The following is a 121,896-nucleotide window of genomic DNA, read 5'->3' as shown; positions in this document are numbered from 1 at the left end:
TATACTCCTTCTGCAAGGGGAGAAAAATACAGAATGCCAGAGGTACACCTGTTACTCAGACTTCTAAACAGCCCTATGGCAACCTTTCCACCACCCTGAAAAAAGCAAAACATGCACACTCACTCAGCCTATCCCTCAAATGATCCATGACAATGGGAGGGGTTTATCCACCTCAGCTTTTTAGGATTTTCTGTTCCAAGCTAAACTACACAGAGTCAACAGAAAACCTTCACTCATTGATACTCGCAGATAAGGATTACTCCATGACTCGGAGCAACCATAAAACATTTGGATTCAGTGTGGCCTGGATTCATTTAGAAAAGACTGACTTTGAGTAAGGTAGAGAAATGTGTTTATATATCTTTTTAAAATATACATTTCTATGTGTATATCTACATATTTTGTATACATCGTTGATTGGCTAGATGGAAAAGTGATGATTATGTGTAGATGTTAAAAGGCTTAATTCTACATTTTACAATTAACATTTTTACATTAATTTCTTTATTGAGTAATTTTGATTTACAGTAATATATAGGTCTTAGTACATTGTAGGATTTCTTAATTCATTTGTACTGGGTTTTGTGCCTTTGGATACTGGATGGTTGAGTAATACTTCATTGTTGTGACCACTGTATTATGACCATTGGGGTAATTCAGCCCTGTAGTATGACCGTAGGGGTGGCTTTACGTGCCCTTTTACATCCAAAGTGTATTTGTCTGCATGTGTGTATGTGCGCAGATAACACGATTTGCTGTGAGGGTTCTATGGAGCCAAAGATAGATATCAGGCAAGACGGCAGAGATGAGAGGAAACGAAGCAGGTTAGCCAGCTGATCATACAGTACTGTATATACATCCCTTCCTCAAACTAAATTAGCATTCACATAAACAAAGACAGCCAATAACAAGTGAACAAATCACACTTAAATATCAACACCACCGCCTGTGCAAACATAAATTACACAAAGCTCACAAACAACCTGGAATAGCCTGCATGAAACCCCATGTCCATTCAGTGCCTCCCTCTTATTTTTACACAAAGACTGTACAGAGGAGTACGGTTACAGGATCAAGCAGTCCTCAGCATAACACTGGGGTTCCAGGGTGTGCTATTATCTACAAGGAAAGAAGAGGAGATTTGGCGTTGTCCTTTTTTACTTAGCAACATTTTAAATTTTTACAGTAAACATTTAGAAAATTGTAATATAATCCATTTAATTTTCACCCAGTCGGACTTCATCCTTGCCGAGCTTGGGGGACAACAGAAAAAGCTGGGAAAAAATAAGGCATCCATCACTCAATAAACTGACCTCCTCCTCGAAACCTGTTCTTCCTGCTCGTCATTTCACACAGCTTAGTAAATCAGCACCAATGCTGATGCAACCTCTTCTTGATGCAAGTGTGCTGCTACAAGCTCGGGCTAACATTTCTAACAGTAAGTCTATACTTGTTTACTGCAAAAAAGAACTCTCTCATATTTAATGGCTGATTAGTCAGATACATACAGACAGATACATACTGTATGTATAAACATACATATCACCCTGTAGCTCTAAACTGTTTGCTTAAGCCTGGTCGGTTCCTGGATGGGAGAAATTTTGCTGCTGGAAGAGGTGACATTGAGGCCACAAGCGGGTGTTCACTGTGCGGTCATTGTGGGCCCTAACTCCCCCAGATAGCGATGGGGACACTATACTGTAAAATGGCATCATCCTTCAGATGCGACGTTAACCCAAGGTTCTGACACCTTGTCAGTGTTATTAAAAAATCTTAGGGCGCTTCTCATAAAGAGGGGCGTAACCCTGGTGTCCTGGCCAAATTTCCCCGTTGGCCCATATCAATCATGGCCTCCTAATAATCTTCATCCTTCATTCATACATATCGGACAGACAGCCCTATTCAGACTGGATTAATTTTCTGGACATTGTCTGTACAGTAATTGTTACTGTTGACATCTGTAATGTTTACTGTCAATTCATAAGGGATGAACAATGTCTGTAGAAATTACCAGATAGGCGTGTCTTCATTTATGTGTTGCCATTATGTTGAAAAAGATTACTTTATCAGTAATTAATTTATTAATGATTAGCTATATGGCTTAAGTATTGGGAGATGCATATGCTAGGCTAGGCTAGGCTAGGTACTGCAGAATAAATCTTACCCAAAATTGCCACAAGCCTTAATCCTTTGTTAAGATGTTTTCATTGTCTTGTATTCATATTGCATCTTCAGGCTCTCATCTCCACAAAATACTAACATATGATAAAATTCAAGCACAAGGTAAAAACAGGTACTTAAAACTCACAGGACATTGGGCAATATTTTCCCTATTTATACACATGATTGGTATAACCTGGAGTTATTTTCCAATCATTTTATGGAAGGTAAGAAACTCTGTAATCTTTACAGGTGCAGGAATGCAAAATCCGTAAAAGATTAATGATAAAACCGATTAGCACAGGATTAGAAGAACCTCTGTTAATTATTGCATTACCCAGAGTCATTGTCCCAATCTAATCCCAATCGAATATCAAATAACATATCTATGCGCAAACATGTATTACCTGGGAGCGGTTTGAACGATTGCAGAGGACCAATTAAACTATACATATATGTACCAGCTGAAATGTAAATGGGTTCACAAGTTAGAGATCTGTACATGCACCAAATCATTACTCCAGACTAGGGTTTTATACAAATGTGACAATGGCCACTGCATGTGGAGGAGATGGACATGAACCGTTTAATACCATTAGGCAGAAATGTGGCTCAAGATCACCGTGCATCAAGGTGATAATGTGCAGAAGTCAACATGAAGGGCAAGCATATAATCATTTTTCTTCTTCTTCAATAAACTACAGGGCTCAGAGGTGGTGATACAGAGGATGAAAGTGTTAGACAAAAGGTAAGAAAAAATATTATTTATTTTAAAAGTATTTAAATAAATACAAATATATGCCTGAGCATGTCCTTTCATTGTTGTGATTACCAGAGTTCACAACCTACTCCGTGCTCAAGAACGCCTAAACATCTAACTCCACTGGACAATAGATGTAGGGATGGCTCTGTGCTTTCAGGTCTTGTGCACCAACTGCATTTAAAACCAACTGGCATCTTACCCTTCTCCTCAGAGTCCAGACGAAAAGTGGAAAGGATCTCCAGGCAGTCTGCCAGAAGATCCAAAGGCACCAGAGCAGGCAGTCAGGAGAGCAATTCCAGCAGCAGTAGTAGTCAAGAGGAGGAGGAAAATGTTCCCCAAGGAACACCCAAGATATCTGGGTGCTTAGAGAAGTCATTAAATTTGGAATTGGGGTCTCATTTGGATTTTCAGGATTTAGTAAATTCTGGAAATATCACAAAAGAGACAGACTGTGCCATTTCAGATGACAAGAAAGATGATACACCATTCAGATCTTTTGAGGTTGAGGCTAAAATGAGACAAGAGTCTTCCAAAACAACTGAAATCTCAGAAGATCTTGAGACAAAGTCTCAAAATATTAACATAATCAGGACAAACTGCACTGCCTATGATGGACCCAGCAGTATAGCCAAAGAAATCCATCCTATAGTCAGAGACAGAGGATCCGGGTTAATTGAAGATGAGAAGTGCCTCACCAATGCGGATATTAGTGCAGTAGATCAAATTCCACTTGACAAGAACAAAACAGTTAAGATGATCAGACGAAAGGACAGAAAAGGCAAAACATCTTTTCACACAAATCAGTCATTCAACATTCTGGCACACAAGAATCAGAGTACTGTTAATACCACAAGAAATAGGATAAATTCTCCTTGTCACTCAAAGGCAAAACTTAGAGAAAGCAAAACCAGAGGCTCAGTTATTACAGTAGAGACCCCTAACAAATCATATTTGCCAAGGATGACACCTACACCGGCTTGTAAAAACACTACAAATGACGCTCAACCCACAAAAAGGGTCTCTGAACCCTTTCAACACACAAAGTTGAGTGGTGATGACAAGAAACTTAGTAATAACAGTGAAAACCAACTTAACAGAGATTTGAGAAGTGCAAGACCTTCCAAAAAGTCCTCATTAGGTGCAGTACAGCGAGCAAGGTCTGCTGTGGACTACGTCACTTACAACGACATGTTTCTGAAGCTCAGTCAGGGAGATGAAGGTCCAGCAATCTATGAAATGTTTGCAACTCCCATTTATGAAAATCTTAGAGCAGGCAAGTCTTCTGAGAAACCCAAACAGGTACTTGCAGTGGTTGAAGTTAAACAAATCAATGGAAAGCAGAGAGGCAAAAAAACAGTGGAAGTTAACAGAAGGAAACATGCTCAATCAGAGAGATACAATCGAGCTAAGTGCAGGCAACTCAAGAGGAGAATTAATACCCCAAAAGGGACGAAAACCCATCCAGCCTTTTCAGAGAATAAACACCCTGTTTTTGAAAGTTCTGATGAGACTTTCCAGCAGATGAAATCCAAAATACCTGATATTAAGTGTGAGGGAAGGGAAACTTCAATCTCAGTAATTGAAAGACAATGCAGTTCCATACTGTCAGTGATTGAAGAAGTACTATCAAACACTCTGTCTAATACAAACATTCCCCAGCTAATTAATTCAACCACAAGGCCTCATCTCATTAAGGACATAAAACATCAAGAACCACAGACTCCAACAGACACAAGTGCCACGGATGAACGAGAGTTATCGAGTGTGAACAGATTTACAGCACAGCCACTGATCAATACATGGACAAGTGACAGATCAGCATCACCCGCATTCCAAAGGATTCTGAATGAGGTTAGTGATGGACCGCTTACAGATGACTTGCTGCGGTCTTTGGCAGAAGAGTTGATGTCACTGGAAGGAAGAGATGCTGAAACAATTAGGACTGAAAAGGAAGATAGCAGCGAGTTCAGAAATAACTTGCCCTCAGTATTCCAGAAACTTTTAAATGAGGTAAAATGCTAACACGACTGGATATTTAACTTGTAAATAGACTGTCACCTATAAATACACAATACCTTACTCATCACATAAGGATTGTGTTGTCCATTAGGGTGTTTCCTCTGGTGAACTGCATTATACGAATGGATTCTGCTCAGATGATGCTATCATATGGACAAAAGGAGAGGTTCTGGGTAAAGGAGCTTTTGGAACAGTAGGTATCTAAATGCAGCTCTTTCAAAGCACTTTAGTTTTAACATATTACTAATGGAACAGGGTCTTCCGGTTGATACGAGTATGAGGAAGTCATACTTCTTACACCCTCCCACAGTTATTAGGCCAACAATATATGTGCATTTTAGTTTGTCAAATGGTTAATTATTCTACAGCTGCTTTTAAACGTGAACATGACCTCAAAGTTCAAAGCTGCATCCCAAATCCCAAACTTCTGCACTATTTTTTTTAAGTTAAGTAGTTTTCAACCGATATGTTTTTTTTTTTAATGGCCTATATGGGTTTTTTCAATGGCCAATGCCACTATCCAATACAATGCCGATATACTGAATACCATAATTTAATATAGTAAATAAACATTAAAATGCTAAAAAATTAATAAATCTTTAGCACCATATGTACTCAATTTCACACAAAACTACTGCATTTTAAGTGGTAGATCGCAGTTTCTTCCTATTTCTGTTTTGTCATCAAATTCTAGTCATTTATTTGCATATGAAGAAATTGTTTAGGAAATATATTAGTAAGATGGAAATAACAGAACACACAGTAGTCCAGCCACCATGTCCACATTAACAATCGTATTTACTCCAAAAATACAGAAACAAACCAATTGTACATACAGTGCATAGTGAATAATTCATTTACACTTTAAGTGCTTTTACCTCGGGCTGCATCCGAAAACATAGGCAGCTGACCTGCTACCTTGCTTCCTAAACAGTTAACAACATGTCCACACCTTATTAGTTGAAAAGCATAGAGCAGCCTTGTCATGTGAATTTTAGTCTTCATATTTAACCATCAAAGCAAGGTTGGACATGATCCAGGCAATGCTGATGGACCACAAAAAAAAAAAAAAACAACTCATCTCAAACAAGTCAGCCAAATGCAGAAATAATCGAACAAAACCATCAAGCCCTAGAGATGAAATACTGATTGGGCACAAAAGACAACCTTTTTGTAAACAGATCAGATAAAATATTATCCAAGCTCAATAATCATGGGTGAAAATAAAAGACTTGTTTCTTATTTTGTTCTATATCTTTATGATATAGGTGTATTGTGGGCTAACCAGTCAAGGTCAGCTGATTGCAGTAAAACAGGTGGCATTGGATGCTTCAAGTTCAGAGATGGCAGAAAAAGAGTATGCTCGCCTGGAAAGAGAGGTGGATCTTCTTAAGAACCTTCACCACACTAACATTGTTGGGTTCTTGGGCACCGCTCTGTGTGAGAACATTGTAAGCATCTTCATGGAGTATGTTCCAGGTGGTTCTATCTCCAGTATCCTGAACCGATTTGGACCCTTACCAGAGAAAGTGTTTGCCTTCTACACCCAACAGATTCTGGAGGGGGTTGCCTATCTTCATGCCAATAGAGTCATCCATAGGGATCTGAAGGGAAACAACATCATGCTTATGGCCACTGGGGTGGTCAAGCTAATTGACTTTGGTTGCGCTCGCCGTCTTAACTGTCTGACTGGAAGCAAAAGTGACATTTTGAAGTCTGTGCATGGTACCCCATACTGGATGGCACCAGAGGTGATAAGTGAGACCGGTCATGGACGAAAATCTGACATTTGGAGCATAGGGTGCACAGTGTTTGAAATGGCCACAGGAAAGCCACCTCTAGCACACATGACCAAGATTGCAGCTCTGTTTTACATTGGCGCTCGAAAGGGCTTGATGCCTTCTCTGTCCGATAATTTTTCTACACATGCTAATGGCTTTGTCCAGGCTTGCTTAACCAGGTAAACCTTCAAAGAGCAATTTATTTTCCAAAAGTTATTCTAAAACAAACAAAAAAAAATTAGCTATATATTTACAGTAATATTTATCATGAAAATTAACTGCGCAAAGCTATTGCATTTCACCCAAAAGTTGAGAACGTTTTTTTTTTTTTGTGGTTAGAAAGTGAAAAAAAAAATCTGCATAATTGTATAACTTATCCGTTAACAGTTTGAGAACAGCAGAACATTCTCTCTCTTTTTACTCTTTGCAGAGATCCAACACAACGACCATCAGCAGAGGAATTGTTAAGACATCCATTCATCCCTCATCACAACCAAATCAACAAATGGCCAGTCAACTGAAAACTTACTAATTGACCAAATAAAACAGAAACAAAGATAGAACGGAGCAATTTAACCAAATTATTTAAACCTTGGATGTTTTTAAAACAATGACAAAGCAAATTGACAAATTATAACCCTAATCCATCATAATTTAACCTGGAGGAATGTATTTTTTAATTTACCAAAAATGTTGACAAGCAGAAAATCTAATTTCATACATGTGCCATTATGTAAAAACAATAAATGTTTACATACATACACACAAAGACTGAGGTTAAGGTAGTGGAAACCATTTAATTTATTATTAAATCTAAATAAAATGGGGGATAAGAAAAACATAGTTGCCAGGATTTGCACTTGTCTTACCTAACTGCACTACAGGGACCCAAAGTAAAATGGTTTGTACAACGCTGGCCTCATTTACCAATAGCGTCACACTAAAAATGCAATCGAAAGATCAAAACTATTCATCTGCATTCAGAAATAATGATACAAAGAGGGCCGGTGAAAGCCCAGATCTCTTTTTGTCAACACTGTAATAATGAACTCAATCTCCTTTTACCCACCCCCATGTTTCTGGTTTTGTTATTAATTAGGGAGTTGCACAAATAGCCTACTGCTTAAAGCCAAGGAATATATTAAATGCACTTCACAGCGAAGGTTATGTAAACTTCATAGAACTATACTTTTACTTTTTGAGGCACAGCCTTTGGCATCCAGCTTACGGTCATCTATATGGTCAAAAAAGGTACATTGCATGGCCTCTGACAACATGCCAGGTATTTGGCAGGGTGTGGATTGCCTACAAGTTCCTGGAAGCAGTACAGAACACTGGAGGACTGCAGCTAGAAAGGCCAATGTTAGATTTTATCACAAGGCCCTCCCCACTATAGAGAGAGAGAGAGAGAGAGAGAGAGAGAGAGAGAGAGAGAGAGAGAGAGAGAGAGAGAGAGAGAGATTTAACAAGCAGCTCAAAACCTGAGAAGTTATAGTACAGCTATTAATATACAAGAATGCATTTCTTCACGCTCTGTAAACAGGTCTCATCCCTTTTGAAATGGACATGCAGCCACTATAGAAGTTATCAAATGGAGAGGAAAGAAAAATAAATATTCAAGAAACTATGGAAATAAAATAGCTTGATTCTGCTTTCCTTCTACTATACTCTGAACAAACGAGAGGACTGTCAGTCATTTTAGAGGGTTCTTTCAGTCTTGAGTGTTTTATAAATTATCACTATGAGAAAACTTCCTTCTCTCATTCTACTTAGTCTCATGTAAAGAATAAATGATTTGTACTATTTTGTAAATGTTTCTGTAATATAACAGCTTTAACAATCATATACCTGCTCACGCATACAAACCAACCGGTCATAAGGGAATACGGAGGACAAAACAGCAGTTTCTCAGAGAGATGGCCAGACTGAACTGAACTGCCAGAAGACCGGGAAACCATTTTTATTTTATTTCTCTTACTCTTTTCATTCACTTTCCTGTTTTCTTAATCATGACACATATGCTTGATTTTTCTTTTACATTATCCTTTTTTCCTATAGGTTCAAGAGTTTATTTTTTGGGCGCATAACAGCGAATCAAACATATCAAAAGTATCATTATAGACTGTGTGTTGGCCATTAGGTAGTCCAGCGCTCTCAGGGCCGTGGCTCTCCAATGGTTTCCTGTGCAGATTCACTAGGGTGCTGAGATGTCCATAGCCCACCTGGTATGTGACGGGGGAAGGGAAGGTTAAGAACAGAGTTGTGAGAAGACACACTGCTGAACAGAGGAACAAAGAGAGGAACTACCTGCGCTGCCTTTGGAGCTTTTGCTCTTTTTGGAGTGGTGATTGTGGCTGGATTCGTTCACCCTCTTGCGTGAGAAGCCAGAGCTGGATGCTGAGCTTGACCCCTCGCCACCAGGACCTACCGGGCTCTGAAGGGCCAAAACAGCTGCAGGCACCTCTAGCCCACTCCTGCCATTGCCGCTATGTGTGTGGGAATGGGAGTGGCCGTGCTTGTGGTGGTGACGATGGGCTGAGTGTTCTCTGTGTTTTTCCTTGCTCACAAGTGGGCTGGAATGTTTGCTCTTTGCAGCACCCTCATCTGAGGAGCTATGCTGTTCCGAGGACAACTTAATTTTCATTTTTAGCTCCTCCTTACTTGACCCTGCCTTTTCGCTATGGGGAGGGACCGGAAGACGAAGTTTTAAGGAGCTCCCCTTCTCTCGTTTGTCCCCCTGCTTTTCCTGCCCAGGTACAGGCAGCTTCATCTTTAGGGGTGAGGCTGTAGTGGCTCCAGCACTGTTGCTCAACCTCTGCTGCATGTGAGAAAGTTGGGGCAGGTGCTTGCGGTGATCTGTCTGTACTGGAGTACCATAGATATCCCTGACCTCAGTCTCCACATTCTGCTGCTCTTGTCTACGTTTTTGCACCGCCAGCTCAGCGTGTTTCTCCCTGTACTTATCCAGAGACATTTTCTGAGTGGGTGCTGCAGGTGGAGGATAGGTTATGGCCTGGTGCTTCGACACACCACTGGCCTTGTGTCCTTGTTTTGCAGGGTTCAACCCTGCGCTTTTGTCAGGCTGTTGTGGGTGCATAGAGGAGTGCGGGGTAAACTGTTCGACAGAATATAGGTCCGAACGAACGAAGTCCTGAGGCAAGTCATTGGGGGTGGTGTAAGTATATGAAGATCCCTGCATGTTGGCAATGGAATCTAGGGAATGACAGCTGCTTGTGTTGCCCGGTAGGGTCACTGGAAAAGAAGTAGAGGCTTTCGAGAAGGCTGTATTTGTAGAGACCCCGGGAATGGCATCCATCAAGGATAGGTCCTGGGTTAACGTGGTACCTGGTAAGGAGCTGCTGTCTGAGGCCTGACCATCAGTTTTGGGCTTCTTAGCAGCTTGTGTAGCCTAGAAATAAATACAGCAACAGCTTGAAAGCAGAGTTTAATTGAACCAAATTAATGTACCTAAAAGATCAAATAAAGCATGATTTAAGATATTCCAATCACCTACCCTCCAATTCCGAATTCTCTTTAACCTGCTGGGTGTCTTTTCTAGAATCTGCAGAAACTCGTGGGTCAGTTCTACAACACAATTCAAATTAATATAAATCACAAGTGACTTACATTACATTGTATGTAATGTGAAATAATGAGCCTAACTGGGTAATTTAACTCTGAAATGCCAACACACGTACAGCCGTGGCCAAAAGTATTGGCAGTGACACACATTTTGTGTTTCGCATATTTTTCTGCTTCAGTTGTTGTGGTTTTGATTCACAATGTTTCTAGATTATTGTGCAGAGTGATCAGATGCATTTTAAATAATTGCAAAAAGCTTCATTGGCCAAAAAACTTTATCACAAAAACCCCAATTTCACAGTTTTTTGGCCCTGGCAAAAGGTCAGCATTGGTTTGGACCAGCTAACATCATTTCAATCATATCAGCAGCACCTGGGAAAGTGTGAACGAGTACTAGTCAGGTGAAATCACTCGATCATTCTGATTGGATTATAAGAGCAGACTGATTGCTATAAAAGGAGGGAAGAAGTGCTTCCAATCATTGTGTTCTTGTTAGCAATGGTTACCTTTAAAGAAAGATTATCATCGATTTGCATCAAAATGGTCTCACAGGCAAGGAAATTGCTGCAAAGAATATTGCACCTGAAAGAACCATTTACCGGATCATCAAGAACTTCAAGGAGAGAGGTTCAACTGCAGTGAAGGCGGCTTCAGGACGTCCCAGAGTGTAAAGCAAGCACCAGGACCGTCACCTCCAGAGGAGTTAGCTACGGAATCGTGTCACCACCAGTGCAGAGCTCAATATTGGCAGCAGGTTGGTGTTAGTATATCTGAATGCACAGTGAGGCGAAGACTTTTGGACGATGGCTTGGTGTCAAGAGGGGCAGCAAAGAAGCCACTTCCCTCAAAGAAAATCATCAAGGACAGACTGAAATTCTGCAGGAAGTACAAGGATTGGACATCAGAAGACTGGTGCAAAGTTATTTTCTCTTATGAAGCCCCCTTATGACTGTTTTGGACATCTGGAAAATCGATAGTCCGGAGAAGAAAAGGTGAACACTACCATGAGTCCTGTGTCGTGCCAACAGTGAAGCATCCTGAGACCATCCATGTATGGGGTTGCTTTTCATCCAAGAGAGTGGGCTCTCTCACAATTCTGCCCAAAAACACTGCCATGAATAAAGAATGGTATCAAAACGCCCTGCAAGAGCAACTTCTCCCAACGATACAGGAGCAATTTGGTGATGATCTGTGCATTTTCCAGCATGATGGAGCACCATGCAACAAGGCAAGAGTGATGAAGTGGCTCAGAGATCATTACATGATTGCAGAGGTTATGAAGAACAAGGGTCAACACAGAAAATGTTGACACTTTCTGGCATATATTTAATGTTTTTGCCAATAAAAGCCTTTAAAACTCATGAAATGCTTATCATTGTTTTCCAGTATACCATAGAATCATGTGAAAAAATTATCTACAAAAAGCAGCAAACTTTGCAAAACACAAAATGTCACTGCCAATACTTTTGGCCACATCTATACAACCTGTTCATGGGAAGAACACATCACCTACCATCAAGAAGCTCAAGTGTAACTGAGCTGTCCACATACTCCCACCAGTGCTTTCCATCGGTGGAAACGGGGATCTCCCAGTTGGACCACTTGCAGGCCAGATGAATGCAGACACAGGCTATGACTGTGGGCTTGTACTGTAGGCAGAAGGTGGTGAGGTGAAGACTGCAAGAGCAGCACATCATAGAGGAGAAAGACAATAAAGAGCACAAACGATTAACTGCTTAGAAGGGGGAAGGCAACCTTGAATATCTTGAAATTAACATTCAGGACACTGAGAGTAATATTATAGCACAGTCACAAAGCTATTCCTCAATTCTGAGTAACATAATTCCAAAGATTTGCCTGCACAGTTCAGAAACCTTTGCTTAAATCAACATTGATACAGCATTAAGCTATTTAATCACATTCAGTGTCATGTAAGATGGCTAGGATTGAAAGATAACCAGCATAAAATACAGGCATTTTTCAAGCTCAAATTGATTAAACATATTTTGTGCCATATGAGAAGAAAATAGGTTACAAGAAAAAAAACTGAATCGCAAAAGAAATCATTTAAGTATAGTTTTTACATTTCAGGTTCAGAACAACACCCACAGGAGTAGGTCTAAAAACGGTTTGTTTAATCAAATCTGTGCAAACAAAAATGACAGGGTTGTTACTCATTATCAAGTGTAAACGTGATACTGTTGGGAAAAAGGTGTAAAGGCCTGCAGGCAACAAACAAATAGGAAACAGTAAAGCAAACAAGCATATGGATACCATCCATGTTTACCACATAAGAAATGCAAGCCCATTTAAGGCATAAGCTGGGTTGACTATGTGGCCTGATTATGTGCTTATGTATTTCTATGAACTTGGCAACATCTCTAAATAGCAATGATGCAGCATGTTAGGTTGTGTGGAAATTGCTCTATTAAACTAAGTCCAGAGCAACAGCAAATACTAAAAAGATCTAATCTGCTACAAGAGTTCTTGAAGAAACCAGCTCAAATCAAACATTCCTTCCCCAATATGCTAACAAGCTTAGCAGTATTTTACTAAAATTTGAAAATGAAGAAAAAAAAAAAAATTATAATAAATTGAAGCCTTGGACAAAGCTGGATGGTAACCCTGTGCCACAGAACAGAATCAATGTTTGGACATGGGCTAAGAGCTTATATTTTAGTACTAGACAAATGATGGGGGGGTATATTCAACAGGCTGCATTACCTGCAGGCCATGTGTTAAGCACATGCTCGTCTACTCCCATGTTCAGACATTGCAGACAGTGCTGCAAAGGTGACGTATACTAAATGACAGCTAAAGTTATTTAAAAATAATAAAAAAATGAGGGGGGGGGGAACAAACATTCTTTACTTTATTTATAACAAAGTAAATAACTGTACAATGGAGACTACACCCTTTAAGAACCTTTTCACCTGAAATCATAATCCTATGTTACCTGTACCATAACACTTTAAGTTTACGATGTGCAAAAATATATAGCCAATGAAACAATTATCTAAAATGTACAAAGCCAAACAGGTCCTTAATGGGTTTGTCTGCATTAAAACATAGATACATCAAAACCCAAGCACAACAGATGTCTACATCTCAAAAATAAAGTCAGACACTGAATGACAAAAAACTTCTAAATACTTTGAATATAAAAAAACCAAAAATGACCAAAACAAAAGGTTAATTTATCTCTTTGAGAATAAAAATCATAGGGAAAAAAAACGAAGGGGTCTGGGTACTTACCGTGAGGACTTCTATGTAATGTTTACATCTGTGTAATCTTTAGCTGCTATTCAGGCTACCAAAGTGTCTTTTTTAGACAAATGCACTTCTGTAACTGAGCAAACGTGAGGTTCAAGAGCACTACTACACTTCACAATGTGCATTCAACCCCTCTGTGCCAACAATGATCCCCCGTACAATACACCGCACTGCAACCGGGGCCGGAGCCGCCGAACCCCCTCCCCACCCCACCCTGAGGGCATATTTGAGAGGGGGGCGTCCCAGTAGCCACCGGTGCAAGGAGGGTGTTGGACACTGGTAGGGTAACCTGCAGTAAAGGAAGCTATAGTGTGCAGTCACAGTGCAACAAATGAGGTTCTGGATAACAACCTGTTGGTAGCCATGAAATAGGAAGTCTGTGCCAGATCCTTGCTTGCTGCAATAAAAAAAAAAAAAAGACGAGTGAGAATAGATGGGAAAGTGAGAATAAAACTCTATAAAGGCCCTGATATACTTCCAGAGAAATTCTTCTTCGTTTAGGGGTAAAAATGTTTGAAACGGTCATGCAAACGTTATACTGTTTGCAAACATCCAGACACCCGCAATACCACTGAGAGGTGTTTAGATATACATATAAATATGAGGATGCTCAGTAAAACCTTAACTAATCTGACACAAAAATGTGGTTATCAATAACTTTATGCCTCTTTCTAGGAGTAGAATTCACACTAGATTAGTAAAAGTAATATAAATGCAGTAGAAAATGTACAATTCTACTTTTGTTTACATTCTGAATTTATGATGCTAATGTGCTAACACGCCATACGTGGCCATAATACGTGCCGATTACACTCTGTTGTTGTAATTTTGATATGACACTGATACTACCACAAAGATTGGTGTATAAGAGTGTTAATGGGAAGAATACAGACAAAAGAATGATGATAGGCATGTCTTTGGTGTTAATGGCTTTCGACTGCAGAAGGCTCATGAGTAATGCAGCATATAAACAAAAGAGTGAATGGGCACTTAAAGATGAGTATATTTGATTCCTTTTGTAGACTAATAAAACAAAAAAAATGCATGCATGACATGTTCTTGAAAAATACAAACGGATGTTGGTAAATTTGCACCAGCTTGCTAAAAACTCTGCACGCTGGTGTGTTCATGTTGACTGATCTTAACTGACTTCATGCTAGGAATTAGCTGCAGGCTTCAAGGTAGTTGGAGCCCCAGGTCACACCTACCGATGATGTGGACCAATGGCAGTAAGGGGTTTAGCAGCTTGTTAAAACCTACGTTAAAGTTCACCCTGGTGAGCTGTTACTAACTAACAAAATAAACTCAAAAACACGTTCTTTTTGGCCAGATTGTGCTGTAAATAATGAATGAATGAATGGGTGTGATGTTAATTTCATATGAAGTATATTAGGGCCTTAAGCGAGTAAGGATGAGACATAATTATGCTTGATACACTGAGGGTTACCTCTCCTTGAACTGCATGCTTAGCATTGATCAAAGTCAAATAGTGTGAATCAAAGATTAATTCAGCACTGTATTATATACAACAGTGATTAGGGTGTTGTAGAGATCACATGAAGGAAAGTCTTTACCTCGCACTAGCTGGGAACATTTCACCACATCAGTATGTGGATGTTCAATTGTTATTTCAAAGCCTGCAATATAAAAGCACATTTAGTTAATTCATACCAGTTTCAGACAGCTCTGCAACATTTGTGCATAATGAAAGCCATGCATTAGTTAGACCAAAGGCTCTAAAACATAGCATTATTACTGAAACATATGTATCGCGTAACAAAATAACATACTAGATACATTTGAAATCAAAATGGGCATCTGTGCATTGAGCCTTAATACCCTTACAACCACCATTCTGGTGAATTTAGAAGCGGAGATGTGTCTTCTTTCAGAGCCAAACTCAATTTTCTTTTTTGGTTCAAAGTCCTTAATGATTTTAAAGGTGAACCACTGTCAGCAAGCCTTCTAATGTTCACTCTGATATTTAGTTGAAAGGAACCTCCTACCAAAGACTTACCTAAAGTCTGCAGCACTATGGTTTCAAGTATCACCAGCTCTTGAGCTTGCTGGAGGTATGCCTGAAGTTCAACAGACAATCATTACATAATGCTTGTAATGTGTCTTTCTGTTTATTTAACCAACAGACAGAATTTTACTCAGCCACTGTGACTGAAACCATGTATCCATGCAAAGCTAATCAGATGCAACACTTTGCCACATAACAATCACTTAATGATAAAATAGTGTCTTCAAGAAAATGGCCACGTTTATATGCACTTAAGTTTATTCCAGGGTTTTTGCAGAAAGCAGCGTTCTGAAATGACGTGTAGAGAAAACGGTTTGACACATCTTGGTTTCTCCCAGAGAACACTGTTTATATGGCCATGTAAAGGCATTAGCAGTGTTCTTACAGGTTTATGAAGAGTGCGCATGTGTGCTGAACAGACTGATAAATAACGTCATAGTGGAGCACAATAACATGTCAACAAAGTGGAAAGAATTCAACATGTCTGGGAGTACAGTGGGAAAAGCACACACACTATCAAATATACTCATTTATATATATCACCAATTTAAAATATCGACTACTGTACTTCACTCCCGCGTATATGGGCTTGAGTACATTGGGGGAATCCCAGAGTTTTATATAAGAGGGAAACCCCAATATTGCAGCACAATTCCACTGCGGGTCGCAATGGAAAGTTAAGAAAACAAACGCAGCAACAACTCTGGAATATCTGGAAATAAAGTGAAGTTACAGAAAATAAAATGGTGAAGCCTTCCTCGGATCCCATGTTTATTATTTACACGAGTGTCGCGGGGAAATGACATTGCTGTGGAGAAAAATGCTTACCGACTATAGCCACATGTATACAGCAATAAAGAGAAAGCCACAAACAGTGCATGTAAACAGGAATGCCACTTTTCAGCCTTAAGCAGCTTTCTTGTGTCCATGTAAACAAGCTCGACATTTCTTATTGGTATTTTCAATTGAAACAAGATTTCTGTCCAACAACACTTAATTTAAATCCCAGCACTAGCACGCTAGATTTCTAAAAGTGATTCTGTACAGACATAATCTCTACTCTCTTGTGCACACACGTTTAGTAAAATGTATTCAGTGATGAAAAGGTAGAGGAAATTGATGGGGGGATAATACCAGAATTCACCACACTTACATTACTTTTTGTATCCAGTGGAGGCTCCTGGGGGTTTAAACATGCATGTGCAACTTTAATTACATGTTCAAGTTTCCGTGGTTGTTCTTCAACTTTTGCAGCAAGAAATAATGTTGTTGGGGAGATGGTCTATGGAGGGGAAAAACAGATATGCCATCACATGAGATAGAGCAGATATTACACATACTGATTACTAACACAGTTGTATCAAAGTTTATGAATATTTATATAAACCTAACAAAAAAGGACAAGGTGTTTCCCACAGGTTCATTGTGACTCCTGCAGTTAACGGTGTTCTTAAATATATCCTCTTACTTTAATAGGAATAGTTTACCAAAAAACGACAATTCTCTCACCATTTACTCAAACTTGCATGACACTTTTTTGGAAAACAAACAATGCGTTTATATCCATGCATTTAAAGTCCATGTAAAAACACAAAGGCTTCATAACTTCTGTGCGATTGTAGCCATGCTCTGATATTCAAGTACGAGTTTGTACAATCAAGCTTCGAATCCTGATTGCACCAAAGAGACTGCAGAAGGCAACATTCATAGTGAAAATGGAGTTACATTTTAAAACCAATTGCATCGCTTCAGAAGACATTGATTAAACCACTCAAATCATATAAAAAATATTATACTGCTTTTATGTTCTTTTTGGAGCTTGGAAGTTTTGGACCCCATAGGACTGTATGGATATGAACATCATATCTCCTTTAAAAATACAATTTTGTTTGTGTCATACAAGTTTCAGATGGAATAAGGGAGAGTAAATGATAAGATGCTTACAGATAGCTTCAGGCTCATAAATAAAGCGGTTTGAAAGGACTTTCATGTTAACATATGGTTCAAAAGGGCATGCAGTGCATGTGATAGTCAGCATAAATGGAAACTTACATTTCTGTGGAATTTGGTGAAGGAGTGGTACATATAAAATCTGTGCATGTAAACAATGGCAGTATTTATTGTGAGTTGAGACCTGAATATTAGAGTAAAGGAAAACGCAAGATCATGTAACTTCAAATTGTGGCCTATTTTCACGATTTGCCCAAACACAAACAAATACCCCATAACAGGTTCAGGGCTTTAATGTTTACAGTAAACGGAGACAAGCGCGCCATCAATATAACGAGGTTTAATTAAGAATATCAACCAATTTCAGCCAAAATTCAGGATAATATAAATTTTAATAATAATAATAATAATGGTATTACAGAATCTACATCTATTCTAGACATTACAGCAACCCAAACTGACAGTGAGACTAAACGGGCCTGCTGTTGACCAGCACGTCTGAAGGATACACATTTAGTCTCTGGCCCATATCCTGAATGAGATTTGCGGCTTGCTGTCGGTACGACAGTTCTCTGTCTGGTTCCATTCCGCAGCGGCGGGACAGGGTGGTTTCGAGCTGCTCCCGTGTGAAAAACCATTTGGACGCTGATCCCCGGCACACATCCATTGCTATCCAGCAGAAGAACAGAGTGTGAACGTCACGTACGCGCAGCCGCACGATTCTCACTTACGTAACGCGCGCCCTGCCTCACGTCTGTGAAGTACGTCACACAAGTGCTGCTTCTTCTTCTTTTGTTGTTTTATAGCGGTTGGCAATTCAACTTAAATGGTACATTCCTGCCACCTACTGGATTGGAGTGTGGAGCGCTAAACGGTTGGAAAGTAAACAAAAAATAAATAAATAAAAAACACTATCTTATATTCTATTGATCAATCTTGTAACTTTTAAGAAATTAAACTATTCTTGATAAATTCTTGATTGCTTTGGGCCATTTCCTAACAAAACCTGAAGTGCACAAGTGCTGCTGCTGGTGGTTGTAGTTTAAATATATCTACGCTGTAGTTTTAAACAACTTAGTTTTAGGTTTTATCATTCGTTGTATAGCATCAGTAAGAAAAAATACTGTTTATTAACTTGTACAGAAAAAAATACATATGTTTTATTTACATATTGGAGGTAAATAAAACACAAGCTCAGATGATTTATTTATTTCTTAAAACAATCTTTCTTGTTAGTTTATTACAATAAAATACAATTATGATCAAATTGTGGCAGTCCATTCCTGTAAATAAAGATTCATGATCATTTATGATTGACTGGAGCAGTTCGCCATTGTTGCTGCTTCGCTCACAATATAAATTATTATTGTGTGGCGATAATATCAAACATGCTTGAAAATATGCAGCATCTGTAACACCTCAAGACTGGCTCAGATCATGTCTCTGAAGTGCTCACACATTATAATAAACATCTCTGAGCAGGCCGAGCATGGCGAGCACCCACTTGGCTGCGATCTTGGAGTTTTGTAGACCTCAAAAATCCATCTTAAAATTGAAAAGGAAAACTATTAAAGGGAGCTTTGCTGTCTATTGAAAATGTAAATATTGAAACAGGAAATTATCATTTTATTAGGATGGAACAGTAACACAGAAGAGTGATCATAGTATTCTGTAAACAGAATATGTATATATACAGGTTATATATTAGGTTGCCAAAATTCACATTAACTATAAATTAATATTGCATTGAATGAAATAAAATGAATAATTAAGAAAACAAATAAATTAAGGTTTTAAATGAATGACTTTTGAAAGTCATGATTCAGCTCTCTGGTGGCATTATCACTTCTGATGAACATCGATACAATCAGTCACTCAAACTGTTTTCTTGACAGTCCTAAGAATTCCAGAGCATTCCCAGCAAGCAGTTTTTCCTAAATAAAACATTAAAATGAGGAAAGTTGTAAAAAGAGAAGTACTTTTATATTAAAATGCTTTACATGCACATGTTTTTCATTTAATAACAATAAGTACAAAACATTTATAATTTGGCAGTTATGATTATGTTCTTGGCATTTGAGGCCTAGTTTATCAAGATGCCTCACAATATTTGGCATTCATGATTTGTTTCACAATTATCAGTAGGATATTTTTATTTCCAGTTTAAGATTCTAAGGAAGCTGTATATGTATCTTAAATAAAATCCAATGTGTCAATTGTGCACTTAAATAGATATTTATATATTACCTTTAGGGAACTATCAAACTCATCCATGGATTCAATCAATGCTCCTGGCTCCAGTTCCCCAAGTGGAAATGGGTAATCTGTTCCTAGCATAACTTTATCCTACAAGAAACAGTGCATTTTATTAGAAATAAAACAGCACATATTTCAAAAGTACAATGCAGTAACGACTAGTGACTTTTTTCACTTATAGACAAATAATGCATATTATCACACATATACAAATATTTCGTGGGCAATGATATTTGGAATTATTGATGATATATGAGAATTCAAATAACCACCTTTCCTATGACTTCCGTGAGTAACTTCAGTGAGAGTGGGTCATGCACAAGAGAATCTGTGTAGAATGATCCTAAGTATTTGCGTGGGTTGACCTTGTTGTCGGTTGCACATAGATCAGGTCGCACCTTAAACCCGTGCTCAATTCGACCGATGGTGAATGGAAAAGAACCACCTGGAATAAAAGTATGAAATATGATACAACATCCCTCAGGATGTGTAACTAAAAAAAGCCTGTCTTCATAGTTTATGGTCAGCACCACAGATTCTGTTCTAACATTGATCATTTGTGTAATATGAGTTTTTTTTTTTTTTTTACCTCCGTGAGCAAAGCAGACCTTAAGTTTGGGGAATCTTTCAAATACACCTCCAAAAATCATGGAACAAACTGCTGTCGTTGTTTCTGATGGCATGCCTGTCAGAGGAAAAAAAGAGAAATGCTGCCAAACATTTGTAAAACAGACGTAGAGGGATAAATGGTTGTTGTTCCAAATATTTATGATTTTCTTCCTTCTGCAGAATGCAAAATGAGATGTTAGGCAGAATGACAGCCTCAGTCACCATTCACTTTCATTGGATGGAAAAAAATGCAATGAAAGTGAATGTTGACTGAGACTAATATACATTTGAGTTACACTTCCACAGAAGATGAAAAGTCGTACAGGTTTGGAACAACATAAGGGTGAGTAAATGATCACAGAATTTAAATTTTTGGGCAAACTATCACTTGATTTACTGTGGCATACTTGTCTTTTTATTATAACCACTATTTTATAGAGAGGTTTGTAGTCCAACATAAAGTAGGCAGTGTTGTGTATGTTACTTAAAAATAGTAATCCATTACAAATTTCAAATTATTTCTTTCAAATTTGCAATCAGATTACTTTAATAATTACTTCATTGAAAAAGTAATCACATAACTAATTACTTACTTTTAAGTTACTTTCTAAATCACTTTTCCGCTTAACACATTCGTATTTATTTATTTTAATAAATTTATTTCTCCCCTACTTTGAATGCCCAATTCCCAATGTGCAGTAAGTCCTCATGGTGGCGTAGTGACTCTCCTCAATCCGGGTGGTGGAGGATGAATCTCAGTTGCCTCCACGGCTGAGACCGTCAATCCGCACATTTTATCACGTGACTTCTTAAGCACCTTACCGTGAAGACATAGTGCCTGTAGAGGCCCACGCTGTTCTCTGTGGCATTTCTGTGGCGACTCAACACGCGCCACACAGAGAGTGAGATCCACATTATGGTAACCATGAGGAGGTTACCCCATGTGACTCTACCCTCCCTAGCAACCGGGCCAATTTGGTTGCTTAAGAGACCTCGCTGGTGTCATCAGCACACCCAGGATTTGAACTCGTGACTCCAGGGGTGGTAGTCAGCGTCTTCACTCGCAGAGATGCCCAGGACCCCCGCTCAACAAATTCAAAATAATGTCTGTATTTCTTTCTTGTTCATTGTTACACACAAGTCAAACACTCAGCACCTCACATTTCTCCTTCACAATGACTCATTAAGGGGCCATAAATCATGTATTCTGCATAAATAATATATTAGAAGCATGACCCTAAAATGCACTTAAAAGGAACTAAATTAATTGAAAGTCATTAACTTTAATTTGATTACAAGAATTTAAAATATAAGCATTAAACTACTTTTTTTGACTGAAAAGTAATTCGATTACAGTAACTAACTACTGATACAGGTTATATTTGAGTTATATGATTAACCCTCCTTTTGTGTTTAAATTTGGGCAACAACTTAAATGTTCGGGGTCAAAATGAAAGAAAGTTCACACATTAATTCACTCAGTCGTTCTGTGTTTTAAGGTCAAGACATTTAACCAAACCCACCAACTAACCAAGGCAGCCAGTATTTAGCCATTCTCTCATCTGTCTGCATGTCCCATGGATGTACAAATATCGAGCAGTTGAGTTCTTCAGCTGCCTGTAGTGAGAAGCACATGCTGGTTTTAAAATAATCTACACATTGGGTCTAAAATGCTGCTGCTATCGGTTGTCAGAATGCTATTATGTCACGAACATGTATGTACTAGTTTTGAATCAAATTTGGATTCAGATGTGCAAACAAGTGGTATCAGTAGTACATGGTGCACAAAATCTTGTCTTACAGCATAGATGGGGAACAGCTCTGGGGAATTGAGGTCCCACTTGTTTATATGAGAGCCAATTTGCACTCCAGGGAAGCCCAGCTGATTCACACAGCGTATCATCTCTTGTACCGCTAGATCAGGTGCCTGCATGGGCAGAGTGCCTAGCCCTACAAAGCGCTTTGGATATCGCTTCACTGTAGCCGCCAAATCATCATTCAGAATCCCACACAGGTCTAGTGTGTCATGGGGTTTAGCCTTTAGAAATTGAGAAGAATTGCTAGGACTGAGATAATGGACAAGCATCAAAAGTACATTTAAGGAGGCATGTGAGGTGGCAAGTATAGGTTTGTTACGATAAATCTTTGAAACAAAATGTTTATTTGCCTAATTTATTTATTATATTTTTGCTTTACGGCTTCTTACCCAGTAGCTGAACATCACAGGCACAGTGGAAAGGGCCTGTACTGTCACTCCTGAAGAACACGAAAACAAATCACCATAGTAAATCATAATGAACGAAAATGTGATCTGCAGATAAAAGCAGTACGAAGATTAAAAGGGTTAGCTGCACCCAAAAATGACAATTCTGTTCACTCACAAACCACATAACTTTCTTTCTCCTAGAGAACACAAAAAGAGATTTCAAACAGAATGTCAATGATACATTTATTCCTGGTTCGCTTGCCGTTCACACTGGCATTTTTAAAACCGAACCTAACAATACAAAATGCTGGCTGCTGGGCGAAATGCTCTCGTTATAGTTATATATGTATATATGGTGGTATTTTTACAAGCTGAGAACAAACAAAGAGCTAATAAAATGTGTAAATGAGTCAAAACAGTGGCAGGAATTCCTCCGTTGCACACATAAACGAAGATATGCTGCAAGCATGGCGGATGGCGGTTCTAACGGCTGTACCGAACTGTAATGGGCAACATCGCTCCTATGATGAGAAGAACCAGGTATGCTTGAGGTCAGTATTAGGAAAATGACTTCCTGTTTTTGGTCCGTTTAGACGTCTTTGGTCCATGTTGCGTTCATATAACAATCGAACCACACCAGAGTTTGTTTGGAAGCGGACCGAGACCCACTTTTCAGGCGGTCTCGGTCCGCTTGTTTGGTGCGCACCAAGGTTCGCGTGACAGCGTTCACACTTGTTCAAATGAACCGCACTAACAGAGCAATCGCACCAGAGTTAGTTTTAATTGAACCAAATCTGCCAAGTGTGAACACACCCGTAGTCCAATTCACTTGCACTGTAGGGGAAATGGCAGCATCAACATTCTTCAAAATATATCTTCTTGTGTCCCATGGAAGAAAGTAAAGTCAAATGGTCTGCACTTATATAGCACCTTTTTAACCTTAACGGTATCCAAAGCACTGTGACTCATTCACGCATTCACACATGCAAGGTGCTAGCCTGCGATTGGGAGCAACTTGGGGTTCAGTGTCTTGCCCAAGGACACTTCGGCATGTGGGCCAGGGTTGGAACCACCAACCCTGCGATTAGTGGCCGACCCACTTTACCAACTGAGCCACAGCCGCCCTAAATTAAATGGGTTTGGAATAGCATGAGGCTGATTAATTGATGACAGAATTTTCATTTGTGTGTGAACTACCTTTTAAGAGAGCATTTTATCATGTTTTTAGAGATTTACATTATGAAATTGTAAAAGTATAAAAAAATAAATAAAAAAAATCCTCAAAACATGTTCATTGAAAAATAATTCGATTAAAATGCACGTAATGTTTGCATGTCACTGTCTTTACCATGCTTTTCCATATCCCGAATCCGAGCGTCAGCATCCCAGCAGTTCTCCTGGATCACACGGAACACTGTGCCATCCTTCACCATTTTGGCTTCTCCCTATAACATGCAAACACAGCTGTACTGTGTTCTTTTCTGTTTTTTATTTGTCATTTTTCAACATTCTCACATCAATGACGAAAGCTACTATTTCCAGCCACTTGGTGGCAGTCCTGAGAAGGGTCAAATACATACTTTAAATCAGTGCAATGGACTTTAGAATGAGAGGAGGTGCTACTTTTTGTTGCAATCAAGGTTCATGTGCAGTTTAGAACATGTGAATTTACCTTTCAGAATGTTAAACCACAATATCATATGAGAAGTGGAAGTCTTTGTGAATGTGTTTGTATGTACAGTATGTTCAGCAGCAGTATTGATGTTGTGAGCTCAAAGTGATCCAGTTTTAGTCTGATACTCTACTCAAGCAAAATCCATACAGAGCTCTACAGCTGCTCAGACATGGAGCCCAGGGAAGGCCTGCTGTCCTCCTTTTCCACAAACACAAACACACCAGATATCCTGCTGAAATTCTCAAGAATTTGACATTATTAGTAGGTGTTTATATAAACAATCATTCAGTTGTTTTGAATGATTTCTTCTGAAGATCAGAATACACTGAGCAACCGAGTAGACCTGAAACCATCTGAGACATCTGAAACGCACCGCAGAACAATCCAATGACTCTGCAGGTACGACAGATGCTTTAACATCCTCCTTTTCTGAGTGGAGGATCAGATCTTTCTGTGCTGCCCACTCATTCATCATGGGGTTCCTAACACACTCACACAAACACACACTCTCTCTCAGGAAGAGCTCAGATGAGACCATGCCAGCAGGATCTATGGCCAAGCATGCACAACATTTTCCATCCAGCTGGTGTTCTTCCACTAAAACTGCAGATTGAGCTGATTTTCTCCATGAGCAACTGAGAAACAAACGGTAACTTTCTAGAATACGACAGTGTTCTATGATACAAAACAGTGTGTGTTCTAGAAAGAGTTCTCTATAGAACATATACCAAACTTTATTTAAAATATATGTAATAAGGATCGTATCACTAAATATCATGCTGATATTTGCATTAAAAAATCTTACTTTGCAGTGATGGTGGAGTTGAATGAATCCGTCATACCCATACCTCTGTGAAACATACCAGAAAGTTCACACATGTCACATTTGATACAAGTTTTACACTATAGTGAATTATTATTATTATTATTATTATTATAATTTTCAGTTTGCCAATTTTAAGTATGGGAATTACATCTGAGATGTAGTAAAAAGCCAGTCATGATACATGACAAATTGTTGTGTCTATTGTTGTTGTAAACAATGTAATTTTTGCTCAAGAACAGAAGTATGAAAGCTCAAGGGTTGATCCTGTTTATGCAAAATACATATGAAATTATAACACAGATTTGGATGCAGCGAGTTGGTGTGTTAGGACATTATGACATGAGGACTAGTATCTTCCTTAGCTTGCCCATAAACAAGTAATAAAGGTCAGGGTACTGATCAAACCCTTTCATTAATGTTTAACAGATGCATACATTTGGTAAAGCTGAAGCTGTCTTGTTTGAAACAGAAAAACTAGACTGAGACCTTTTTGTTTATTAGTTTGTTTTACCAATGAACATTTTCTGTCAGTTAATTGAGAACATCATAAATCAAGACAAGCACATTTTCTTACTTTGTAAACCCTGCAGACCTAGAGCTGAACCAAAATATATAAATCTAACAGAAGTAATTCAGAGTCCTATTAAAATAAGCAAGTTTTGGCAAGTCAAAGGTTTACTTACATTTCAAAATATTTTCAAATCACTGTAAAGAGCAACCTACCTCTTTCAGATTGGGCCATTCCTTAGGTAAAATATGATTATGAATATCAATTTTCATTCTGGTGAGAATAACAGCTTATCGTATGGAACGTAATATTTGACAGGCTTGCAGACTGAGTGGTTAGTGGGAATGTTTAGCAGTGTGCGAAGTACTCTGAGGAAAACAAACATTCCCTCCCCTGAATCCGGACTGTTCCAATGGACCAATAAAAACCCATAAGAAGAGAGATGCCAGGCAACATTAACTTTAATAACTGATCCAAATGAATGTTATTAATTGTCTGAACAAATGCATGTCTTTGTAGTTTAGATTTGCCTATAGGCCTATATTGCGCACTTTCATAAATGACCAGGCGTTAAAAAATACATTAAGACATACAACAATGATCTAACAAAAATATTTTGTTTTATAAAGAGAGTCTATAGTTTAGAAGAACCACAGCTGTCACAATGCTGTCCATAGTGACTATCCACCCCTTAGTGTTGTTTTTACATTGTGCACAGCAGTGGCCTCTAGCGGTAAGTGGATGTAGTGCGCCAGACGCTCATTTATCTCAAGGGAAGCCTTCTCATTGTCACCGTGCATTCAACTTTCTACTAATTGCTGAATTAATTTATTGCACCAGACGAAATACTAACGGTTAATTTATTATTTTATTTAAAAGCACATGATATCTGTATCATCGCGTTATATTAGCTTTAGTAAACAGGAGCTATATCTCACAATTAAAGGGATAGTTCACCCAAAAATGAAAATACTCTCATCATTTACTCACCCTCATGTCGTCCCAGTGGCATGCACAGACCTCAGTAGAGAATGGGCTGAAAGGTTAAAAAAAGGGCACAGATTTTTTCTTTAATGCATTTATTTATTTTTAAAGAGTAGCACTTACTTATACTTAACAGTGTATTTTTTTATTGTATACAGCCTTCATATTTTGTGTATACTGTATATTGTATATTATTAGGTTTATATTGTATATTGTGTTGTGTAACAAGATGAGTACATCAGATGTTTATTTTAATAAACTGCACCCAAGAGTTGCTTGGAACTGCACCCAAGACTTTCACCCACTGCTGCACTTGTGATGGTTGAGTAACAATAAAGGGATTTGATTTGATAAATATACTACCAATACATTAACATATCAATGTACTAATTGAAAGTACCATATAATTACACTTATTTCATGCTTTCTTTAAATGCACAATGCACATTCCTTAAAACACAAGAGTGATACTAAATTTACATGTGCAGCAGTTGTGGTGCCAGAACCAGTTTTGAAGTCGGGGGCCCCTAAAACAGGCTGGTTGTGACATCATCACAACTACATTAAGTTGTTGTATGCAGAGTGTGTTGTACACCCAATTTATACCAGACCAGCTTCCAAAATGTTAAAATCACAGTGATTTGTTATTTATCTACATAAATATTAGTAAAACACTGTCCCCTTGCACAGTTCCAATGTTGACGCAAACTAAAAAGATTCAAATCTGCTTCGACGGAGAGAGATTATGTGCTTGTCGTTATTTTCGTACCGTTGCTCAAACGTTTTTTTCAACAAAGTGAAATGCTGTCTGTTAAGCCACTAATGATGACACCACTGGAACACTGAATTGGTTCAGCTGCGGGATCTTGTGTATGTGTTCCTCTTTTATATATATTTATTTATATATATATATTCAGTAGTTTGACAGTCTTTTATTGTTTGTGTCTACATTCAACAACATTACATAAGCACAGTATGCCCTGTGTTTATACCATTTTTAAAGCAGCATATTGCGTTCAATATTTTGTGACTTGAAGATGTCAGAGTTAAAGTAATTTCATCATCCCCAAAAAAAGGGTACAAAGCAATATTTTGTACGTTGACTAATGCAGCTAACTTTATGACTGATCTTTGACATCAATCTTGTCTAACTGTGAATAAAAACAAAAAAGAGAAGGTAAAACACTGTTGTTGTTCTTTGCTTGTTAACATTGTGCAATCTGCATATGGTCATTCTACAACTATCACGCATTATAAGTAGTTATAGCTACTTACATAAACATTAATAAACAAGTATATTAGTGTATAACAGAGCATCTCATTATTGTTCTAAATGCTTCTACAAATAACACAGAATGGCAACAAAACTAGCTAGCCAAATCACCCTCATCCACTTGTATTCATTTCTGGCTACTAGCCACAAGTTAGCCACTGTCAGCCAGGGGCCTGTGTAGATCAGTGATTAGATGGACCAATCAGATGTCTACATTTTTAACATTTCTCTGTGCAAAGGGCAAAATGGCACATTTAAATATTTTAATAAAATGTCAGGTGTTAAAACTTCATAGGGTTATAGTCATTTCCAGGAACAAACTGTAATGACTGTTGATGTTTCTGCTTGGGGACTTGCTATTGGCTGCTGTGTTTGCATAATTAATGAGATAGGTCTGTGTAGGTTTTGGGGAACTAACATTTATAAGTAATTGTGGTTATAGTTATATTTTGAGTTCAGCTTAATGTAAAATATGTCATTTTATGTTATGAAAGGGGTTTTTAGTTACCCTGGGTGAGATTAGTGTTGTTTAAACACACTTTTGATCTTGTAAATTATTCAAATGCATGGACTCATAGAGTATTTGAATAGTAATGTAATTTACACACTGTAAGTTCAAATTGAGTCGATTCTATGGTTTTCTAAAATTAAATGCAAGGGTAGATCCATAAAGAGTATTAAATTATTCTTAAAATAGTTCCTTTTATGCACTATCAAGTATATTTACATCTTCAGTTACACCACAGCTCTACTTTCTGCAAAAAGTACAGTTGATCCAATTTAGCAGACTTCAAGTATATCAATTTATAGTCAGCCAGCAATACACTTTAGTATGCTGAAGCACCCAAGAATAAAGTGTGCTTAAGTATATATTTTTTTTCACCAGGTTGGTCTTTGATAATTACATGTTTTTGATCACTTCATTTTTGCCCCCTCAAAGGGCACTGATGTGGGAGGGGATGCAACCCGAAAGCTCGTTCCAAATGAAAGTGAGAAAATGAAGGGGCCCTTCCACAAGATGAAGGGCACATTCATACAGTAATTCTGTGTTCCCTTCAGAGTACCCACTTCAAGGGCTCTACACCTCAGAGTGAGTAGGGCATAGGGAGGATCACTTTTGATTAGAATTCGCCCCTGCTTTAGCACGTGCTATTAGAGGCACATACGCTTAATTTTCTTTAATTAACCCACGATTTACAAAGAAACCTCATCATAACACATTATTACTGTTATTGTGAGATTATTACGAGATTTTAATTTTGGTTGTTTTAACAATTTACTACTTTTTTCTGGATGACCAAAAGGGCACCTTTAGATTTGTGAATTAAAGGGGCAGGGGCTTGTGCCCCCGCTGTCCCCTTTCTGTGCACGTCACAGTGTCATCTCAGATGTGTAAGATTTTCTTTATTCTGCTGAACACAAATAAAGATTTTTAGAATTACTTCTCAGTCCTGTAGCTCCATACAATGTAACTGAATGGTGGCCAGAAATTTGAAGGTCCACAAAAACATATAAAAGTAGCATAAAAGTAATCCATATGACTCCAGTGGTTAAATCCATGTCTTCAAAAGCGATATGATATGTGTGGGTGACAAACAGATGAATATTTAAGTCCTTTTTACTACAAATCTCCACTTTTGTTTTTGGCTATTTGCATTCTTTGTGCATATCGTCACCTACTGAGCAGGGAGGGGCATGTATAGTAAAAAAGGACTTTAATAATGATCTGTTTCTCACCCACACATAGGCTATAATATCGCTTCTAGATATAACCACTGTCGTATATGATTACTTTTATGCTGCCTTTATATGTTTTAGGAGCTTAAAAGTTCTGGCCATCATTTACTTGCATTGTATGAACATACAGAGCTGAAATATGTTTATTAAAAAGTTAGTTTGTGTTCAGCAGAAGAAAGAAAGTCATACACATCTGGGATGGCATGAGGGTGAGTAAATAATGCTAAAATGTTCATTTTTGGATGAACTAACAAATTTGACAACAATGCGCAAACTGAGACGTGTTTTAAGAATTGATTGAACTGAAGAATAATAGCCAAATATATTTGGAAACAAAAAATATAGCCTAAAACAAGAAAAGTAGTTGTCTGAGGTGAAAAAATGATGACTTCTCAAGACTTCTCACATTCAAGTCTGTCTGGAACTTTAATTAGCCTTTGTGGTCTTAGATAATATCAAAGATTGTGTGTAAAAGTCAAGTTAGGATGAGTGACTCAACATCTCTTAACTAAACTACCTCCATGTCTAATTACAGTTGAGCTGTTGCAGTTCTTGAGCTCGGATTGGAGTTGTTCTCGGTGGGAGGGTGGGGTTGGGGTCCGTTGCTGATGCTGGGCAGATTGCGTTTATCTCCGCATCTCTGCTCCTTCCCCCTTAATGCTGGATGGCTGCTAGTCGCAGTTCGACGTGAGATCATTTATTGAGGGCTTTTTCTGATTTCAAAAAACAAGCAAGGGAACAAACATGACAGACATGACGACTTTAGATTCATGCTCGGTTCCCAATCCGACTATTGTGGACCCGACGGCTCCGCGAAACGGACAATGCGCCGCTGCCCAGGATCCGAACCTACCCAAGAGAGGGAGCCAGGACGATCCCTTCGACATGGACCGGGACCAGGAGATGAAAATCACAGATAGCGTTGAGGGCCAAGGTAAACACATTTAATCTTTTAAAACCGGTACTTTCTAGAGTCATTTCAGGAAAAATGGTTAAGACAATGACATTGATTGAGAGTCATTTATTTTGGGATGTAATGTGAATAAGACAAAAAGCATGGCGATGGTTGCGGTTCAGTGGAGCACGCAGACGCTTTGAACGCTATTAATAATTCAGGTGAGCACAAAACACTCAGTTCATATCTAAAGTTAAGAAACAGAGTAAACATATTTTCTGAGTTTATGTTATGTTAGGTTATGTATAGATAGTAAAGTTTAGCTAGAAATGTAAACTAAACCGCTTTGAAGTGAACAAATGAAAATAGTTAATTACCAGGGGCGTAGCAGTCATTTTGAAATGGGGGGTGCACAGTTGTCAGTATGTGGCTTGCACAGACCCAACATTTACAGTGTAGTATTACTATAGCCTACTATAATAGATATTAATATATAAGTATGACATAAATATTATATTAATATATACTTTTAATATTTGTAGTATTTTAAAGATTCAAGTATTGCAAAATAATTGTAACATTTTGCAAAATTAGCTGCAGAAATAAAGGGCATCTTGTGGAGCACTTACTTCTCTTTCACACATAGCAATAAAAGACAGAGCACAAGCTGGTCCTGAATAAATTATTTAATCAATTACAATCACAACAATTTTCCATGTGCACAATTTTATTTTTTAACTCATTGCAGTGCATTGTGGGATTTAAATGTATCCAAGTGACTCAAGTGTTTTGACTACGTTCACCAAAATTCGTTCAGATCCATTTAATGATTCAGTGACCATTCCTAGTGATGTCAGAAGGTGTTGACAAATGAGTGCCGTGTGTGAGATGAGTTAGTCACTGAATCAAAGATCTTAAGAAAGTTTTACAGACCTACAAAATGACTTTTTTAAGCATTATAAGAACAAAGCAAATCTATCATATCCCTACAGTTTGAGAGCTGCTGAGCATGAGTTTTATCAAAAGACAACAATAATAGTCTTATAATAATTATAATTAGTTTCAATAACGTCTGTACGTTTTCATGTATAAAAAAGCGTTTCTACATTTCTATTCACTTCAGTCAAATACATGTTCAAACACAGCAGATCTATCTTTTTCCTACAGTCAACTGCACACCAGCATAGAGGTAAAAAACAGGAGCTGATATGAAAAATAGCTTTTCACATTTAACACAGATTTTGTAATCTGCAAAAACAACTGATCAAACTATTACCTCACAAACATCATGTAAAAAGCATAACTTAATGAAGACTCATAAACTCCACTTACAATGTGTGCTTAAAAGAAGTATCGTCCTTTGTTTATATTTTTCTGCAGTGCATTTCACATAAATAACTCTCATTTGTGTTTTCATCCCTAGATTATACATTTAGATTAACATCAATGCTGATAAAAAACATGGATAAATGAGCGTCGTTGAAAGCAACTTTGTATAAACGAATGGAGCCGTGTTGATTAGAGTGTCTGATTGACTGCCTGTTACGTAAGGGTTGTTTCGGCTCATGAAACTCACCTGTGATTGGCTGGATGCTCGTTCATCAGCCCAAAGTAACAAAATGCAAAGAATACTGAATACAAATCCACCATTTGTACTCTGTATGGGTTTACCTTTTTAAAGATTGCGGGGATGAGTCTTCGTGCTTCAATTGAACAGCTTCGTTTCAGTTCCATTCAGTTTCATTACGTCGTAGTTTGCATATTGACACTTCACAACAAAGACTATAACACATTTAGAAGAATGGAGGAAGCAAATGTTATAGATTAGGAATTAGCCACTGAAAAACCCATACAGGTGGACGTGTCCCCCTTAACGTCTGAGGTGGTTGTGGCCCTATACCTCAACTCTGTAAATAAGTGGAGCTTTTCAGAGATGCATCTGATCTAAGATCAGCACTTCCACCCTTAAGCAGCATAGTCTTTTCCACTGCATGATCTGAGTGTTGCTGTTTGCTATAGCACCCCCCTGTGCAGTCAGTTTGAGCCGTTGAATAATTCATAAGACCCTTCAACTCACCCACTGGCCTTTTGGAGAAATTGTCAGGGTATAATAAATGACACAAGTCAAAGAAAACGAGAAGGAGAAACAGGACTTTTACTGCTAGTCTGAGTTTACTGAGTTATTATCATTTAATTATTCCACATTTCTTCACCTAAGTGCCATATATATAAAGGGTGGGTCACAGTTAATAACAGTTTTCAACCAAAATGAAGCCAGTTAAAATACACTTCTTCAAATTCAGTCATTGAATTAGGAAATGCACCCCTCATCAGAGATGATGCACATATGGGAAGAGAAGCATATCCTATTTACCATACTTATTTTAGGCTATATCATTCATTTATAAATGGCTTAATATGGCTTACAGCTTATCCTACAAGTTTAATAAAAAGCTAATCTTTTAGCTGATGTCATATAAGTCTATGAGAGGAATGTTTCTCTCTCTTTAACGCAAACCCTATTAAACATGAAAGAAATGCCAGGTCATGTGGATGTTCTGCTTCCACGTGATTAGCAGTAGTGGTGGATTTAGGCATGGGCCCCTTGTTAGGTATCGGCTTGTTTTATGTGTATAAAGGGTTTGTGTGTGTGAAGCTGCAAATTGAGCAACTTTACTGTGTGTAATGGTTTATGTAGCAATAGATCAGGAGGAAACTTCAAAGTTTGGCTTGACTGAAGTGTGTATAGGTTGCAAATGAAACACTTTGAAACTTATGGGTTACATTCGTGGGAGTTCAACACATGCTTCCCATCCTGACTGGGTAAATAGATCATGTGAGTGGAAAACAGGCCACATTCCCTAGCTCTGTTTTTCAGCTCTTACAATCACACTGACCAACTATTGACTATGCTTATAACCCTCATCATGTGACTGCTACGGCCTGACAGATCAGTTTGGAGTATAGCGGGGGAAGATACACAGCCGCTCACTCTCATGATGACATATCTTGCATTCATTTTTAACAGATGATACAAATATATTTAAAGTTGACCTCTTTGGCAAGTACAACACAATATATACATTCCTTGCACACTAGACAATAGACACTCAACAGGTTGTATGGCTTTATTGGATCAACAATTCACATAGTCTTAATGATAATTAGTCTAATTGACTAAATGTATGACCAGTGGTGGGTAGTATTTATCAGTTATAGTGCCATAAAGCACAATGTTTAGGGACACATATGTATTGTCTTGCATTTATACCATAATTTGGAAACTCACAAACCACTATAGGCACTGCACAAACAGAAATACATATAACTTTGCTTGAGATGGACACTAATTCTTCCTCAAGTAAGCATGTAACTTTCAGGCTAATACCGAGCCACTGGCAAGGCTGCTAGCAAACACCATTTACTGGAAAATTACATCCTGTGTGACTTGTTACTGGCTCTTAAGCTGACTTTATTAGGGCCATCTAAATCTTGTTGAAATAATTTTGCTCAGCTTATTAAACAGAGCCATTGAACTGTAACAGTGCAGATTTATTTCTGTCTTCCTGACATACCGTAAAGCTTTTTAATACCTCTAGTGTCCCCAATTGGTAAGTAATCTGCCCATGTTGTTTGTTCCCCTGGTGTAATTCATATAATTGTATAATGGCTTTTAACCAGTGTTTTATTTACTCTGTTGACAGATCTCTTGGAAAGCAGCATGCGCCTGAAGCCTCATGAAGCTCAGAGTTACAGGAAGAAAGCTTTGTGGGTGTCCTGGATCTCCATAGTAGTAACGCTGATCCTGGCAGTGGCAGCCTTCAGTAAGTTCATGGCGATGCATATTCTGGCTGTGGCAACCTTAAAGAAATATTCTGGGTTCAATACAAGTTAAGCTCAATCGACAGCATTTGAGGCATAATGTTGATTACCACAAGACATTTTTTTAATTTTTTATTCTGTCCTTTTCTTTAAAAAAAGCAAGAAGCAATGTTCCAGTGAGGCACTTACTATGGAAGTGAATGGGGCCAATTTGTGGAGGGTTTAAAGACAGAAATGGGAAGCCTCTAATTTGTTAAAAGCACTAACATAAATTCTTCTGTTAAAACTCATCTATTATTTGAGCCGTAAAGTTGTTTAAACGCTCAGTTTTACAGTCATTTTAGCGTTTTAGTGTTAGTTGACGTTACATTGTTATGGCAACGAAGTTGTAAAAATGGCTAAAACTTTAATCAGAAAAGGTTTGTATGCATGCATAATGTTTATGTGTTGTGGCTTCACTTTTAAAATATTGAGTATTTTAATGTTTACGGATTGGCCCCATTTACATTGTAAATGTCTCGATTTTTGCTTTTTTTTTTTAAGAGAAGGAGGGGCAAGTCAAAATATATCTTTGTGGAAATTATATAATGCCACAAATGCTGTCCATTGAGCTTAATTTGGATTGAACCAGGAATATTCCTTTAAGTATTTATGTACAGGCATTGCGCCTAAACTGTCAGTGGCAGGCTACAGTAAATGCTTGGCACATAGCAAGTTTAGACTTGAACTGGCCACTGTGGCCAGTGAGCAGTCAACATGGTTGGCACTGCAGCCTTATAGTTTAAAGGAAATATTTTTATACGTGAAACAAATATTTTATTATTATTAAAACCATCATAACTAAATCCATATTCATATTGTAAGTAGTGTTGTCTAAAGTACCGACTTCGGTACCAAGTCGGTACTGAAATAAAAAAAATGTGACGCTTTGAGCGCTGTTGAGCGGAATCGTAAACACCTCTGATTGGCCATTGTGTTCACGCGCTCATCGGATATGTCTGTGATTGGCTACAATGATCAGCGCTTCAAAAACGTGTTGTAAATATACACTATTGACGCTCTTCACCGAGCGCTTGCATAGATACACACGGGAGCCTTTGAAAGCAGGACCGGTCCGCTGATAGACGGCTGCTTGTGCTTTCAAAAGCTCCCACTCCCGTTTTTAAAAAAACTTTCAAACACTTCCGTGTACTCTCAAACGCTCCCGTGCGTTGATCATTGTAGCCAATCACAGACATATCCGATGAGCGCGTGAACACAATGGCCAATCAGAGGTGTTTACGCTTCCGCTCAACAGCGCTCAAAGCGTCACATTTTTAAAATTTCAGTACCGACTTTTTTTGACAACACTAATTGTACGTTATATTGTGCGATTTAGTTTGTGATGTGTGGCTGAGTCATTGTCATGATGCCTCGCTGTAAAAGCTGAAGAATGGCTGAACAAATTAATGAAAATACACCTCTTTATGTGTGAAGATAGTAAAAAATTGTGATTTATGCTATAGACCTGGAATAAAGAAAATAATTTTCTGTTCTCTGAGGATTTTATTGCTTTTTTAATATACTGTAAGTCTTTATAAGCAATCTATACAGTCACATTCATCTATATTTGCAAACACACTTTAAACACCACTACACACAAAAACACACATAACATCGTAACACTACGAGAACACAGACTACACCTTTCAAACACATACACTCACTTTTTATTATGTCATCCCTGTCTATTTGTGATCTGTATTTCATAATTTGCTGTTTAAGGGAAAAGAAGAAGTTGGCAGTTGGCCCATACAAAGCAGACAGTGAGTTTATCACGAGTTGTCTTCAGTGTTAAAGCACTTTTGTTGGTCATCTTACATGCCAACAATACTTACTGTGTTGTCAGATGCACTGAACTATGCAAAAGCTACACAAGCAGTTTTGAATTTAATATTGACTGTGACTTGAGGTTGTACCAGTCAATTTTCTCTGGCTATTCACCCTAAATTTACGTAAAACCCATGGCTCATCTGTACACAAGTAGACTGATTGTCTTATGCTTAAACTGCATGTTTGACATTACCTCTGTGTTTTGTCACACATAATGATGTGACATGTGGCATAAGTCACTGTACAGTCACTGTTCTACTGCTCAAGCGTGTCTGAATACTGCAGCATCATCTGAGCATAACATTTTTTCTATACTGAATAGACATTATGTCTGCAGTGATGCCATGGGTGTTGGGCTTGTGACTGTTTTTGGTTTTTCAGAAGAAGAACACCCAGCTTTGTTTTCCCAATGTTTGTGGTTAGACCTAAATACTTCCCTTTTAGCTAATTCATGTAAGTGAGAATGGAAATCGAGGTAAATATGATATAATATAACGTTTTTTAAGGCTTAGTTCACTACAAAATGAAAATTATGTCATCATCTAATAACCCTCAAGTTGTTTCAAACGTTTATTTCTCTCTTTCTTTCATGGAACACAAAAGGAGATGTTTGGCAGAACGCTCTGTTTCAAGCTGTCCGGCCCTTTAAGACTTCAATGTAAATGCCCACTGTTGTGAATGGCTAACATTGTGCAGCCCTTCCAATAGAGCCAGAATTGAAGTTCAATACGAAGAAATTAAACAAACACCACATAACATTATAAACTAAATTTCAGGGTTAACAGATAACATACACCCAACACATTTCATCTGAATGTATCAAACTGTTTACTAAAGCACAACATAAACAATCAAATAGTCAAAACATATAAAATATTCATGAATGGAATTGGTCACTTATGGCTTTACGGTCCAATAGTACAATTTTAGCTGCTCCATATTTAGTTCCTTTGCAAAGCTTCAATAATTTTTGACTGGTTCACAATCAATCCATGCTGATACAGTATGAGTCAAAAACACATACAATCCACACTGAAATCTTCGGGAAACAAGTAACATCTTACATCTTCCGTGTTTGTTTACACAGGACTGCATGTGTTTCTCCCAGTCAGTGGCAGCAGCATAAACGCATCAATACGATCAAAGTAGGGCTGCAACAACTAATTGATAAAATCGATTATTATAGATAATGGAAATCATCGACTACAAATTTCATTATCGATTAGTTGGATACATGCTGCGAGCACGCTGAAAAATGTGTTGCATGATGAAAATCATTTGAAAAACAACGGATACAAGCTGAAGCGGGAAAAACATGACCAAAGTTGTCCAGCGCATGAGCTTACAGGTGATTGTATTATATTAAACTTATATAATGTTGAATGTAACTCATAATAACGCTAAGGTTCCTGATATTTGATCGTCCTGATCATGCCAAATGTAATGTCTGATTACACTAGTAAATGTGGAATCAGACTAAATATAGAAAACTACTCAAAAGTTTGATCGCGGATATCTCTCTTTTTTCCGATAAACATCTAGATCATTTTATTGCCCAGCCCTATTGATAACATTGCATTTATCTCTCACAGCAGCCCAATAATCTCAGCGATAGATAGTTAAATTACAGACTACGTTATAGACACACAGAAATATGAAATTTACCTCGATATGTTTCTTTAAATTAGAGGCAGGATTAATGCTGATATCTGGCTTGAGCAAGATAAACTCACAAGACACGATCATGCAATTGGCCTTTTTCACTGTGAAAAGCCCTTTCAGGTGCGGCCGTATATGTTCAGCTGTAAACTGTAAATCTACAGCTGCTATTCACGTTTTTTATGTGTGATTTGATTGGATGAGAGTCACGAGACTCTCCCTAGCCAATCATGTTGATAGATCAAAATAAATCAGGACAGGGAAGTAGTGAACACAGACGGTGGGAAAATAGCGCAGTAAAAGTACAGTTACAGCACTTAAAATGAACTCAAGTAAAAGTCAAAGTATACCATTTTTAAACTACTTAAAGTACAGTAGTAAATGTATACAATGGCAAACATTATTTTACTGGATAAACATACACATATATTTTAAAAGAATAGTTTGTAAAATGTAATCAATGACAATACTATTTTAAAACCTACAATATTAATTTAAAATGTGTGTAATCAGTGACAGAGTACAAGCATATGTATCTAACATAATTATGAATTTTTCAGCTGGGCAGAATTATTAATATTTCTATTCTGGTGTCACCATTACACTCTGCTGGGCTGATGTTTTGTCCCACTCCATCCCGATGGATTATTTTACTCTTTAATAAACAGCACTTTTTCATCCATCCATCCATCCATCTTCAACCGCTTATCCGAAGTTGGGTTGCGGGGGCAGCTGCTCCAGCAGGGGGCCCCAAACTTCCCTATCCCGAGCCACATTAACCAACTCTGACTGGGGGACCCCGAGGCGTTCCCAGGCCAGTGTGGAGATGTAATCTCTCCACCTAGTCCTGGGTCTTCCCCGAGGCCTCCTCCCAGCTGGACGTGCCTGAAACACCTCCCTAGGGAGGCGGCCAGGGGCATCCTTACCAGATGCCCAAACCACATCAACTGACTCCTTTCAACGCAAAGGAGCAGCGGCTCTACTCCGAAGCTCCTCACGGATGACTGAGCTCCTCACCCTATCTCTAAGGGAGAAGCCTGCCACCCTTCTGAGGAAGCCCATTTCGGCCGCTTGTACTCGCGACCTAGTTCTTTTCGGTCATGACCCAACCTTCATGACCATAGGTGAGGGTAGGAACAAAAATTGACCGGTAGATCGAGAGCTTTGCCTTTCGGCTCAGCTCTCTTTCGTGACAACGGTGCGATAGAGCGAGTGCAATACCGCCCGCTGCCCCGATTCTCCGGCCAACCTCCCGCTCCATTGTCCCCTCACTCGTGAACAAGACCCCCAGGTACTTGAACTCCTTCACTTGGGGCAAAACCTCATTCCCTACCTGGAGTACGCACTCCATCGGTTTCCTGCTGAGAACCATGGCCTCAGATTTAGAGGTGCTAATCCTCATCCCAGCTGCTTCACACTCGACTGCCAAGCGATCCAGTGAGAGCTGAAGGTCACGGACCGATGATGACATGAAGACAACATCATCTGCAAAAAGCAGCGATGAGATCCCCAGCCCACCGAACCGCACACCTTCCCCACCCCGAGTACGCCTCGATATCCTGTCCATGAATATCACAAACAGGATTGGTGACAAAGCGCAGCCTTGTCGGAGACCAACCCCCACATGGAATGAACTCGACTTCGTGCCGAGGATCCGGACACAGCTCTCGCTTTGGACATACAGGGATTGGATCGCCCTAAGAAGGATCCCCCACCCCGTACTCCCGCAGCACCTCCCACAGTCTCTCCCGGGGGACCCGGTCATACGCCTTCTCCAGATCCACAAAACACATGTAGACCGGATGGGCATACTCCCAGGCCCCCTCCAGGAACCTTGCGAGAGTAAAGATCTGGTCCGTCGTTCCACGGCCAGGACGAAAACCGCATTGTTCCTCTTCAATCCGAGGCACTTTTTCATATTTTAATAAAATATTTTTTTATCCAAATAATCGATTAATCTTAGAAATATTTGAAGAGTAATCGATTATAAAAATAATCGTCAGTTGCAGCACTAGATTAAAGACTTTCATGTAGTGTTTGTTTACAAAAAGCTAACAATTAAAAATAGCACAGATGGGTACAAATTCAGTCCAGGACACCTTCAAAACAACACAAAAGCAAGACAGCAAACAACAAGATGGAACAGAATGGGGATCTCCTTTTTTAGAGTTATAACTTGACATTGCATCTTTTAAAAGTGGCGCAAGATGCATAATAATGGTCAAAGCAGTTCATCTAGTGCATGTTTATGTAGAAAAACACTTTAGACATAAACGACTGCATTTACAGTAAATCCTCACCAAGACGGGCATAGGCGGAATTATAAAGTGGTTTTGATCATTTAGGGGCGTAACCGCATTAGCACTTAAACATTAGCCACCTGTCAATCAAACAGTGTGCAGCGACTGATGTCAGGGAATAAAAAGTCAATCTTTTCTATTTCATCTAGATCAACCAACCAGTGGTGCTCTTGCTATCGCGATTGATGTAATGAACGCCCCTGCTCTAGATGTACAATATAGGCTAAATATAGAAAACTACTCAAAAGTTTGATCGCGGATATCTCTCTTTTTTCCGATAAACATCTAGATCATTTTATTGCCCAGCCCTATTGATAACATTGCATTTCTCTCAAAGTGTACCATTTTTAAACTACTTAAAGTACAATTCTTGGGAAAAAGTAGTTAATTACAGTAATGTGAGTATTTGTAATTCATTACTTTACACCCCTGAAGATGAGTCATCAATGTTTTTGGTTCATTTTCTTGGAAGAGAAAGATTACATTTTAAACATGTAGGCTACATCGGCTAAACTATCTCAATGTTCAGGAGAACACTTGCATAGATGGCCTTAAAGCTAACATACAGTATATGGATTCATGGGCTCTTTAAGAAACAGTGAACATAAGAGAAAAGTTTATCTGAAATCATGCTAATCTAAGTCCACACTTTTCTTTGGTAGAACATTCTTTATTGCATCACTATTTAACTGTTTTTGTTTTAAGTCACACAAATCAAATGCATGCAGCCTGTCTGATTTGTCATCATATATTTTTCATAAATGCTGAAATCTTAGAAGTGCACCCTAATCATTTAATTAGTAGTTAGGGCGAAATGAGCAACTTGCAAGTGTCACAATTTAAGGATCATTTAATGAGGTTGCAAGTTTAATATTTGCCCATATTCTTTGGCCAGATTATATGTATTTAGATGCTATGTAAAGGGTTCGCATTGCCAAGGAAACACCTTTCAACATTGGCCAGCTAGCTTTACTTCCCAAAGAAAGATGTCATATGAGTGTTAGGCAAGATTCACCCATAATCCCATGTCTTATTAGCTCCACTCAATTAGTTTTTAGAAAGCATATCTTCTCAGAATCAGTAATGCTCCCATCAGCAAAAGAGCATGAAATTTTATCTCAGGTTTCATCAGTCACTGTCATGTGAAGAAGTTTGGTGCCTCTACCCTGCAGAGATTTCACAATTTGCCCCTGAAACACCACTGTTGTTCCTGTAAGATATGGTTTTCATGTAGTGGTTAAAGCGCATTTCCGTTATATTAGATGCATCAGTTTTACATGAGTTTTAGATGATTATACTCTATATTTTAACAATCTCAAATCATTTGTTGCTACCTCCAAAAAGGTTACTTCCAGTTCCAAATCTAATGTTTATATATAATCCAAATCTAGTCTCACTGATGTCAGGAATATAAAATAATTATTTAGAAAGTTTCACATTTACTGCATGTTTTTCAAGTTTTGTATAATTTCTTAATTTCCGTGAGAATGAGACAAAAACATAAATGCAGATATTACAGTGTTGTATTAGTCAAGGTGATGGTCAACCTCACCTACCTACAACTTAACTTGCAAGTCTCTGGTTTGATAAGCCACTTAATAATTCTTAATATAAAGTAACATTCCAGGTTCAATACATGTTGTGGCATTTCTTTAAAAAAATTAAAGGCACTGTGGCAGGGCGGAGGGCGGGGCCGGGTCGTGATTCTACATACCCGGTCCCTTATCAGGTTAATCAAGCCTCCGAGAGGGATAAAGGCAGAGTGCGGACGGTAGTGGCGAGAACTCTACTATGGCGTATCCCTCCTCCTTCCCGGATTTCGGCACCAGTGTAAAGTTGTTCAATGGAAAGGAGGAGGCAAGAACCGGCTTGACAATATAAATTATATTTTAATTATAAACTGAAACGACACAAACACACACATGACGGACATGTCCGTAAACGATCTCTCATTGGAGTGTGTTCTCCGGGTAGGGAAGGAGGTATTGCCTCAAGTGAAGGCGTTTAAGTACCTCGGGGTCTTGTTCACGAGTGAAGGGACAATGGAGTGGGAGGTTGGCCGGAGAATCGGGGCAGCGGGGGCGGTATTGCACTCGCTCTATCGCACCGTTGTCATGAAAAGAGAGCTGAGCCGGAAGGCAAAGCTCTCGATCTACCGGTCAATTTTCGTTCCTACCCTCACCTATGGTCATGAAGGCTGGGTCATGACCGAAAGAACTCGGTCGCATGTACAAGCGGCCGAAATGGGCCTCCTCAGAAGGGTGGCAGGCTTCTCCCTTAGAGATAGGGTGAGGAGCTCAGTCAAAAGGAGCGTCAAAAGGAGCCAGTTGAGGTGGTTTGGGCATCTGGTAAGGATGCCCCCATGCCGCCTCCCTAGGGAGGTGTTTCAGGCACGTTCAGATGGGAGGAGGCCTCGGAGAAGACCCAGGATTAGGTGGAGAGATTACATCTCCACACTGGCCTGGGAACATCTCGGGGTCCCCCAGTCAGTGCTGGTTAATGTGGCTCGGGATAGGGAAGTTTGGGGCCCCCTGCTGGAGCTGCTGCCACCACAACCCGACTTAATATAAGCGGTTGAAGATGGACGGACGGATGGATGGAGGACAGATGAGTTAAAATGATTTTCTGTGGTAATAAACATTGTCACAAATGCTGTCGATTGAGCGTAACTTGTATTGAACCCAGAATATTCCTTTAAGAACATATTATCTCTGGGATTTTATCCTGACTTTGTTTTAGATATAATATCTGTATTCATTACAATAATCTACAATAACGTTATTAGAATTTTTTTATCTTGCTACCTGCCAGAGATGATGTTTCTGTGGTAATGAGGAGCTTTTCAGTGCTCATGTTTGGCTTATATGCAAATTATCATCTGTTTTTGTTTCTTCAAAGTCACCTTTCCCATAATAGAAACTTTACATTTTATCTGGCTGGCATCTCATCCAGAGACACCACAGTAAATACATTTACAGTAATCTATTACTGACGCTGTTATTAGGCAGCCAGGGAGGATGGGTGGATTTATTGTAATGGCGTATGTCATCTGAATTCAAATAGCCTTGAACCAGTAAGTGATCATACATTTTTCATTTCTGGATATTTCGAGTAACTGTCAGAAGTGTCTTTTGTGTTGAAGTCAGGTTTGTGCAATTGGGTTTTGGATGACTTTTTTTTAGAAGAACTGGGTTTATAGTAAATCTCTCATGGTAAATCTGTATTCTGATTTTGTGAAAAGTCATGATATGCCAAATAACATCTAGATTCTTTAGAGATTTATTTAATATTGAAGAAATAGTTCACCAACAAATGAAAATTCTGTGATTATTTACCCTCATGTCGTTCAAGATCCCATATGTCTTTCTTTCTTCTGCTGAACACAAAACAAATTGTATTTAAAAAAAATGTTAGTTGCCAATTTCCATACAATAGCAGATGATAGTGACTTAAATGTAATTATTTTCATCATACAAAGTGATCGTCTGTCTTCAGAAGTCTTGGAATATGATAGACTTGTCGCTTTGACTACTTTAATAAAATTTTGGGTGCTTTATTAAGATTTAAAGTGAGTCACTATCACCTGCTATTTAATGGAAATCAGCCATCACGACATTCTTTAAAAAACAATTTGGGTGTTTCGCAGAAGAAAAAGGTCATATGTGTTTGGAACAATATAAGAGTGTGTAAATAATGACAGAATGTTCATTTTTGGTTAACTATTCCTTTAAGTGCTTCAAATATTGACCTGTGTTGCTTGGTAGTGAAATAATGCTGAAAGTGAAAACGGATAACGATTCGTTGTCATTTCAGCCTTATAGTGACCTGAAGAAATGTGTGATGCTGTATCACTGCAGCAGTCACAACACTTCCAAACCTTACAGATGTCTTATTTCATGTCAATTCTGTTTCAAATATCTCACAATGCTAATTTCACATTATTAATAGCAATAACAGATCCAAATTTGAGTAATAAAACTGACTACTGAGGTCCAGTTCTTCAGATATATGCACTGTTCATTAGGGTTGTGTAGGGCTGTGTGATATATAATAGATATCGCCCATTATATTGGCTTCACCGAGAGGTTGTTTGAGTGCATATCTTTACACTGGGACTACCTATATCAACCCTATTCTGACATGCACTATAGCCTTTTAGTTTCACAGTATAATGGATTATATCCTCTCACACGGTGCAATAAGACAGAAAAGATACATTCACTGCAGCCTAACTTTATTCCAATATGTCTTTGCTGACAGAAACCTTAAATAAAATTCAACCAGGCATTCTGTTAAGAGAACATTTTACACAGTTTATACTCAGATATACTGCAAGTGCAGTATAACTAATATGATGCATGTTTTTACATAGTATTTTCTTTGATATATATACATGGGCTTTTAACTGAAATAATTCAAATGCATGGATTCCTACTAGGGCTGTCAATCGATTAAAATTTTTAATCGAAGTATTGACATGGTGTCCCTATTAATTAATCGCATTTAATCGCATATACAAATATTTGCTGAGAAAGCCCCTCATATAACAATAATTCAATATATAATGATGAAATAATTATACATAGTTATCTTTAAATAGTTTTTATTATATATATATATATATATATATATATATATATATATATATATATATATATATATATAATAAAAAATATTCAGATAATTAAAATGCATTACATTCTTGTAGCAGAAGAGTTCATCATCGATAAGACAACACAAAAAGCGGCTTTAGAATACAATGTATTGTTTACTACCATATTATTGAACATAAGTCAATCATTGACACACAGTTCACAGCAATCCATTACACAAGTGAATTTGTCAATCAGTTCAAGATGTATTATGAGGGCTTGTTTAAGGACCCGTCAATTTACACCTGCGTCACACATGCTTGTGTCCTGGGTGCGTTGCATCATAAACATACAATGTTTAGGTCACTGTGTCAAGTTAAATATAGTTTAATACTTAAAACACATCTTGAGAGCCCTTAATTTGAATTTGCGCTCCATCAAGTGTTTTGAACGCAAGAACGTAAGGCATATCTGTGTTGTGCTTTCTGCTGGATGGTTTTTAATTGCGTAAATGTTTTTAACGTGTTATTTTACACGTTATATAACGTGTAAAATGAATCGCACTGAATTAATTCGTCAGCCCTAATTCCAAAAATTTCTACAGCTCAGTTCACAGGATACACAAGATAAGTGACTTTATTTTACTCACCTGTGTTAACCTCAACTGTTTGTCAACAATTTGTTCTGAATATACAAAATAAGTGACTTATGTAAACCTGGGTTTACTGCATATCTACATACCTATGTGAAACTTGCCTGTTATACAGCGAACCGCTCTGAAGGTGCTGGAAACGTGACTTTGAGAACTCTGAATGTACTACATGTCTTGATATACAAACCTGCTCCTAAGTTTGTGGAAGTGGCTCACCTTAGACCCTGTCTGAAGTTTAGGTTACCTGTTTTGGCAGGTGTTGGTTTGGAATGAACTATTTTTGGATCTGTGCCTTCTGCCTTGGTTTGCTGTATAACGAAAGACTGTGTTCAAAGACTTTGTATCTAACCTGAACACTCACCTCACTACTTACCCGTCACTCCTGTGTTCTGTGCAATAAACTCCCTCATCTGGGTTCATCTCAGCTCCCGAGTTGGTGTGTCATTACAGAAAGGCCAAGCCGAAAAGGAAAAGAACCCTGCGGGAGTTATCACCATTATGGGTGATGATCCGGTCTCAGAGTTTGTGCATCAACTAAAGCAGCTGTCCTCCACACTCCTGACCTCGCACAGCAAGCCACACCTTCCGCATCAGTTGTACTTTGATCCCGCTCTCTCACCTCATCCATCCCACACGTTCCAGAAGAATTAACCGACAATAATGGATCTAGCGGCTGTCTGGATTCTCCTCCTGGAGCAAGGGGATCGTCAAGTTGAGGATCATGTCCATGAGTTTCTCCATCTGGCAAAATTAAGTGCACTATGATGTCCGTGCTCTTGTGAGTTTCTTCAGAGCCGGTCTGAATAGTGCACTAAAGGAACTAATGCCTCCGGCTGGTCCTCACTGGACTGTGAATACGTGGAGAAGTCTCCAGAACTTTGCGGTTCCCCTTTCACTATGGGTTATGATAGGAACCCAGGCCAAAACCTGCACCCAAGCCTTCGACCTTCGACCTCCTGCGACCCAAGGCCCCTGTCTCCTAGCCTTCTGTGGCCCCTGTCTCCAAGCCTTCCGTGGCCCCTGTCTCCAAGGTAACTCCTCTCCATACATTTCCCCCGTACACTGTGGTTTATTTCCGGAACCCTGTGCCACCACCGCCTCCTGCTTCAGGGGCTAAGGAGTTTATCTCTTTTATTATTGCTCTCACTTGTAAGTTGAATGATCCCCCACTGAAGTCGGTAGGTAGTGCCATGAAGACCCTTCCACAGCAATTATCAGTGCCCATGCCTGCCACGTTTAATGAGCCAGTGCCCATGCCTGCCACGTTTAAGGAGCCAGTGCCCAAGCTGGCCATGGTTACCATCCCAGAGCCAGTGCGAGTAGCCTCAACCGGCTCCTACTCCCCAGTCTCTGCCCATGTCCACGACCATGGAGGTTGTCTCCCAGTCTTTGCCTGTGTTTACGACCATGGATGTAGTTTTCCAGTCTCTGCCCGTGCTCACAACCACGGAGGTCGTTTCCCAGTCTCCGCCCGTGCTCCCAACCATGGAGGTCGTTCCCCAGTCGCTGCCCGTGCTCCTGAAAATGGAGGTCATTCTCCTGTCGCTGCCTATGCTCCCTACCACGGAGGTCCTTCCCCAATCTCTGCCTGTTCTCCTGACCATGGAGGTCCTTCCCCAGTCACTGCCTGTGCTCTCGACCACGGAGGTCCTTCCCCAGTCACCGCCAGTGCCCACGACCATGGAAATCAGTGCCCAGTCACTAACGGCTCCTAGCCCCGGGCCTCCCATGGCCTCGTCCCTCGAGCATTCCCTGGCTCCGACTCTCACATCTTTGCCTTCCATGGCTTCGCCCCTCGAGTCTCTCATGACTCAGCCTTACACTGCTCCGCCCTCTGAGTCTTCCATGGCTCCGCCCTTACCCCCTGTGGCCGCCTCCCAGGCCTCCTGACTCCATCCCTGCTCTGTGGCCGCCTCCCCAGCCTCCTGACCCCGTTCCTGCTCTGTGGCCATCTCCCCGGTCTCCTGACCTTGTCCCTGCTTTGTGGCCTTCTCCCAAGCCTCCTGACACAGTCCTTGCCCAATGGTTACCTCCATGGTCTCCCGATCATCCACAGACTCCTCCCTGGCCAATGGACTGTCTGCCAATCCCTCCTGATCGTCCTCCTTAATCTTCCCCCATCATCTGTGTCCTCTTGCCCTCCCCCATCTTTGGGTGCTAGGAGTTGCCCTTTAAGGGGGGGTTTGGTTCTGTCATGAGCGCACCAGGCTCTCCCTCACCGTCAGCCACCTGCACTCACTCACCCGAGTTCTTATCACACACACCTGCAGCTCATCATCACCTCATTAAGACTTGCACTTAAACCCCACACTCACACTCAGTCAGTGCCTGGCCTTGTTGGAGGTACCTTGGACTACCTTTTGCTCTGCCGCAGTGATAAACTACTTTTCTGTTTATTACTTACCTGATTGTCAACGATCTGTTCTGGATACACAAGATAAGTGACTTTGTGAATTCTGAGAAATACGGCATACCTACTCACCTGTGTTAACCTCACCTGTTTGTCAAGATCTGTTCTGGATACACAAGATAAGTGACTTTGAGAATTCTGAGAATATGTCATAACTACTCACCTGTGTTAACCTCACCTGCTTGTCAAAGATCTGTTCTGGACATATTTACTTATGTGAAACGTTCCTGTTATACAGCAAACCACTCTGAAGGTGCTGGAAACTTTACTTTGAGAACTCTGAATATACTAGATGTATACAAACCTGCTCCTCAGTTTATGGAAGTGACTCACCTTAGACCCTGTCTGAAATTTAGGTTACCTTGGGTGTCCTCGTTTAAATGGCCAATTACTGATGACATTCTCAGTACTGAAACAGAATGTTCTTCTCGCACTATACCAACACTTTGTTTATACGCCCTAGGCCAATATAACCACATTTTTATCAAGACAATGATGACCATTTATTGTTTTGTCCTAACTGTTGTTGATTATTTCTGAGTATTTAACATTTCTGTCCCTCAACCAGCTTAACGCATCAAAATTTTTTTTTAAATAAGTTTAATGTATTCTGCTAGGCCTGTAACCTGAGCTCCAGACATCTGTCGGTTCACTCCAGTAGAAACCTGTCTAAACACATTAAGCCTTGGTGTTGAGTTCACATACCAGTCCATTTAGGAAGGATGTAGCAAGACCAGCACCACAAAACTGTTCTCTAATACTGCTGTCCATGGTCCTGAATGCCAATTGGCCTATGCAGTTTACAAGAGTTAGTTCAAGTCCTCTAATCATTTTGTTCCAAGAGTGATTATATTTAGTATAACGGCATTGGGACAGTTTAATCACGTTTTTATCACTCTGCTTGTCTGTGTGTTGCTCAGTGACTGATTTGGCTTTGTTTGGAACTATTTTTGTTAGCTGTGCAAAAATTGACAAAATAACTGTCTATATGGTCTAGAATGTAAATGCTTCACACCAAAATTGACAACAAGAGCTGTTGTATCAAAGCAAAATCATACTCATGGCCGAATCACAGCTGAGCTGATATTTAGTACAACATCACTCTACATAGTGGGATATTAAAGTAGTATGATGTTGTTTCTGTAGTAAACTGTATACAGATTAAAAAGTGGACAAGAACAAGACATGAAGATCTATCAGAACTAATTATAGGATGCTATGAAAAGCAATAGAGTTGATACACTGAAAACAAGGTAGTTAAATATTCCTGCATAAATGCTTTATACATGCATGAAAGAACACCATATTTAAAACTAGGACATTAAAGTCAATTTCACCTAAACTCCTGTCTTGCTTATGTTAGAACATGAACATGAACAGCTGCTCCTCTGGTAGCCTGTTGCCATGGCACCAGGCATGTGTACATGCACAGCACACAGACACACCCCAAGCAGGCAGGTGTTCCTAAAACATGTCAGCTCATCAGGTCAGCTTTCAGCCTGTGCCTCGGTCTGCAGGCAATAGTAATTTAGAGGGGAAAATAGCATCAAAATATGGATTTATGGATGTGAGGGTTCTTTAAAGTTCGTGACATTCTGTGTATTAGATTTCAAGACTCAATTGTTCATTGTAATCAATAAATAGAGTATTTTAAAATGTATTTCAATGTAATAAAATATCCAGTGATGCAATTGCAGTTTCCACTGTGGCAAAGTCTAATAGGCTGCTCTACAATATACACAAGAGGCTTTTAAACAAAGTGAAGTCACTATATCAACAAAGTAGGTACTTTGTATTCTAACATTCTATCAAAACCTCTTGTTTTTGACATAAAGAAGCTTAAACTCTGTACAGAAGTCTTTACTATAAAAGAGAAAGAGTTGTCATCCTCCATATGTGTTTCTTCCTCTGGCAGTCTGTAAGTATCCATCCAAAAATGCTTAAGGGATTTTGGGGGTGGAATAAGAAAGTAGAAGAAATAAAATGAATTAAAGTCCATTCGGAAATTGTATTCAGTATCTGGCAGTTTATTTGTAAGTTTGCAATACCAAGGAGATTATTTTATTCACAAGCTTCATTACCAGGGAATCATTCAAAAATTACAATTCTATCATTATTTACTCACCCTATGATTTTCTTTCTTCCATGAAACATAATAGGAGATGTTAGGCAGATCATTATCCTCAGTCATCATTCACTTACATCGTATAGCACAAAGCAGACTGATCATCTGTGCTTAACGAAATTCTAAAAACTGACCCCAGTGGCCAAAGCAGTAAGTGTTGTTGGGAGGATGGGCACGTGTGAGCTCCATTTTCAGGTTGAAATGTCCATGGAGGGGCCCCAAAAGCGAGTTTTTTTCAGCTGCACAATATGTAATACAGTAAAGAGGAATTTACATTTTATAAACCGAACACCCGACCCACCCCCAAACCTAAACATAACATTCAGTGATGTAAAAATAAGAGTTAAAAGCAACCTACGAATTGTGCTCAGCACTGATTTTGAAAACGCAATTACTTTGGTAAGCCTAAAGGTAAACATGCTGGAGACAATGCAAAAATGGCTGATGGGAGATGGCGCTAGTCAGTGAGTTGGCATAATGTGTCCAATCCTAGGGTACTGGAAATCTCGGAAACAACATGCTAACTTCCCGTGTGATCATGTTGGCAAAAAGATGCATGGAAACTGAGATTAATATAGTCTGCCTAACTCATTTTGTGTTGCACAGAAAAAATGGTGAGTCAATTATGACAACAATTTCATTTTGGGGTGAACTGCCCCTTTAAAATGTAAACATTAATATTTTGCCAGTGATTAATATTTTCACTTCTTCAGAGTTCATATAGTCAAGCAGTCTGCCAAAGAAGACCATTTAGGTGTTTATATGAGCGTGAGGATTGACCGAGGCATCAGATGTTTCTGTGGGCTTGCCAGTCCTTTAACGTGTTTCAAACACAAAGCATTAAACCAAAAAAATAGAAACACTCTCATTCTGGCACGTTCTGAAGCCTATATCAGTACAAATGTGATAGTGTTCTGCAGCACAGAGCAGGTGCAATGTTTTTCCTGTTAACAGGGCAACAGCAGCCAAGCAAATATGCTCAACCGGGCATGTTGGATGGGCGTCTCTAGTCTCAAGGGGCCCATAAAAGCAAAGCTCAGACGTGAGCTGCATGTGCTGTGAGCGTAACCTCAATAAATCAACCTAGATTAGGGCTTTGGACCTGGATATGGAACCGTTGAGGGTTTGGGACAGGCTAGTTGTGCAGTTTAGAGTATGTTAGTCTCAGGAGGGAATACCGGGATTCTGTGAATAATGCTAGGAAATTATCATTTTTTTTTAGTTTTTATATATACAACGTTTGGTATGAAATTTGTAATTTGTATTATTACAGTATTATTTTTGCATGTAGAGGGTAATATTTTAAATACACAAGTTGTTTATATGCATAAAATATAAATCTATACATCAAACCTAAAAATGGCTTTTAGAATCTATTTTGCATTTCATTATCATCTCTATAACCTAGGTTTATTCAGTAACTTCCCCAAATTAGCCAATTTGACTAATGTAATCTAATGCTGCTTTAAAACTACAGTACAGGCTCATCAGACTTGTTTGAGATCATGGAGAATCTCTCTCTTCTCACCTACTCATTTTTGCCATTGACTATACAGAATAAAACTTGGTAGCACTTTGTAATAATTTCCATTAATGACCAAAGTTCAGCCATGCAACTCTATGCATGTGGAAAGGTTGCACCTGAAAGGTTCTTTGACCAGTCGGCTGGCATGGTGTAAACCGATTGGTCTTTTGACTTGTAATCAGATAGCCAATCAACTTTGAGCTGCTCTCCCCATGATCACTGGAATTAGAGACAGGTGTCAGACATAATCGAGCTCATATACAAGTGTCCTTACCGCTTTCTCTCTCCGGATGGATGCTTGACCACTAAATTAAATAAATACAAAAGTCTGAGTGCAAGTTTATATATATATATATCTCATATTCAAAATCTCAAAGTGTCCAACATTCAGTTGAACACTAATCTAATTTCATAGCGACTAAAATACTTTACCTATTTGAAAAGAAATTGTCACATTGTTAACAATAATCATACTTCCCATACCATATGATGGAACTGCACCACAGCTCCACCATGAAATAGTGTAGCTTATTTTTTCTATGAACATATATTGTTTTCCAGACATCAAGTCGCTGTTAGTGTTAGGCTTCAACACACAGAGGTAATAAGTCACTGATAAACTGTTTCACTACATTCTGTCTGTTTATTTGTCCACTTTCATGGCCATTAATTCCCTCCTTTGTCTCCCATCAGTGGGCACAAGTCAGATTAGACAGCCCTCATTGACTGTGCTGAAAAAAGGCCTTAGGAGTACAAATATTCCATTGAAAGCCATTATGGAGTAATTTACAGCATACTGTATGGATGTGCTGTTGGAGAAAAGCAGAGCACCTAATTCCTTCTGGGTAAACCTGGTAACACTGTGAGCTCTTTGCAAATACCGTGTTCCTGTTCGCCTGGGTTTTAATTAGTATTGGAATCAATTACTTTCTTATTTTCTATGTAATACAGTGAAGAACTATGTGGTCGGTGAGTAAAATGGCTGCAGACCATGAAACGTAATGGTTGAGTTTTGAGATTTTGTTTCATGTGAAACAGTGTTTCCATACGTCAAAGATTAGATCAAACATTGGTCAAGTAACAACATGTTTTCCGATTCCCTGGCATTAAAAATGGACTTTTAAACTTTTTGTTTTATTTGCTGTGAGAATGCAGAAAGGTTTAGCATTTTAATGTGGGTATGCTATTTTGACAGGATATTGGTCTTGGCAGACTCGATATGCTGCACAACAAGTACAGAGACTTGCTACAGCTAGAACATACACAGACACACTGAGTTAAGCATGTGGACATGCTGCTGCTGCACAATTAGAAAAACACAATACACGCTGCACCATGCATTTATGACATCCTGCTGGACATTCCTCCTGTAGCAGAACTAGACGTGGAGGTGGAGTCCAGTCCAAGTAGGTCGAGTTCGAGTCAAGACCGAGACCAGAAGAGGGTTGAGTCCGAGTCAAGATCAAGACCCTAGATGTCAAGTCATAGTCGAGACCTAGACCAGTAAAGGCAGAGTCTAAGACAAGAGTTTTTTTTTTTAAATAAATGTATTAAATATACAGTTTAAAGATCTGAATATATCAAATAAACCTAATTTTTTATTTTCTTAAGCTTATGTTGGTTAAATAATGTTACCAGTTGAGATAAAAAATGTAATTAATGACACGTCCTAGGCTAAGTGAACAAATTGGCATTACAATTCGACTTGTCAGTGTCTTATAGACATATTGCAGATGAGCAAACAATGTAAAATAGACATCTTCCAGATGTAAACACACACATAAAAATAGATGTCTGGGTGTTGTACATGTGCGACAGGGCGGAGGGCGGGGCCGGGTCGTGATTATACAGACCTGGCCCCTTATCAGGCTAATTAAGCCTCCAAGCGAGATAAAGGCCGACTGTGGAGGATTGTGCAGGAGAGAGAGATCCTTTACGGACATGTCCGTCTTGCGTGTTTGTGTCTTTTGTTTAAGTTTCTGTAGAGAATTACAGATTTTATAAATTTTCCTTAATAAAGCTAATTGTTAGTGCTTGCCATTTAGTTCATATATATTTAAGTATATCAGCAACCATTTGATGCATGTTGTACATTTTCACACAGTGAAAATAGCCTGTAATTCCATTAAAATCCATAAAACATTCCATTATTGTCGGCAAGCTAACTTAGTAATATGTCTTATGAGTGACTGGTGTCAAAAAAGTTCCTTAAAAATATGTATGAATGAACCTGAGATGTCCATGTTTCCTTTCTTTCTGACAACAAAACATTTGAATGCGACGTACTCGTAATTATCACTTCGGAAGTGGGAACTAGGATAATTCCGATAACACATGGAGGCCCAGCTGTAGTCCGTGAATTATTAGAGACAACATATTGCAGCAGAGCAGAGGAAAAGTAATGTTGTGATAACCAGTGTCCCCTTACATAGCTGCTATGTGAGGGTTTGCATTCATTTGCATTGCAGTTGTTAATGAGCCTACAGTACGTCCTTCTCCGATACACACAAACACTCAAATTGATTCCCTCTAATGAGCTAAATGTTTATTATTCACACAGTGGGATTGTGAATTGAATTGGCTCAGTTACTAACATGACGAAATTACTATTATTGCTGTAAAGGGATAGTTAACCCACAAATGAAAAACCTGTAATTATTTACTCACTATTATGTTGTTCCAAACCCATATGCATTCTTTCTTCTGTGGAACACAAAATGAGATTGACACAGTATGTCACCATGAAAGTGCATTGTGACTGATGCTAACATTCTGCCTAGCATCTCCTTTTGTGTTCCACAGAAGATAGAATGTTATACAGGTATGGAACAACACAAGGGTGAGTAAATGCTAACATAATTAAAATTTTGGGGTTAACTATCCCTTTTGGCCTAATAAACTATTTAAAAATATCACTTTCTGTGCTGCTTTTAAAATTGATTTCAAATAGACTGCACTAGAACTAGTGTAACATTGCTGCTGCTGACACTGGCAATGACAAAGACGATGAAATGAAGAACCCAAGTGCAATTTATTAAACAAAAGTGAGATCCAAAAAACCCTAACTATAAACATGAATGAAATAAAGCCAAGCCTGGCCAAGCCTGGCCAAGCCTAGCTGGCCTGGCCTGGCCTGGCCTGATTACATTACCAAACACAACCAAAGTTACATTCAACAAAACCCGACAATGGACCATGGAAAACATGAGGGTTAAATACATGATAAGGGGTAAAACAATGATGAGGGAACCAATGAACTGACATAACTGATAACAGGTTAACAAGACAATAAACCAATGAAAACAAGACACATGAAATCACATGACTAGGGAACCACACGACATGAAACAGGAACTCAAAATTTCAAAATAAAAGACATGAAATACATTAACCCACATTAAACATTACAACTAGTGCCATACTGGGTAACAAATGAGTCAGTCAGTTCTACATATATTTCCAAATTTAAGAAAATAGATTGCAGATTCTTTCTTTTCAAAGCAAATCATTTCCTGCACCGCACCACCTTCAGTCATTAAAAAGGAATCGTGACATTACCTGTCATGACATGTGATTCACAACCTGAATTAAAAAGTAAAGCTTTGACAGGTATATTTGAATTTGACAATTCAAAGCAAAACATTTCCACCCTCTCTGTGAAATCAGATCAGTAGAACACAGGAAGGACACAATTCCACTGATGTCTCAACCCTCCATTGAAATTCACAACACACACAGTCTTACAAGAGAATGACGTCCCCAGTCAGCTCAGCTCCTTCGAGACAGGGATTAGAGTGATGAAAAACAGGAGGGGTGGCCATTATCAGCCCCAAGCACTTAGAGAGGGGTTCTCCCACCATTACTCATTGATTACAAAGATACTTTCAGTGCAAGTGGAATTTAAAATGAGAGTTTCATTCTGTAAAATCATTAAAATGCTATTTTAACTTTATGATTGATCTTGTTTGTGATTAGATTGAGAAATGCCGAAAAAATGACATATGCACACTAATTAAGCTTAGTCATCTTCACTAACTAAAGCAGATCTGATCTTACACCCAAGACAGGGAGAAATTGAAATGGAGGTAAAGTGTGAATGAGAATAGATGCCAGCCATCTTCCCCTCCTCTTCTGTATCTCCCTTTATCTTTCTTCCGTTCCTGCTCTACCCTGTTATGGGTTGTCTTGTGTCTTGTTAGCAAACACCCAACTGTGAGATTCCTCTCATTAAGCACTGACAGAAACTGAGCCGTGTGTGTTTTGCCTTTTTGTGTTCTGACTACAAAACTTTAAGCTTGCCTGTAATATCTCCAAATCAAAGCTGCTATTTGTCTAAGATCTGTGCCAACCCCCGCTTCGCACTTGCGATCTCCTCCAAGACACATCGGCAGAGAATGACAAATCCTTTTGTGTTTTTCATGTTAATACTTAATTTAGACATAATACGAGAGACAATCGCAGTTCTTTTGACCTACTTCTTCAGGCATGCTTCCTCTGCTGTACCTGCACTCACTGGATTCTTTGAACTCCACAGTAATGCCTATGGTGTGCCGAGATTTTTATTGGAAGTATTTCATATGCATATAGGCCAAGACACATTCTGTAAAGGTGTGATCAAACAACTAAGCATTTGACAAAATGCTTTGGCAAAACGGACCAATCCTATTGTTTACAAACATCGCTGCGCATGCGCAATACGTGGTGGCGGAAAACCGGCAAACTGTTATGTTAAATTTGACAGATTTGACAGAATATAGAATAAAATTCAAAGCTAGCTATGTTTGGGTACACTATTGCTAGTAACACAGCTTAGTTATACTCGTCGATTAAACAAAGGTACGAAAATGTACGATTGTTAAATATAAAATACAGAAATATACAGAAATAACAAATGATCCAGAACAGTTTAGTTGTTTTGCTTTAAACGGTTCAAGACAAAGAGGCAGAGGGAGGAGACCAGTGGAAAATCATGTGGTGTCTAGCCCCTCTGTTGCTATGACACATGGTGTTAGAGTCTGTCTTTAAAGTTAGAGATCAATAGTACAGTGAGAGGTTCTCGACCCAAGAGGGGGGCAGCAAATAGAAGCTCTCAAATGCAAGCTCACAGCTGGTAAAGTGTTTTGTCAAAAGAGCTCTGTCAGGGGGTAGCCTTTTCCAATTCACATGATAAAGTTAGTTCCAGTCCTCTTATCTAATTGAGTTTGATATTTAATATACAGCAATGGTTGATCCCGCTTTTGCTTCGTTTGGAAGAATTTTTGGTTGTAAAGAAAAATTGCAAAACCTTTTGTGTCTAAAATGTAAGTCACTCTATATTCATTTTAATATATTAACTAACATGGAAATTGTTACCTTAAGCTTTTATTTTTGCTTGATGTAACACAACAATTAGCTTTATTGGCATAACCTAATTTATTAAGGTTGTTTTGGTCATATAAAATCATATTTTTTACATGAACTTGAATGTTACCACATTAAGCATATTTTTTTTATATATATATATATATACTAGGGCTGTCCATCGATTAAAATTTTTTATCGAATTAATTACATGGTGTCCCGATTAATTAATCGCATTTAATCGCATATACAAATATTTTCTGAGAAAGCCCAATATAACAATAATTCAATATATAATGATGAAATAAGTATACATAGTTAACTTTAAATATAAAAAAAATTATAAATATATATATATAAAATAAACAAATGTTCAGATAATTAAAATGCATTACATTCTTGTAGCAAAAGATTTCATCATTGATAAGACAAAAAGCGTCTTTAGAATACAATATATTGTTTACTACCATATTATTGATCATAAGTCCATCATTGACACACAGTTCACAGTAATCCATTACACAAGTGAATTTGTCAATCAGTTGGAGATTTATTGTGAGGGTTTGTTTAGGTTAAGTTATCAAATCTGTGAAAACCAAATAAAACGTCTTTATAAAGCAAAGAAAAACTAGTTAAAATAGAGGTACGTACAAACAAACAAACTTTTCATCTACAGCATTACAGAAGGAGCAAAGTGGATCTATTTCAGGGAGCATGTTTCTTAAATAAAGATTGACTGGGTAAAAACGGTGTAACAGTTTAAAGGACACCTCCTTAACCTCGTTGGTAATTAAATATGTATGAGGTAAAGTCCGTAAGACCTGCGTCAGACATGCTTGTGTCGCGTCTCGGGTGTGTTGCGTCATAAAAATAAAATGTTTAGGTCACTGTGTCGAGTTAAATATAGTTTAATACTCAATCTTTAAACACACATTAAGATCCCTTAAAGATCGCATTTGCGCTCCATCAAGTGTTTTGAACGCAAGAAATTGTTTTCTTCACTGTATAAACTGTGCGTTGCTCACACAACTGAAATGTAAATTACTGCCCTCTGCAGTAAACAGGTGGTACTACAAGCATGAATTTCTCAGTTAAGCATTGCGATTAAAAATCGTTAATTTTTTTAACGCGTTCATTTTTGTCAAATTAATCGCACGTTATTAACGCGTTAAGTCGACAGCCTAGTATATACATATACGCATATATGTATATACGTCGCGATTAATTTGACAAAAATTAACGTGTTAAAAAATTAACGATTTTTAATTCCAAAAAGTTTTTTAAAAAAAAATATATATATATATTTTTTGTTTTTTGTTTTTGGAATTAAAAATCGTTAATTTTTTTAACGCGTTAATTTTTTTCAAATTAATCGCGACGTTATTAACGCGTTAAATCGACGATTATATATATATATATATATATATATATAAATATAATTATTATTATTTTATTTTTTTGGAGCACATGTGCAAATTACTACTGGTTCACAACAATAACAATCCCTTCTCAATCTTTCCAAAAGCATTGCCTGATGCCCTCTGTTGACCATCTCTGAGTTGACCTGTCCGTGTGCTCTGTTATTCCAATTTGAATGTTTTTTCCTGTCCAGTTTTACTTCTGTTCATTTTATGAGATGCGTGTGATTTTGGAACTGAGGGTTATGGAGAATGTTGACGTTTTGAGATGTGGAAGGCATGTAAGAAAATGAAGTGATCTCAAGGGCACATTTCATGATGCATTATATTAGTGGGATGTTTTTTAGGAAGAAAAAAAAGAAATACAAACAACTGTACATATACATTTCCTGTGTGATATGTATTTCTTTTAACTCTTGATTTCCCTATAAAAAGTACCACGGTGTTACCATTGCACAATAGTATAAAATGGTAATACAGATGGCACTTTGATGCACAACATGGCACTGAATGATTGCCATATTCATACACCATGTTATTTACATGGTTCTCCAAAGTACTTCAGATTATAACATGGTATATTTGTTGTCCAGAAAACATGGTACTTTTTTGTCAATACTGAAAATGTAATTTAAATGTTTTCTAGTCAATTACTAGTTTAGACTTCTAAAAAAAGAGACAATCTAACATCCAAACAGAAGGTACACAAGTCAACGCAATCAAGTGCTGTATAAGCTGCATCTTTATCTCTTCCGTTTCTTCTATGTTGGTTTGCTCTCCTCTAGCTGTTTCCTTCATGAGACACAGTGCATCAGCATTTGGATTTGCTGTAAGTAGACTTTATTACATTTACATTAATGAAAATGCAGATTTTTGTTCTTTAAGCAAAGATACCAGGAACTGTGTATGTTGTTGTGTATTTATTTGACCAGTTTAATGACGATGTTCGATTATCATGCATTATTGTTAAAAATGTCCATAATATCTAAACGATGGCTGCCATTAACATTGAAACGAGGACATTTGATTTTTATGCAATTTAGAACCATGTTTTGAGATGTAGATTTTAGAATAAACCTTCCTGGTGGTTTGCTTAAAGGTACACTAAATGTACAATTTTTATTCATGTCACTGAACTTACACTGACACCTAGGGGAGCGGATGCAGCATCATTCAAACACAATAGTTTTCACTTACCAATGCCATTGTAGAAATTCCCTATTCACAGTCAGACATAAATAATTCAATTAATGAGTTAAAGTGTCCAATAACAAGGCAGATACAGAGATTAAGCGAGAATTATTCGGCTAGTCGTGTGATCTAACATGGCAGCCCCCATAAAGAGACCCTTTGCATGTAGAGTAAAACAGCTTTTATAAGGTTATTGATATGACTGCTTATAATTTCATACACATTTTAAAAATACAATTAATTTCTGTAGGGGTAAGGCTTTTTTTTTAAAAAAGGAACAAAATACTGAGTGCACCTGTAAGACTAATCTTTGAATGTGTTCATTAGACTAATGTACGTATTATTGGACTATAGGACTATCATTGGATGACTTGATGTTAAAATAAGATATATGTTTTGTATGGCACTAATGAATGAATCGCATTTTTGTTTTTCAGTTTGATGCGATTTTAGATGTTCTTTCCTCCATTATAGTGCTGTGGCGCTATAGCAACGCTGCAGCAGTTCACTCCGCCCATAGAGAATACATGTGAGTAAACAAAAGACAAGTTGTCTGTGATATATAGGACACTGCATGACTGCCTCAAATATAAAAATAAAAAAAGAAGTAGTAAAAAAAAATACGATTTTTAAATGGCTGTTAATCATATTATGAATGATGAAAAATTCGTCCTCTGCAACCAACTTTTTTTTTTAAAGCCTAAAAACAACATTTAATTGGCAAGTCTGTTCTTAGTAACATTATAAAGAGGTTTACAATTAATTATGAAATCATTAATAATTACAGAATGAATGCACCACAAATGGTTGAATTTGCCCCCCATAAAAATACTCTGTTTTGGAATATTTAGACTTTTAGACATAAATCTAACAAAAGTAAATGAGGTTTATGCTTAAAACAAGATATTAACAATCTGTCAGTGGTGTCAGAAAAATGTAAAATATATTATACAAAAACATATTTTCTGAAAACAACTAATATCTTACACAATATTGATAAATTTGTCTTGTTTAATAGATGGGTAGGTATTTATTTTTATTAGAAAACAATAGAAAATATACTGACTTTTTAAGTGAGGTGAAATTCTTGACTGTCATCATAAATTACAGTTAAACTCATACATTTAATTGAATGTATCTTTCTGCTTTTCTCCATCCTCAGAGCCTGTGTGATCCTGGGAGTGATTTTTATCTTGTCCTCTATGTGTATTTTGGGAAAGGCCATCCATGATCTGGCCACTGAACTTCTTCCTGAAGTGGTACGTTCATGGTAGACATAGCCATATTTGCAATATTTAAGTTACTTTTCCTATAACGTAGCAGGTGAATAAAAGAAAATGATACAGACAACTATATTACAGTCACTGTAATAGAGGCGCAGGTCTGATGTGCATGTTCTAGTCTCTCTCTCTCTCTCTCTCTCTATATATATATATATATATAAAATCTTTTTTCAAGAATATAAATTGTCTATTGAAGGCCTAAAGTAATGTACTGTAACTCCTCTCTTGTGACTAGTCAACGTAAGTCTAAATTTAGCTGATGGTTTTAACAATGTATTTATTTCTCTGGGCGGGAAATGGCAGTTCTTGCTATTTTCATTAGCCTGAAATGCTAATTAGAGCTAATTGCAGTAATATAATGGCAGATATAAATGTCAGTTTGTGGTAAGCAAAAGGTGCCAGTGTCAATCTTAAAGGGATAGTTCACCTAAAAATCTAAATTCTGTTATTTACTCACCCTCATGTTGTTCCAAACATGTATGACTTTATTTCTTCCATGGAACATACAAAGGGAGATATTAGGTAGAAAGACCTCAGGCCTCAGTCTAGGGACTCAGTCAGGCCTTTTAATTCAATGAAAGGGAATGTGGGACAGCTGTGGCTGTCATTCTGCCTAATATCTCCTTTTGAGTCCTACAATAGAAAAAAAGACATACAGGTTTGTGACAAGATAAGGGTGAGTAAATGATGACAGCATTTTCAGTTTTGGGATGAACTATCCCTTTAATTGCCCAATTTGATCTATAAAAACATGACATTGTATTCGACTCATTTTTGAAAAAAGGTTCATTTTTTTTTCTTCATATTTTCATTCAGACCACCTTATTTTACCCCACGAGGGCTAATGATACTGCAATGCATGATTCGGAAATAGGCTTCCACCCTCAATACCCTGTCTTTTTCTCAATCAGTTTTTTTTCTTGCATTCATTACACTTTATATTTCATCACCTGGCCTCTCCATGTCAGAACCTTTGAAAATGGCCACTAATATAGGTTACTTAATCTCCAAGGTTTCCTTATTAAAAAAGCTGTGTGATCGAATTTACCGGTACCTGAATTGTCAGACTTAACTAGCCAGTCTAAAGCTTCAGGGATGAAAGTCTCAACTATTGATTCAGAATTTAGCTCTTAGCGGTTACTCGGAGACGTATGTTGGTGAATAGACATCTGATTATAAATGGTTCTGGATATTGTGTGGGTGGAAAGCAGACACTCTTAGTTTGGAGTGAAAAGAAAGAAACAGCTGTAGTTCATCTCTGATGCACCTGAAAATGTGGGTCATTATGAACTTGTATTATCTTTAATAGCTTTTTTATTTTTTTAGATTTATTTGATCCTTCTCATTGATGCAGAATGGAGACTTGTTTAAATTGCTAGTTTTTACCTATAAAGTGATACTTTAATCACTATTTTACATGCACTGGTCTGCAAGGTTTCTGTCATTATGGTCACCATTTATGATTCAGACGTATCAGTCTTGAAATCAATTTTGAAATCAATCACTGCAACATTTCTGCTATTATATTAAAGCCAAGTTTGACTTTTCTTCTTGTTACTGTCTGTCTCTCTATCAGGATGATTTCCTATTTAGTGTTTCCATTGTCAGTGGCTTCACATGTGTCATTCTTGCTGTTGCCAAGTTCATGCTGGGCAGGGTTTTGACCAGCAGAGCCCTAATCACTGACGGTATGGTGCACACACACACACACACACACACACACACACGCCATGCACGCATGTACTCAAAAACAGCAGGGGCTCCATTTTAATTAGTGCACAAACAAAGTGCTAGGTCTAATCCAATTTTCATGAGAGCGCTAATTCTAAGTGAAAATGAAAGTGTGCCAGCACAAATGGGTGTGGGTGGGAGTTGCGCTATCTGTGGGTGAATGCTTGTAAACTGTGGGTGTATTGTATAAAAGTGGCACAAAGCACGATTTCCTATTTTCCTGAGAAATAGGTCATTGTGCTAAGATGTTTCAAAAGCAGGTCTTCACTCAGAGCAAAGTCCAAATTCAGTTCCTGCATTTGCAGTTTGGAGATTCCACCAGCAGGTGGTAAAAGTTAATGTCCAAACTTGGAAAATGTAGTGAAAAATCTAATTATTTCCATGACGATCACTGTTGAAGCTGTTTTCTGAAACAAATATTTATGAAATTTCTGTTAAACTATATTTAGGTGATAGTTTATTTTTGAATTATTATTATTATATTTATATTTACAATTGTATTTATCTAATTTATATTGGTATTTTTCCACCTGTTATCATAGTGATTTTTAAGTCACTGCAAATGGGCCAGTGGAAGAAGTTGTAGAGAGTAAAATGTTTGGATTTGGGATGATTTTATTTGGCCACATGATATTTTTGTTTGTTTTGAAGTGTAATTTTAATTTAGAAATATTTGTGGTTTAATATTCTTTGTGTTTCAATAATTACATTTTTCAAAATCAAAGAGATGGTGCTGCAGAAGAACCTCAGAATTAAATTGCACTTGACCCAGCCCATTAGCAATCTGTGTGCACCAAACCCACTTGCGCCTAGACTTAGCGCGTGCTTGCACGAAATACCAAAACTTCATGTCCATGCCCATTGACTTCGCACCTGTAACTTATGGCATTTTATAATAGGGAACCCGGGTGTCTTAAGTGTTGTCACAAGTCTTGCAAAAATAAAAGCCTACTTTTTTTATTTCCCTTGAGACATAATAGGGAGGTATTTTGAGCTCAAATTGAACATGTAAGTTATTAAGTAATGTAAGATAATAGAAAATTAAGAAAAATAATGATCAATCTGTTGAATGAATGAGACAAAACATATGGTACTCATTCCTGAGAAGGTGTCAAAAAGATCATATTCTTAAATAAACTTCACAGAATTCAGGGACTCTATAATGTAGGCTGTATCTTAGATTTAACTGATTTAGTCAAATTCTTAAAGGGATAAAAACACCTCTGAAGAAATGCCAGCAAAACATACCATTTTCTCTATACTATAACATACATCTCAGGTGAACCTATCACATGTGGTTAGCTGAGACAGATTGTCATTTACACCTGGTATGTACATACATCTCAGGTGTATCTCCTCTGTCCGCTTGGAATGGGATTTCATCTAGAGGAGTGGCCAAACATGAAACATGTCGATAAAGTATTATTTTGAGAATACAAATGGATTTGTTTTACATTTGTATCTCTGATGCAATAAATGGACAACATCATTTTCTGATGTTGTCCATTGAGCGTACATTTTTGTGTTTCATTTCAGCGAATCCTCCCTGGTAAATTTAGAATCTGGTTTGATTTCTAATCTCCACGCAGAGCTTTTTGAAAGAACAGAACATTTAATTATGTGTCTTTTCTTCTTTCAAATACTATTTCTTTGTTTTTTCTCTCTCCCTAAAGGCTTTAATTCTATGGTTGGGGGCATCATGGGCTTTTCCATCCTCATTAGCGCTGAGGTGTTTAGACATCATCCTACTGTTTGGTACCTGGACGGAACTATTGGGGTCTTGATTGGACTCATCATTCTTGCTTATGGGATTAAGTATGTGTATTCAATGCAATCATCTTTTTACTTCACCAATAGTTTTCTATTTTCTCCAAAATCTCAAGGCAGAAAAGTTTGTTTCTTTATCTTTGAAGGTAGTATGTAATTTCTGCACCACTAGCATCACCAAATTGCACTCTTTCATCTTTTTCCATCTTTGGGGTGGCTGTGGCTCAGGTGGTAGAGCGGGTCGGCTGCCAATCGCAGGGTTGGTGGTTCGATTCCTGGCCCACACGACTCCACATGCCGAAGTGTCCTTGGGCAAGACACTGAACCCCAAGTTGCTACCAATGGCAGGCTAGCGTCTTGAATGGCAGCTGTGCCGCCATTGGTGTATGAGTGTGAGTGTGAATGTGTGAATGGGACACAGTGTAAAGCACTTTGGTAACCTCTAAGGTTAAAAAAGCACTATATAAGTAGACCATTTACCATTTTATTGGACATCAAACCAATAGTCCCACCCCTAACTCTCATCATTGATTAAGCTAATGTAGCTATGTTGGGTTGATCAGGATTCTTAAACAAACACAGCAATTTTAACATTGTAAAAAAAATACATGCATCGCCTTTAAGAGCATTGGCCATTCAGTCTGCATTCCGTCTCTTGGAAATTCCCATTTTTCCTTTCTCTTACAGGCTGTTGATTGACATGGTACCACGAGTAAGACAGACTCGACACTATGAGCGCTTTGAGTAATCCTAGTTTAGAGATTAAAGGCAACGGTATGTATCCATCCATGCTGTGACACCCATACCTATCGCTTCCTGCCCTGACTCTCTCTAAACACGCACCATTCCCAAACACATCTCGGAATTAAGTCTGCTGGCAGCCAATTTAGCATCATGAACTTGTAGACCCATCATCACCAATCCTACCAGCTCCTGCTCAAGGTCCTCCAAGTCTTTCACTCTGCACACCTTCATCTTAGGAGAAATTGTGACGAATGAAGAAGAATACAGAGCTGGAAGGAGGATCAGTGTCTAGGCACTTGTTTTTTATAAACCATGAGACCATCATGCAAAGTCCTCGTGGATGGAGGCACTGATTTAAATGAGAGATCAACATTCATAGTGTCATTAAGCTTTTGTCTCATCCCTAAAATTATTTTCTGTCACATTTTGTTCACCATTTCATGCTTAAATCATAGAGTAAAAAACATTCATTTACAAGAAATATTTTTTGTCTTTGTGTTATGATGAATTCTGGCAATGTGTATCTGATTCCACATGCACTTTGCTCATGTTTGAAGGTAAAGCAGGCATCTCTCTCTCTGTTAACACCTTATATTACATCATATATTAACATCTGTCAACACCCAAAATGATTGCATTATAAATACACTCTACATGAGGTATGTTTATATTTTACTGTATAATATTGTATATAACCTCTCAGAGCTAGACATCTGCTGCATTTATAGTGTAGGTAATATCCACTGCAATGAAGAAAGCACACAGAAATTCCCAAACATGGACTGGCAAGACAGGTAGGCACACTTATTAAAGATTTCTCAATACAATAATTCAGGGGCAGCAAAATGGCCTTTAAATGTTTTCAATATTAATAGGAAATGTCCACAGGTATCTGTGATAGGGGAAGTTGAAACTAATTCTAAGACAGCCCTTATGAGTTGATATTAGTGGAAATGACTGATCAGCACAAACCACCTTTAAATAAGGCATGCACAAATATTTTGAAAGGTTATTAGCTGCTTGAACAGCATTACACATGGCTCCTTTTGGACTTCTGACCAAAACCAATATCAATGATTACAGAATTTGAGAAATATTTCTGAATTTGAGATTTGACAGCACAGTTTGTCTTATTATTCAGACAGTTAATAATGGGAGCTTTGCTAGGCAATGATGTTGGCATGCACTGCTCATGTCAGTTGCCAATTAGGCAGATTTTCTTTTTGTGCCAACTTCTGCAAAGATAGAATAAGATTAGAACAGCCTGAAGTATAATGTATCTAATGTAGAAATGATTGATTTAGGCTTAAGCAGACATTTATTATATATTATGGTGGATTTGAGGTGGGCAGTTTATTTTTACAATGGAGAACAAAATCTGGAAAAACTCAATTTCAGTGTGTTACATTATTTAACAGTTTAACAGGCACAACTTAAATGTAAATTTGACTTTATTTGTTTATCGGCAGAGATTAAAGCATGTTTACATGAGCACTTGTGAACTTCAGTATGGTAAAAGCACATTTGTTTGAATTAACAGCAATCAGTTTATTTTAAAATCTGAATTTTAAATCAAATATTTTGCTACAACATTCAGTCAGTCACTGACCAATCTTTTCTAACAATCAAAGCACATTAACTCAAATGTTTTATACAGTTAAATTATTTGACATTATCATGTGTTTGTTAAAGTAGTTGAGTATTGGTGAGAAATGTATTACAAGCACAGTATCAGACACGGGGTTCCATATTTTGTATCAGTTATACTCTTCTTTTTTTTTTTTTCATTTCTGTCTCATATACATTTGGGACATAGATGTAACTGAATGTAAATGACTGTGATCAGTTCACTGTTCACACCTACTACACACCGATGTATCTCACTCATTTTAGCAGACAATCATGATGCAACCAATAACTGCAGCACAGACTTCCAAAGCCTTTTGTGTTCTGCTAATTGTGATCTCATGAAGAGGGAAACGTTGAAGCAGAATCCTACATATGTGTGTTCTTTTTTATTATCATGGCAAAGTTGTTAGTTTAAATGTATTTATTCTTGTTTTTGTTATTCAAGTGATGCCATATGCATTTTTGTGCTGTAATGCAATTGTGTTTTAATAACTTGAATATTTTTTAACCCATTGTTCTTCAGTGTTCCATAACTCTATATAAAACTGTATTGAATAGACTGTATATGTGTAGACTACCAATGGTAACTGATATTTTAATGTGCCGAATGAATCCTGCGTTATGTTTACATACTGTAATATTTGGTATTGAGTACATTCAATATTCAGATGTCAGGTCACAACTGCCAGGTCAGGCAGGGTTATTCTTTTGGTCATTTTGCAATATTTTGAATGTGCACATCTCGTTTTCATCAAGCGTATTGTGATAGATTGTAAATCTCTAAGCATGTGTTAGGCCCTAATAATAATGTACCTCTATCTGACATGTAGGAAAAAGGTGCTGTCTGGTCTAAGACTTTCATGGTTATAGTTGCTTGTCCATCATAATAAAGATAATCGGGGTCACACAATGGGTTAAATTGCTTTAGTTGCTTTTGTTTAGGTTGTGATGGTTGTAGAAATCACACATGTTTCTGTATCCCAAAGAAAAACCGTTAACCTAGTGAAAGTTAGACCCTGTTTTGGTTGGCTCAGACCTAAAGATTTAGTACACCTCTCTGTTCTAATGCTATAGTGTAGTCTTAGACCCCCAATAAAAGATGCACACACACACATGTATAGATACTCAAGCATTTGCAGACACAACATATTTCTATTGTAAAATCATGTCTGCCACATAGATCAGAGGCCTGAATGTACATTTATTTCAATAGTAATACTGATCTATATATATATATATATATATATATATATATATATATATATATATATATATATATATATACACATGTGAAAGATGGATAGCTTGGCCTAAAAGTTGTACAAAAAATAAAACCTCTTTAGAAAACACTACTCGAATGTGTCTAATCCTCCTTATTTTTGCCTGTATACTACTGTGTAATGACAAGACCAACTTTAAACTAACTAAATCAAACAAAACGACATAAAAGGTTTACACAATAATTTCCATAAATATCATACACAATGTAGGCCTATTGTATATTTCAATATATATATATATATATATATATATATATATATATATATATATATATATATATGAACATCAGAAAACCAGAGAGTCAAATTTATATATATATATATATATATGGTTTATAGAAAGTATAGGAAGCCTCCATGAACATACTTCCATCTATTGGACATGCAAAGTAATGAAGTAATTTCTAAGATCATCAGTAAAAAGAGTGTGTGTTATATGGTCACAGGCAGCACCTGTTGTTCTGCACTTTTCATTTATGTCACTAGATGGCGGTATGTTAACAGGCAGTTAAATAAACTGTCACTGTAACAACACTGATTATAATCTAATATAACAGTATCCGTTTAACCAACCAAAGTAACCAAAGTAAATAACACTTTGTTCTAAAGATGTGGAACGAAAACATGACCTTACATGACCTTAGTTTTGAGTAGCTGAATTTCTGTATGAAATTGGTTATCGCACAACTTCGTTCATTATATTAGGCAATATTGTTTATCGTCCTTTCTCTAATCTATACTCACCCTCATGCCATCCCAGATCTTAATAACTTACTTTCTTCTGCTGAACATAAATAAAGATTTTTAGAAGAATATTTCAGCTCTGTTAGTTCCACACAATGCAAGTGAATGGTGGCCAGACCTTTGAAGTTCCACAAATCCCATAAAGGCAGCATACAAGTAATCCATATGACTCCAGAGTTGTAATATACTGTATGTCTTCTCAAGCAATGCAATCGCTCTGGGTGGAAAAACAGATCAATATTTAAATACTTTTTTACTATAAATCTAAAGAAACATTAATTGTAAAAAAAAAAAAAAAAAGAGAGAGAGAGAGAGAAAGTACTTATATATTGATCAGTTTTTCACCCATGCCTATCATATCATTTCTGAAGACATAGATTTAACCAGTCATGTGGATTATATGGAGTGATATGGATTATTTAATGCAGGTTTTTTTTGGAGCTTTAAAGGTCTGGTCGTTTGTGTTCTGCAGAAGAAAGAATGTCATACACAGCTGGGATGGTGTATGGGTGAGTAAACTATGAGAGAATGTTCCTGTTTGGGTGAACTATCTCTTTAATTGCATCTTTTTTCATAACAATGAAAGTGAATTGTGACTGAGACTAACATTAGGCCTTACATAATTGTTTGTGTTCCACAGAAAAAACTCATGCATGTTTGGAACAACAAGAGGGTAAGTAAATAATTATATCATTTTTGTTTTTTTAGGTGAATTATTCCTTTAAAACTGTTTTAAAAGCCAGTCACATGTCATTCATAGCTAAGATGCTAATAAGCTAAAAAAGTGCCTTTTCCTTAGCTGTATAATTTCATGTTATACGGATTTAGTATAATTTCATCTATGTCTTATAAACACTGTTGGAAACTACAATCTGACTTTTTAGCTGACAGCACATGGATTTCAGAGCATTTCCTAAGACTCTGAGACTTCAGACTGTGCTGAATGAATAGATTTCACACTGGACACATGCGTAGAATCAAACCAAAGCTCGGAGCCATGGTGACAGAGAGTCTACAGAAGCCGAATTCTCTTCGACAATTGGAAGTGGGCTTTAGAGGGGAGTCAAGCTTTCAAATGTTGCCCAAAGTCACAGGGAATGGTTGGAATCTCCCAATCCATTCCTCCCCCACAAGACCTGCCTCAAGTGTAAATCCCCTGACTGACATGTTTGAAATGACTGTTACAGCTGTTCAGTATTGTTTTTGGACTCTGGGTCTATATTTGCAAAACGGCCTTTGACTTATCCACACTGCACAACACTCATATGTCATACTTAATTCAAATGGCCTGAATATACATATACATACATACAATATACTTATACATATGCTGTACATACATGCCCTGCGATGTGACTGATAAGTAGAGAATTTATGTGGTTCACATTTCTCATTGCAATATGTTCCCAGGCTGGTCAGGCTGGTACAGTAAATCAGATCATGTTACCCTCCTCCTCTGTGAGATGGAAGGACCTAAAAGTAGGTTTAAAGCTTTGTTCAGTGAATGAAACAGCATTCCAGAGATGATGTGAAGCATACCCCAACACAGTATCATGTGAGCTACAGCTCACAGCTGCAGATCTGTCACTTCATCTCCTGTGACCTTGTCTTAGCCTCCCAAGTCAGATCCCAGAAAGCTACAGCGGATTGACTTCTGAATGCATTGTCTTTTACATAAAGCGGATAGCTCACCCAAAAATGAAAATTCTATCCTCATGTACCCACCCTCATGTTGTTCCAAACCCATATGACTTTCTTTCTTCAGTGGAACATATGGGACCACATATTACTTTAAAAACCACAATTCACATTTTGTACAGTGATATGGTTTATTCATTATGAGATTGGCTGAAAACAAAGCCCATAAATTGATGTAGAATGTAACTTTCTTTTCTAGCGACAGATTCCAGGCAGCTGAGATGCTCCAGGTCAGTGTTTTGGAGTCCACACTGAGACCTGGGCATAAGAAAAAGACACCTGCTAACCTCAATCACTCAGAAGCATGGTGAGGGTAAGAGATCACCTGATATTACAAACATCAGGATCTTTAAGGTTCAGGTTTATCCCATTTCCCAATGTCCTGTCTTTGGTTTGAGCACCATCCAGCCCAACACAACAACACTGACTCAACCAATGGCGTGAGTTGGGGGTGGGACTTTCTATTTATTCAATCAACAGTAGATGGCAGTGTATTCGGAAATTCACTTACTGCCCTCTGGAGTAAACAGGTGGTACTACAAGCTTGCATTTCTCAAGGATCTTCCTTATTATGGTGCGATTAAACGCGTTATTTTTTGTCAAATTAATCGCACTGAATTAACGCATTAAATCGACAGCCCTAATTTTAATACAACAGTTTAACCAAGTAAATACATTTGATATCTTTTGGTTCAGTGTTTCTTAACTTATCTTTTCAGTGAATGAATCGTTCTCAATCACTTCCATTCTTTTGGTGGTGAACAACTGTTTTTAACAAATCAGATTAATCAATGCTTGAATGACTCACTCATAGCAAAAAAGATGCTAATTTGTTGCCACCTACTGCCTTAAATATGCAATCTCCAAAAAATGGTCATTAAATGAATCAGTGAATGAAATTAATCAAATTCCCCATTACTATTTGGAGAGCCACGAATAAAGAGAAGCGGAGAGATTAATTTAGTCCCAGTGCTGTTGGCATGTATCTCAGCACTTTTGGAACTCCGCTTATCCAATCAGATTCAAGGACATCAAATAACTGTCATATAATTAAGCAATATCACACGAGCAAGAGTCTGTATGGCCCTACATCAGCACAGCTGTGATTTGGCTGCAGGCATGAGGCCATACTGATTTAGGGCCATACAGCACTCTTGCTCGTGTGATATTGCTTATATACAGTACAACAGTTCAACAAAAAAGTAAATACATTTTTTTTTGAAAAACTGAGATAATGTAATTTTGGTCAAATACATTCTAACTCAGTGGAAAAATATCCATAAGTGAAGGGGGTTTGCTGCCTATATTGCATTCTCTCTGCTGCCATGTTGAATGTTTACATGTTTACCAATGTGGAAACTCCGGTAAAAGGTAAGTGCCTTGAGTTTGTGTGATTACTCTGTACTTAGTCTGTTGTGTCTCTCAGCTATGAAACGTCCTAATGCTGAATCCTCTTTTCTTGAAGCCTCAGATGTTCTGCATCATGCTCATGAGAATCAGGTGTCATGGGGGGCTGAACCCAAGACAGAAGACTAGATTTCAAAGGCCAAGAGGATCACACTACTGGAAATTGCACTCATGGTACTGTTCTATACAAGCAAAACATCTAGATGTTAATGTATACAGTGGGCTAGACACATGCACAAATAGCCAAATGACCCTAACTCACCCATCAACACACACCCTGACACTGACTGATTGAGGCCTCAGGCTTTGCAGCTTAAGGAATATTTGTATCAGCCAATGTGGGGTGCAGGAGGGGAATCAGTTGTTGCCATGACAACAGCCATCAGCTTGACATATGGAGGGGAATGGTGAAAACAGGCATCTAATAAATGCCAATCAGTGGTGGATGGAGATATCTGCAACTTGTTGGCAGATGGACACAGTTTACTATAGGGAACAGCCGTGCACACGGACAAACCTGCAAAACTGTTTCCTTGTCAGAAATGAAAGGCATCTCTGCCTCTCTGTAGGATTTGTTTTTATATCTTTGCTTGGAAGATCTACTATCAAATAAATGAATGACAAATGATTGATTCTAAATATATAAACTCATCTAAATATCCTTAAAACAAGGTAAATTCACCTGATTAGTAAAACTAAAGAAATTAAGATTTTCGGGGAATGTATCGTCAGTCTATGTGTATTTTGTCTCATAGCACTGGCAGGATTTATCAAATTGTGGTTTATGGAATAATCAATTTAGCCAGTGCCATCTAATATGTAATTTGTCTTGGGAATAATGACATGAGATGTGCCGTGGCTAGAACAGCTGTTGTGAAGGACTAGGCTTGAAGCCCTAGTCTTATGCACCTCTGGGGATATTAATGAGCAACGCACCATTGGGCATATCTTGTGAGTAAATGTTCCACTAGCGTCCTTCATCTGAAATTAGAATGTAGCTCAAGGTTTCCAATGCAGTGTTTATAAACAAAAGCAAATGTAGGGAAGATATGGATATTCGAGTGGTTAAATCTATGGCAACCACCAAAGATTCCTGTCTGACCTCAACAGAAAATATTTCTCGAAAATAATGAAGAAAAAATGTTACTAGAAGAGGTGTGGTTTGTTGTGGTCCGTGCCCAAATTATACATAATGCATCAATACAAGGGTGAACAGAAATATAAAATAACTGACAATATGTGACTAGATTTTCAAATGAATTCATATTGAGTTGAGACATGACAAATACCAACCAAATTGACCTTTCTGTTTTCAGTTTTCTTTATGTCTCAGACTTTATAAGTAGTACAACTCCTTGCCTTAACACAACAATGTTGGCTTAAACCTGCCATTTTGGGCTTGTCAAGTTCAATTAACAACTATATATGTAAACTGCTATTTTTGGCAGTAAGTTTGTGGAAAATAAGACATTGCAATTTGAGCTGTTTAGAGGTAAGCTGCTAAGTTTATGTGATTATAACTGGATCTCCTACTGCAATATGATCTCATAAACCATCTTCTCATAAACATGTGATTTACAAATAGCTGTTCCTATTTTGTCCACATAATTATAACGACTTATGTTTATTTATAAATCTTCATTTGTCTTTGAAATATGTGTCTTTCCAACACCATGACAGGATGATTTCTGACTGGAGTAATGGTGGCTAATACTAATGCTACTTTTTAACATAACACTGTTGATAATGGCTCTGTTTTACCCATAGTATATGTATTCTTAGTGAATAAGCATGTTCCCTACTTTCCCACTTAAATTTTCTATTTATGTTCTGTAACAACCAGATATCCATTAACATATTTTGTTGACTGGTTACTTATTTTCTCTGTTCCTTTTATGCTGCGTTATCTTGCATACTTCATTTCACACATGTAAAGCACTTTACTGATGAGATGTCACTGCATTTGTTTTTTATTTACCAGGCCAAATGCTTTCAGAGAACATATCGTCATCACAATGGACATCATGAATCCTGACAACACATTTAGTTACTGTTTTTGTTTTAAATTAAATACCAACTCTAGGTGTGTTTGAGGTTCAGAATTGTTTGTACAATGTAAACAGCACATTTGTTCATTAAAGTCAAGCTTTTACATTGCTTCACCCTGTTATTGAGAAACACCTAGAGTGCTTGTTCGGACTGGATAATGTTTGACTCACAATACAAACGCTGACTGCTAGGGCAACAAGAGCGAGCTGAGGTATGTCTCAGGGCTCCCACATTCTCTGTTGAAACACATACACGCAGTGCTTGAAGTGGGCGGGTACACACTGGTACGCAATACCTGCACTTCTCTAATTTAGTCTACAGAATACCGGCAGATTTTCTTGGGTATCACCACTTCTCAAATGTCTCCCAGGACAATGTAATGTTTTTATTTAATGTAAGTTTGTGATTCGATGAGGTCAGCCAATCACTTATCTGACCTTCCAAATGATTTTGATAAAATCGCGGCAGTAAACATCAGAGCGCTCTCGGCGCAAAAATCAGCGGTGAGTTTTAGATCAGTTCAGAGGGAGCACGCGTGTTTAAAGGTGCACTCAGTAACTTTTGTCTTTGTGTCATATTGGACTAACACTGACACTTAGCGGCTTGAATGAAGCATAATTTAAAATCAATATTTTTTAGTTTCAGATGTCATTGTAGAAATGTTGTATTCATAGTCGATTTCTTAGTCTTTAGTCTTCATTAATCGATAATCTTGGGTCATCGGAGAGGGAGTTAGTTGCTGATCCGCTAGCGACCAAAGTAGATTTGCTAAAAGTTGGAAGACATTGAGAAACAACCTCCGAATTGTTGGAATATCTGAGCATGAGGAAGGCTGAGATATGGTAAAATTCCTAGATGAGCACTTACCAAGTCTGCTCAACATAACAGCCCATAAGCTGGAAATTCAGTGAGCTCACAGAGTTCTGGCTGAGAGAGACAGGACTTGATCAATTCTGGCCGAATATCTGAGATTATCCGATAAAGATCTTGTGTTCCGCGAGGCAAGAAGAAAAGGAAAGCTTTCTTGGAAGAACCACAACATTTTCTTGTTCCCTGACTTCGCAAATTAGACAAGAGAGAAACATGATTGATTCAAGGAATGCAAGAAACTCTTACATCAATGGAAGATCACTTTTGCACTGATGTTTTCAGCCAAATTGAGAACAGATACTAAGGATGGCCGCAAAATATTTACATGCCCACAACAAGTGATGTTCATAAAATCAATGGACTGAGGAGGTCATGTTGTGTTTCTCATATTGCCCCCTTGACTGTCCGAGGAAGCTAGGAGCCTTTTTTATTTATTTGTGTGCTGGCTCTTCCTAGCGACTGGAGTTTGTTTTGTGCAATAATACTCCATCGGGACAGTTGTGGATGAATCTGCATGTTCCTCATGTTTATGGATCCTATTGGGTGGAGTTTGTTTTGTAGAGTATTTTTTGCAGGATATTGGAAGGATTAGGTCATCTGCTGCACTCATGAACAGTCAGTAAACTGAGCACTCATTTGACTGTCCAAGGAAACTGAAGGGATTTTTTTTTTTTTTTCTGGTTCCGCAAGTGGCTGGAGTTTGTTTTGTGGAGAAACACACCTTCGGGACAGTTTTGTGAATTAATCTACACGTTCTGTGTATTATTCCGCCTATTGGCTGGAGTTTGTTTTATAGATTATTTTCTGTTGTGTAATTCTGTTTTACAAAATGTGTTTGACAGACTGAGTAGTGGGGACTCTTGTAGGCATACATGGACTGTTTGAGTTTGGAGGGGTGAACGATGGTTGGTGATGCGCATGTTTTTCTTTTTTCTGTTTGATTTGTTCAGGGGGAAGTTCTGGGTTTGACTGTTGCACTAATGTTTGAATGTGTTCTTTATAATTGTATTTTTGACAGACAATCTATTTTTTCTATTATGTCAAAATATCAAATGTTAAGATGAGGGGATTGTCTCTCTCCACGTGGAATATGAATGGGTTTTTTAAACGTAAGAATTATGATATTGTTTTTCTTCAAGAAACGCATCTTTCCCTGCAGGAAGCTGAACATTTTGGGAAGATATGGGATGTTTTTACTGATAAGTAAGCATCTTCAATTCAAATTTCTAAAATTAATTAAAGATAAATTAGGAAGGGTCATTATTGTTTTATCAGAAATTCAGGGGCAAAGGCTGAGTCTGGCTAATATTTACACATCTAATGCTGATTATCAGGGCTTTTTTATAGATCTTGAAGGGATGTTGCAAGCCATTGGCACCCCTTATGATATAATATTGGGAGGAGACTTTAATCTATTGATGGACTCAGTCCTTGATCTTAGTGAAACAAAAGTGTGTAAGCCCCCTAGAGCAACATTGACACTTCATAGGATGTGTAAAGGATTGGTCTTACAGATATTTGGAGACTTTTAAACCTATCTGGGAGGGACTAAACATTTCAATGTTTATGTGGAGACCAACGGGTCCTCAGTGTCCTATGTGGGCGTAGCTTGGGAGGCACTTAAGGCGGTTCTTAGGGGTCAGACCATACAGTATGCCTCATTCATAAAAAAATCCAAAGCACGAGAAATCGTGGAGTTGGAAGGGAATATTAAAAGTGCAGAGGCAGAGCTGAAGCACCGAATGGCTTCAGAGAATTGACCCAATTGAAATTCAGATATAATCATTTTTGTCACAGAAGGTGGCGTTTTGGTTATTCGGGGCAAGGCAGTCACAATTTGAGTCGGAGGAAAAGGCAGGGAAGCTTTTGGCTAGATATATAAAGCAGAGAGACTCTTTTTCTACCATTCCCTCAGTGAAATCTGCTGGTGGTGAAATATTTACCTCTGCCATTGATATTAATAATGCTTTTAAAGAATTCTATCTTGATCTCTATAGTCCCACGTCTTCGTCTTCTGATGAGGATACTAGAAATTTTGTCAAACCTTTAGAACTCCCTGAACTGACAACTGAGAAAAAAATTATGTTGATTCTGAGATAACCTTGGAGGAGCTTGCAGAGGTAATTAAGGCCTTGCCTACAGGCAAGGCTCCAATGCCAGATGGCTTTGCCGCTGAGTTTTTTAGATCTTATGCTACAGAACTGGGTCCACTTTTGTTAGAATTTTATACAGAATCATTAAAGAATGGAATGCTTCCACCAACCATGACACAAGCCCGGATCAGTCTGATTCTTAATTAAGACAAAGATCCAAGCAAGTGTAAGAGTTATCGTCCAATTTCCCTGATACAGCTAGGCATTACAATATTATCAAAAATGTTGGCATATCGATTAAGTTAGTACATCTCTTATACATATAGATCAGGTAGGGTTTTATTTTAGTGTTGCCTCAAGCATATGGCTGATACCAAAATTATGTATTAATAAGTCCCCTTTCTGCTGGTCAGTGTGGATTGTGAGGGGTATGTGAGAATGAGAGTGGAGTGTTGAGATCATTTGAAAATTTGGTTAAAAATTTTGGGATTCACAGATCTCAGTTCTATAGATATTTACAGCTGCTCCACGTGATCTGTATTGTTTTTAGTAGTACCATACACTCCCCTAAAGCGGCAGATACCCTGGGAGAGGGGATTACTGCTTTTGGAAAAGGTCATTAGGCATCAGTGCATTACTCCCTGTTAATTCAGTGTCTGGGGAATGGAGCTCTAACTTCTATCAAGAGATTATGGTAGAAAGATTTAAGCTTGGTCCTGGAGGATGGAGGCTAGGATTCTAAAAAAAACATCAAGTCTGTATCTAGAGATGTTAGGGTTCAATTTATGCAATTCAAGATTTTACATAGATTATATTGGACCCCCTCTAGATTGTATAGGCTTGGTCTAAAAGACACACCCACCTGCTGGCAATGAGGGGTTAGAAGTCAGCTTGAGCGCCCCCATTTCAGGAGTGGTGCTCGGAGATGGGGAGGGTGTCGGCTTTAGAAGAGGGGATTTGGATTTGTTTGTTGGGAAATGGGTAGATACTTGGTGTTCTTGGAGGGTTCTCAGGGTGGATCAGTGGAGAGAGAGTGGCAGTTATTAATGTGTGTATTTTAATATATATATATATAGATAGATAGATAGATAGATAGATAGATAGATATAGATATATATAGATATATATATATATTTTTATATATATTCAAATGTTGATTCTGTGTATTTATGTTTTGATTTTCTGTGTTTGAATAAAAATATTAATCTTAAAAAAAGCTTGTCTGGGCATAGTTCAGTTACATTCTTCTCCAAAACATGAACCAGCAACTTTTGGTTGAGTGCATTTTCATCGAGTCTTATTCAATCAAATGTATTTATGCAAATTGTTTAGCTGCTGGGTGCAGTCAAAACTACAGACTTAAAAAAAAATGTCAAAGCTGTTACAGAAGTGATGTCAGCACATATGCAGGACCTTTTTTCAAAAACATTAAATGAAAACCCCAAAAAATTTATGAAAACCGAAGCTTCACATGCAATACACAAGACAATTTGCTTTGTATTCTCAATTCTTTTCTCTAGTGCTTGTAAAAAGATTATGTGAAGTGTCACTGAACTTGCCCATGCATAAATCCTGACAGTGTTTCTTTCTACATTCAGATGTGTGCAGGGACATGCACAGACATTTGAGGGAGCAGGGCTCAAGTGATAAAAAAGGGGAATTTCTCATAATTATGTATAAAAAATGTTTTTAACAAAACGTTAAATATATTAACACAACTCTGACTTCCTTAACAATTTATGTAAATTCCCTCACATTCACGCAATTGTTTCATACTAAACAGATTTCTAAAAAATAATCAGACCATGGTCTTCTTTAGTATTCACTAGGTTTATCACAAGAGCAGTCAGCAAAGGAAACTATGGCACAATGTGCATGTTTTCAATGCTACTAGTTTCAAGTATATATTTAGAATAAATGACTGCACCAAGGAGAGGGACATAGTGTCACTAATAATTTGTTTATTTTGCAAAAGGCAATAAATTGTTTGAAATATTTTGGTGTTATTGGAATACACCTTATGCTTTTTTGGTGATATGCATTTGTTTTTTGTTTCTATTCACCTGCAGTACCTTGTCAAATGTATGCAAATTAGCACATTTTAATGAGTTAAAACCAAATTTGCATATCAATGTTGCAATTTTGATGACATATTAGACACAAATTTGACTGTATTCACCTGTAGTGTCTCCATTAAGTACAGTACATTAGCCTGTATGGCCATGATATATTGCCTTATCTAAACTTTAGGTAACTTATTACATTAGCTAGTAGCTCATGAGTCATGCATGTTAGCAAGACAGAAGTTAACTATATTTGTCTTTTGGCTAATTAGCTGTAAAGTCAAGGCCCTGGTAGCTTAGTCTTTTGTTCATCACCACTCACCTCCACACAAGCCAAGAAAAACACAACTGGGATAGGAGCTGGGAGGGGCTGCTGCCTGCCTGTCTGTGTGTCTGATGTGCCGATGAGTGCTGCACTGCTGAGAGGAGATGCGGGGGGAGAGATAGAGGCACAGAGTGGGAGGAAGGGCATCGGAACTTGACAAAGTCTCATCTTCCGACCTGATATGTTTATTTCCCCATCTGTCGCTCACTTCGACGTTGTGTCGAATGAAGCGACACTAGGGGTTTTTCTTGAGAGCCTCGCATATCTCTGAACTTGAGAAAAGGCCAATGAGAAATTGGCAGACAGAATTTGCATGTCCCTCCCCCGGATATACGGGTATAATTGGAGGCAATAATTGACAGTTTTTTAATTGCACAAAAAACGTTACTAACAAAATAAGTGAACTTCAAGGAGGAAAAAAAATGCTTGATGTGACATAGCATGAAATAAAGGGTCAAAGGGAATATGTAATGTGCTATGCATTTGTGGATTTTAAACGCGTCTTTAAGCTATTTAATTGAGAAAATGTAACCCAGTCTCTATGCAAACCAAACCAAAAGCTAATTAACCAACCAAACAAACAAACAAATCAAAAGACAGGGAAGGCAGTCAAAGATGGTCTGTATTTACGTTCTCCAGCTGGGGACCCCTCGTGACCACCTCTGACCCTTTGGTCCCACAAAGGCAGAAGCTGTAGTCCCGGTGAGGGCTGCCCATGTGTAGGAATTGCTTCCTGAGAAGGAGTGGTTGAAAAAAAGACAAGAACAAAGAGAAGAACAAAGAACTCTTTGTTGTTATTCCCCAAACCACTAGATAGAGTTTCACAGATGTCTAATATGTTTCTTTGGGGATAATAGTGCAGATTATAGTTTAGGATGAGAATTTTCTGTCCAAACAAACATTATCATAATTTGGCTTATTATAAATATAGTAAGGATGTTACAGAATATTTTGAGTTGACCAGTTGCAGTTGCTCATACCAACGTTTTACTAAAATCTATTTGAATATTTAGTGAAAATTTGTAAGAGACTGTAAAGATGAGCTTGAATTCCTGTGGCATTACCTGGCAAAATCTCCCACCTTCTTCCTCAACACTCATACCCCACCCAACCTTTTCCCAGCTTTCAGCAGGACAAAGTTGTTCTTCTACTACCTGACTAATAGTGTTTCAGCCTTGAATCAGCCTGAGTACAAAGATTCCTTTCTTTCTTTCTTTCTTTCTTTCTTTCTTTCTTTCTTTCTTTCTTTCTTTCTTTCCCTCCATGTTTGCACAAAGGGGTCAATGAAGGTATATGTAACATATCTGTGTGGTCTTGTTTCATGTTTAGATTCATGTTCATGTTTTCAGCTGTTTTATTTCTAAATGAGTTCACTTGTCTAGTCATGCAATATTCTGTTTCCCTCATGTTCATGTGTCTTGTTCCCATTGGTTTATTGTCTTGTTAACTTGTTATCAGTCTTGTCTTTTCATTGGTTCATGTTTTAGTAGTATTGTTATCTTGTTATTAGTTTAATCTTGTTATTGGTTGTCTTTGTCATGTGTTTCCCATGTTTTTGTATGTAAAAGACGCTTAGGATTCTTTTTCTCCCCTTTTTCTCCCAATTTGGAATGCCCAATTCGCTCGAAGTCCCCATATTGACGTAGTGTCTCAATCTGGGTGATGGAGGAGGAATCTCAGTTGCCTCCACGTCTGAGACCATCAACCCACGCATCTTATCACGTGGCTTGTTGATCGTGTTACTGCTGAGATATAGCTTGTATGGAGGCTTCATGCTATCCTCCACAGCATCCACGCATATCTCACAATGCGTCCCACCAAGAGCTAACCACATTATAGTGATCACGAGGAGGTTACCCCATGTGACTCTACCCTCCCTAGCAACTGGGCCGATTTGGTTGCTTAGGAGACCTGGCTGGAGTCACTCAGCAAACTCCAGAGGTGGTAGCCAGCGTCATTACCACTGAGGTACCCAGGCATCGTTAGGATTCTTGAAGAAACAATTGTTTTAAGATTCTATGGGGGGGATAAACAATGAGGGACAACTTAATGACCGTGAATAATTTGGGGTATTTTTTATCCAGTGTCACAGTTCCTCCTGACACTCCCAGCACTTAGACTCCACTATCTCTCTCTCCCGAGTACTAATCACCTGCACCTGAAACTCGTTTCCTCATCAATCAGCTCCACCTCATAAGCCCTACTCTCCTGTCACTCTTTGTCTGGTCTCAACGTCGATTACAGACTCACTTACCTGCTTCCACTTCGAGACGCTACTTTGTCTACATTCCAAGCTTCTCGCACCTACTTTCCAGCAACGATCTCCCAAGTTCTCCTCTCCATCGCTCCAGTGTGTTCAAGCTCCTAACTCCATCGCTTCTTCGTCAAGTTCCCGTGTTCTCCTCTCCATTGCACCGCAGTCTTCACTCAGGTTTACCTGCATACCCTTTATTCACTCAATAAACTACACTTCCGGGTTCAACACTACCATCGAGTCTGAGTATCTGTTACAGCCAGCTGATGTCATGTCATTTTACAGATACATTAATGATGAAAAGAACTACATTCATCTTTTATTTTATACAGCCTAAAAAAGCTTGTAATGTGTGAACTTAAAAAAAAACACACACAAAAAAAAACATATCTTTTAAAACCAAAACTTATAGAATTTTGTTGTATTTAAATAAAAACAAAAAAAACAATCTTATTCAGAACATAATTTTTTTTTCTCGCATTTACTATTTTAAAGGGCAAAGGACCATTATATTTGTGTCCTCAACACCCGCGACCCCCACCCCCAAAATGGTTTGGTCCCTCTCAATGTTCAAGGCATGGTTGTGGCCTTGCGTGTGACTATGAGATTAATCCGTCATTATTAAAAATTCTGTCCGTCATTTTGACACATAAAAAACAAGCAAGAAACTCCACTTAAACCATCTTCACGTGGTATATCTCTCCCTCGGTCTCTGCGTGTGCATGAAAGAAAGAGAGAGAGGGAATGGACAGCTCTCGCAGCCATGCAAGAGTGAAAAAAGTGCGCTTTTAATGCAAAAGCGTGCCTTGTTAAAAAGTGTTTGGTATATGAGGAAAGATGCATTTGGGAGTTTTTATTCTGATGGTAGGCTGTAATAATAAGTTCATAACTTTTGGCGTTAGATCAGCTGTTACTCGCACTGTGCACCCAAATAAATTCTGCATTTGCAAGCAGTCATTTTCTCTAGCAAATGTAAGTAAAACGCTTGCACGGTAGAACCCTGATTATTGTAAATAATTCAGCAAAATGTACCGTATCCTAACTAGATAAATTAAATGGTATTTGTTATTATATCTGTACTAAAATACAAATATATGGGGGAATCCCACAGTTTCACATAAGAAGCAAATATTTCTGCTTACTGTCCAAGCTGCATGTACATGGGAGTAAAGAGAAAGCCGATAACACATTGGTCCTCATTCATAAAATGTTTGTAAATATATTAGTAAATTCTGAGTAATTTGCATGTAAAATGGACCTTCCAATAACTTTCTGCTGGATTCACAAATGCTTCATACACCCCAGATTTGTTAGTGAAATGTGTGTATGTTAGTGAATTCCAAACCTCCGTAAAGAGGAATGCACCAGACTCACTGGTAAATGCTGTTTACATCTATGAGGAACAGTAATGAAATAGTTTTTGTGAATGAAGTGCATTCAAATCATTTTATTTGTAATGCTCAGTAAGCACAATAGTTTCTCAAAAAAAGTGAGGACCTACTGTCATTGCTTGTTTTTGCTGTCATATGACGCTGTGGCAAGGAGGAGGGCGGTGCTGGGACATGATGATGCACGAGGGATAACGGTGGCCGGACGCTGCAGTTTGGCAGAGAGAGAGCAACAGGCAGCTGCCCTGTATGCATTTATGTTGCATGTCTTTTGCTTTAGGTAAATCATTAAATTATTATTTATATTTTCAAGCCGGTTCTCGACACCTCCTTTCCCTTTTACCCTGTTACAGATGCTCTTTTGTGAATCAAACAGTTCAAGAAGTCAATAAAAATGGTTTGACATAAGTGTAAAATAATTTCTGTTTAAAGCTTTATTTTCCTCTTCTGTTTTACATTTACATTTATGCATTTGGCAGACGCTTTTATCCAAAGCGACTTACAGTGCACTTATTACAGGGACAATCCCCCCGGAGCAACCTGGAGTTAAGTGCCTTGCTCAACGACACAATGTTGATGACTGTGGGATCGAACCAGCAACCTTCTGATTACCAGATTACCAGTTATGTGCTTTAGCCCACTACACCACCACCACTCCATACCATTTCTTTACCATTTCTTGCTGACTCTCTCCCATGATCATTTCAACGTATTACAAAAATATCTCTCACCTTTATGCCCTACCATGATCTTTTGTGTGTTTCACGCCTCTGAAAGCCTCTTTATGACTAATTGTGAATGCTTTACATCATCAGCTTTCCCTAAAACAAAGGAAGAAAACTAGTATTTGTAAAAACAACATAATAATGTGTTTATAAGCACATTACTCTATTTTTCTTACAACCATGAATCAAAAGGCATTGAATTCAGATGCAATAAACATACATTTACATATGATCTGTACATTATGTGTACAGTAGCACAGAGGAGGACTGAGAACTGGGTATGAATGAACATTAGTATCACTGGTTTATGGTTCTTGTTGAGGATCTGTGGTGGTTTTTTGCAAATAAATATGTAAAATGTATGTTTGATTTGACTGGGGTCAAATTGACCAAACATAATAAATGCCATAATTTTCCAAAATATATGTTTGGGGTCATTGGGGTTGTCACCCAAATATACTGTAAATGCAACAGTAGGGATAATTTTATTATTATTGTTGTTATTATTGTGTTCTTTTTTTGAAGTCATCTCCATTCATTGTAAATATTTGGGTTTGGAAATGTAAGATGATGCTGACATTTTTGGGAGACTTATTCCTTTAAGTAAATCAAAACAAGGGCTATATCAAGTCCAAAATATCCAAAGAAGCCACAAAGAGAATTTATTCCAGCATAAGCCCAAAACTGGCTTAAAATATATAATAATGATATTTTTTTATTCTGGTGAGAACTGTGAGAACTCTTTAGTTTGAATTCAGTTTAGTATGAATGAGTTTTTTCAATAAAATAAGATTTTAAGACAATTAAGAAATAATAATAATAATAATATATATATATATATATATATATATATATATATATATATATATACACCGTAAAAAATTTGGGGTCACTTTAACATCTTGATCTGAAGGCGTTTGCTTAAATATTTGAATTAGTTTTGTAGACAAAAATATAATTGTGCCAACATATTAATCTATTTCATTATAAAACTAAAATTTAATTAATAAAAAAAAGTTTTTTGAAATGGATGACTTGGACCGAATAATAAAGAAAAGCAGCCAATAAGTGCCCAACGTAGATGGGAACTCCTTCAATACTGTTTAAAAAGCATCCCAGGATGATACCTCAAGAAGTTGGTTGAGAAAATGTCAAGAGTGCATTTCTGCAAATTCTAGGCAAAGAGTGACTACTTTGAAGATGCTAAAATCGATGCTATTTTCATTGTGTATAAAGAGTTATCTGTGAATTAAGAGGATGTACAGAGTTTCACACTTAAGGTGTTCTTCTGAATAGTTTCCCCCTGTGGAACCTACGATTCTCTCAAGACAGCTGGAGTGTGAACAGATGGACTGGTTGCCATGTCAACCTCTTGATTCCCTCTCACTCTTGTGAAAGTGGGGTGATCATAAACAAAGCTGTATGTCATTACTTGATCCTTCTGCCTCTCTCTCACATTTCAGCTGATTGGACTGATGGTGACTCTACACAGTGCGTTTGTCAACATGAAGGAAGTCCACTAATGGAACAAACACCAGGGCATCATCAGTAAGGTGCGTTGGTTTTTGTATTAAAGGAAAGTCATAGTTGGAACATTCCAGGTTATTTTCTTACCATGCAAATGTTGCACCACTTGCTGAGAAACCTGAAGCTTTGCACTGTGAATGTGGAAAAAGAAGGTAAATCGAGACTTGAGCCATTTAAATGTGTAAATTCTGATCTCACACCTTCATAGAGAGACTCATATTGAAACTGTCAGCACTTCCTCTAGCTGACATGAGCTGATCATTTATTTTTGGGTTGTGACTAAAGGAAAGACGTTAAAGTTATCTGAAGGAAAACATCGGTTTAACATACCTCAGATTCAGCCACTGACAATGTATGCTTACATGGATCCTGCCATGAGCCTATATGCGTAATAAATATTTTAAGCTAGAGATGAAGATATCTCAGATCAACCTTATTACTTACAACATTTCTCCTCCCATTTAAACCAATCAAAGGATTCTGTATCCAACAGTCTTTTCCTTTTAAGTGATTCTTGCACTGCTTTTCACACAATTTGCACCACACTGTGGGGTCATGCGGAAGGTTTTACGATAATGAGACAGAGAGATCAGGGACGGTCATTAAACATGCGTAGACATAACTGGGTTTGTGGAGATGTGATGCTTATGGCTGCATTTGCCAGTTAATAAACTTCTACTGCATGTCTAAGTTTTGCAAACAGAGGCTGAATTAAATGAAAACCCCATAAATTCAGTAGGTGCTAAAAAATAACACAACTGCACTCTGGCTGGTTTTGGTAAGGTATGGATATGTTATGTTATGTTATGTTATGTTGTTATATTACAGACAATGACTGTGAAACAGAAGCATCACTCTGTTAGCAAATTGAATATTTGAAAACCTAGATTTTTAATGCATTTTCACTTTTCAAATTGATTGATCAATTTATCTAGTATATGTTATCTATATTGTGTTTCTGAACAGAATATGAAATCTTTTTTTATCATGTCTGTGAAAAAAGGTTGACAGAAGTGTGAGATTAGAGAGTGTTTTGTCTCCCACAAGCCCATCACAGAAGAAAACTATGGTCAGCCGTTCAGCCCACACACTGTTACTAGTGAGTTCGACACTACGTGACACAGATAAAGCCAACACTCTTGTGAGAGAACAAACAATGACTAGGACTCTTCTCGCAAGTCCTGTTGTTTTTCTTGAAACAGCCACTCTCTAATCCAATCTAGAATTTTCTGTTTAACAAGGTGCTATTCTTAAATCTATCTACAGCTGTTTTTGGTAAAGGACTGCAAACAATTATTGAACACTGTATATTTGATATAATATAGTTGAATATAATGTGGCCTTGCATGACACTTATGTTATGAGGACAGACAAAGCACAATGTAATTAAAACTGACTCTTTCATTTTAAAACATCACAAATTATATGTAATGAAATGTCATTTGAAATCACAGTTGACTCTTTGACATCTAATATGGCTCTGTGGTTTCTTTTCTGTATTTCTTTGCAGCAGAGGCTCGTTGAGCTTAATGAATGATACGATTTCTCCAGTATGCAATGGCTCTGTCTTTCTCTTATCCATTAGTGTGACTGCTGCACCCAAAGCCTGTTAGTTTACTCAAGCATGCATGGACTGGTAGAACTTTAACCTTTGACCTATGACACTTTTCACATAAAGTCTCAATCGAGCAAATAGTGCTGGCCTTCAACCACCAAGTGGTATTTTTGTTCAGAGCTTTGACCACCCCCACCCCCACCCCCACCCCTTTCCACAACCCAAATCAAGGCTTTATATTGCAAGAAAAAACTGGAACCCAACTGGATTTTCCACTAACTTAGCTACCTGCTTTCTTTAACCAGCTACCCAAATCAAATTTCCAGATGAAATGTACTGCATGCTATTATAAGGGGGTTAAGATGGGCAAGGAGGAGGCAAGAACCGGCTTGTCAATATAAATCATATTTAATTAAACTCAAAACCAAAACACACGAACATAAACACACACATGACGGACATGCCTGTAATTCTCTCTCTCTCGAACCGTCGTCATTTATCCCTCGCGTGCCCCATCAGGCTGATTGTGGACCGGGCGTGCGACATTCTAGCCCGGCCCCGCCCCCTCCGCTCCACACTCCTCCCGGCGTTACCTCAGGCCGGTGTGCCACCGGCATGACCTACACCCCCCATCTTTCCCTGGGGAGGGGCATGCTTTGCACCCCATCAGGTCATCCCCGCCTTACTCGACCTGGGAGGAGACAGGAGGGGAAAACAACAACAAAAAATAGGCGAGGGAAAAGGCCAACACGGTGCGACAGAGAGAGAGAGAGAAGAAGCTCACTCACCGGTTCTCTGATGTACCGTCGCGTGATACTCGAACACTACGCCACATTCTCCGGCGGATGACAGCCGCTCCTCTCCGGGCGAACCGGAGTCAAATCTCTGACCCCCAGCGGACAGAATGCCACTCCGCTTTTCTGGCGGCACCTGGGGACATTCCTCCGCCCCTGGCAGCGGCCCTACCGCTCCAGGCTATCAGGGAGTTACTTCCCTCCTCCCCTCGCAGACGGCGGTCTAACCTCGACCCCTCTGCGTTTCTGGGGGACGGCAGGGCACTCATCCACCCCTGGAAGCGGCTCCATCGCTCCAGGAGGTCGGGGAATCCAGTCCCCACTCGCCCCGCGGACGGCGGCCGTTCCCCCTCGTCCGGGCAGTCGGGTTACTCCGTCAACCGGCAGATGGCAGCGGCGCTCCCCTGGGTGGACGGTAGTGTTGAGGACTCTGCGACAGGCATCCCTCCTCCTTCCCGGATTTAAGGCACCAATGTAAGGGGGTTAAGCTGGGCAAGGAGGAGGCGAGAACCAGCTTGTCAATATAAATAATATTTAATTAAACTCAAAACCAAAACACACAAACATAAACACACACATGACGGACATGCCCGTAATTCTCTCTCTCCGGGCGAACCGTTGTCACCGGCCGCCTTTATCCCTCATGCGCCCCATCAGGCCGATTGGGGACCGGGCGTGCAACATTCTAGCCTGGCCCCACCCCCCCTCCGCTCCACAGCTATGTACAACATTTAGCATGTGGCTCTGAGTGACTACAGTGAGCTTGTTAATGAGAGGAAGTCATGAGATTGCTGTTAATAATATTCATTAATTATGTTAGATACTATACCACACTGGTCTAATCACAAAATACGAAACCTCAATGATGTGTTGGAAAGACAATTTTCCCCTAAAAGTCCATAAAGAATAACTTCTAACTTTAAATAAAACCATCTTTCCCATCTTCTACCATATTATGCAAGACTCAAGGCCTTTTTTTATTATTTCTAAAAGAATCTTTCTTGTCAATGATTGTTGAGTAGGTTTAACATTCTGTCTACCATCTTTTTGTTTAATTACATAATGTAATATGGGTTTGGAATGGCAGGTTATGTGTAACAGGCAGTCAGACAGGTTTTCAGTACCCCACCTAAACAATGGAAATAGTGAGAACTCTAACACAAAGGTGTTTGCGAAGCTGCAGTTCATAGATCTCACAATAGGGCCTTTACTTCCTCTCATATAGTTGAACCAGAAAGACTTGAAAAGGGAATTCAGCCTGGTTGAACTCCCAGTGAAGTTGAAATGCTGACGTGTTAGAAAGAAATGACAGAGGGAGGGAGTACGTTTACACTTTTCATGCTTACATTTGTCAGTCACTTTAAACAAAACTACTAATAGTCAATAACAGCTACACAGTGAATATCTTCAGACATACTTTTATCATCATTACAGGGACATATTACAAATTGTATTAGTCACACTGGTCAAGCCAAATTACAAAAAATGCAAATGTCCATCCAGTCAAATGGGCAGCATTATGGTGGACAATAACAGGGTGGACATTCAGTGGACAAACTACATGGTCTGTGATTGATATCTAGGAAACATATTTGTAAACTAATATTTATGATTTTAACATAAATACTGTATATTGAAATGTTTTAATTATATTAATTTCCCATATATCTTCCCTTAATTGGGTGGACATGTTGTGCTTGACCACAAATGACTAACACCACAAAATAAAGTAAAACATAAATAAAACAATAGCGTTATAAACTCCAAATAACTCATAGCAATTTTGCAGAATGGCTGATGTCCAACTCCAGTGTGTGTGCATGTCATTTGAGACATAAGGAAGTGACACGGTGCAAAAGAAAAGGATTTCAATTATTTCAAATTTAACTTTAAGCCCACAGAAGTGTGTAACATTATAAATAGTCTTTATTCTTTTTTAACAAGCCTATCGAAATTGTTATCAGTGAAATTAAACAATATAAATACCACACACACTTGTAATGGGGACTGAAATTTCAAAAAATGGTAGGAATGACCCATATTTACAGGCGTTCCTGCGCGAGACACTGCTTAACATTGAAAAACAGCTCAGATGGACACAAAAGCGTGTTCAGTGTGAACGTCCCCTAATAAACTTAATATGAAAAATGCTTTAATACAATAACCAGGAAGAAGAAGGAAAGGGAGAGAAAAGGTTTAACATGAAAATAGTGTATTTCTCATTGGATAAGTGTTGTTGTTTTGGCAGTAAATAGTGTTTATCATAAGGGAAATATAAGAAAATCATGTTAAGTGTTTTAACTAAACCTTTACTACTGCACTTTTATTTTGAATTAATGCAGTAATGCAGTTTTTCTTTCCTCTTTCTCCCTCAGTGGGCAGTGGTGGCTCAGCAGGTGAGGCTCAGGGTTACTGATCATAAGGTTGGGGGTTCAAGCCCCAGCACCACCAAGATGCCACTGTTGGACCCTTGAGCAAGGCCCTTAACCCTATCTGCTCCAGGGGCACTGTATCATGGGCTGACCCTGCACTCTGACCCCAGCTTAGCTGAGATATGTGAAAACTAATACATTTCACTGTGCAAAAAACTGTGTGTATAATGTCTCACCAAAATAAAGGATTCTATTCTCTCTCACTCTCTTCCAGAAACAGCTCTGACATGTGCAATAAAATGTAATGGCATGTCATACATAGGTGTGTTTTACTGGTGTTTTAAAATCCCAATGGTGGGAAACAATTAGTATGCACTCAAATACTATATTATTTTGACAAAATGATCTTGCTTCTGACAGAAAACATGACAGAAGCTCTCCACTGATTGTCACTGATCTTTCCCACAGCCGTTTCTGTCAAGTGTAGCGTCTGTGTAAAGCAACATCCGATATCTCACACAACTCACATGAAAGGTGTGTGTGGTTCAGATCCATTTCTCTCGATTTGTGAAACATTCTCAGCAGTTTGGATGTGTGATGCTAAAATACGGGACGAATGGCATCGCATATGGACATTTGGCATATTTTGTTAATTAATATTACCTGATACTGCTTCAGTGTGAGAGTGACTCTCTGCGGTGGTGACAACGGTTGTCAGAGGCGGGGAAAGGTAGAATTCAAGTGATTATGCACCAATTACAACAAAGAATCTCCAGTTTCGCAAAACAGCATCCAATACAGTTAAAGCGATACTAACAACAGTAGATTATGGACTTCTGAAGCAGCAAAACAAGTGGGTATGCCGAGGTATCCTTAGAAGTCCTTATACAGGCCAAACAGCCCTGGGAAAAAAGTAAGCAAATGGAATATATGTGCATATGGCCCTGACTACACCACTGATTATATTGCATGCATTTGTTTTATTACATGTTTATTGTTTAAATAAATAGTTTGTACTATTTACAAGTATTTACAGTACATTAATATGTAGAACAAAAGCTAAAACAATAGTGACTATGTTTACATGCACTGTATAAGTGGTATACTCTTTACTCTTGTATACATGCGAGTTGTTGGTGTTTGTTTCCTTACCTTTCTATCATGACCTCCAGTGGAATTGCACTTCAATAGTGGGGTTTCCCTTTATTTAAAGCTCTGGGATTCCCTCAATGTAGGAGCGCATATACATGAAAGTGAGGGACCGTCGATACTTTACAGTGGTGTTTATAAATGGGTATAGTTAGTTTATGGTGTATGTGCTTTTCCCACTGTACCCTTATGTTTTTACATGGCCACATAAGCAGCTTTCTCCAGGAGAAACCAAGGTGTGTTAAGCCACTTTATCTTAATCCCTTAAACAGCTTAATGAAATCAGCAATCTCGTTTGGAGCTGACGCTATGGAAACATTACATGGATTGAGGTTCTCTCAAGCCCGTATAGAGTCCCGCCAATCTATTGGCAGGTGACGCTTGATGCTCTGGCCCACATGCATGCGTTTTGCATACATATAATCTAGAGAACAGTGCCATTTCATCAGTTTTTCTCGAATAAAGGGAGGAGCCATCTCACAGTCCCTAAAAAGCAAGAAAAAGAGATAAAGCTACACAGTTTCTCATTCCCTTCTATCAGGGAACCAAGGTTACATTCACAACCGAGATGTTTCCTATCAAGTCGGTCCCTTGATGTTGCGTTAGCAGCTTGCACTATGGGACTTAAATATTATAAAACATCGCTACTGATTCAGATGCACCACAACAAATGAGCTCTCCTTCGCATATAAAAATGGTATGGGAGAGAGGCCCAGGTTATAAAACATGGCAAAACATTACAAGCAATGCCACTAGCCAGACAGGGTTAAAAAACTTTAATATTTACCCTCCATCACAGTCAGAATCTTGGACGAGAGGGAGGAAACATCAAGGTTACAGAACCTGGCAAAGGTGTTAGTGGAAACCCAAAAGGTCATGTCCAGCTGCTATGGCAGCAACATAAACTTTGATCATGAATGGAGAGAGCCCTGCATCCAAATGCTCTTGTAAGAAGCGGAGAACCACCTACATAGAGCAATGCGCTGGGTCCTCATGCTGGGAGGAACACCAGGTAACGAAAAGGGGCCATTTCAATGCATAGATCCACTTTGTCGAGGCCAATTACCTGGCTCTAGCTTGTAGTATGGTGTCATGCATTAGCTGCAACAACCCCTGAGTGTCTGACAAGCCCCATACAAGAGCCAGACATGAAGTCTCCACAGCTCCGGCTGGAGGTGACAGAGTGTGCCTCGAGCTTACAACAGCAGATCCATCCTCAAGGGAATCTTCCACAGAGGATGATTATCTTGCTTTCATGGAGCACAAAGGAGATGTTATGCAGAGTATTAAATGTTCAATGCATCTTTTTTCTTTACAATGAAAGCAAATGGTGACTGAGTGATTTCATTTATCGGGTGAACTATTCCATTAACGTCTCAGCACTAGCAAGTAGGACCACTATATTGGTACAACCACTAGCTGGTTTCTTAGTATGAGTCTGGAGCTTTTAAAACACAAAAGGTCTAAATTGTTAGTTTTTGGAGTAGCCATTCCACGTTAATCATGTACAGAGACTTCCTGCTCTTTACTCCACATATATGAATCATAGAAATGTAGGGTGAAAGGCAAAAGGTTCTCCATACAACTAACAAAGTAATGCAACTATTCAAAAACATTTTTAAAAACACTTCTTAATGTAATATTATAATAATGTAAAACTTCTTAATATGTATGTATAGCCTTAATTCATTCAGGAATACTGTGTGAGAACAACACACATCTATTTTAGACTCTGTGTAGGAAAATCCAGCGAATGTGTATGAAAGAATAAAACATTGAGCTGTTGAGTTTGATTCAGTCAAATAGGAGTATGAGGAACAAGAATAGAAGAGAGTCAGATAGGGTGGGACAGAGAGAGAGAGGGGAACAATAGAGAGCAGAAGTTGCCCCATTTACATGTGAAAAGAGTATCCTAGCTTGGGCTGCTTAGAATTGAATGCAGAACTCATTTCTTACATGAGGCAGTCTCACATATTCAAGGAAAGTGGATGTTGCATCAAAATGTCTATTTATGTGACTCAAGTGCCAGTACAGCTGTGTCTATTGCATTTCTGTAGTGTAAACCTACTAATGAACAGTTGCAAGGGGCCCTCATTACATTTTCCTCAATAAAAAGGTTTTACTCATAAAAAAAATAATAGTACATTTAATATGTTCAAAATCATGTACACATTGATATTAGATGCATAATAAAAGCGGATTTATTTTACATAGAGCAGGCTGCCTCATCTGATGAGATCACATAACTAATCAACTTTCGGACAAGGAATCAATAAAACATGGCTGACAGCAAATCGTGCATTTACACACAGGCATTGGTGTTTGTTTTGCATAATGCTGCTTCCATGCTACTGTCATTATAAGTCCAAGACATCTTCCATATTGGCCAGCACAACATAAAAAACGAAAGACAGAAAAAAACTGAAATACTGAGTGCATCTTCAAGATGTTCTTCAGCATTATATCCACTTAAACTAATCTTACAAAGATACACAGCTTCCAAAATCACAACATTTTAATATAGAATGCTATCGAATAAACATATAGATTGAACTTAATCACTTGACATACTTGTGCCCCTGTGTTATATATGTTATGACTCATCCCACCAAGCACAAACAATTAAATGATTGCATTATGACCTAAAAACATAAAACAGTACAAGAGGTGGGTGTGGGATGTGACCCAGATTTCTTCCCTTCAGAACAAAATTCCATTGGGAGTAGCTGCTGTTTTACACTGAACTAATATCCAATTGTGGTTTCTCTTACAATGTTACTATTAACGTCAAGATATAAGAAAGAACTTAGATGGCAGATCAGCAGCTAAAGCCTTCTCTCCCTGAAGCATGTACGTAAGGTAATATTTCATACCCAGCTTCCCGATAAAGTCATGTACTGAATCATGGATACTGTCATGGATCTTTTCTTCTAGCTCTCACACTCACTCTCATTGAGTGTGTTTCCATGTACTTTAAAAGTTTGATTTAGGTGGGACTAAAGCAATGATAAAATTGTCACATAAACAACGAAATCATACTTGTCCGGATTTTGTGACTTCAAACTAACAGACCTAGATAAAGCTCAGCTTCGTCCAGCATGTAGACGTGTTATTAGGACTACAATTGGCCTTGGTGTTATGCTCACGTTCCAAAAAAACAGAGGTGCCTGAAAGTCGAACAGAACACAAACAAAGTAGAGGAAGGAGAGCAACAAAACTAAGGTTCCAAAACCTATGATGTTACAGCAGTGTTATGACACATGTTTGTTATAATCAACAAACATTGGATTGACATATATGCACCAATTTAATTGCTAACTCACTGGTACATGTTGAACACAACTCCTTGAAGCACATAAGAGGTCCAACCTTTGCTGTTCACGAAATCTCTGTACCCGTAGCTTCGTGCCAGTACTGGTTTATGGATCCCGTCAAGTTTCCTCTGCAGTAGGTACTTTAGTCCCTTTCCCACTGTACACACTAGAGCCTGTTTTAGGTACTTTTATACGAAACTACTTCTTTTCTTCATTTTTGCACATGAGGATGTATTGTGTGTGCTCTCGCTCGCTCTCTTGACTGAATGCTCGTGTCTCAGCTCCTTATTATTATCGCAGCTGGCGGTACTCAGGTGTGCAGTTCATCTTAAGATTTCTCATCTAGAAAGTTCCAAAGGGGAAAGTACTGGGACTGTATGTGAGTTATGAATATGTATATCCGAAACACTATTCACTTGCAGAATAAATACACAAACTTCTTCACAGTGGATTTATGGACAACAAACTTGTTAGTAACTGTACTCTGCACTGCTGGCAGGTTTGTACAGAATGATTGCTAGCCTCTTCTGAATCTTGACAGGTGCTTGAACAGTCATGTCCTGGGAAGTCAACACTCATTCAATCCGCTTAACGTTGTGAATGACCTGAGCGCCATCCTTTCATTTTCCTTCCATTCACAATCAGTAAAATCTTTTAAAACTACTCTTTCCCACCAGTCTTTGCTTTGGATCCACATCCAACATGAAGGAGAGATCTGTGGTAGAATTGAAGGCCCTAAGTGAAGGAAAGCACAGCTTGGATTGTTAAAACAATCCATGAGCAAACTGCATCGTCTTCTGCTTTCAGACATCACCATGAGCACAATGGATAACATACATTTTATCAGCACCAAAAGCAACACGTAAAGAACATGAGAAATGCACAGCTATAAAGTTTGCTATGCTGTTGTCCCAGTTGTGTGCATCATTCTGTTGAGAAGCCAGATAGCTGACTTGTTTGACGCACTAATATGACACAAAAGGTCACCCAGAACATTTCTACATCACTTCCTCAGGTGAAGGCTTCCTTCAACTCTTTTATTATGCTTTGTGTCATGTGTACTTGGACAGAAAGATATCAACTGTAGCTCGTCTATGCAAAAACACTTGGTAGCTCGATTACAGCTTGATTATAACTACCCTGTAAACGTACTCATTGCTCCAGTTACCTGAGGGCCGTGTGGATCTCCAGCAGTAGAGAACAGATTTGCCTGGCTGGCCTGCTCATAGATTTCAGTGGTCTGCAAATGTCAAACACCTGTTTGTTTATTCAGAGTCTGACAGGTGCCCTTTAATCATCAGATTAAATACCTAATTAATTTGTCTCTAAATGACTGGTGGTGAAATCTGATTTAGAGTTTTCAAACTTAGTTTCAAATGAATGATGCAGTGTTTTTGCAGTGTGGGGGAGGGGTGGAGTATTCCAGAAACATTTCAGGGAGGGTCCTGCCAACAGTGAACAGGAGAGCAACATGTAAACAGGCAGCAGTCTATAAAACATATAAATCCTGCAATTTAAAAGACAAAATATCTGCAGTTTTACTTGAGCAGGAGACTCTCTCTCTCTCTCTCTCTCTCTCTCTACACACACACACACACACACACACACACACACACACACCACACACACACCACACACACACATAGTATAAGTGTACTTTCAAAAATAGACTGGGTTTAGTTTTGTAATACAAATGGTTTGTGAACTGCAACTATTTTGTTTTAAGTATGTCTCTATAATATTCCGGGGTGTGTAAACTCATCTCACATTTCTTGTTCTTTTTCAAGTTGATTAGTGCCACCAATGCTGACAAAAGCTCTCTCATTGGTCAGTCAGTTTTCTATTCTAAAGGGAAAAAATCTGACTGCTTTCCATAAATAAATAATAATAAAAAAAACTTCAGATTGTTGGTGGAGGATTTGTTGGACCTGCTGTGAAAAGAACCATAGGAATCCATTCTGTGGCATAACTTGCATCTTATGGGCCCAGTGCAAAGAACCTGTCGCGCCCATCATTGTGAGGCCTTTGTTTTGGGATTGGGATTTTATGGATCCTTTTGGTAGACCCCCTCTGCCCTCCCTGAATCTATTGTTCCTATTCAAAAGCTTGTTCAGCACGAACATTCGCAACAAAAATTTGGGCTTGGTGTGAATAGGCATAAATGCTCATTGGCTCTCCCGTGTCTTGTGACCAATTGTGACATTGTGTGATGTATTTGTTTGAATGAGATAATGAATGACCAGGAAATCCTTTCCTGAAGGATCAGGAAAACTTAAATCCACTCTCTACCTTACACAAAGCTATTGTATGCCATCAGAGGGCACTTTGAACAGTACGTGAATGTTTGAACTAATTTGTACTATTTTTTGCAATTTTTCTAAATAAATGATTGTGATCAAACTTATCTGCATTAATAATGCATAAATTTTTCCCATGCTCGAGCCCCTCCTTTATGGACAGGACGCCAAACACATTTACCTTAATGTGCTCCAGGACTATATGAACTAGGGAACTTTTAAAATATAATAGTATTTTTTTCCTTAAATTATTATTACTGTACATTTATTTTCCTGTTATACTTTATATTATATTGTTGAAAAGTGCTTATGTTCATGGGTAGGGTTAGGGGATCTAAAACATCTATAAACCAGTAAAACTGTAACTATGCAAATATACTATATTTATATTAGAGTATCCCTGCACTCTGTTTATATTACAGTGACCCAGATCTCTGACCCCAGCTTAGCTAGGATATGCGAAAAAAATAATTTCATTGTATATGTGCAAAATGTATGATGTGTGACATAAATAAAGGCTTCTATTATAAAAGATTTGTAAATATGTTTATGTTTTAGATGCAGTCAATACATCCATATTGTATGTTGCAGTATCTATCCAAATGTACCAAAATGTATGTTTAAATGTTACATAGCTATGAATAAAAATGAGATCAGGCTGGACATGGTTAAATCAAAAGGCTAAAACAATGGTTAAAAATGGTCGTTAAGAGCCTGTTCTTTTTAGTGTATATTATGCATGTTTATTAATGCTTTGGGAATGCAAACACCAAATGATAATAAAGCTTCTTGAAGCCTGAATCTTGAAGAAACTGGCCTGATGGGGAGGGTGGGGGTTGTGTATTAATTTCTTCAATGACAGGGTGGACAGAGGCATTGATTTGCATCCATTACTGTAGTTTTCTTCTTTGTGTTGTGCTATTCACTCAAGGAACCTTGAACCTATCCACCTACCCCTGCCTCCAACATAGACACCCACCAATTATGTGACTGTCCCCCTCCCCCCGCTCCAGGGGAATGTAAACAGCTTTGTCTTTAATAGTAGAAGGTCTTTCACAATTTAATGAAGTAAGACTGAGACCATTTAATCCAGATATATTTGAATACCGCCTTTTCGTTTCGTTTTGAAACCCTCTCCGTCCACACGGCTGTTTTCAAAATGTTGCTCGTCCACACTAAAATGTCTGAAAACGCTTTAAGCCCCTTACTGTACATGCAGAAAAAAGCATAAGAAACGTGGTCTTAAATGCAATTGCCCTCATGATCTGCCACTGGATAACAATTACAAGTGAACTTCCCTCACCTGTGAATGTTAAAGTTGTACAAAGTAGCATTTAACTTTAACTTAAACATGACATTCAAAGTGGATAGCAGGTACAACAATGGCGGTACAACATGGGCTGCCTTATTTATTGTTTTGGGGTGAATGGACCAGAAGGCTGTGTTACGACAACAAATACATCACTGTTTTCTCAGTCCACACTACAATGTGATAGAGGGTTTTCGAATGTCTCCACTTGGGAGAGCGTTTTCTTAAAGCTCTGTTTTTGCTGGACAAAAACACTAATACAGTGTGGATGTAAGGCCAAAACATACAGAAAAAGATGTGTTTTTAAATGAAACCGCATCACTGTGGACATGGCCCATGAAAGAATCTGTTAAATATACATCTATACTGAAGCAGTTTGCCTCAGAAGATTGCAAAAGATTTCTGGAACCAGTTTTTGCTGACCACTGCCTGAAATCTGTTGGGATGTAGGTGTGCTGAATCCTAATCGATTTTTATGCAAAGTGCTATATTTTACATTTCTGTGTTGACATTTCTTCAACTGCATGTCTGCATCTTTCAGTCTGTTAATACTGCACAGGCTGGAAAACTTATACAACTATCACTATAAACGTAACAGATACTGAACATGAAATGAAAAGGTTTAATGTTAGATTGGCCATTTTGAGACAAGACAAAAAATAATGATTGCCTTCATGACCTCATTATTATCTTCTGTCCATTTGGAGGTACACAGGGAATTGTCTTCTGTCTACACAAAAACCACATCTGAAAACTGATCTTCATGAAAGTTTAATGTTTGGCGTGGCTCTTATCATCTCTCCTATCAAATGATGACACATGGGTCTCTACAACTACACCCATATAATTCTCTTTGTCATTGATACTGAATATATATATATATATATATATATATATATATATATATATATATATATATATATATATATATATATATATATAGACTCATTTAATAGAGACTATATATATACATATTCAGATAATTCAAATGCATTACATTCTTGTGGCAGAACAGTTCATCATTGATAAAATAATACAATAGTGTCTTTAGAATACAATGTATTGTTTACTACCATATTATTGATCATAAGTCAATCATTGACACACAGTTCACAGCAATCCATTACACAAGTGAATTTGTCAATCAGGTGGAGATTTATTATGAGGGCTTGTTTAAGGGCCCATCAATTTACACCTGCGTCAGACATTACTAAGTAATGTGTTGCGTCATAAACATAAAATGTTTAGGTCACTGTGTCAAATTAAATATAGTTTAATTCTCAATCTTTAAACACATCTTGAGATTCCTTAGATCACATTTGCGCTCTTTCGAGTGTTTTGAACGCAAGAACGTAACACATGTTTGTGTTGTAGCTACTGAAGTGTTTTCTTCACTGTATAAACTGCACATTGCTCATACAGCTGAAATTTCACTTACTGCCCTCTGGAGTAAACAGGTGGTACTACAAGCTTGCATTTCTCAGGAATCTTCCTTATTATGGTCCGGGGGCAGATTAATTGCGTATATTTTTTTAACGCTTTATTTTTTTGTAAAAATTAATCGCACTGAATTAACACGTTAATTCGACAGCCCTAATATATATATATATATATATATATATATATATATTTTTTTATATTTATAGATAACTATGTATAATCAATATATATTGAGTAATTGTTATATGAGGGGCTTTCTCAGCAAATATTTGTATATGCGATTAATCACGATTAATTAATCGGGACACCATGAAATTAATTTGATTAAAAATTTGAATCGATTGACAGCCCTATATATATATATATATATATATATATATATATTATATATAATTTTTATTAATATTTAAAGATAACTATGTATAATCATTATTTTAATGTATATATATATATATATATATATATATATATATATATATATAATCATGAGATTACCATCTCCTCCGTCCAGGTATGAAGCTAGTTATATGGGATAGAAAGACACCATTGTCAGCACTGCTATCACAAAGAGGACATGAGTATCAAAACAAACTTCATGTTTTTGTTTGATAAGTAGGCAGGCAGCTTTCAATTTTTACTGAAAGCTAGGTAGCTTTCTATTCAAAACTGCCTTACATTTAATAGAGACTTAAATTAAGAAGTAAATGATTCATGCTTTCAGAATTTCTAATGAAACTATAGCCAATATGAGCTGTGACGGATTTGGGCAGATACAAGTAATGTCAGTTCCATAGAACCATTTGTTTGCTTGGAAAAAGTCAAATAAAATATTTTTTAGGTCTTTTAAATATTAACCTCAGAGTACTCTGATAATAACCATAGAGAAAACACAATGTTATTCCTTTACCACACTTTTTATTTTAAAAAATACTTCAGGATTCATCTTCACTCTGTAATACACTGACAGTCTAATATATCTTCTACAGTGTTGTACACTAATATCTTGGTAAGAAAAAAAGTGCTTTGAGGTGGACCGTGTTGCAGGTGATGCCATGTCCGTCACTTGTCTTCTTCATAGTTTCCGTAAGTCTAGACATCTTCATGAGGCCCAATACTCACTCAGGCCTGTGAAGTTACAGTTTTGAAGATCCTGAAAACCCAAATTTATTCTGGGATTATGAAGCTACAGTTCTCCATAAAATGTTCTTCAGAACTTCAGAAGATTCTATGTTCAATAAAAGTCATTGAAAGATATCAAGCACTCCATGACACAATGTTACAGGGTTTTTCACAGTGCTTAGGAAGAGAGCTCCTTCAAACTGTTGACCAGGCCATGCGTATTAATGGCATCTTAACCGGGACCAGCCCTTTAATTGAACAAATCCATTATTTTGGTTCGCTGTTAAAATCACATACGCCATCAAGTTCACATGCAAAATTTTCACAAACGTAACATCATCAGAAATGTCTGATATAAATCCAGCTTGAGAACAAATAACCATCCAAATGAATGTCAACAGTGCATCATTGCATTGGCAAACTTAGTGGGCATCAGCAATGGAAAAGGCATGTTCAGGCTTTTACAACCAGTACTTGGTTATCGCTTCTTTTTTTGTTTGATGGTCTTTCGTCGTTTGACTATCATTTCGTACAGTTTGTCCATGCCCTCATGAAGCCCCTCGCCAATGATGGCACAGGCTGGTTGGATGTGGTATGTAGTGGCAGGCGTGAGCTCCTGGAGTGCCAGTTGCTTCTCTATATCCGCCACAGGCAGAGATTTGGGCAGGTCCTGTTTATTGGCAATGACTAACAGTGGCGTTCCTTGGTTTTCAGCGAATTTGGTAACTTTATGCAGCTCTGTCTTTGCTTCTTCCAATCGATCCACGTCTACCGAGTCCACGACATAAATAATACCATCCGTGCACCTACTGTAAGATTTCCACAATGGCCGGAGTTTCTCCTGACCACCAACGTCCCAAAAATGACAACTTATTCCTTTGGCTGTGCCGTTACTCAGCTTGATCTTTTCCGTGTTGAATCCTATTGTGGGCACGGTGTTGACAAACTCGTTAAATTTCAGTCTGTAGAGAACAGTGGTCTTTCCTGCGGAGTCCAAGCCGAGCATCACTATATGGAGAGACTGAAACGAGGATATGTTGGAGAAATTGTTTCCCATTTTGACCCCGTTTCTCCTTGCTAGCTGGGGGAAAACCGATGCAGTATCCTCAGCACCAGCGATTAGACGCAATTCAGAATGTATTTGATGAAACGATCATTGTATCGCGTCTGTTACCCGTATTATTGAGATCCGTTCCTGTATATAAACACATAAGCATTCCTCTCACAAACCACCCAAAATACAGTTGTTCAGTCTCTCTCGACCACTGAATGGCCTTGAATTAAAGCGATCAAATATCTTTTCTTGGGCATTGCACAAACGTGTCTTCTCACACAGTGCTGGTTAGAAGTGAATGTGAAGTAATGAATGGAGTCCCAGCAGTGGCCCTGCAGCAGCTCTACTGAGCTCTCACACTGGAGAAACTCCGCCCGCATTTCATGTGAAAAGCAAAATACAACCCCTTTAGAAGCATGCACAGGTTATCGTGTTCTCGACTTTTCGTGGCAAAGGGAGGTATTGGTACATAAACCAGGGTGCGTCAAGGAGGTTGTATCAGTAAATCAGTCCTGGAACACGTTAGGAACACAATCATTTTAGACACGCGGTCGTTTAAAAATGAACTCGGTGTGAGCATCTGTTTTAGAGAGGGTGAAAACAGGGTATAGCGGTTGATCGTGGGTTCTTTAATGCTGAGAATTATATCCTAACATACTTCATATTTTAAAACTAGGAGTTTAGAAACAATATCACAAAATTGATTGGATGATTTTATCAGTTTCTGAGCTACATTGTGGCTATTGTTGGCATATCGCGCCCCCTGCCGTCTGTAGTAGGGCCTAGGCTAGGTACCGAGTATTTAAATCATCCCTCACAAAGTACCCAACAGTTTAAATTTTTCTGATTTCACGGACTATTTGCTTAAATAATTGACACATTTGTAACACATAGACAAATCTGCAGTCTATCAATACAATACAACTATAGCATTAAATATAGTTAGTAGGGTAGATAGAGCAGAGTAGCCTACCAGAACAATCATATGTCATTTACTCAAGTGATGCCGTGTGTCAACCAACAAAATACATATCTAAAACCAGTATACATTGTGCCTATTTTTCGCAATTAATCCATATACACACACACTCACGCACGCACGCGCGCACAAGCACGCACACACACACACACACACACGCACGCACATACACACTACGCACGCGCGCGCACACACACACACACACACACACACACATACTGTACATACACACATACATACATACATATATAAACAGGGTTGGGGAGTAACGGAATACATGTAACTTGATTACGTATTTAAAAATATAATGAACTGTATTCCACTACAGTTAAAATTTGTATTATTGGTAATTAGATTAATCTTAGGCTACATTAAAAAAGTATTTTGATTACTGAAGAGATTACTTTGTATTTTATTGTCATTTGTTTCATTTAATATTTAGTCCTTTCAGATGGAAAACATTTATATAAATTATGCGATCAAAAGTGCATTTGAACAGCGGTGAAACACTTTCTTATGATGTGTTACATTCATACGAGCAGACAGAGAAGTAAGTTTGCAGTAAATTTGGAGCAGAAGAAATAGAAATCAAACTTGTGTAAATTGTTAGCTTTACGCTAAGCTAAAATGCTATTTCTAGCCATTTTACATGCACATGTTGCCAGGCACGATCATATTTATTTATCAAGAAAATTCCCGTTGGATCATAATTTCTTTTTTTTTAGTAAGACCTTTGATATTAGGGCAAAAATCGTATTCTTGATATTAATGTTTTTGTATTGTTTCATAGTGTTTTCCTGTACAAATATCTAAAAATCCTTAAAACAGCATTTTGCAGCATGTATTCTGTAATCTGTGTTGGAATACATTTCAAAAGAAGCCCTCCCAATCCTGTATATACACCTTGTATTTCTGTCAGTAAGACTTCCTACCAATTAATTAATAATTTTATTGGCAGCGGCTATTTATTCTGATTGATGCTATTTGTATTAATACTAACTTACAGTATCACTGTAGTGTGTTTATTGTGTTTATATGGGTTAGGGTTAAGTCCCACAGACAATAAAACCAACCCCTACCCCTAAACCTAACACTTACAAACAATTATCCATGGTTTTACTAATAACCATGTAATATCCATGGTATTTTGTAATAAAATAATAGTAAACACAAAATTAAACACGGTTACTACACCATGTTACTGTAGTAACATCATGGTTAATTGCATTAAAACTATGGCCAAAAAGCATGGTTACTACAATATTACTTACCACATTAAACATTTATCAAAACACCCCATGTCAAAAAAATGTAAATAAATAGTAATAAATAAATTTTATAAGTAGTATTAAAGAAACTATTAAGAGTGGAGACATGAGACAGGATGGAAAAAGTGGGGAAAAGGAGGGAAACACGGGATAAAAACTCAACCACTGTCTTTACACACTACACAATCGTGAATAGTCAGACTTTTTTTGTCTAAGCTTTCTGACTGAATAAGAACTAACAAAACTGCTAGAAGGAGCATTTGCTACCATGTTTTTTAAAGCTGCGGGTAAAGTTGAAACATAGTATTAAATATCTTCCCTGCTGACCACTTTTCATGTTTGCCTGATTTTCTCAGTGACCTTGATTCCCCAGAATAAGTTATTTTAGTAAAAAAATAATTTCAACAAGCAAAGTTTCCTTACAAGGTCAGTCAGGAATAATGATTTATTCACAATGAAAGATGAGTTAGAGAAAAAAAAAAAAAAAAAAAATATATATATATATATATATATATATATATATATATATATATATATATATATATATATATATATATATACATTGTATGCTTTTATGCTTAAAATGGTGCAACTTTACTATCAAACAACTTAGACGTCGAAAATCAATGAAGAATAAGGTAATAAGGTAAACACGAAACACCTTTTGATTGGAGAAGAATAAAATAATAATAATAATAAATTAAAAACTAAAAATAAATAAATTAAAAGATTTAATCCCTAAATAAAGTTTAAGCTATCCAATCAGCAAGTGTTTGCCTTATCTTAATGGATTTAAATGGATAGTTCACCCAAAAATTTTAATCCCCTCATTTACTCATTCTCATGCCATCCCAGATGTGTGACTTTCTATTTTTTTTTTTTTTCATTTTTTTTTCAGAACACAATCAAAGACTTTTAAATTTTAAGCTCCAAAATGCACATAAACACAGCATAAAAGTATAAGACTCCAGTGGTTAAATCTATCTTCTGAAGAGAATTCTCTTCTAAATTCTCCTCCTGCCCAGTAGGTGGAGATATGCATGAAGAATGCAAATCACTAAAAACAAAAGGAGAATGTGAAATGATAGTGGAGATTGACAGTAAATAAGGACCTAAGTATTGATCTGTTTCTCACCCACACCTATCATATCGCTTCTGATGGTATGGATTTAACCACCAGAGTCTTATTGACTACTTTTATGCTGCCATTATGTGCTTTTTGGAGCACACCTTTCACTTGCACTTTATGGGCCTACAGAGCTGAAATATTCTTCTAAATGTTTTTATTTGTGTTCTGCAGATGGAAAGAAAGTCATAAATATCTCTGATGGCACTGGGGTGAGAAAATGATGAGAAAATTTTCATTTTTGTGTGAAATCCCTCTTACAAAAAAGTTATGTGGTATAACATCAAGATTACTACAAAAAGCTGGTGTGGTATGTATGTTGTTTTTTTGGGACACTTTACCACATTATTTTGTGTTGTACAGTAGGCCCTATGTAATATTCCTGTGACATTCTTGTTGTTCTACTGTCGTTAATGTCTCGACGTGAATGTGTGTGTCCTCAATAAAGACCTATTTGTACGGTGATTTCCCCCAAAAAAAGAAAGAAAAAAAAAGAATAAAACAAACAAAAAAAAAATTAATAAACAAAAACGCATCGTTTTGATAAGATTTTAGTTCAATTTTGGCAGTTTAAAGCCATGACGTGCACGTTCGTAGTGCGCCACGTGATCCTGAGTGATCCACCAATCAGAGGAGCCCTCATTACCATGGAAACGGAAATTCCACAAATGGATTTGCGGTGCGTTGCTGCGATCTAGCGGAGATAAAAGGAAATGATAATAATGATCCTTGAAATAATAACAATAATTATAATAATAACTGGAATCAAGACTCAACATTGGTAAGTTTTTTATGTTGTTGTTTTTGTTTTACACTGAATTCATAAATTCAGGCTTGTAGTGTTGTAGGCCTGTGGACCACCGGGGTTCTGTGAAGATAAAATGTAAACTTGTAAAAGGTCTTTGAAGGTACATGTGAAGGTCTGTGAAGAACATAAAAATATACTGTATAACTTAAAAAAAAAATGACTGATGGTTTAATTATGTGAAGAAATGTTTTTATTTTAGTCAAATTCATAAAGTAGTTAAATTAGCAATAATCAGCACATTTTCAAACTAAAAGTATTAGCCAGTTCATTCTCCCATAATTTTCACAAAGAATTGGGAAGAGGATGAGACTGGAGATGGTTCAGATGAGTTAACAGACCAGTATTAACTTTGATTATTCTAGTCATTGCCAGGTTATATGCTGTTACTCTATCATTAGATTCTGAAATGTATCATTTACAAGACGACAATGAGACCGAGTTGCTGTGTATGGAAACATGGAAACAGAGAATATAAGCCAGTAATCAAACTTTTTGTATCCATTATTTTTGTTTACTGCCAAACCTGGATATGTTTGTGGTATCATTTTTTCCAACGTTTTGGCACTTTTATACTTTACTTACCGTTCAGAAATGTGGACGTTTACCTTCACTTAACCAACATGTCAAACAATGTAAAAAACGTTTTTTAAAAATTAAAAAAAAAAGTTTCTCATGTGACCAAAATTATTAGGCTAAGTAGGCTTACTAATAAGTAAATAAAGAAATGTAAACTTTTATTAAATGTAATAAATAATATGAATCAATAATAAACTGAGTCACTCATATATAAAATAGTTTAAGAATAGTAAAAGAACATAGTTTTATATTTAGTTCCATCATGAACCACTAGGGGTATGTGCACCCAAAGTTACATAAGTCAACATCAAACCAAAATTGATCATATTTACATTTTCTTTTATTACTAACATATAATGGTTTTCGAAAGCTGCTTCAGATTGACTCTAAACCCTGCCCTTGACCTATAACTGTATCAGCCATCATACCAATCTCCACAACACAGTTACAAAAAGTTAATCTGTTACCATATTACAGTAAACATGAAAGCACTTCACAGGGCTTATTAATTATTTTATTATCAAGTATTTATTTACCATTCCTGACTTGTAAATCCCATTAACACTTGTGGTTCTCTACTCATAGATTCATAGATATTTTAATAGCTGTAAATTATGAGAATGTGAAACAAGTGTTGATGAATCTCAAAACTTATTTTTTTTTCCAAGAAAAATGGTCCTCCACCAAATTGTGGATAAATCTGATAACAACATTTGTTCTCTGGCACAAGATTACAGGAGCAGCACTTAAAGATCTTCTTACTCTTAAAAATGAACTGATACCTGGTGTAGCACCCCATACTCACTACCTGTATGAACGCTTGTACAGGTGTACATGGTGGAATGAAACAGCATTTCTATTGTCCATTTTTCACTGAGTATATTGGAGAAACTGGAGACTGCGTATGTAGGAATACATGTCTGCCTATCCAAGTATGATTTGACAACATAACATTTTTTATCTATTTACCAATAGCATCAAGTGCTCTAAGCTTGAAAGGTCCCAAAGCCATAGTGATGATGTGGTTATAGACATATTTATGGTAATGAAATGCAGGAAAAAATATGGGAGACTGACATAAATGAGATTTAACACTACTTTGGAACAGTGATGGTGTTCCAGTTTTTGATTCATCTGGCTATTCCATCTGGCCTTTACGATGTCTTGTCAATGAATTGCCACCCGAAAGCTGAAAAAAGCATGTGCTTTGCATTGCTTTTTGGAAAGTCACCACCTAATATGACTTCAATGTCTCCTGTCATTGAGGAAGCTAAGGTGGTTTTCAACACAGGTCCTTTACCTAGCAAAATACGATCACAAACACACCTGCTACCTCCCGAGCATTTTTACTCACTAGTGCTTGTGATGCAGTTGCATGGCCTTGGCTGAAAAATTCCATTCAGTTCAATGGGAAATTTGGCTGTGATTGGTGTCTGCATCCTGGTGAAACTGTTGATAAAAGATCTGGGCTGGTGTGTGTATATCCATTCAGTGCCCCTGAGCCTAAACAGAGAACACAGGACAAGTGGGAAAATTACGCTATCAATGGCAATTTTACACCTGAAAATAGTGTGCGTGGCCCTTGTCAGCTTCAGTTCTTAACATTGTTTTTCATAGTCAGAGGTTTTGTACGAGACTACATGCATTGTGTGCTGCTAGATGTGGTTACTCAATGGACTACTGTGTGGTTAGATCCACAATACAGTCAGTGTTCATGATACCTTGGTAGTCACACACATACTCTTGAGTCTAGGCTACGATGAAATTGCTTCATCTTTGAAACCACAGAGGGAGATAAGCTGGGCACCACGTTCACTGAGAGAGAAAGTTCTGGAAAGCCACAGAATGTATTATTCACTTTTTGTACTTATGGGTGTTTCCCCCACTAAATTCTATCAGCATTGGTGGCTTCTCTGCTTTTCTCTCCATATTCTGTTGCAGCCCAGAGTACCAAAATATTTGATTGAAAAAGCTGACCTGATGTTAAAATGGGTAGTGGTGGCTCAGCGGTTAAGTCTCTGGGTTACTGACCAGAAAAGCCCAAAATACTAAAAGCAGCAAAGGATGCATCACCATCTGTTGTCAGCTATGTTGAAAGACTTTGGCATTGCAGCAGTGTTCTCCCACAGAAATACTTTAATAGAGATATCTTCATTTTTTCTCTCTCAGGGTATAATGAAACAGTTGCCTGTGCTACATATACTGGCATTAAAGGGACTTCTGGGTAAGTTTGCAGTTTGTCCACGGCATTTACAGTAAAATATGGTTTGCTGTATGACACTTAGATGGTTCTTACATTCTTAGAATTATTAAAAACATAACATACAATCATGGACTGCTCCATTTTCTTCAGAGTTTAATGTATTTGTTGAAACTATACAACAATTTCTGAGTATTCATTTTGACATTAGAATGCTGAAGGAGAAAGATGAAGCAATGTGTTGAGCCAGTCATTTGTCTTTGTCTTCCACAACATAACCGAAGAGAAATCTCCTCTTCGGGAGGGCAATGATGAAAGGCTTGTGAAAGTGTACTATGCAGCCTGAATGCCTATGTCTTATAAGGTCAGATGTAAGCACATTTTTGCTAGACCCACATGATGAATGTTTACATTTTTGTTGAGAGGGCCTGTCAAGCAGTGAGACAAATTATGCTAAAGTGATAAGAATGGAATTCACAAAAAGTAAGTAGTTAAGGTTTGTGAATCTTGCAGCAAGAATCCCAATTTAATTAATTCAGAGCCTAGAATAATGGGAATTGTTGCACTTATACCACGATAAAGACAGTGAGATTGTTTTTTCATAGTCATTTTTGTCAAACAAAATGTAAAGGGAACAGTTTCGCTTTAAAGTAACCTAAATCACAATTTTGTAATTGTAAGCTAGGGAAGATGCAAACTGGATACAGAGACATCTGTACAGGTCTCCAAAAACTGTGTAAATCCTAACATTAATTGTCCACATAACACAGAAAGAAAAACAATGTGCTCTGTCCAAATCACTTATCGATATAACACACCTAAGCAGTTAAGAAAATACATGACCATTCACATTATCAGATACATTTTTCAGATGGATCACTTTGAAACAAAGTACAAGCTAATAATATAATGTGCATTTACTGTACAAAAAGCAAAAACATCCTATTTCATACAAAATGCTATATTCTATCAAAACAGACACTGGATGATTGGAATTCCACCTTAAGGTTCAGCGCTCATGATACTTGCTTGAACCATCAGATCCTGATGGAGGTGATGATGGCAGGGGAGCGGAGCTTACCCCCGCCCAGAACGGGACCTAAACAGGTGGAGATGGGGTGGAAGGGGGTGAAAACAACAGAAATAGAGGCAGGTGTGTAGGATTATAAAGCAGAGGCTGTAATGTGATTGGATGAGATGCCTGATTGAATGAAAGTGTAAGGATCCAGAGTCTTCCTGCTAGAACTACTACTTACGCTTCCATTTATTTTAGGCACTAAAACACATTCAAATAGCACAAGCTTGCTTTTGATCATTTTGTTTATACATTCTATTTTTGACCATAATTAAAGTCATTCACAAGGAGTGGCTGAAATCAACATAAAAAAGCAGGAACAACAGGTCATTTTTAGAGCAGAAATAATAAATGATTAAAAAACCTTCTGAAACATCTAAAAATGATAGAAAGTAGGCATATAATACACTACCTGGCCAAAAAAAAAAAATCGCCATTTGGATTTAAATAAGCAGATACTTAAGAGCATAAGATTGGATCATTATTGCAGTGATTAATACATTTCAGCTGGCAACAATTCTTTTAATCATAACTGATGCAGTGTGTAGCTTCTCATTTCTTAAATAACCATGTCAGAACACAAGTTGTGGAAAAAGTTGTGGAAAAGTTGTTAAGGAGATTCCTGAAATCACTGAAATTGTGTTAAGAACTGTCCAACACATTATTTAAACCTGGAAGGATAGTGGTGAACCGTCAGCTTCGTTGAAGAAATGTGGTCGGAAAAAAATCTTGAATGATCGTGATCTAAATCAATAAAACCCTTGGTGTAGTCACATCGTAAAAAAAACGACAGTAGAACTCACGGATATGTTTAATAGTGAAAGTTAGAGCATTTCGACATGCACAATGCGATAGGGACTTACAAGATTGGGATTAAACAGTTGTGTGGCCATTAGAAAATCACTTGTTATTGAGGCTAATCGTAAAAAAACAACTTCAATTTGCTAGGGAGCATAAAGATTGGACTGTGAAGCAATGGAAAAAGGTCATGTGTTCTGATGAGTCCAGATTTATCATATTCCAAAGAGGTGAGCATGTCAGGGTAAGAAGGGAAGCCCATGAAACGATGCACTCGTCATGCATATTGCCCACTGTACAAGTGTTATGATTTGGGGTTGCTTCAATTGGTCAAGTCTAATCTCGGCAATGTTATGCAGCAGTAAAATGAAGTCAGGTGACGAATGTACTGAATGACCAGGTTATCCCATCAGTGGATTTTTTTCTTTCCTGATGGCGTGAACATATTCCAGTACGACAATGCCAAGACTCATTGGGCTCAAACTTTGAAAGAGTGGTTCAGGGAGCATGAGGAATCATTTTCACACATGAAATGGCCACCACAGAGTCCTGACCTTAACCCCATTGAAAGTCTTTGTGATGTGCAGGAGAAGACTTTACGGAGTGGTACGACTCTCCTGTCATCAAGAAGACCTTGGCCAAAAATGTATGCAACTCTGGATTTAAATAAATTATTTGATGTTGCATAAGTTTGTCAAAACAATGACAAGACAAATTAAAATTGAAACAATTTTAGCATACAGTGTAGCTGGCATCACAAAAAACACACAATGTAAAAGTATATTTATTGTACAAAATATAAAATCATTAAGATTTGCATTGAGCAATATATATATATATATTTTTATTCTTAACATATCTTAGTTATATATATATATATATATATATATATAAATATATATACTCGTAAAAGTTAGGGTCATTAAAGGGTAACTAAACCCTAAACCAACTTTTTTTAGTTAATGATCTGTAAGCATGGGGCTTTATTAGTACTGGTCATTGATTCAAGTAATTTTTTTGACATTTGTGTATAAAGTGTTTTAATTCTACAATATATGGTGTAAAAACGTCTGAGTGCTGCCCTCTTCAGGTTGAACGGTGGCTACTGCAGTTGAATTTTCCTATTGGCTGTTGCGGTACTTCGTGATGTAAGCGGTGACAGCTGACGTAAGCAGGTTCCAGCTCACCACGCCAGATTCATGTACATGTCGTCTTGCGACCGTGTGAGGAATAATAATAACATAGAGTAATAACCCCCCCCCGCTCAGCCCCGCACTCGGTTCGTTCCCTCTATCCCCGCCGGGGTCTGCCCACTTTTCCTGCATTTTCAAATATTTCTAGTGGGTGGAGTCAGACTCTGAGCAGGTGTTTAGTTACCCTTTAAGGTACTCATTTATATGGCATCATCTTGATGGGAGGTGCTGAAGGCGGAGCTCCGTAAGAGATCTAGGCAGTTAACAAGAATGAGGGAGCCAGTGATGTGTCTCCAGCGCTTGGTTATTGGGTTCTTCATTTTGTCCAAGCCTGTGTGAAGTTCCTGAATCACATCTCTATAGCTGTCTCCAATCTGGGCAGCCCATGTGACCAGGAAGTCATAGGCAGTTTTCCACATGGCCTTAGAGAGTGAGAAAGAGATGGCAGGTTTACAACACTTTGCCAAACATTCTTTTGAGTTTTACCTGCAAACCTGCACTTTATATTAAAAACGAAAGTCTTCTACCCATCAGAACCCATGACACATTTAACATATGGTATAATGATCATAATTCCTGTTCTTCAACCAGGTGTCCAGAATTTAGTTCCCAGAACAGAAATGACTTCCTCTGTAATCTGTATGCTGTGTATTAGAGTATATTTATGCAAATATCCTTAGACAAAAAGGTGCTGAAAGAAAGCCCATCGTCCCAGCAAATGATGGTCAAACTTTTACGTTTATTTTATGAGCTTTAAAAGTGGTTCTGGCAAAAACATTGTAATTATGACCAATAGATTTCCTGTAATCTGCTATGCAACAGTTTTAAACTTTACAGGCTCACCAAATTTCTGTTGCACTTACTCTCACCAGCTGTCTGCATAACTCTCTAGGACACTGTTTTTATCCTTCAAGAAAGGGAGATTCACAGCAACTTACTGACTTCACTGCAGACTCATAGTCAAAGAATCCTATTGGAAATTGATCAGTGTGATAAGAAATCCCACCTTCAATCAGAATGGAAGCCTCAGTCACCATTCACTTTCATTGCATCTTATTATTATACATGAAAGTAAATGGTAACCGAGACAGTTGTTGTCATCCACAGAAGAAAGTATGGGTTTGGAACAACATGAGAGGGTGAGTATAGAATTTGTATTTTTTGATGAACTATCCCTTTGATTGAATAGGGTGTGACATGTAAAAAAAACAAAAACAAAAAAAACTGAAAACCCTTAACCTATTTGATATAAAATTTGGTTCTACGGTATTTCCTCTAATAGTCAGTCTTGATTTAATGCCCCGATTCAAGTTCTTTACCTCACTGTCCAGCTGTCCACTGCAGTCTCTGTGAGGAGCTTCATATGCTTCCATCTGCTGCCGGGACACTTTGGCCAGTCTCTCAGCAAGCTCCCTCCAGCGGCCTTCCACCTCGACAGCTGTGGTCAACAGCACAAAGTCCATGACCAGCCGTGCCACCAAGCCCTGACAGTCCATCTTCAGAAGTGCCTAAATGATAGCTACAGTTACACCATCTCTCTATTATCACATATTTCCTCAGCCAGTGTGCACTCTACTGTATATAGTCAGAAGTTTGATAATGCTGCATTTTTTAATGCAGTTATTACTTGTGTCTGATAAAAAAAAATTTTTTTTTGGCAGATGGTAAATGTGAGAACCAGACAAGCAATACTGGTTACAATGCCCAGGGATGCTCAAACAAAATGATCACACCAAAAAAAAAAAATCAGCTGATAGAAACTGTCATAAGAATTTGACAATATGGTTCTATTCATAAACTTCTGGTGACAACTTCACATTTGGAAATTGATTCTATGACTCTCTATCTGCTCACCAGAGAAAAACAGCATTCACCTGCCATTGGAGACTGGATAGCTCACACTCACGGGTATGTCGTGAGCCCTCTCATTGTCTGTCATTCACCTCTCTCAGCATGGGTATTAAGTGAGTCTGCACTCTCTTTATCACCTATGTCGACAGTTATTTGACTGGATGTGTAGCCTTCCTCTCGATCAAATGTTAGGTGTAGACTAGGCAGGGTTCTGGCTAACGCTATATCGTTTACTGTGGCTGCTGTAGATGGCATCTCATGACTATTTTTGCTCTATATCTCGCATATGAGTATGTCTTGGATTTCATCTATTCAAGGATTTTTTATCTTCCTCACTCTCGTCCTTGGCATTCATGCCATGGAAATCCAACTACTGACATCACGACTTAAGAGTCTTAAACTACCATCTACGTTTAGACTCTGAGACATATGAAATCTTTTGTGAACTCAGAATCCTCTGGTGGCTGCGGTATATCCATCGCTCACCACGGAATCATACATCAAAACATTTCAGATTTGTTTGTCAGGATTTGGCATTTTTGAACAGTCTCTAAAGGACAAAGCGGCAATTCTCAGTGAACTCATCACTGATTAAAATACTGGACATGCTACTGCTAACTGAAACCTGGCAAACACCTAATGCTGTTTTACAACTAAATATGCTTACTCCACAGGGATACAAATATTTGTCTAAACCCTGATCTCATAGAAAAGGGGGAGGACTAACTTGTTTGTCGAGATGGCATGAGAGCTGTTTTGAATGAATATCATAATGTCACATCTTTTTTGAATATCTGGCTCTGGTTGGTGAACCTCCTCTTATTGTGTTATTGATTTACCGACCGCCAAAGTATCAGCCTCACTTTTTCTCTGAACTTAGTGTAATACTCACTCTTGCCCATGCTATGTCTCCCCATGTTATTCTACTTGGTGATTTCAGTATCCATGTTGATACTGACTGTTCAAATACACCTGAACTCATGAATGTTCTTGAATGCTTCAATTTAACACAGCATGTGAATTTTTCTAACCATACCCATGTTCATATACTTGACTTAGTTTGCACATCAGGTCTTAATAATATTTCTACAACTGGTACACAAATTGGCATCTCAGTTCACAAACGTATATCATTTTCATTTAATTTTCATTGCTGTAAGTCATACAAGAAAATTGGTATCTTATCGCAACCTAAAAGCATTCAACCAGTCATCATGCTCCACATCTGTCTGTGCACCCTTACTTTCTGACTCTTTGAAATGGTCCTGTCCTTCAAACATCCTCTCAAATTATAATTCAGCTATCTCAGCTGCTCTTGAGGAGCACGCCCCCATCAAGACAAAGCTGGTGCCCTCTTCTTGCTCACCACCTTGGTTTACTCCTGAACTGCAGGCAATGAAGAGAGTGGGTTATCGTCTTGAATAGGCCTCACTGTTCTTTCATTATCTCTTACAGAACATCAGCTGAAGAACAGAGCAGAACTCAACACTGCACATTCAATGCACTTTTCCTCTATCATCCAAAAAGCAAGTTGTAGACCTAGAGCCCTCTTTGCTAGGGTGAACAAGCTAATTCATCCACTGGCTCAGGACTCACACAGCTCTGATGAACTTTGTGACTAATTTCTGCACTTCTTTCAAGATAAAATGTGTTCTATTTACCAAACATTCATGTCAACCATTTCTGAAGATCCTCTGCACGAATGTCTGTCTGAACACCCTGTCCACACTTTCTCCACCTTCACTCCCACTTGCCCATCATCAGTCAGTGATTTAATCTTACATTCAAACACATCATCCTGCCAGTTGGACCCTGCCCCAACCTCCCTTCTTAAACACTGTGAGTCAGTCATTTCGGCACCTATTTCGCATGTGATAAACACATCTCTTGCATCTGCCATTGTTCCAACTGATCTTAAAATTGGCACTGTTACACCAGTCCTTAAAGGCCCCAACTTAGATCCAGTTTCCCTCTGCAACCATTGTCCTATTTCCAAACTGCCTTTTATATCTAAACTTCTGGAAAAAGATTTAGCCTCCCAGATTCAATCACATCTTGCAGTTAATAATCTCTATGACCATTCCAATCTTTTCGCCTATTCCACAGCACTGAAACTGCTCTCTTGAAGGTTATTAATGATCTCCTCCTCTCTGCTGACTCTGGATTTCTCAGTATTCTGATCTTGCTTGACCTGAGCTCTGCTTTTGACATGGTAAGCCACAAAACACTCCTTTCCCGACTTTCAGATATTGGAATTATGGCACTGCTCTATCCTGGTTTTCTTCCTACCTCACTAACAGACAATATTTAATCTCTATTAAGAAAAACAAATCCCCTACTGCTCCTCTCACTCAGGGTATCCCCCAGGGTTCTGTACTATGTCCACTCCTGTTCATAATTTACATTCTCCCACTAGGTCAGATCATCCGTCGTCATGGACTCAGTTATCACTCCTATGCTGATGACACCCAGATTTATACATCCGCACGTTTTGATGAAACACATGCTATCAGCTCATTACCTGCCAGTAGCAATGATGTAAATATTTGCTTAAACAGTAATTTCCTCAAATTCAATGCTGACAAAACTGAGATCATGATTTCTGGGCTATAAACACTTATAAGAAATATTGACATTTTTGTGAATATTGATGGAAATCTGACCAAACCCTCTAACACCATTAAGAATCTGGGAATCACTTTCGATCCATATCTTACTTTTGAAGCCCACATTAGAACCATCTCTAAAACTGCTTTATTCCATCTATGTCATATTGCATGACTTCACCCCATTTTCAGTTTGAAGGATGCAGAATCACTAGTTCATGCTTTCACATCATCACATCTCGACTACTGTAACTGCCTCTTTACTGGCCTACCAGCTAAAACTATTGCCTGATTACAATACATCCAAAACTATGCAGCTAGAGTTCTCACTAACACCCAAGCGTTCTGCACACATTACTCACATCATGTTTAGTTTTCACTGGCTGCCTGTCTCATGCCGTATTAAGTTTAAAATTCTTCTGCTGACAGACAAAGGTCTCAATGATATGGCACCTCATTATATATGTGATCTGCTGCATCCATACACACCAGCATGCACTCTTCATTCTTCTGATTCCAAATTGTTGTCTGTCCCTAGATTTCATGTATCCACATTTGGTGGGAGATCTTTCAGTGTAGTTGCACCTAAACTGTAAAACTCTCTACCTCAGAGCCTCCATGACATCTCCTCTATTTCTATCTTTAAATCTCAGCTTAAAACACATATTTTCTCAGTGCATTATCTGTCTATTACTAATTGAGGTTTTATTTCCTCTTTTGTAATTTAGATTGTAACTTCTGTTAAAATGCATATTCATATACTTTGTCCTGTTAAATGTATATGGAGTGTAAAGTGTCCTTGAGCTTGTGGAAAGGCGCTATATAAATAAAACGTATTATTATTATCTCTATGCAAGTCCACTCACTGAGCACTTTATTAGGAACACCTGTACACCTACTTACTCACGTGATTATCTAATCAGCCAATTGGGTAGCAGCAGTGCAATGCATAAAATCATGCAGATCTAGGTCAGATGCTTCAGTTAATGCTCACATCAACCATCAGAATGGGGAAAAATGTGATCTGTGATTTCCACAGTGGCATGATTGTTGCTGCCAGATGGGGTGGTTTGAGTAATTCTGTAACTGTTGATCTCCTGGGATTTTCACACACAACAGTCTCTAGAGTTTACTCAGAATGGTGCCAAAAACAAAAGCAGTTCTGTGGATGGAAACGCTTTGTTGATGAGAGAGGTCAACGGAGAATGGCCAGACTGGTTCGAGCTCAGAGCTCAGAATGCACAACACGTCGGACTTTGAGGCAGATAGGCTACAACAGAAGAAGACCATGTCGGACACTTTATTAGGACCATAGTGTTCCGAATTAAGTGTTCAATAACTGTATATGGTGTCATCACTAACTCAGCTTTCTTGCATGGAACACAAAAGGATTCATTGTATGGACAAATATGCAATGAAAGTGAATGGTGATTGAGGCTAAAATTCAGCTTAATATCTAATTTTGTGTCCCACAGAAGAAAGCTAGCCATACGGGTTTGGAACAATATGAGAGTGAGTATATGATGACAACATTTTCAGTTTTGGGTGAACTTTCCCTTTAAGAAAAACTGGACCAATCAAGAGCTCAAATGATCATGCAGGGGGCTTTGATAAATATGCTGAAATGCAGGGAGGAAGCGACGTGCAGGCTCTTATGAGCACAAAGCAATTCCAGGCCCTCGGACAAGGGAAAATGTTTGGAAGGAATATCCGGTTGTTCTGTTGGCAAACTTTCTGCCTCGTTAACGTGACCTTCTTTTCTTCAAGAGAGTTTGCTGTGACATTTAAAAAACTGATTGTGGACTTATGTTCTCTATGCTTCGTGAATACATGACATTCACCATTCTACTCTAAATACCTGAAACGGCATTATCTGTTGATGTCATTGTGACATTCACACTTTGGTAGTGCTTTATATTTATACAACAAAAAATCAGGGCAATCTATGTACATGCCATCACTGAATCTAATTCAGTATTCAAACACAAATTAGTGCAACAGTGCAGGTGTTCTTCATACATTCAAATAGGCATTCACATCCTCAGACACACAGCAGCAGCAAGTGTTCAAAAGCACAAGTTACATGCCCTGAATCCACTAATCTCTGATTCTAGTTCCGTGCCTTGGAATGCTTGGAATGACAGGAAGTCCGCTCAGAAACAGAGGGGGAGGAACACAACGCTGATGCCCCAGAAGTCCTGCTAAAGGACTAGATCTAAAGAAAGGACTGAGATAGCATGAGTCTTGGATGGTTTGCCTGTAATGTAAAGGATGCTTGTTCTTATGACAACAACAAGGAAGGTATGTCTTTGGCTTGTATGGTCAGTTAGTGTTTAATAGGACAACTTTTCACATACATGATAAAGAAGCTGTATAAACAAACTGACTATGCTACATGAACAGAAAGACCTGCTAGCAGCACAAATAACTCTCCCCGCCTGTCATACCCCCAGTCACTGTACATTTCAATGTATCGAGGTGCAGATATGAGCTTCTATTAATGATGAAGAATTGAACAAATAAACTATTGCTGTCTGTCTGGTTGGGATGCTCAAGCAAACAGACTAATGTTTTGATAGCACCATAAACACTTTTCAATAAAATCAACCTACGAATGAATGACTTTTTCTGCATATTACACAACGGGATAGGAGACAGTAAAAGAAAATCACTACATTATGAAATGTGGTCCTCAATGTAGTGAGTTTGTCCAGAAAGCTTACTGTGTGTGAATGTGTCACACTGTGTAAACAAACACAGACTGTGTGTATTAGCAGAAGAAAGATAAGGACTTTGATGCACCTATCTCCCCTGTCAAAGGAGTCAGGAAATTATTAAGTAAAGCCTACAAAGTCAGAATTGTAACAGAAAGCCCAACAATATTACTTGCCTCTAGACCCTGTCTGCTCAGACATTTGACTATCACAGAATCCCAAATTATTATTCTGTTAATGTCATACAGTATTCAGTTATACAAGGAAGTTAATTGTGGCATCGCAAGCGGAACTAGAATGACTAACTGGTATGAAATTAGCAGACAGAACATTCAAACTTGTGATCACTTTCAAATTGAATGGTAAAAGATCAAGTGTTGATAATTATTCTAATGACAGTTATTTCATACATTCTGTTTATTTTGCAAACAAATATGCCAAGTTGTCATCATTGTTTTCTATCTCATTCTCTTCATTGTTGCTTTACACAGGGGTTTTTAAACTAGGGTCTGGGGACCCCCTGGGGACCGCAAGGGGGCGCAGGAAAATGTTAATTGAAAAAAGTTTAAATCATTCTGAAATTATTCGATTAATCGTGATTATTTTATTATAAAAATAAATTGCTGAATAATTTCATATTTAAAAATCAATTGTGAAAAATAAGTGTTATAATACACTATTCTCTGTAAAGCAGCTTTAAAACAATATTTATTGTTTTATTGTATACATTTACAAATTTAACAAAAAATTACCAACTTTTTTTTCACAATAATAAGAATATTTAAAATAAAATATACTTTTTAAATTGAAGTCAATTAAAAATCTTTCTCTTGGGTTTATACATACATTATAACATTACACCAGAATAAGAAAGATACACTGTCAACTTAATATGAAGCAAATTATTTCCCCAAAAAAAGATTTTTTTTTTGTTCTGTTTACTTTTGTACTATGACAACATAAAAGCCAATTATTGAACTTTGCAAACAAGAAGTCTTTATAATGCCATGGTTACTACTTTTCTCACAGAGGGGGTCCCTCACAAAGAGATCGTTAAATTTGGGGGTCCTTGGGATTACACATTTTGAAAATCCCTGGCTTAGGACACCACTAAATTTGTAATGTACTGGGAAACTGTAAACATTCTTTCAAAGAGGTGTTATTTGTTGATTTGAGCTCTGAAAAGCTGATGTGTGGAAACACTAAATGCTCACAAATCACATATTGAGACGTTTGTAGCTCATTAGAACATTCTGAACTCGACCAATCAAAGTCATAATTTGTCTCATACACACATGGTGAACAGGCAGTGAAATGCTTTACCTGCAAGTCCACTTAATAGTGCATTTTATTGAAACTATCCAAAACCAGAAATCTGTATGAGAAGAATAAGAGAACAAAGGAAGGCAATATGCATACATTTATAAATAAACCTAAGTATCTATTTTTAGCTTTATTTTATACATTTGCATGTATGCATTTGGCTTGTATCCAAAAGTAACTTGAGTGAATTCTAGCTCTACATTTTTTTAGTACATGCGTGACCTTGGCGTTGCTTGTGCCATGCTCTACCAGTTGAACTAAGCTTTAATTTATTACACTTAATTACTGTGTGAGCAAATCAAGCCATAACATTTGTTATGTTTTATGATAGATTTAACAGTGTGTGTTAGCTTACATACTAATAGGAAATCTTCTCGAGCACAACATTACTTGAATGCTATATATGTTTCTCTTTTTAACTCTTCTTCTTCAACATCTAAATTAATATTATTACTCATCTTTCCTCTTGCTTGCCCCTTCACAAGAGCCGACCATTCAGTCTGCTTATCTCTGTCTATGAACTCAGGTCAGAAATCACTGTGAAAGAGAACCTCTCTTTCTGTTCTACCAATCGGCTAAGGGACACGGGAGGATACAGAGGAATCAAAGAGTCAAAACAAGTTCAGAACGGTTCACTTAAGTTCTTCTTGATTCAGAAGCATGTCTGTAAATTGACCACAATTAAAAGTCAGACTAAAGAATAAGACAAGGGTAAAAGTAGTATTAAAAAGTATTAACTATGGAAATTTTACTGATATAAAATGCAAGTATATCTTCTATAAAAAGTAATTTATTAAAACGTGCAGAGATTTAGAGATCCATGTCTTTTTGGAGTCCCTCGGCAGGGGGTTTGTAGGTGTGGAGGGGGTTTGTTTTGTTTAGGGGGCCTCTTGTTCCATATTTGATGTTTCGGTTTAGACGCTAACAATAAGAAAGGAAACATCTGCACAACTTAGATTCTCCATGAATACTTTCATGTCTTCCGGCATCTTCACCAACAGGTCGATTGTCACGTTTGAGATGGTCACAGTCAGATACAGTAGCTTGCTTCATTTCTAATAGAAAACACTGGGCTGAAGCGCACATGTTAGTATATACAAGCACAATTTACATGGATTAGAAATCTATCTTCATTATGTACGTTGATCAATTATACTGGCGAAAGCCTATAATTTTAGTGACGTGATTATGGCCCTGTTTACACCTGGTATGATGCAGTGCGATGCAATGGCTAGTTTGTCTACATCGGGCGCATCGACACTAACTTTCTAAACCGTTTATTTGTGATGTTGGCAGTATAGCATCACCGCGTGCAGTGCAAAATGGAACGGGACATCTGTTTACTGTTACAATGCTGCAACAGACGCTTCCATGGTAGACAGCATCACTGATTATAATGGGTTCTATTGCTTTTGACGCGACTCTCGTATCCGGAGTAGACAGTGTGCGAGTGTTTATAGTTGTGCTTGAGATGAACAGTTTAATATATTCATATGCAATGTGTTGGATGTGCATTACAGTATGTGTAAACCCTGAAGTTTAGTTTTATAATGTTGAGGGGATTGTTCATTCGCTTCAGATTGAGCTTCAAAAATGGCTCCGTTCGTGGGGCTGCATGATGTCAGCCAATCATAACAGTGGGCACTTACGTTGAAGTTTTAAGGGGCACTTAGGCCTAAACCGAGCGTTTCAGACAGAGGGCCAGAGACAGGGTGGAAAATGATCGTACATTACTAAATTATGACTGTTGCAAAATGGTTTACTAACTAACATTATCAGTGAACCTCAGGGAAGATAATAAAACTATAAAAAAAGATAATTTCATGACCCCTATAACATTATCAGTAGTTGGTACTACATTATTGATATCTGATGTTTCACACAAATATTAAGGCCTTTAATTTTAAGTACAAACAATTTATAGTAATCCACTACAAATTACTAATTATTTCTTAAATTTTTTTAATAAG

At 37.9% G+C, this 121,896-nt stretch overlaps 6 protein-coding genes across 12 annotated transcripts in view; 2 read left to right on the top strand and 4 right to left on the bottom strand.

Moving 5' to 3' along the window:
• Positions 1-657: 657 nt before the first annotated feature.
• map3k19 (mitogen-activated protein kinase kinase kinase 19) lies at positions 658-8,176 on the top strand. The gene is made up of 7 exons (XM_052142584.1): positions 658-824; positions 1,233-1,438; positions 2,865-2,908; positions 2,996-4,933; positions 5,034-5,135; positions 6,211-6,902; positions 7,154-8,176. The coding sequence occupies exons 1-7, from the start codon at positions 670-672 to the stop codon at positions 7,242-7,244; spliced, it is 3,228 nt and encodes a 1,075-aa protein (XP_051998544.1). The 5' UTR covers positions 658-669; the 3' UTR covers positions 7,245-8,176.
• Positions 6,934-18,290, bottom strand: LOC127654994 (cyclin-T2-like). 5 transcript variants are annotated; one of them, XM_052142582.1, is made up of 10 exons: positions 18,064-18,284; positions 17,657-17,738; positions 16,758-16,886; positions 15,596-15,656; positions 15,153-15,215; positions 13,930-13,975; positions 11,819-11,982; positions 10,238-10,308; positions 9,031-10,132; positions 6,934-8,113 (listed from the first exon to the last, which is right to left on the bottom strand). In XM_052142582.1, the coding sequence occupies exons 1-10, from the start codon at positions 18,219-18,221 to the stop codon at positions 8,097-8,099; spliced, it is 1,893 nt and encodes a 630-aa protein (XP_051998542.1). In that variant the 5' UTR covers positions 18,222-18,284; the 3' UTR covers positions 6,934-8,096. The 5 variants fall into 5 exon arrangements, 3 of the variants coding, with proteins under 3 accessions (XP_051998542.1, XP_051998541.1, XP_051998543.1); XM_052142581.1 differs by having other exon boundaries at positions 6,934-8,945; positions 18,064-18,282; XR_007971996.1 differs by lacking the exons at positions 6,934-8,113; positions 9,031-10,132; positions 10,238-10,308 and adding an exon at positions 13,561-13,654 and having other exon boundaries at positions 11,846-11,982; positions 18,064-18,290.
• A 444-nt stretch (positions 18,291-18,734) lies between these two features.
• Positions 18,735-25,991, bottom strand: acmsd (aminocarboxymuconate semialdehyde decarboxylase). The gene is made up of 10 exons (XM_052142690.1): positions 25,850-25,991; positions 25,106-25,150; positions 23,974-24,070; positions 22,626-22,675; positions 22,221-22,457; positions 21,943-22,036; positions 20,400-20,495; positions 20,083-20,255; positions 19,802-19,900; positions 18,735-19,488 (listed from the first exon to the last, which is right to left on the bottom strand). The coding sequence occupies exons 1-10, from the start codon at positions 25,904-25,906 to the stop codon at positions 19,426-19,428; spliced, it is 1,011 nt and encodes a 336-aa protein (XP_051998650.1). The 5' UTR covers positions 25,907-25,991; the 3' UTR covers positions 18,735-19,425.
• Positions 25,992-30,237: 4,246 nt separating this feature from the next.
• On the top strand, positions 30,238-67,663 carry LOC127655106 (transmembrane protein 163-like). Its single transcript, XM_052142733.1, has 8 exons — positions 30,238-30,562; positions 34,228-34,347; positions 59,024-59,067; positions 59,867-59,958; positions 60,592-60,688; positions 62,289-62,400; positions 64,117-64,258; positions 64,898-67,663. Exons 1-8 carry the CDS (start codon positions 30,373-30,375, stop codon positions 64,956-64,958), a joined length of 858 nt encoding a protein of 285 aa, XP_051998693.1. The 5' UTR covers positions 30,238-30,372; the 3' UTR covers positions 64,959-67,663.
• A 32,312-nt stretch (positions 67,664-99,975) lies between these two features.
• On the bottom strand, positions 99,976-101,825 carry arl4cb (ADP-ribosylation factor-like 4Cb). The gene has a single exon (XM_052142796.1). It carries the CDS (start codon positions 101,410-101,412, stop codon positions 100,834-100,836), a length of 579 nt encoding a protein of 192 aa, XP_051998756.1. The 5' UTR covers positions 101,413-101,825; the 3' UTR covers positions 99,976-100,833.
• Positions 101,826-108,512: 6,687 nt separating this feature from the next.
• Positions 108,513-121,896, bottom strand: part of sh3bp4 (SH3-domain binding protein 4) — a 20,462-nt gene continuing 7,078 nt past the window's right edge. For all 3 annotated transcript variants that reach the window (XM_052143251.1, XM_052143249.1, XM_052143250.1), the window contains 2 exons: positions 112,752-112,940; positions 108,513-111,854 (listed from right to left, as the gene is read on the bottom strand). In XM_052143251.1, coding sequence (XP_051999211.1) covers positions 111,633-111,854; positions 112,752-112,940 — 411 coding nt within the window. In that variant the 3' untranslated portion in view covers positions 108,513-111,632. The remainder of the gene's footprint in view (positions 111,855-112,751; positions 112,941-121,896) is intronic.

This window comes from Xyrauchen texanus, chromosome 14, assembly GCF_025860055.1.
Source record: "Xyrauchen texanus isolate HMW12.3.18 chromosome 14, RBS_HiC_50CHRs, whole genome shotgun sequence".
NCBI lineage: Eukaryota > Metazoa > Chordata > Actinopteri > Cypriniformes > Catostomidae > Xyrauchen > Xyrauchen texanus.
Note: the sequence above shows the minus strand (reverse complement) of the source record. Positions and strands in the feature narration are given on the sequence as shown.

Coding starts and splice junctions, on each gene's coding strand:
- map3k19 (XM_052142584.1), top strand. CDS start 670: ATGACCGTAGGGGTGGCTTTACGTGCCCTTTTACATCCAAAGTGTATT. Junction 2,909..2,995: donor ATGAAAGTGTTAGACAAAAG/GTAAGAAAAAAT, acceptor TGTGATTACCAG/AGTTCACAACCTACTCCGTG. Junction 6,903..7,153: donor GTCCAGGCTTGCTTAACCAG/GTAAACCTTCAA, acceptor TACTCTTTGCAG/AGATCCAACACAACGACCAT.
- LOC127654994 (XM_052142581.1), bottom strand. CDS start 18,221: ATGGATGTGTGCCGGGGATCAGCGTCCAAATGGTTTTTCACACGGGAG. Junction 16,887..17,656: donor TCACCAAATTCCACAGAAAT/GTAAGTTTCCAT, acceptor TCCCCTCCATAG/ACCATCTCCCCAACAACATT. Junction 13,976..15,152: donor ATGTTCCCAGCTAGTGCGAG/GTAAAGACTTTC, acceptor TTTTTATTGCAG/CAAGCAAGGATCTGGCACAG.
- acmsd (XM_052142690.1), bottom strand. CDS start 25,906: ATGAAAATTGATATTCATAATCATATTTTACCTAAGGAATGGCCCAAT. Junction 24,071..25,105: donor AACTCCACCATCACTGCAAA/GTAAGATTTTTT, acceptor TGCATGTTATAG/GGAGAAGCCAAAATGGTGAA. Junction 19,489..19,801: donor AGTTTGATAGTTCCCTAAAG/GTAATATATAAA, acceptor TGTTTTATTTAG/GAAAAACTGCTTGCTGGGAA.
- LOC127655106 (XM_052142733.1), top strand. CDS start 30,373: ATGACAGACATGACGACTTTAGATTCATGCTCGGTTCCCAATCCGACT. Junction 34,348..59,023: donor CCTGGCAGTGGCAGCCTTCA/GTAAGTTCATGG, acceptor GCTCTCCTCTAG/CTGTTTCCTTCATGAGACAC. Junction 62,401..64,116: donor CAGAGCCCTAATCACTGACG/GTATGGTGCACA, acceptor CTCTCCCTAAAG/GCTTTAATTCTATGGTTGGG.
- arl4cb (XM_052142796.1), bottom strand. CDS start 101,412: ATGGGAAACAATTTCTCCAACATATCCTCGTTTCAGTCTCTCCATATA.